Raw genomic sequence first — 144,179 nt, 5'->3', positions numbered from 1 at the left:
TGTGTTTTTGAACATTCAAGCATGAAAACCTGTTATAGTAGACCCCAAAAACAAAATCAAGAATTTGTAAAAGGGCACAATAGGTCCTCTTTAATTTGATTAAAACAATTCAGTGAAACAGTAATTTTATATTATTACAATTTAAAATAACTGTTTTCTATGTTAATATATTTTGTAATATATTATATATATAATTTATTCCTATGATGGCAAAATTTTCAGCAGTCATTATGGCAGTATTCAGTGTCACTTGATCCATCAGAAATCATTCTAATGTGCTGATGAAGAATAGCAGTAAGAAACATTTCTTATTATCAATATTGAAAACTTTTGATCAATTTAATGCATCCATGCTAAATTAAACATAATTTCTTATATATATTATAAAAATATATATTTAAAATAATAGATTTTTGTGTGTGTGACATGACCAAGTTACGCTATTTTGGTCATGTAATGAGAATACTAGGCGACACCATTGAATGCAGCATCATGGTTAGTGGAAGGTTTTAGAAGTCATGGAAGACCAAGAATATGCTGGTTGGATAATATCACGACATGGACTGGTCTGTCAGGAGCTAGCCTGCTTCATGCCACAGTACGAGACAGAAGACTCTGGTCATTACTTTCTCATCCATGCAGCCAACCGCCGCCAAGCGACAAAGGCGAAATGACATGACGTGTGTGTGTCTTAATTAGTTTTGAGAATGGTTCTCACTGCACCACTAATTCACATTGGACTGACAGACAGCGACCGACGGCAACAAACACGTCAGGTTTTGTTCATGGGATCAGTGTTTTACCCCTGTCAGCGTCTGTTGCCATTGGTCAGCACTTGTTTTCATGTTCAATCTGCATTTGTCCGGTCATGGGATGTCTGAGAAGTGACATCTCTGGTGATTGTCAGTGTTGGTCAGCATTTGTCGGTTCAGTGTGAATTATCCCTAAGATTATGCTGCTCATGTTCTATTTATCCATTTATATGCAATTTGAAGTTTATCAAGACATTTGATCTTAAATTTAAATATAAGATTAAACCCCACTTTGTGGTTCATCATTCATCACATTTAATGACATCCATTTTCTCTGATAACTTCAGATAGAGCATTAGTGAGCAATACTCAGTAGAGCATAGACTTGTCTGACTTTACTAAACCTTTCCTTCTGGCTGTCTGTCAACTGGAGTCAGGGGACTTGTTAACGGCATGTGGACCACGTTCTACAGGAAGCATACAGGGGGGTTGATTTCCCCTGAGCATCTGACAGATGAATGGACCCACAGCAGCCTGTCAAACACCTTCACTTCTTCTGCTTTCATGGTTTGGGATTTTTAGTATTGCTATTTTAAAAGGGAACATGTAGTCCTACTTCTTTAAATAAGTGAACACCACACAAGATGCCCAGAGAAGCTCTAAAATTGTTGCTGCATATCAAAATAAAAAATGTAGGTATCACTAAACTGAACATTTCTTCTTGTTGACATTGCATGAGAGGACTACATCAAATACAGCAAAAAGACTTTTCAGACTCTTCAGTACCGATTTCCTCTATGACCAAGACTAAAATATTGAAGAGACAAACCAGTAGACCACAATGACATGTTGCTGTAGAGAGTATCGCACAACATACAAACTCTCATCCATCAGGCTTTAATTTATGACAGCAGTCATATTTTAACTTGGATATGGAACATATACTTGATCAAATAAGACTGGATAATAATATCTCTTTTTTTAAGCTTAAATAACTTAACACTTTTAGCTTGAAATATTTAACAGATTAGGACTCCACAAATGCTATTTGTATTTAAACCAAGAGTAGAATAAATTAAAATGAACTTTTTTTTGACATAATAATCAAATGAAAAACTTTATAGTCTATGTAGCCTATTGAGCAAATGCACTGTTTTATTTTATTTATTTGTATTTTTTTAAATATTTATTTAAATAATAATGATATTTATTGGCCTGGTTTCATAGACAGGGCATTGATTAAGCCAGGATATGCCTTAATTAGGACATTTAAGTAGCTTTTTATATACGTAACGTGCCTTAGAACAAACTGATCATTACTGGTGTGCATCTTGAGACAAAACAATGGCAGTGACATATTTTAATATATGTCAGTGCAAGTCATATAACATATATATGTTGTGCTGTATATTCATCCCAGAATTCAATTGTGTAATACTGTGCACATTTTCCTTTGTGAGGCAGAATCATTTTCTGTGGCAATAAACAACATTCCAGTATTTCTTTCTTTCTTTCTTTCTTTCTTTCTTTCTTTCTTTCTTTCTTTCTTTCTTTCTTTCTTTCTTTCTTTCTTTCTTTCTTTCTTTCTTTCTTTCTTTCTTTCTTTCTTTCTTTCTTTCTTTCTTTCTTTCTTTCTTTCTTTCTTTCTTTCTTTCTTTCTTTCTTTCTTTCTTTCTTTCTTTCTTTCACCTTGCTATTTGATGCTGTTTCTTGTGTTGATCCTCTGTATAGTGGTCTTAAACCGAATCTTGAAACTGTGAGACAGCCTTTAACCTCATCTGACTTTACCTCAGTTTTAAATATGAATCAAAGTTGAGAGTGTCCAAAAGTTTTCAAGCCCTCTAGTTTGCAGACTATGTGTGTGCATTTATGTTAATTACACAGTAATCGACTAACATAATTACAGTGAATTCACTCGACTCCTGTTGATCTAAATCTGTGTTTTACTGGCCACTAGCCAGTCACTGGCTGTAATGCAGAGAAAGCAGTGAATCTCTGGGTGTCAGCTGACGTTCAGTTATAAACAGCCGCTCTTGGAACTCCCCTCATTCCTGGGGAGCAGAAACAGCCATTCCAGAGTTGTGTAATTAGCTGGAGTTTAATTAAAGAGCGATTTGAAGCAGGGAGGCTGAGAGGCACAATAAAGCTGCTTATAAAACAGAAATTAAATGCTTTACAAGCTCTGTGTTGTCCTTCAAGGCTGTATTGAAATTGCAGAAACTTTACACAAAGGTTTCATGTTTAATGCTTTGCGGCCTTCACGTCTCTCCGATGTTTGCTATTAAAAAGAAAATAGGCTTTATAAAAAACACACAACAGATGAAATATTTTACCGCATGTTGCCGCTAAATTTGATTCTGAGTTAAGTAAACAATTAACCAAAACTCACTACTGCTAATTAAACAAAGTGATTTAATCGTTTAAAATGTTTGTCATTATATTAAGACAATTTGAGCGAGGCAATTAATATTTTATTAAGCACAGTAGCTTTTGAATTCACTTGCACAAGAGCTTTGCAATTATTTATTGAAAAAAGGTTGCTGTGGTTTCTCTCTCTCTCTCTCTCTCTCTCTCTCTCTCTCTCTCTCTCTCTCTCTCTCTCTCTGTCTGTGGAGTTTGACTCCATGGCTTCAGGAATCATAACAGACTCAGGAACAGAGGGTGAGATGATTGCATTAATCCATCATAATTTAAAGCCTATATTACTCAGAATTTCACTGTACAAAGAACAGTCTTACACAAACCTGTATTCCCCATGATGCTTACAATGAAAAAGTGACTAAAGGCAAGCAGGAGTTTTAGCATAGTGAGTCAAATATTTCTCTGCAATATTTTCTACAGCCTTGAGTTGAAACAGTTTAGCTGCAGTCTGTGTGTTTCCTGTGAGATGTCATTGCTGCGTCCATAGCACATCACACGACTCACAGAAACATAGGGTTAGGCTGTATTTTAAGGACCATCTCACTCCAGTGCCAACAAGTTTACTTATTTTGGAATGGATCGCTGCCTGTGGAGTGCGGTTAACACGGGTGCCAGCTGAAATATAATTTCATGATGGATAGGCTCATATTGTATGATTTATTTCAGACTTACAGACGTGGGTAGTGGTTAAACCTACAAAAGCTACTGCCAAAAGATCAGTTTCTGCTACGTAACCCTATTATACTGCATGATCAAATGTGTTCCCTGCTCAGTGACTTGCCAAAACTAGAGAATGGAAGGCTTGATGCGAAACAGATCTTTTAATGTGTTTTATGGCACTATGAAGAGCTACTGTTGGACACAAGCGATCAAGGGTACACCAAGACATATTCAGTTACCGGTTAAACAGGGTATATGTTGCCGTTAGTTTATTCTGTTAAGTCAGTTTGTTAAATAAAGGGTAAATTTGTGAAGCAGACCCCTAGTGAAAGATAATCACTTTTTTGTCCATGAATGAGCCAAGATCACGTTCTGCCTTATGTTTACCAGAACAAGTTATATTCACTAGACGGCGAGTCTGCTGGGCACGAGTGTTAATAGAGAATTGCGTCAAGACTAATTAAATGACTAGAAATTATCAAAGCCCAACAAAAAGCGATTAAAACATGATTAATGTCATCTGTCTCAAGGGATTTGCCTTTAAGCCTTTTGTTGGAGAAGGGCTGAGAGCTTTGATGGCTTCAGCAGATGTTTTGTGCTGAGAGTTGTAAAAGGAGCTCGAAAGGCTATTTTTTGTTGCTATGAAATATTTCACTGCTTTTATTGTCAATGCAGATTTAGACGATGATTTAAGAAGTGATAAGTTCAGTAAATGGACTGTTTCGTTGAGTACTTCAACATTACTCAACCTTCCTGTGAGAGACAAGGCCATGCACTCATGTGTTGAAATAAAAACCAGACTCTTTCATTTATTTGATTTTTGTTAGATTTTTTCACAATAGGCAAGAAAATTATACTTTCGTTTCATGCCGACTTTAAAAAATTGTGACAGAAACTTTTACTTTCTTTCACTCTCCCCATTTCCCAGTTGTTCTGTGTAACGAGGTATGTTGTTATGGGAAGAAGGAGGCGGGAAGCGGCGAACATTATTTAATGATAAAAAGTAAAACAAATACAAAACGAAAGTAAAAGACAGCAGCCCCTCACGGACGACTGCTGTCACAATAAAACAAAACATAACACAAACTCAGGCCTGTTCCTCTCTCGATCACCACTGCCGTCGCTCCTCCTTTTATGCTTCCGCTCCTCCGTGAGAGATACGAGACCGGTGCGTCGCGCACGTCTCGCTCATTATCAATTACGCCACCGGCCTCGCGCCGTCCTCCCACGGCCCTCGACCTCGTCGTGATCGCCACATTCTGGCTTAAAAATGTTGTCACGTGTCAACAGGTAAATAATATGGCCAGAGACAACAGAACACACTGAACCCCTACATCCAGCATCTGAAAACAATGCATGCTAATAAACCTGGCTGAAAGTAATAATAACCATTATCAATATCTCTCTCTCTCTCTCTCTCTCGAAAGCTATGGAAATGCAATATAGTCCCATTAACCTGCTGTAGTTTACTGCATGTTCTGTGAACAGGGTCCATAGTTAAACCCAACGGCAATATTGGTGGCATAATTAATGTATTTTACCACATTTTATTTTGAAATGCAAAAATCATGGTTAGATTAATGGGTAACACTTTAGAATACTGTATCTTACTTACTGCATAACTTATAAGGAATTATTGAAGAACTAATAGGCAATTCTTCATTAACTAGTTATTCACTACTGTTAACTACTAAGGAATATGTGTTAACTAATCAGTATGTAAAATAATTTTATGATTGTGTTAAGTAACAGTTAGTTAATCAATAACTAATTAACTCTGTCATACCGCCTGAAGAACTACTATTAATTATCTACTAATTAAGGTTCAAGAATAATAATTAAGAAGTAACTAATGAACAGTCATACAAACTACATTGAGTTGTGACCTTCCTTATTTACTAATGTTATTAATAGAAGCAGTATTATGAAAATACAATTTTAACAAATGCATACAATGTTAAAGAGGGTTTTACCTGTGTGGTTTTTTGAGTGTGTTCTGTAAGAAATCAACTTCAGAAAGGAACCCCACTCAACTTACCTCAGATTAGTTTTTTTATATTTAATATACCTGTAAAGTACTGTGTGTGTCTGTTTTCCTCAGCATATGCCATTGAGTAAATTCATGTATTTGAGGCAACGACTGAGGGAAACTGAAAGGGAGCTTATTAGTAATTCATAAATAATTGTCAAATAATTCTGCAGGAATTACTTATAACCTGATTAGTAATTAATAAAGAACTATCAAATAATTATCCAGGAATTAGGCTACTTTTAACCTGAAACAGTATTCTAAAGTGAAAATATAGGGAACTTATTAGTAATTAATAAAGAATTATTAGATAATTCTTCATGAATTACTTAGAACCTGATACAGTATTCTAAAGTGAAAATATAGGGAACCCATTAGTAATTAATAAAGAACTATCAAATAATTATCCAGGAATTAGGCTACTTTTAACCTGAAACCGTATTCTAAAGTGAAAATATAGGGAACTCATTAGTAATTAATATAGAATTATTAGATCATTCTTCAGGAATTACTTAGAACCTGATACAGTATTCTAAAGTGAAAATATAGGGAACTCATTAGTAATTAATAAAGAATTACCAGACCGCCGCCCTACGTTTCACTCATAGACTCCATAACCTGCCCATAAACAAACAGTGCACAGCTCTAAGAACATATTTTAACATCTGATGTTTTAGGATCTTTAGAAATAAAAACATTTGTTTTATGCAAGGAATCAGGCGTTTCCATCACGCAAAAAAGACAGACTCGTTAGCTAGCTAACTGACATTGTGTCCTTGTATGTTGCCTTGCATAAAATAACATGATTTACAGCACAGTAATGATTTTATAGATTCAATAAAACGTACACAAACCTGTATTTCGCTGAAGAAATGCACCATATCGGCATTGTATGTTAGTTACTTCTTAGTTATTTTTCTTGAACCTTAATTAGTAGATAATTAATAATAGCTCATAGGGAGGTATGACAGAATTAATTAGTTATTGATTAACTAACTGTTACTTATCACAACAATAAAATGATATTACATACTGATTAGTTAACACAACTTCCTTAGTAGTTAACAGTAGTGAAGAAGTAGTTAATGAAGAATTACCTATTAGTACTTCAATAATTCCTGATAAGTTATGCAGTAAGTAAGATACAGTATTCTAAAGTGTTACCGATTAATGTACTAAACCTACAATGGTCACAATGTCTTTGTTTAAAGGTCAAAATATGAAGTTCATATTTTTGTTAGCACTTTCTACTTATTACAGTATCTGTGGGTGACATACATTAGCAGATAATAATACGCCTGGATTCGAGTAAAGACGAAGCAGGCGGCTTTTGTTTAGAGCGGTTTTCATCATCAGGCATTTTAGAGATAATTGGAAGAAGACAAGCTGTCCTCATGGCAGTGAAGTTGAGAGATTAGATATAACTTCACACAGAGAAGGTCAGTGAGTGAATCTGTTTTACTAATCTCATGTTAACAGGCATAACATTTAAGTTTATTACTCTTTATTATTCACTTCCATTAGGTGCCTTATTGTAACTCACAAAGTTTTTTTTCTGAGGGACTACAAATTCTGCCAATAACTTAAATTTTACCTGGAACATTCCTTTATCAAAAGGTCGCAGTCAAGGCCAAGAGACCTACAGGCAACTGAACCGATCTACTGGAGCTAGTGGCTGAATATTCCATAGAAGTGAATTCTGTAGAGAATTAATGAGTCTGGTTCTACTAAACCATTTATTCTTTGTCTAAACAGTCGTATTTCAAAGCCATACACTTCCAGAGGTTTTCTTTCCACTTTCTTTGAGGAAACCGTGCACACTACACGGTGCAAGGGATCACTGCACAGAGGAGCTGATAGTGAGGCATGTTCTCTCTAATTGGTGCTGAATGAATAGGAGAGTCTATCTTTCCTAACAGATCCAACAGGGCGGGACACAACGCCTCGATTTCGGCTCACTCAAACACAAATCCCCTCTTCAAAATAAGCTAGCATGACCCTGTTTCCTTAGTTTAAAAAAAAAAACACAGACAGAGGGAAAGGGAGGGGAAGATGAGAGAAATTGAGAAAGAGCGAGCGAGTGAGAGGTTTGATGGGGGGTGCTGAAAAAGGATGGAGGGATAACTTCAAAACCCCACATCAAAAGGAATAAATAATTGTTTCTGCTGCTTGTGTTGTTGTGATAGGGATCTGGAAGAGGGGTGCAGCAGTCTTTGATTGCAGGCTGCTCTCCTGGAGAGGGCTCCTTCTGTCTACTGCTCCTGTGCTGCGGCAGGACCCGCTGATTAAACCCTGTTTGTTTTAATCTCCTCACAACCTCACAGGACCCCAGCTGAGGCAGGGGAGAGGTATCTCTTTATGGAAAGAAAGTGAAGCAAGTATAATGATATTGAGATGATGAAGATGGAACATGTGTGAGACAGACGAAGGCGTAACAGAGGATGTCACTCATGCATCGGTGGCAGTAAAACTCATATTTGACCTGCACATTGATCATCAATGTGCTTTGATCATCATATTAAAGAGTTGTCTGTGTATATTCTTAATGTTTATTAAGTCCTTGGTGAATGTTTATTTTATTCTTATCGTTTAGTGTAGTTGCATACCTCACCTGATCTCACCATTACTAAGCCTTGAGCAGATGTCACAAGCAAAGTGATGGAAGTACATACACTGTAAAAAAAATCTGTAGAAATTACAGTATTACTGGCAGCTGCTTGCCAGTAACTTACTGTAGATTTAAATTGATGTTATTTACTGGCAACAGTTTGCTCAAAGTTAAATGAACATTAAACATTAACAAGTCTTTGTCTTTACAGAATAAAACTAAAATAACAGCCTCATGCAAAGCATTCTGGGAACCAAAATCTGAAGGAAAAAAAACAGAAAAAGGTTGATGAAGATTTCTGGTTCCCAGAATGCTTTGCATTAGATTGTTATTTTATAGTTTTATTCTGTAAAGACAAATACTTGTTAATGTTTAATGTTCATTTAACTTTGAACAAACTGTTGCCAGTAAATAACATCAATTTAAATCTACAGTAAGTTACTGGCAAATAGCTGCATAACTACAGCAATTTTTTTACAGTATACTTAAAAATAAATGGGTTTTCTCAGTGTCGCCATAGAAAAACCATTTCACGTTCTCCAAAGATCCTTTCAGTGATCAGTTCTGAAAAGTACAGTTTTTTCTTAGTGTGCAGAACATTATAATAATCCAAAGAACCTTGGTGCAATGTAAAAAGGTTCTGTGAATTTTAAAGGTTCTTCATGGAACTATCGATAAAGAACCATTATTTTTAAGAGTATAGGAAGTATTTATCTGAAGCTTTGGTAGGACGTTAAGTTGTGCTAGTGAGATGCTATATGGTCTTGGACAGGTAAACATTTTAACATCAGTCAATGAGGACCACTCCAAAAATCTTCTTGTTAATCGACTCACAGAATGAAATAGCCTTTCACATGAAAGTAAAACAAAAACATAAGTAACAAAACTTAAATGTGAATGAAAATCCAGTTAGTGCTAAAAACTGTTTATGTTTGGTTAGAATTGCTTCATGAGAACATAAAACAGACAAATAGTATGTAATAATTTATAGTATTAATAAAACAGAAGGTGAAAAGTACCCGGATAACTTCTGTGCATCTGATGGACGCTTTGCTATCCCATGAGGCTCTGCAAGAGGGGTTGTGAATGGAGGGGAAGAGACGTAACTGATGATGTAGGTCACAACACACTCTAAAAAAAGATGGTTCTTTAAAGGTTCTTTACACATAGTAAAACAGTTCTATTTAGTACCGTATCATCCTGAAGAACCCTTTATATGCTGAAATGGTTCTTTGTGTTAGAGTTTAGGGTTCTTTATTCCCACCTTTTAGTTTTTCTAATCTGTAACTGTCAAAGCCTCCTCATGATTTTCTGGAGCTCAGCTAACTACAGTTACTACACAAACTGTCAACATACTCTCAACAGGTAAATGATTTCTTTCATAAAAATGTCTATAAATTATACCTATACAAATTGTAACAATCATTTCCTAACAATCATGTCTTTTTTCTCTTTTTACTTTAACAGAACATTTAAATCTTAGCAGTTCTGTTCAGTTAAGGATACTCATCTTCTCTTCTCCACAAAGTATAACAGAGATATGGAATTTATGATCCATATTGTTTTTTTGTTTGTTTTTTTTTGTTTTTTTACTTTATGCCTAAAAATACCCAGTCACAAAAAAACATTAAAACTATACCATGACTTTAAAGGGCTCATATGTCCATTTTTGCTAATTTTGGCCTTCATGAACATAATTGTTTTTACATAATCAAATGGAGTGTTGTACCATAACCTCATCATCTGCAGAGAGAAACTGCCACTCAGAATACACATATAATGAAGGACGTAAAGACATCATTGACGATTGTGAAGATATTTCACTAGAACTTGGTCTTCATTAGGCCTACATATCGTGTTCAATGTCAATTGTTATTTATTAATGTATTCATCTAACCTCTGTTGTTAGAGCACTGTCATTTTTGCTACAGTCTGCCATGTCAATAAAAAATAAAAGTGCCTAGTTGACACAACATGCTGTTTTTTTTTTTTTTTTCATGTAAAACCCAAATAGAGGCAACAAGATATAAGACCAGGCAGATAGAGGGCTAAAAAAAACAATATTAATAAATAATTTATATATAAAAAAAAAATAATAGTAATATTAATAATATGAAGATACTAATATACTAATATTAATGAAAATGAATATTGAAAAGGTTATTTATAACACCATTAAGGTCCTATAGCACTTTCAAAGCATGGTTCTTTAAGGAACCTTATAAAAAGGGTTCTGCTATTGTTAAAAGCTGAAGAACCCTAATTTGGTACTGTTTAGAACATTTTTTTCTTAAGAGTGCATGACAGTGACAACATGGCTGATTTCATTCATACTCTCATTCATATATAGAGTATTAACAGTCGCAAAGTAAGTTATTATTCAAAACGTAGTTCCTACTCAGAGTTCGCAATTTCAGACGCAGCAGATTTATCTAATTATATATAAAATTTAGACACACAGGTGAGTCTTGTGCTCAAGCCATCCAACATGGACAGCAAGCCAAATAAATGTATCTTTATGAACATGTGAATAGTTTATGATGACTGTTTCTGAACATAATTGACAGGTTATTTGACCATAGTTCATCTACTCCACACAGCCTCTCTTTCTCTTTCCCCCTCATTCTCACTTTTCAGAGCTTAAATAGGCTGCTGAAACAGATGAAAAGATGAAGCACTTCAAAAGCTTCAGCATTGTTTAGAGAATGCCTCCCGCTCAAACATGCCCCCACGCCACATTCAAGAACACAGAGTGGTAAAGTAATCCTTCTCCAGCTGACCTTGTCACGAAATATAATCCTTCTGCTGCTAAGGTCAGCTGGACCTTTAAAGTTATTTATTTATTTATTGTAAAAAATAATAATAATAACAAGCACATTCCTTCCTCGCATTCTATTCTTGTTTTCTTATTGTTGTTTTTTGTGGGTTGTTTTCTGTTTCCTCCTGTTATCTGTCTTTACTCTTTGTCCTCTGATCATTTCTATAGCTAAAATGTATATAGAGCACATTACTATAATGACTCCACACCTCACAGATCACTCTGGTCTCAGTGCTTCTCTCTCCTTCTATGTGTAATCGAATTGTGTCTTTGCATAATTGTAGGCTACACCAAGGGTTTTCAAAGTCAAAGACAATGGGCCTCCCTTAACACAATATACAGTAGATCTGCGCTGTATGACTTACATATAAACAGATTCTTAATAAAGCTATGAAAGATATTCAGTCAAGAACAATTTAATGATTTTCTTTTTCCTTTGTTGTTTAATTAACATTAAAGGGGTGGTTGATTATGATTTCACTTTTCTAACTTTAGTTAGTGTGTAATGTTGCTGTTTGAGCATAAACAACATCTGCAAAGTTACAATACTCAAAGTTCAAAGCAAAGGAAGATATTTGCTTTTAAAGAAAAGGACTACAACAAACGGCTGGTTGGGACTACGGGGTCACTAACCCTAGAATTTAGAACCCCGCCCTCTGCAGCAGCTCATTTGCATTTAAAGGGCCAGACACAAAACGGTGCGTTTTTGCAAACCCTCAAAAAGTGACAACTTTAACATGCGATATAAAAATATATGTGGGGCATTTTGCGCTAAAACTTCACACACACACTCTGGGGACATCATAGATATATTTTACATCTTGTGAAAAGGGCATTATACCACCCCTTTAACGACAGGCCTATATGAGGCTAATGTTACAAATATTATGATAATTTCATCCAACTGTTTACATTCACTTTAGATGCTCTTTTTTTTCTCATTCATCCATGTTTCTTTGCTGCTCTATCGTGTTTATGCAGTCCTGCATTGCACGAATATATTTACATGTATTACGTATCATGTATTAGACGGGTCCGCCGGTGTGGCAAAGTGAAGAACCCCAAAAGGTTCCTCCAGGCACCTTTTATTTTTTACAGTGTAGAATACTTAATTATACTTTTTAAGTACATCTCGATCAAAAAAAAAAAAAAAGTAAAAAAAAAAAAGTAGACCGAAAGTATACTTATTTTTAGTTTAAAAGAAGTAGGCTAGGCTAACCTATACTAAAAGTAGGCTACACTTGAATAAACTCTTTTTCGTAAGGGTACTCATGAATAACATAAGTGTTTTGTATATTACATTTCTGGAAAATTGGACTCGTATCTATACCAGCAAGCTCCAGCGGCAGCAATCCCAGGCACGTTTGCCCAATATCTGGACCACGTGCTATTGTTGAGCGGCTCAGCCTTCACTGTGAGCGAGGCTGATGATGACATCGCCGCTCAACCACCATCACCTGCCCTCCTCATCACTACCCCGCCTGCAGATCGTGATGTCCAGCCTGATCTTCTCATCATCCTTGACCAGCCCGATCTTTATCATCAGCTACAACCCGTGAGCCCTCGGTTGAGTTGTCCGCTGCCACGCCAGCGTCTCGTTCCAAGATGGCCGCCGCCTCACCGCCTGAGCCCTCAGCCAAGATGGCCGCCGCCTCACCGCCTGAGCCCTCAGCCAAGATGGCCGCCGGCTCACTGTCTGAGCCCTCAGCCAAGATGGCCGCCGCCTCACCGCCTGAGCCCTCAGCCAAGATGGCCACCGCCTCATCGCCTGAGCCCTCAACTTCTAAACCCGTTCCTGTCCCTCGACCGGTTCCTGCCCCAAGGACTGTCCATTCTCCTAAACCCGTTCCTACACCAAGAACTATTCCTGTCCCCGGCCAGAGTGGCCAAACCGGGATTGGATGGAAAGGCCACAATGGCTGACGCGCCTATCGGGAGGGGGGGGGAGTACTGTCACGGTCACCTGTTAGTCACCGTTAGTCACCGTCTCTGTTTATATATTACGTTTCTGTTTATATTAAATTCCTGTTGTCACTTCGTCCTGTTGTCACTTTATCCTGTCATCTGAGTCTGCTTCGACGTGCCTCACGCAGCCAAACGTGTGACAACTACTGATACAAAAATTGCACAACACTGAGCGATGCACACAGCAGTGTGCTGTTTGGGATGGTTTTGTATTGTGATGAATCATGGGGGTGATTAATATACACGCCCCCTCAATCTGAATGAAGGGATGCGTCTAAATAAATGAACGTGTTGCTGATGTGGGAGGAGATGATGATTATTTAAGGATACTCTGAGTACTGTTCGAGAGAGATTTGGGGGAGCTCTCATTTGTGGGGAAACGCTAGACGGCCGCTCGAGATAACTAGTATCTCCGGCGGTGAAGATAGACAGTTAGTGGGGGGTAAATGTGTCAGACAGTTAGGGACATGACGCTGAGCTAGGAGAGCTCTTGCCCAGTGCGACTGAACTGTGCATTAAAGCACCCGGAGAGGCTGATCCTGTCTGAGAAAGGACAGCCCGTCTGTGTATCCTCTTGTTGGACGTGAGCCGTCCATCTGTGAACTTTGCCTGCACCCACTTTGCCTGACCTGAGTTTGTCTGCTCGGGACGTGGACCGACTTCGCCTATGAGATGAGTGATGTTTTATAGTAAATAAAGAATTGTGTGTTAATTGCCATCCGAGTGTGTTGATCTCTGCCATCTTCATTTGTTACGGTTGTTACACTGGTGGCAGCGGTGGGGTTTAATCCCTAACGTAAATAAAACAGCCGGACGATGGAGGGCAGAGATGGGCTCCGGGATGCGTCAGCGGCTATTCCATCTACTTCAGCAGCTGTTACTGCGCCTTTACCTTTAGCCACAGCTGCATCATCAAACGTGTCTATAGCACGTCCGGTATTTATGCCGGAGACCTTCACTGGCACGGGTCGAGAATGGTCTGATTGGAAGGAACAGTTTGAGATGGCAGCTGTGGTGAATAATTGGAATGACGGAATGAAATTTATGGCACTTTTATTATCGGGGCGAGCTCGAGATATTTATAGTGGCCTTTCGGTAGAGGCCAAGCGTAACTATGTTCTATTGAAAGACGCATTAGGCAAATGTTTTGAACCATGTGAAACCGCAGAATGGAATCGTGTTAGTTTCTCGTCACGCAAACGCATGCTGAACGAAACTTTACGTGAGTTTGGTAATGCGCTGCGGAGGTTGGCGGCTAAGGCGTATTCTTCAGTAGGCGCAGATACACAGGATTTATTGGCTAGAGATCATTTTATTGCACATGTGGGAAATCGGGAGACTCGTATTCGATTACGCAGTATTAAACCTATTACTTTAGAAGAAGCAATAAATATTGCAAGCGAATTCGAACTTATTCAGGGGTTAGAACAATGTACGATTACCCCTGATGCTCGAGTGCGTGGTTTACACATTTCTGCGGCAGAAAGTAAAGTAGATGCGCTGACGGAGATGGTGGATGCGCTTCGTAATGAAGTTCAGACGTTGCAAAAATCGGTACAACAACTTTGTGAGACAGTTCCCACATTATTGAGGAATAGTATGATCGAACCGCCAACTATTAGTGGGGTAGGAAAAAGGCAGGCACAACCTTTAGGAGGCGGGTGTTGGGAATGTGGCTGTAATCGGCATATTAGGAGAGACTGCCCTTATCTGCAGGGAAACGGGAGGGGGCAGGCATCATAGGTCGAATGCCTGCCCCAATGCAAGATAATTTTTTTCGGTTGGCCTCACCGGTCCAGGGCAATCCTGGGATTTACCTTGCTGCTAAAGTAGGTGGGTGTGACGTCAAGCTTTTAGTCGATACAGGTGCACAAGTCTCAATAATACCGAAACAGAGGTGGCTTACTATTACGAATGGTGGGGCTCACCTTGAACATCATGAGGGCGTGGTTAGAGTGGCCAACGGGGGTAGAATGCCAATTTTGGGTCGCTGGCAAACGGTATGCCAATTTGATTCTCTAACTGTCATCGCAGAGTTTCTTGTGGCAGATTTGGAGCCTCAGGAAATTCTGCTTGGTTCTGACTTTTTATTAAAATATGGCGTTATTATTAATCTCGATCAAAAGAGCTGTCGGTTGATGGGAAAACAGATTTCCCTCTTGTTTGGCAATAATGATATGCAGTCCTGTGATGTGAGTGTGCATGCTGATACATCTGTGCCACCTCGTAGTGAAGTTTTGATTACGGGAGCCGTGGAGGGGGTGTCTGATAGTTTGCAGGGCATGTTAGAACCGTCTTCCTCCCTTCACCACCATTGCGACCTTTTGGTGGCAAGGGTAGTGTGTCGGGTGGAACAGGGTGTTCTGCCAGTTCGTGTGATAAATGTCACTGATGATACCCACATTTTAAAGCGTGGGATGAAAGTGGGCAAGATATTTTTTGATGTTGTGGTAGAGGGAGGAGACGTGGCTACGGGTAATAAGCCTACATTCTCTGTGGACGCGCTTATAGATCGGCTAAATTTACACGAAAAGGGCTTTGGGGAGGCTGAAACGCGCGCGGTGCGTGAGTTATTGTGCAAGAATTCGTCCGTTTTCAGTATGAATGATGGAGATTTGGGGCGGACAAAATTAATGACGCATCAGATCGAGACGGGGGAGGCTAAACCCATTAAATTATCCCCGCGCCGTGTCCCCCTGCATCTGCAAGATGAAGTGTCTGCGCATATTAAGGATATGCAGGTAACCGGAATTGTACAGCCGTCGTGTAGCCCGTGGGGCGTGCCTGTGGTCCCGGTACGAAAGAAAGACGGGACCCTTCGATTTTGTGTTGATTATAGGCGGTTAAATGACGTAACGCGGAAAGATGCGTATCCCTTACCGCGTATTGATGATGCGTTGGACAGTCTTGCTCATGCCCAGTGGTTTTCCACTCTTGACCTGGCCAGTGGATACTGGCAGGTCGAGGTGGACCCCAGAGATAAACATAAGACCGCTTTTATAACACGATAGGGGCTATTTGAATTTAATGTTTTAAGTTTCGGTTTGTGCAACGCACCGAGCACGTTCCAGCGGCTTATGGATTTGGTGTTAGCTGATTTACAGTGGACTACTTGCCTTGTTTATTTAGATGACATCATTGTTTTTGGGAGGACATTTGGGGAACATCTACAACGGCTGGATGAGGTCCTTGATAAATTACGTCATGCGAAATTAAAAGTTAAACCTTCTAAATGCGCATTGTTTGCCACTCAGGTCCGTTATTTGGGACACGTTATATCGGCTGAGGGGATACGAGCAGACCCAGTTAAAATCGATGCGGTGAGACAATGGCCGGTACAAAAAAATCAAACTGAAGTTCGAAGTTTTGTGGGGTTGGCATCTTATTATCGGCGATTTATTGAGGGGTTCGCTGAAATTGCGCGACCATTACATCGCCTCACGGAGAAAGGTCGGAAATTTAAATGGGATGGTGAGTGCCAACGGGCATTTTTACAGCTTAAAACCGCCCTAGTGACAACTCCAGTTCTGGCGTATCCTGACCCGCACAAGTCATTCATTTTAGACACAGACGCGAGTGATGTGGGCATTGGTGCGATTTTGTCCCAAGAGGTGGATGGCTTGGAGCGGGTTGTGGCGTATGCTAGTCGAGCTTTAACGAAACAGGAACGTAGGTACGCCACCACGAAAAAAGAGTTGCTTAGTTTGGTAGTATTTACTAAATACTTCAAACATTATTTGCTTGGGAAAGAATTTATACTGCGTACTGACCATAGCTCCTTAAGGTGGCTCCATAATTTTCAGGGGTTGGAAGGACAGCTGGCTAGATGGGTTGAACAGTTGGCCAGTTTCCAATATAAAATTGTGCACCGCCCTGGAAAAAAACATGTTAATGCAGATGCGCTTTCACGCTTGCCATCATTTGGTGACAAGCGTGAAGATTTTTCAGATTCATGTCTGGAGGTTAGTGCTTCTGTTTGTGCTGTATGTGAAACGCCTCCTTCTGGGGAGATGGAGGATGAGTTGGTGGAGGCACAGAAGAAGGATGTTGTTTTACAGAGTGTGGGACAACTGTGGTTGCGGGGGGAGGAAGGGCGGGCTGAAGCACAGACTAAAGTGGAAGTAAAAGGGTTTTTGCCTGTGTGGGATCAGTTGGCGTTTGAGCAAGGGCGGTTAGTGCGTAAAGCACCTCTGCATTAAAAATTCAGGTGATCCTTCCAAAGGTAATGGTTCCAGAGGTGTTGAAAACGTTGCATAATTCTGCTACGGGTGGTCATCTAGGGGTGCAAAAATTACAGGCGAAAGTGAGAGACCGGTTTTATTGGCCCGGGTGGTTCGAAGATGTAAAGAGGTGGTGTAGAGAATGTACAGAATGCGCATCTCGTAAATCTTCAGCGCTGAACGTTCGTGGCCCTTTGCAGCCCTCTTTGGTTTCTCGACCTTTTGAACGTGTAGCAGTAGACATCTTGGGCCCTTTGCCTTTAACAACAGAGAAGAATAAGTATATTCTAGTAATTGGGGATTATTTCTCGAAGTGGACAGAAGCGGTCGCGCTTCCAAACCAAGAAGCCGCATCCATAGCTAAAGTTTTGGTGCAGGAGTGGGTGTGTAGATTTGGGGTCCCACGTAGTATTCACTCGGATCAAGGTCGAAACTTTGAATCAAAGTTATTTACAGAGTTGTGTGGCTTGTTGCAAATGCATAAAACAAGAACTACAGCCTATCATCCGCAGTCAAACGGGATGGTGGAGAGGTTTAATCGCACTTTACTTTCCATGCTGTCCTTGTTTGTGGATAGTAACCAGCAGAATTGGGACGTGCTCCTGCCATACGTTATGATGGCTTATAGAAGCAGTACACATGCTACTACAGGTTTTTCGCCATATAAGGTTCTGTTTGGACGAGAGATTGTTTTGCCTGTGGATGTTGTGCTGGGAGTGGGGGAGACGGAACATTTTGATTCAGCGAATGAGTATGTGGAGAAAGTAGCTGAAAGCATGTCTACGGTAGTGGAGGCTGTGAAAGCACATCAATTGAAAGCATCAGGAAGGCAGAAACGATTTTTTGATTTAAAGGTTTCCCATCAGTTTTATACAGAAGGGGAATTGGTTTGGGTGAAAAATAAGGCGCGTAAGCGGGGGCTATGTCCGAAGCTACAAAGGCATTTTGTGGGGCCTTTTGTTGTCATTGAGCGGGTTACAGATGTTTTGTATCGAATAGCCCAAAAAGGAAAAGGACTTGAGCGAGTTGTGCATTTTAATCGTCTTAAGCCATATGTTGTTAATCTATTTGCAGGAGGACCGGAGTTGCAGAGTATTGAGAGGGATCGAATGTCGGCTGTGGAAAGGAGAACGTTGCATCCTGACCCTGCGCTACTGGCTGATTCTGCACTGCATCCTCCTGACCCTGCGTTATCGGCTGATTCTGCACTGCATCCTCCTGACCCTGCGCTACCGGATGATTCTGCACTGCATCCTTCTGACTCTGTGCTACTGGCTGATTCTGCACGGCATCCTGATCTGCTACTTCCTGACTCTGTGCTGCCCCCTGATTCTGCGTTGGATGCGGTGATGCCTTCTGTATCCATCCGGTTGCCTGCCCCTACATTGGATATGGCTGCAGCCCTTTCTGGTGATGGCTCTTGTGGGGTTGTACCTATTGAACCGGGAGTTTGTGAGTTGCGATCTGACTCTGGGATAAGTAATGGATTTTCTGAGGGACGTTCGTCGCGGGCTAGGCGGGTACCAGCTCGATTTTTGGACTATGATTTATCTGCTTGACTCGAGGACGAGTCCTTTTCATCTGGGGGGGGGGGGGGGGGGGGGGGGGGGTGATGAATCATGGGGGTGATTAATGTACACGCCCCCTCAATCTGAATGAAGGGATGCGTCTAATTAAATTAACGTGTACAGCTGATGTGGGAGGAGATGATGATTATTTAAGGATACTCTGAGTACTGTTCGAGAGAGATTTGGGGGAGCTCTCATTTGTGGGGAAACGCTAGACGGCCGCTCGGGATAACTAGTATCTCCGGCGGTGAAGATTGACAGTTAGTGGGGGGTAAATGTGTCAGACAGTTAGGGACATGACGCTGAGCTAGGAGAGCTCTTGCCCAGTGCAACTGAACTGTGCATTAAAGCACCCGGAGAGGCTGATCCTGTCTGAGAAAGGACCGCCCGTCTGTGTATCCTCTTGTTGGACGTGAGCCGTCCATCTGTGAACTTTGCCTGCACCCACTTTGCCTGACCTGAGTTTGTCTGCTCGGGACGTGGACCGACTTCGCCTATGAGATGAGTGATGTTTTATAGTAAATAAAGAATTGTGTGTTAATTGCCATCCGAGTGTGTTGATCTCTGCCATCTTCATTTGTTACGGTTGTTACAGTATTAAAGAGCCGTTAACAAAGTGATCTTTTCCCATAACGTTCTCTCTCTTAAAATGTAAGCGAGTGTAAATGTCAGCATTATCATATGTCTAAAGAATTAAGGTCTGTTGGGTAAAACAAGAGCTTATTGATACAGTTTCGTCTGTCTGCTATTTTATTTCAACTGTTACTCCAGAGGGTTGTTCCATAAAAGACGCTTAGAAAAGCGGGGATTAAACTCCAAAACCGGACTTGAATGAGCCTAACAAATAAGTTGGGGCTAAAGTGGTTCCATAAAAGGTAATTGAATTTCAGGCAATCTCACTAATTTGATCCAGGTTTATGTAGTCTAGATAATTGCGTGTGCACGCGTTTCTTAAGCAGCCCTAGAGGTCGATTGTGGATCAAATCGATCCACCATCAAACAGCATATATTTTGTGCTGTTTTATGCGTTTGTGACGTTTTTTTTTTTTTTCTCAGTGCAAAACTTACATTTTACAGTTATATTCTGCATCTGTAAATGTTAGAAAGTCATGCAAATGTATCCATTTAGCTGCTAATCTTCATATTGAACGAGCGCTGCTGCGCGCATGCGCGCCAAATAGGAGCGCAATAATTCTGACTAAAATATACATTTTGCTTGGAAAATTAATATGCGATATTTTATAACACTAGAAATATCTTCTAATTATAATAATTTATCTTTAGGATGTTGGATAAGTTGCAGTGAACTTCTAGCGAACAGAAGTAGCCTAATTAGGGAAGATTTTTTTGAAGAAACTAAATATATAAAGATACAAAATATAGTTTTGGGTATAGGACCTATGCTACTTAATAAAGATGATGTATACTTATTTAGAATGCTGAGAATTACAGCTTTTAATGCAATATTTTTTTGGAGAAAGCAAGAATCCCCAGTTTTAAATGAGTAGATTTAATTTCTAAAGTACATTATGGAGAGGATAACATGAAATTAAGAGCAAATGTATACATTTTGAAAAGATATGTGCAACTCTAAAATCAAAGAATATTCCATAAAATAAAGGAATATATATTAGCCTACATTAACTACATTTTTATATAGCCTAACCCTCCCTCCCTTTTATTTCTAGTTATTTGTTATTTTATTTATTTACTTATTTAATATTGAATATTTGATATTCAAATAATATTACTTGAATAACTATTAGGAATTATGTGTCTTTATAAGAGTTTGATATAAATATGTGAATGTTAAATTTTTCTTAATATTTATTTATTGTTTTTTGTCTTTTCCCCCTTAAATCATATGTAAATGTGTCTATGTACTTTTTGGTTATTGTTCTAATCATGTGTTTTTTTGGCTATGTGTTGGTGGGTATTATCACAAAAGAAAAAAAGTAGAAGGAAAAATAAGGAATACTTATTGGGGGAAAATATGATGTCTTTAAAGGAACTGTCAATTTGTATAATTGTGTTAAATGTGTTTGAATTGAAAGACATAATAAAGTACATAATAAATATATATATATATATATATATATATATATATATATATATATATATATATATATATATATATATATATATATATATGTGTGTGTGTGTGTGTGTATATATGCTAAAATATTTGTTATTTGGACATTAGATGTGCCTTATTTAGAATTTTAAACCAAGTGTATTTTTATGATAGCAATAACTGTAAAGGGACTATTGTAATGGGGTAAATGAAATGTAGGCTAATATACTGTCAATTACTAAGCTCAGATTCATCTTACCAGTTAAAATTTATACTGTGCTTTTGTAATTATTTATTTTTAATTTTGTGATTTTAACTTCTGCTTTACAAAGCTTTTTTTTAGATTGTGTTCTAATGTTCTTCTAATCATAAACATGTACTACAGCTGCCAAACAAAACCAGAGAGAAATGTATTCATAAATCTTTAAAACAATCTAATTAAATCTTGGCCACAAAACATTCAGCCAGGAAAAAAAGAAAACCTGTAGTATATATATTGTATTTAGGCCTGTCTGTCTGTCTGTCTGTCTGTATATATATCTATATATCTATATATCTATATATAGTGGCGGGGTGAAGAAGGACACGACGCGAGGATGCAGGTGAATTCCCCGAAGGGTGGATTTTATTAAGGGCAAACTGGTGAAAAGGCGTTGGTGCTCGGTGCTCGGCTTCCTCTTCGGTTGGTGCGCTTGTGCGGTGTGGGTCCGTGCTCTCCCGTGTGCGGTGGGGCTGGCGGTCACACACTGCTCTCTGCAGAAACAACAGAATAAAGGAGTTAGCCAAGTCTTGTGGAGACATCTCTCACCTCTGCGTTCGTTTGCTGGGTTTAAATAACCAGAGCTTGATGGGACGCAGGTGTGGCCGCTCAGCCCATAACGAGCAGGTGCAGGTGTGACTGCTCGGTTTCCAGGGCGACGCTGACGAGAGCTCGGGACATGTGTCACAATATATATATATATATATATATATATATATATATATATATATATATATATATACAGTATATACTGTATATATATATAGGTCTATATTGTCTAATTTATCATTGTAGCCTTATTTACGTTGATTTTCTGTATACTGTGTATTTATTTTTGGACTAATAGTGGTTAATAAAGTCCAATAATGGTATGAGAGAGTTTCAGTGGTAATATCATTGTGTTCCTATTGGTCAGTGTTAGAGGATCTGTGTAACAACTGAGGCTTAGCCTGACAGTTAGCCTGCCCTGGACCAGGCTAGTTTCCCAGCATAAGTTGCCAGGGTAACTGAGTTTGAACTATTTTAAGTTTGCTTTATGAAACAGAATCCACCGGCAATAAGTCTGACTTACCAAAATAAGCCTGGCTTGTATTCTAATCTTGTTTTATGGAACAACCCTCAGATCAGAGGCTTCTGTAAATATTTAGTTTATCACTTCAGCTAAATTTAATGGTGCAACACCAAAAATATTTAGTAGTGTGTAAGTTGTAACTTACCATACCAAACCATTAAATCCATACCAAACCATTAAATCCTAACTGAGAACGACACAAGGAACGGAAACCCTAAATTATGAGCAGACGGCACATATAGTATTTGGACACTTTTGGATATGCAAGTCCCTTAAAATACATGAAATGTATTTTTGATTTTTTTTTTTTTTTTTTGCAATTACTTGTGATTTTAAGGTGATCTAAGGTGATTTTTAGTCTATAATAAAGTCAGTTCCCCTTAAGTTCAGAGCAATCACAGGAATAGTTGTCATATTAACCATGAACATACAACCAAATCATTTTCAAATATTTTTTGTCTCAGTTTTGAAACCTAACATGAACTTGCTAAAAGGTTTACTTGAAAGGTATGTTGTACATATTTAAATTACACTTTGTTTGATATTTTGTCATATAATGTAATGATATTCAAAAATGTATATGTAGCTTAAGTCTCCAAATACTTTTTGTAACATGTCAATTACCTTTTTGTGTTGATGTGACACAAGTTGATGTGAATAATGTAAAGTGTTAGGTGTTGTGACTGGTTACCATTTCCTTAAAGATTTTTAAACCACTTTTGAACACTTTTGTGCCTACGCTAGTTCATTTTAAAATAGTTCTGTGCTGTGAATAATTCTATATATATTTTTCCAAAAAAACAAAAAAATTAATTGAAATTTTTTAAATAGTTCGATGAAGTATTGGGTGTCACACCACAGGACGTGTCAACCTTTCAATTTTCTGTCAACTGTCCATGTGCTGCTTATGTGTGTTAAAAGCAGAGTATCAGTGCAGACCCGCTGAATCATCACTGGGAAGAATCCAGTCAACACTTTCACTAATTCGTCTTTTTGGTGCCACTGGTCAGGACAGTGAGAAGTTTGGATATGTTGTGAAAGAGTTAAAGGCTGAGTCTGTAGGGCTCAAGAACAGCTTACATTCTCTATAACACTAACCCTTCTCTCTTCTTTCATCTTTTAATCCTGCGCTCATAAGGTTGCTAGATAAGTGGCCATGACTAACACGTCTCTCTCTGTCTGTCTGTCTCTCTCTCTCTCTTTCTCTCAGCCCTTCTAATGGGAAAGAAGGGGAACAGCCCACATAATGAGAGACTTTACCTTCTTTTGAAGACAAATTGGACTGAAATTCCATCTTTGATGAATCTCCCTTTCAAATGAGCAATGTTTAAAGACGGAAGCACTAGACAGAGTAAGAAAAAGATGAAGGAAGGAAAAGAACGTGGTATACATATACAGAAGGGTAGAAGAGAGAATGAGCTCTGCTTCCTGAGGGTTAACTGTTCCATAAAAGACGCTTAGAAAAGCGGGGATTAAACTCCAAAACCGGACTTGAATGAGCCTAACAAATAAGTTGGGGCTAAAGTAGTTCCATAAAAGGTAATTGAAGTTCACGCAATCTCACAAATTTGATCCAGGTTTATCAAGTCTAGATAATTGCGTGTGCACGCGTTTTTTGAAGCAGCCCTAGAGGTCGATCGTAGATCAAATCGATCCACCATCAAACAGCGTATCTTTTATGCTGTTTTTTTCCCCCCTCAGTGCAAAACTTACATATTACAGTTATATTCTGCATCTGTAAATGTTAGAAAGTCATGCAAATGTATCCATTTTGCTGCTAATCTTCATATTGAACGAGCGCTGCTGCGCGCATGCGCGCCAAATAGGAGCGCAATAATTCTGACTAAAATATACATTTTGCTTGGAAAATTAATAGGCGATATTTTATAACACTAGAAATATCTTCTAATTATAATAATTTATCTTTAGGATGTTGGATAAGTTGCAGTGAACTTCTAGCGAACAGAAGTACTTCAGTGAACAGAAGTAGCCTAATTCAGGGAAGTTTATTTTAAGAAAATATATAAAGATACAAAATATAGTTCTGGGTATAGGACCTATGCTACTTAATAAAGATGAGGTATACTTATTTAGAATGCTGAGAATTACAGCTTTTAATGCAATACTTTTTGGAGAAAGCAAGAATCCCCAGTTTTAAATGAGTAGATTTAGTTTCTAAAGTAGATTATGGAGAGGATAACATGAAATTAAGAGCAAATGTATACATTTTGAAACGATATGTGCAACTCTAAAATCAAAGAATATTCCATAAAATAAAGGAATATATATTAGCCTACATTAACTACATTTTTATATAACCCTCCCTCCCTTTTATTTCTAGTTATTTGTAAATATGTGAATGTTACATTTGTATTAACCCTCTGGGGACCAGGGTGTTTTTGGGGCCCTTGGGATGTTTTGACATGCCCTGACATTTGTGCTTTTTTCAGTTATTTATAAACATGTTAATGGCAATGGTGTAAATTCACTCTATATAAGATTTATGCGTTTCTATGTCAACACTATCAACACCGAAATGAAACTGCAGCAGTCAGTTGGTACAAGAAAGAGCTCTGTAAGTTGTTTACGTTCCTTATTATTGTAATGGTATGTGCTTTGAGACAGCGTCTCTCATGACGCTTTGCAGACTCTGGCTGTGTGTGTTCATCCATCAGTCTATGGTGCTCATGTGTTTTGGAGGAGGCGTGGCTTTGGGGACGCTCTGAAGGGAGGGTGGGATATCATGCTTTCAAAGCTAGCTTGCTAGCTTAAAAGTTAGCACTTTCTAGAACAATGATGATCCCTGGTTAAGAACCATTTTCTGTATGACCAAAATGACTATTTAAATGTAATGTACGGTACAGGGTTATAGAGAACAATGGTGTTGGTTATGGTTACATTATGTACCAATTCCATACAAAATATAGTACTCACCACAAGCCACCATGTTTTAATTAATGTTTAAATTAAATGGATGGTTCGGAGTAAAATCAACCTAGGGTCCTTTGCACCATGACCTCGAGCCAAACACCCCCCCAGAAGCCTTTTTTCCCTTGGTCGAACATTATTAAAGTTAGAGCTTATTTAGAAATATCAACCGGATGGCTTAGTGCAGGCGCTAATGGGTCCTATGATGTATCTCGTAAATTACCCCACTAACATTGCCCGGAATGGTACCAAACTTATACAGTAGTACACATAGGTTCTGTACTCATAAAACGAGGCATTGGAAAGTTTGTAAGTACATCAGGAGTTTATTTAAATAACACTTGCCTGACGGCTAACCCGGACGTCGAGGTCACTTCTGTGATTTGGGAAAAGCACGTAAAAGTCCTGGCAGAAAGCGATGCATAAGGATGTAGTGTAACGACGCCCAGTTCCAGGAATGCACTAATATTTTGTTGGTAGTACCAGTTTGCAACAATTATTAGTTGACACTAAGTTGTTAACACTTAGGAAAAAATTATAATTCGTCGTTACACTACATCCTTATGCATTGCTTTCCGTTCTGGGCATTATTAGTGGGGTAATTTACGAGATACATCCTTGGATCCATTAGCGCCTGCACTAAGCCATCCGGTTGATATTTCTAAATAAGCTCTAACTTTAATGTTCGACCAAGGGAAGAAAAGGCTTCTGGGGGGGGGGGGGGGGGGGGGGGATGGTGTTTGTCTCGAAGTCGTGGCGCAAAGGACCCTAGGTTGATTTTACTCCGAACCATCCCTTTAAGTCTGTTTACATGCATTTGGTATGACCAAATTACTTTGAAAATTAATCAAATGAAACTTTAATTTTTTTCCTTTTCTAATTTGTTCTTTCAACTCTTAATTAGTTTATTATGGCATTTTCTGTGTTGATTTTAGGGGACATCTGTATAATAGATTTAAACATGCTGACCAGCATAGTCAAATTAGCTACAATAGTTAATAACTAATATGAAAGAGGTGGAGAACTTTGTGAAAGACAGGCAAATAATCTTTTTAAGGAGTTCAGTGCACACAGATTACATCTGCTGATATGTCTCATTTACATTTATTCCGTTTCTATAGCTCTCGTTCAATCTGTCCACACACACACATTCTTTCTGTGTCACAGTATCTCTCTCTTTCTGACAGAAGAGTTATTTACATCTCTAATTCTTTCATCTGGTATTCCCTATGTGTCATTGTTGTGTAGCCACAAACTCTCTAAAGTCACATCTTAAAAGTCTTTAGACGCAAAGACGCCATTTCTGAATTCATCATTTTGATTTTCTCTTTCGGCACTCATACCTCACGTCGCCTCAACGGTGGCCCAGTAGTGCACAACACAACGAAATTTAAAAAGCAAACATAAGTTCACAACAACACAACAAAATTAAGCCACAACACAACGGAAATGAGCCACAACGGAAAATGTACAACACAACAAAATAAAGCCACAAACACAACGGAAATGCTCCCGTCCACTAGAGGGCTCTCGGAGTGCGATAAAGTTAGTTTTCCATGCCACTGTTCTATAGAGTCGGCAGTCTCAATATATCAATACTATGGCTGTGTCCAAATTCAGGGTCTAACCATAGACATAATAAATACATAGACGCCCTATTGGCCGCTTTGGAACGTTGCTGCGATACGTCACCGCTTCCGCCATATTGCTGAGGGCAAGACTGCGCTGTAAACAAATGCAAGTAACGGTGAGCCGCATTTTTTCTGGATAAAAAAAAAAAAACGTTTACATTTATCAACCGATTTCAGTGGTTTGTACGTGGTGTACAAAAAGTTCCATCTCTAGTTATTTAAAATCTCGATAGTTATAAAATATTTTTTTTAATAAGGAATTGTCAAAGATCAGGCTTGTCATGTATTTGGCTTTTTATTCTTGGATAATAATTGTGAAGACCCCCATACTGAGATATAATTTAATTTTCACATTAAATGAAATAAAGTTTTCTTATTGTGGAAAAAGCATTTTCTGTCTTTAACCCGATTTTTTTTTTTAGCTTTTCTTGAGCTTAGAATTGACCGCCATTGAGAAAATGAAACAATCAGAAAATACAAATCAGACCGGCAGGCTGCTTTCTATATTTTTATAGCACTAAAATGATAGATATTTACAGATAGATACTCCAAATATACAATAACAAAGATAACTGTTGGATCCTTTATGGTAATACATATGATATGGTACAACTACAGTGCAATGCAAATAGTAAATATAAGAAAGTGAGAAGTAGTAGTAAATAGTTTAGTGTATAGTCAATAAAATAAACAAACAGTATACAGCAAATAAAATAGTAATGAATAGTATAATTATATAATATCATAAGTACAATAATATAATAATATTATTGATAATAGCATATAGTTTATGTATAATACTATAATAATAGCAATAGAATATGAAATATCAATTACAGAATAGACAATACAAAATAATAAGTTAAATAGTGAATAGTACAATAATTTAACAGCATATAATAGATTGATAATCGCAAGTGGTATAATATAATAATAATAATAATAGCAAATACAATGTAATATCAATTGCAGAATAATATAGACAATAATAAAAATAGTAAATGAAATAGTATAGTAACTTAACTAGCCTACCCGAAACGAGTAGGCTACTTGTCATAAAAGTTGGTTTTAAGAAAATATAGATGAATATTTAGACTTCAGGAAATGTACTTCATAATATAAAATATAATATAAGTTAAAACTATAATATAAATCATGTCAACTCATGTCTCAACTTTCACAGCTAAGTTAAGTAGCGACATCACTAGCTATTTTAGTCTGACTGACTCCGGTGGCCAACTAACAAATTATATAATGACCAAATACAACCAGAAACAAATGTTCAGTCTTGCTTGTGAAAGGGAATTCCCCAAGACCTGTTTTCAATTGTGCAGCGATTTGTACAGCCCCAAGCAGCACATAAAGCAGGCATTCCCGTTATGAGTTATGGGAAAGTTGCCCTCCGCAATATGGCGGCGCCGTTGACGTACGATCCAGCGGCCAATAGGGCGTCTATGTATTTATTATGTCTATGGTTTTAACAGTATGTAACCATTGTATATCAACATAAAATATTACTTCAAAATCACCTACATGAATTATAGCTGCATATTTATACTCGAGAATGCTTTGACGCGCTACCACAGCGCATGATCCCTATAAGGGAACGTCTGGCAATTCCACCAAGTGGTAAAAACGTATAATCAGGGTTTGAAATTAACTTTTTATTGGCACAATTTCACCCGTAATAAGTCAGTCTGGTCACTAGTAGGAACCTGCCACAAGCTTTGGGACATGGAAAAAAAAAACCTTTAGGTGAATTAGAGTTGGCCTAATGTTTTTATAAAAAACAAATTGTGTACTGTGCATACAGGGAACTATTGGGCACAATTCCACCTGTTGTAAGTCAGTCTGGTTAATAGGAACTACAACCTTTGAAACATATTAAAATTATTGTTAAGAAATAATTGTTTACTGTAAATACATGAAGGGAGGTATTGGAAAAAAGTTACCTGTAAGTCAGTCTACTACCAATACAATCAAGCTTTGGATTTTGAAAATGTCTATTTTTGAATGTTGAAAGTAATTTTAATGAATACAAATTATACATTTTAATAACTTGGAGGAATTGGCAGACGTTAAAGGAGAACTCCGGTCAATTTTAACATTGAGCTAATTTTTTTGTAAATTTTTTTTGTACATTCACGCGCATAGGTTTAGTAGGCTACCTATGATCACGCGCGTGAACTCGACAATCGATTACTATGGACTTCGACCGAAAACAGGATGTAAATACAGGTATGAGCGCTGGCTGAATAAACAATTTTTATTAATATCTTTCACATCTACTTGTCACGTATCACACACAAAAGAGAGAGATCCAAGTGCAGTTAATTTATTGGGGTAATCCGTACTCACAATCAGTTCAGGCAAATGGTCAAAATCCAATAAGTCAATCCAAGGACATAAAACACGAACAAGAACAGGCAGCAAACAGGAACAGAAGTGTGAAGACATTAAACAAGGACTCCGTGACAAACACTGAAACTGACAGGGTATATATACACAAGTGCTAAACGAGGTGACGAGAAACAGCTGAACACAATGAACACTCAGTGACAGACAGGATCATGGGAAATGTAGTAACAGAGTGTAGGACACCGTGCGGGAAGAGGACCTCTAGTGGACACCCAGGGAACACAAACCAGACACTGTGACACTACTGCAGTCAGATTGACCCGCGTTCACTCTGAAGGAATCACTCACATTGGCTGTGCACTTGTAATGACACATCAAGGATGGATGTTGTAAGACTTGCCCTATTGAAGTCAACAGGGTGCAAATTTTAAAAAGAGGATAACATGGTGTAGGCAACACCGATTTATGTCGTTGTTCTCTGTATTGACAGCACTCTGTCATGTACAAAAATGTACAAAAAAATGAGCTCAATGTTAAAATTGACCGGAGTTCTCCTTTAAGGATCATGCGCTGTAGTAGCGCGTCAAAGCATTCTAGAGTAGGTCTATAAATATGGAGCTATGATGCACGTAGGTGATTTTGAATTAATAAATGTCCATATACAATGGTTAGCTTGTGGTGTTGATATATTTTTTAGACTGCTGACTCTATAGAACAGTGGCATGGAAAACTAACTTTATCGCGCTCCGAGAGCTCTCTAGTGGTCGGGAGCATTTCCGTTGTGTTGCGGCTTTATTTCGTTGTATTGTGGTTTATTTCCGTTGTGTTGTTCATTTTCCGTTGTGTTGTGGCTTAATATCATTGTATTGTGAACTTATTAGGGCTGCACGATATTGAAGAAAATTGCGATATGCGGTAACTCATTAAATAATGCTATATTCAATATGCAATACGATAATGCTTAAAGTGTGTAAAATAAACTTCAGTTATCTTTAAAATATATTTATTAACCTAGATACGTGTTTCACATTCTTTTTGTGACAAGAAAACATCCCTACAACTTCTGAAAGTGAACAGCAGTGTTTTACTGTAGCACTGCTTTGCCTGCTTTGTGTGCTGCTTTGGGCTGTACAAATCGCTGCACAATTGAAAACAGGTCTTGGGGAATTACCTTTCACAACATCAGTGTAAACCACGGGGTTCAGGGTTTCAGGTTATCCTACATTAGGTTTATTTAACAACAGAAACTGAATAATCAAATGTAAAAATAAAACATTGCTTAGTTTTAAATATATACTGACTCTTATTAAAGCTACAAAAGTTATTCTGAGTGATTTTCTCTTTGTCCTTTGTTCATGACCCCAGTTATTGCATGCTGTTGCGATATGCATATCGCAATATATACATTTGCGATATTTCGATATTTTCGAGCTTATGTTTGCTTTTTAAATTTCGTTGTGTTGTGCACTACTGGGCCACCGTAATGATGGCATCAGAATGATTATAAAGTGCTTTATGAGGAATGGCTGAGACCCCTGTATGGTTCTGGTTCTGTTCCAGACTGCAGGCCTGGCCGGCACTCTGGGGACATCTAGATATGATATATTATAGCGAGGCACTTCAGAGGAAGTCACAGACGCCTGCTTGCTGTAGCTAAGCCTTTGAAGCTACTTGAAGTAGAAGAGCGCCATTGTCCTCAAAACCCTGTAGGCATGTTGCAGGAGAGGGAGAAATACAGAGAGCTTGAAAGAGAGAATTCAAGAAAGAGAGAGAGAGGAAGACTTTTGGAAGACACTGTAAATGTCATCTCATGTTGACGCAACACAAAATTCAATGGCCACTCGTGTCTCACTCTGTCCCTTTTGTCCTCTCTAAAGTGCATACAGATATAGTGTTTAGAGCTGTATGTGTGTGTGAGGGGGAGTTTGTGTGTCCAGCGGTGCACCTGTTCCGTAGACTGCTCTACCATGGCAGACGGATTAAAGCCCTTTACCAGAGCCGTGTAACAGAGGCTGGGAAGCAGTAAAAGTGCTCTGTAATGACACTGGATTATTCATAACTGTTTTTAGCAGCTTTACAGCAGGACAAAACACAACTGTAGGGAAGGAGAGATTTGAAAGAAAAAGAGTGCTTCTCCTAGTTTGTGAACTCCAAGACAGTTTGTGTCTTGTTTGTGACAGTTTGTGAACGAGAGAGACCTGATTCTTGAACAATAGTACAAAGTTCTCCTAGTTTGTGAACTCCAAGACAGAGCGAGAGAGACCTGATTCCTGAACAGTAGTACAAGTAGTACAATAGTACAATATAAACATAAAACATTATATTATATATTGTTGTCACAGGTGGCACAGGTGTGCACCGAGCGCACGACGCAGGAGAAAACGTTACAGTCTTTAATCCAAGGGAAAACTCAGGGAAACAGATATTACAACCATTAAACATTGATGACACCAAACAATGAACTCAGGAAACACAGGGAGTGCGTCTCAATAATCAATTTGATGCTTCCTCATTTCCTCGCTTCTCCCTCCTCCAGCCTGCGACGCTGAAACTGATCAAAGTTAGCCATGTTGAAGGACATCTCAATTCTCTAATTGCACCGCGAGGAATCGAGGAGCGAGGAGTGAGGAAGCTTCCAGAGGAGCTATGAGCGAGGATGCACAGGTGTATCCTATGTGGAAGTCGAGAAACCTGACGCATGTGTAAATTCTCCTCCTCCTTCACGTCTGTCACAATTTTTTTGCTTTTCCTTTGCAGTTTAAATAAACCATACATCTCACATATTTCAACAGGGCATCTTGCTTTATTATTATTTATGAATTTCTTAAATAACCAAACTTCAACAACATAAGGGCAGATCCTCTGAGCGCAGCTGATGATGCTGTGAAGTGATGCTAGAGTGATCAAAAATATTCCAATGTACAAATAATGGTGTGTATTATGGTTCTATAGGAGAAAACGCCTTTTGTGTCTCACGGTAAATAAACTAAATATTACAAAATGGTTAAACGATTAAAGAAGGTATTTTTAAGGTTTTAAAGTGTAGTCTTTATCCTCTAGGCTAATCCTCCGAAACGAGTTTGCAGCAGAACAGCACGAACAGAGTGAAATTTTATTATTTCTTAAATTAGTAAACTGCATTTAATAAATGCGACTGAAAACGTAATTGATAAGAATTGAATTGAATGCAATAGAGTCAAAACATTAATGCCACGATTTTAATATGCATAAATAGGAATACGTTCAAATTTGTACGTCGGTAGAGTTGTTCATACGTAAATAACTTAAATTTTTGTGCTGTCAATACGTAAATATTTTACGTTTTAGTGCTTTAAATACATTAGTACGTTTCTGTGTGTATAAAACATAAGTAAATGTACGTGTGGTAGAGATCACGTTGCAACATTTTTTTTCACTAACACCGTTTTTAGTTGTTTTCGCAGATCCATGTGAATGGAAAACATTTATTTCATAATGTGAGTTTCTCCCCACTTTCAATTATTTTACTTCAATGAAAGGTTAGAATTTTGTGAATTATTTGAATGAAAGATAAAAAGGATAAACAATGCAGATTTATTTTCACAGTCGCATTTGCTAATATTTACCAAGGGTGCCAATATTAGTGAGTGAACTACTAAAGTATTATGATTAGTAATGTGAGGGACTAGGCCCTTAGACTAATCTGATTGGATCTCTCTTCAGGATTTTGTATAGTGTTGTCCTTCACTATGACTTTGGCAATTAAACATGATTTTTGGGTGATTTGTTTGTTACTTTTTTTCTAAATCCTGTAAAACCAATCTGTTTTTTTTTACTAGCTGGAAACTGAATCCAGTTTCCAAAAAATACTAAACATTTAATTGTTTTTAAACATCCAGTGTTTTTGTGTTTATTTTTGCCATATGCTGCTGGGGATGGGTTAGGCTACTGATTTTTTTTTTTTTGAATGGCATAAAAAAAAAGGAAATGGCCGTCTTGTCCCTCCATAGCTAAAATACCAACTACACCCGATTCTGCCTAATATTACAGGTTTGGAACAACATGAGGGTGAGTAAACGATGACAAACTTTTCATTTTTGAGTGAAGTAATCCTTTAATTCATCCTAATATGTCCCATATGTGTATGTGTTTGTATAGGTATCATATGTCTGACCACGCACATGTTGGCACTGCGAGAGACCTGTTCAAACCTCTTTAAAATGAAGCTATTGAGCAGAACATTCCATCTGGCTCAACAATTTTTATAAGAATGCAACTGTGAAAACACTCATCAGTGTTTATAGTTTCATGGCATTTGTTACTTAGGCTAATTGTGATAAATGATTGTTATTATCGCCGTGTTTTAATTATTTTCCTTTTTATATTACTGAATCGTTAATTAATTATTGGAGGTATTTATTCTGCACTTTACATAATCAAATCTGCTCTTAGTGAGAAGAAACTATTGTTAAACTCTGCTCCAAGAATTTAGTTTATAAATATATTATAATTACTAAAAGATATAAAATTAAGATTGATGTCATATTTGATTCAACTTTTTAAATTTGCCGAACAAATTCTGTGGTCACTGGTGGCGTTTTCCAGCTTAGCGTCATTGCTAAACTTAAATCATTTAAGGATTTAGAAACTATCGGATTTAGGTCGGATGGTCATCTGAAGAGACACTATCACATTATATGATGAACTTGTTATTTTAGGCTTATGAACATTAATAGACACATATAGCAGCTGTTTGATGCTCGAGAACAAACATTGCTGTTTCTCATGCATCAAGCATTTTTACCATATTTGATGTGCACTATGTGCATCTGCTTTTATTTGTTTTTATGTGAATAATTACCTAAAATAAATCTGTTCATCATATAAAGTGCTCAGAATGACCACACAATTCATATACATTACATTTACAATGTTTTTATAAACTTTTTGAATCGTCGAAATTTTGGTTAGATTGATTTCATTAAAAATATCTTAAGTTGTGTTTTGAAGATTAGCCATGTAGTCTTATGGGTTTGGAAGGACATGAGGGTGAGTAAATGATGACAGAATTTAAATTTGTTTGGCTGAACCAAGATAAATCAACATAATTTCCTTAGCTATTTAATTTGACATTCTTCAAATGTGATATTTGACAAACTGGAATTTGATACGAACCAAATACAATCTTAGCAAATCCATCCAAATCAATATGAAATATTCACCATACTGTGCTAAATGTTTTGGCTTAGCGTAAAAGCTCGGCATGGGCTAATTAACTTAGCTGTCATTTGCACAGCTGGGCCTGTAAACGGTATCAATATGACTCCAGAGTCCAGACTGCTTTAGCCATTAGCCACCTGCAAGCACCGGCTGAGTCCCTGTGCTGCTGCTTTCCTTTCTACATACCCCATGATTTCAGCTTGCTGCTTGATGTTTGTTTTTCTCTTATTTGATTTGATTTTGTTTGATGCTTGTTCTGTTGGTGATAAAAGATCAGCAAGAGCTGACCAATTAGCTGTCTCATACTCACCGGGTGCTTGAGAACATCTTAAAGCACTCCAGCTGTTTTTAAAGGGTACTTTGAAGGGGGAATAAATATATGTGAAAAGGGGTGTCCTGAACAAAGAGAAGAGAAAAAGTTAATTGAATTCTTTTTCATTAAGTTTTTAAAAGAAAGCAGATTCACCATCCTCTTTGTCCTCCCTTTGACACCAGTCAAACAACAAGGCTTCAGTGCACACAGTGAACTCATCATAAGCCAAAATAATTAACATTATACAAATCCCCCCACTCTGACAGTTGTAATGGGCCACTCTCACAGCACATCTATGAACAAACTCTGCCAGGCTTTCTCTCAGCTGGCTATATGGTCAGACAGAGCAGGATGTAATGTTGCGCTCGCTACCGGACAATCTGCTCTTTCATCTCTCAGAGGCTATGAGTCTTACATCAGTCTAGAAACTCACGCAGCTTAAAAACTGCGAAGGCAGTCTTTTTCATTTGAGTTGCCCTTTAATTTTTTTCCTCACAAACCTTTTGATCTAAATCTTCTTAACTTTATATCAACTGCTATGGCCTGTTTGAGGTGTCCGAGCCTTTTCAATCACTGCTCATCTGATTCCAGCAAGTCTGGAAATGAAAGTCTCTGACTCAGTCGCTCGTAGAACCTCGTATAGAACACACATTTACAAAACTCCAAAACTTAAATATCATCAGTAGCCTGTATTTGTATATCAGTGAGTATGTGTGAGAATGAGGGAGGGTGTTTGATAGCGTTGTATGTTTGGACAGCTGTTAACTTTCTTTGCAATGTTGCTAATGACCCACCAAATTAATGTTTTCTTTCTTCCTCTTATGTAGGTATCTGTTTGTTGTTGTCCTGATGAAATTAGCATTGAAGTGCTATGGTGAGGTAACTGCTAACACAGGAGCTTAAAATGCGTGCTATTCCTTTCAGGCCTCTGATAGAGGTCACAGGCTAAGGATGTCATTACTCACATCTGAAGTATTTCAGGCTGGTAAAGATTCTGTGTCTTTGTTTTGTATATGGTGTCAAAATGAGATAATCCGTCTATGAAGCACAATGCCTCTGTGTGTGTTTCTCTTTCTGTGTGATTAGAGAGGTCTAAAACTCTTACTTTTTAACATCCTGTGCAACATGATGCAAAGGTTGCAGTGAAATGCTTTAATAATGCTTAATAGTTAAAGGCTAAGAAGATGGTAGCATCTGTGTATGATAGCAATGTACTATTGATAAAACTCTACGTTTTCTTTGGCGCTTTAAGCATAAGTAAGACTGCGTATGAATTTTACTTTGTAACGTGTTAAATATTAATATTTTTCTTACACAAACTGATCGCTTCGCTTCAGAAGGCCTTTATTAACCCCCCGGAGCCGTGTGGAGCACTTTTATGATAAATAGATGCACTTTTATGGACTTCAAAACAGAAACGGCCATTCACTGCCATTATAAAGCTTGGAAGAGCCAGGGCATTTTTTTAATATAACTCCGATTGTATTCGTCTGAAAGAAGAATGTCATATACACCTAGGATGACTTGAGGGTGAGTAAATCATGGGCTAATTTGAATTTTTGGGTGAACTATCCCTTTAAAGCCTTTAGCATTGATTGCAGTGTGCATTCATCGTAGCATTGTGTCGACAACCTTATGCAAAGTCACAGTGTTTATTTCCTTCAAGAGATGTATAAATGTTTGGTCGAGATCTTGTATTGACAGTGGGAGAGTCAATGGGAGAGTGGAACAGATGATTCGCGTGTGTGTGTGTATAAAAATAAGCTTTACATTTGGTAAGGCTTTGGTACATAGATCTAGGGGACAGCGATACTCACATGCATATGCCTTACATCCTAGAGCTGTGTTCATTGGTCAGATTCAGATCAGGTAACTCCTGTTTGAAGAGACTGTGTGTGCATGTTCTGCAATGCTTGCTGTGACTGCTCTTGACTGAGTGGTGTTAAATGGGTTTTTGTGTCTGATAGCGTGTGTGTGTGTGTTTGTGATACTCTGTCATTGAGCTGTGGGCTCAGATGTATCTGCCTCTCTGGGATCGCTCACCACTCTGCTGCCTTTTCATCTCTTAAGCCACTTGGCCTGCGGACAGACAAGGAGAGAGAAAGAGCGATGGACAACGGGAGGAAGAATGAATGAGCTGAGAGGGATTCCAGGCAATGGAGGGATCGCTGGCTGCACTTCCCCTGTGATCGGGCCCTTTCTTATTTGTCCTCCCACCCTTGGTATTATTCGGCATGAATTCTTTGGAACGCTTTGGTACTGCTTAATTTACATGTATGCCAACAGGCTTTTAATGTATTTAAATCTTGGAAGATGTTCAAAGGAAACCCATAATTCCTCTGAAATAGGCCTTTTGAAGGTTTTATCTCGCTCTTTCTCTCTAGCTAATCTCACAGCCCCTCAGCATGCCACAGCAATTTTGCTAATGCCAATTAAGCTTTGCATTAGCATAAAAACAGCCTTTAAAGTTTCATCCTTTTCATATAAAATAAAGAATAATATTGAATGCTTGACCATTTACAACTTAAAACAAATGTCTTTGGAGCTTTCCACTTACAGGCTACTTCAGGGAAATAAAGCGCTCTTTTTCTGCTATTTCCGTTGGCTTTCTGGTGAACGGGAAAGAGGGAAAAGGTGGGAAGAAATCCCTTAATGACGACTCAACAGATTTCCTTCTAATGAGCAGAAGATGTTTTGAGACATCTCAAATTCTTCTTTCTCTTCAAATGAAGGTTATGCTATAAATGTTGAACATGCCGGCGCACTGGAGCTCGGCTCTGCAGAAATGTTGTAATTGCCATGCAGTTTTGTTAGGAATCAATTAATTAGCATTAGGGCTGCACTCCAAAGCACCGAGTTGCACACGGCAGAGTTTCATTAGCCAGTAATGTGCAAATGCCACCCAGAGGAGGCACGCAAATTCTTTTCAGATTTCTTGCATGTTTGTGTGGAAGTTTAATGCGTTTCTTTTCTCTTTGCCCCATTCTCTGCATGGGAGACTGGGAACATTCCTGTCTCTCCCTGTCTCATTTGCTCTCCATTTCTTTCTTTCTCTCTCTGTAGTACAGAAAACTGTGGGAACCACGGGACCACTCCCAAGAACACTCAACCCGAGTAAATCCTGCCCACAACTGCTTAAGTGTCATTAGTATGCTTGCCCAGATAAGGGCAGAAAACTTTAGTTGTCATTTTATGAAAGCACATACATTGATTATTCTGCAAAAACAATTGAGCTCTGTTTGAGATGTAAAGTTGTTGTTGTTCTCTTTGTTTTTATGATTATTTTAGGATTTTAGATGCTGGATGTCCAGTACCGTTCAAAAGTTTTGTGTCCTTAACACATTTGAAAATGTTTTTGCATTTATTTGATCAAAATTACAGTAAAAACAGTAATATTGTGAAATATTATTGCAATTTAAAATGTTTTCTATTGTAATATATTTTTATTACTCATCATTACGCATCATTACTCATGTCTTCAATATCACATGATCCTTCAGAAATCAGTCTAATATGCTGATATGCTGCTCAAGAAACATTTCTTATTATTAATGTTGAAAACAGTTGTGTTGCCTGGTATATACAGTGAGGAAAATAAGTATTTGAACACCCTGCTATTTTGCAAGTTCTCCCACTTAGAAATCATGGAGGGGTCTGAAATTGTCATCGTAGGTGCATGTCCACTGTGAGAGACATAATCTAAAAAAAAAAATCCAGAAATCATAATGTATGATTTTTTAACTATTTATTTGTATGATACAGCTGCAAATAAGTATTTGAACACCTGTCTATCAGCTAGAATTATGTGCCCGGTTGCATAAAGCACCTTAAGTTTTTCCCTTAAGTATGATACTTAAGGGGCGATTTCCCCTTACCTAAGAGAATAATTTAAGGGTGTTGCATATAATCTCTTAAACGGTTCTCTTAGGTAAGAGAAACATTTAAGTGTTTCACGACAGCGATCCTGGATTCACGTTATAAAAGTCTGTTGTTGCCATAGATACGCAAAACACTAACATGCCGCGTCGCGTCTAGGACAACTTGAGGTATCACACACCGGACGCGCACTTTCTCAGTTTATGGACACAGCAATATTGTTGTTTAAGGTCATTATGGAATTAAGATAATGTCTGTACGTTATGTTATGACTGTACTGTACAATTAAATATAATCGTTGCTAAGTCTGCAGTCACTTTACCTCAGAGTGTCCGTTAACTGAATGAATTGAGAATATCACCTGAAGATCCGATACACACTAATTGTACATTTATTGAATGGTAGCCGATTTATGCACGTGGAAAACATCTCCCACTACCGTCTGAAAACTCCCAGTTGCAAAAAAACGGAGTGCTATAAGCAGTTGTAACACCGCAGGTAAAGAGTGGTTGCGATGTGTGACATGGTCAAGGTCGCTGTCTAGTTTGTTAGCGATGTCAAATATTGCGCGTCGATCAAATCGGTAGCTATTCTTGCAACAATTTTTCATTGCTAAGATGGTCCAAAGGGTTCTCTCTATCCCTAAAAATTCTTCTTGGCAAATAATGATCTTCAGCTGGTTCCATAAATTCAGCCATGTCGTCTTATTTTTGTCCGCGTTACTCTTAAGGTTACGATTTCCAAACCTTACATTATACTTAGGGAAATGACCGTTAAGGGGTTTTATGCAACACTTAATGCTTTTTAAGGGATTACTTAAGTGAAAAAACAGCATTTAAGGGAAATTCTAAGTGTTTATGACGTTTCACTTAAAGAAACCCTTAAGTAACACTTAAGGTTTTTTTTCTGCAACACCCTTAGGTTTAAGGGAAACATAAGGGCGAACTTAAGGGAAAATTACACTTAAGGTGCTTTATGCAACCGGGCACTGACCCTCAAAGACCTGTTAGTCTGCCTTTAAAATGTCCACCTCCACTCCATTTATTATCCTAAATTAGATGCACCTGTTTGAGGTCGTTAGCTGCATAAAGACACCTGTCCACCCCATACAATCAGTAAGAATCCAACTACTAACATGGCCAAGACCAAAGAGCTGTCCAAAGACACTAGAGACAAAATTGTACACCTCCACAAGGCTGGAAAGGGCTACGGGGAAATTGCCAAGCAGCTTGGTGAAAAAAGGTCCACTGTTGGAGCAATCATTAGAAAATGGAAGAAGCTAAACATGACTGTCAGTCTCCCTCGGACTGGGGCTCCATGCAAGATCTCACCTTGTGGGGTCTCAATGATCCTAAGAAAGGTGAGAAATCAGCCCAGAACTACACAGGAGGAGCTGGTCAATGACCTGAAAAGAGCTGGGACCACCGTTTCCAAGGTTACTGTTGGTAATACACTAAAACGTCATGGTTTGAAATCATGCATGGCACGGAAGGTTCCCCTGCTTAAACCAGCACATGTCAAGGCCCGTCTTAAGTTTGCCAATGACCATTTGTATGATCCAGAGGAGTCATGGGAGAAAGTCATGTGGTCAGATGAGACCAAAATAGAACTTTTTGGTCATAATTCCACTAAACGTGTTTGGAGGAAGAAGAATGATGAGTACCATCCCAAGAACACCATCCCTACTGTGAAGCATGGGGGTGGTAGCATCATGCTTTGGGGGTGTTTTTCTGCACATGGGACAGGGCGACTGCACTGTATTAAGGAGAGGATGACCGGGGCCATGTATTGCGAGATTTTGGGGAACAACCTCCTTCCCTCAGTTAGAGCATTGAAGATGGGTCGAGGCTGGGTCTTCCAACATGACAATGACCCGAAGCACACAGCCAGGATAACCAAGGAGTGGCTCGGTAAGAAGCATATCAAGGTTCTGGCGTGGCCTAGCCAGTCTCCAGACCTAAACCCAATAGAGAATCTTTGGAGGGAGCTCAAACTCCGTGTTTCTCAGCGACAGCCCAGAAACCTGACTGATCTAGAGAAGATCTGTGTGGAGGAGTGGGCCAAAATCCCTCCTGCCGTGTGTGCAAACCTGGTGAAAAACTACAGGAAACGTTTGACCTCTGTAATTGCAAACAAAGGCTACTGTACCAAATATTAACATTGATTTTCTCAGGTGTTCAAATACGTATTTGCAGCTGTATCATACAAATAAATAGTTAAAAAATCATACATTGTGATTTCTGGATTTTTTTTTTTAGATTATGTCTCTCACAGTGGACATGCACCTACGATGACAATTTCAGACCCCTCCATGATTTCTAAGTGGGAGAACTTGCAAAATAGCAGGGTGTTCAAATACTTATTTTCCTCACTGTATGCAGTAACGGCCATGCATCATTTACAAGATTCTTTAATAAATAGAAAGTTTTATAGAATTGCATTAATTTGCACAAAAAAAACAGCATTTATTTTGACAAAATCTTGTAAAAAAATAATAAAACAAATTCTGACACTTTTGATTAATGCACCATGCTTACTAATCCCAAACTTTTGAACAGTAGCATTTGCTATTGAGTGAACTCAACATGAATTGAACACAAAATATTTCTGTAATCTCCAGGACTGATTCAGAGTGGAGGTTGCAGTTTACTCCCCACAACATGGAGAACAACCTGTCTGGTCTTCTGTAGTCCAAAATAGGAAGGAATAAAAGTGATGCATTTGAGCATAAACACAGAAATATATACTTTAGTCTGTAGTTTGAAAACCGATATGCGCTTCGCAAATAAATAATTCCGACAAGAACAATGGGTTTTTGATATGTTTAAAAAACTGGGTTTCCAGAAAGCTGCCAACCAAGTAATTGCCTTATAAATAATCTTATCAACTGAGCATGTTCCACTTTTTTCGCTTAGCTGTTGTTGTGTAAGCACTTGTCATTATTTACTTGCGTTTACTGCACCTCAGCGATGTGAAAAGAACCTCAAAAGTGCCAAAGTAGAGAAAACAGAGAGCACAGAGGAGAGAATGAAATGTTCAACCTATTAGCAGCTAGTCACCGCGACTGACTGTCAGCATAAGGAAGTGCTTTCAACAGTGCTGGCTGTCAGCTGGCATGGCAGCTCATTGCAGATGAGCACGCTCTCTGATTTCTAGCTCCGCGCTTCAGTCGGTATTGATGAAATCAGTCAGACCTTAGATTCTTCTTAGATTCTTAGGATCTGTGATGGAGGCATGGCGGATCACAGCAGGCCAAGTGGCTCAAAATTACATTGACCATCCAGAGCAGAGCGACTCTAAAGAAGGCAATTCTAAGCTGCTGTCTAGTGGTCGCTGAGCAGACCTCAGTTAAAGAATTCACATCAAAGAGGATTGGAAATCTTGTCCCTCTCCCTCCCTCCTCTGTGGGCTCAATTGAACATTTAGCCTTTGGGTTTTGCCTTTTCTCCTCTCATCCTGTTCTAATTCTCATTCTAATGTTTTAAATTACCCGTCCTTTTAAGTAAAGAGCTGTGCTGAAGGAGGCCATTTAGATGAGAAACCTGCTCTTCTCTCCCTGCAATGCCACTTCCTGCTTCATAACATGCTGTTTCTTATTTTAGCGTTTTGATGTGCTATAAAATACCTTCTTTCTTGTGGAATATAATGCACCACTCATGGTACTATGCTACTTTGTCATTTCCGCAATATACTCCTGAAAGTACATTCTTTCATATAGGCTACAATCTAGTTGACATGTTACCGTGCTGTTGTCAGACATAGAGTTGACATGGGAGCTGATCTCTTGGAAATTCATAACTATTTCACATTTTGGCAATTTGTATGATCTCATTTGTACGTTTTCGTACGATCTGCTTAAGCCCCATTGAAGTTATGTTATGCTTACTTTTTTCCTAATAATCGTGAGTTTTTGTATGATTCACATTGTTGAAATTGATATGAAATCACCACCTCGTAACACCTTTTGTAGTGGTTCAGAAGAAAGATTACTAATGAATTTGTAGACTAAACCATTGTTAAACCTTCTCAATGTGGGTCTGCTGACCATCGGAAGTCTGAATTTTATAACATGAGGTTTATGCATAATTATACTCTTTTTCAAAAATGCAGCAAAACATGCAATAGTTGCTGATTTCTTGGTATGTATAGGGAGACATTGGAGTTTTGTCTAGTCTCACGTAGCAGGAACTTTGACTTTAAACAAGCAAACAAAAAGTCTAGCAGCTTATTCTGTGCAAGGACTGATTGACATGTAAAGCGATCAATCACACTTCGTTTTGTTTTGCTGGTGAGGTTTCTTTCTGGATATATCTGAGATAACACAATATTAGGCCATTGAAAAAACAAACAAACATGTATTTGAATAGTGCTGTGGCAGGCTTTGTGAACGATTTTACAGAAAGCATGCTGAAAAATAGGGGAAAATATCTAGATACTGTGAAGTTGCCCGTAGTTGTTTTCAGTACTGTACAAAATAAGTACAGGCCACTTCATAACTAAAAACCCAGCTGCTTATATAGTGATGCTCGTGGATATCTAGCAGTTTATTTCCTATAAAACAAAAAGAGTATTTTTCAAAGGATTGATGCCACTAACCTGGGAAACTTGATCTGTGATTAGTCAAACATCATCTGGATGGATACCACAACTTTCAGTTTCCAGACAGACTAATACAAAAACCTGTCTTCTCTAAGTTCAGACAGATAAGAGATTAGATCTTACTAAATCAAGAAAGTTTTTTGTTCAAAACAAACCTTTATCTACACCTCATTTTTAAAAAGTGAGATCAGTCTTTCATGTACACACATAGACAAACACCATTGTTTTTTTTTTATCACTAACAAAGTGTCACTCCACATTTTAATAATCATGTATTAGTTCATGTAATCTTCCACAGAGGTCATCATACTGGTTATGTTTGTGGTAGAAAGGATATATGTGGTCTATAAACAGCCTGGCCTTTAGTCTGTATAGAGCTGTGCTTTAAAGGGACCCGTGTTTGAAGCCTCTGCAGTGCCGTTCAAAGCCGCAGCTGTTTTGGCTGCTAGATGATGACAGCTATAACTGATGTTGATTTTGGCATTCATCTCCTGCATCCTCACATGCAAATGATCCAAAGCATGCTGAAATGGGTCAGGGCAGAAACAGAAGATGATATGCGCTGCACGCTGGGAGCGTGTGCATGTCTGGATGCATGTGTTCATCTGTATGTTGTGTGTGTTTAAATCCCTGTTACAGTTTGAGCTCTGCAGTCTACAGAGAGCCTAATGAGATATTTAAATTTAAAAATCACAGAGTGGAAACAAGAGAGAGAGTAATTAAGGCAGTGTTTATTGGTTCCCCTTAAGGTCTCCGCTCTGCTTAGTCGAGAGGGTTTGTCACATTAAGGGAATACCAAAAGCTTGGCTGTATGTATTAATTTTCTTCACTAATCCCACTTGTGCATGGTGGAATAATATCTCATATTACAGTGAAGTATGTGGAACACAAATATCCTAACAGGAGCAGATTTACAGCCTCAGCAGTCAGACATAATTGCCCTTAATTTGACAAGATGCTCTTTCCAAACAACTGTCAATTGTTGCGTAATAGTCTACTCTTCTTTTTCTTTCTTTCTTTTTTTTTAAAGTAAGGTAGCGATAAAACAAGAGAATGCGTCAGAGATGAACTTGTTGCATGGTTCGACAGAGACAATAGCAGATATAGGAAACAATACAGAAAGAGAGAGAGTGCGTCCTCCCAGACATTCCGCTCTGCCGCACATTTCCCCATCGCCCACAGACCGCCAGAGCTGACATCACTGTGGAAACACGCAGAGGCCACAGGCCCCTCAGCGTCTGCTCTCAATTACACACACGCACACATCCAGTGAAAAATCCTCAGAACACTCACGGCTGGGAAAGGGCTTCAGAGGGTTATTAAACCTGCTAGAAAGACCTCCACTAAATAAACCTGCTGTGGGGCAGCAACAGCAGCCAGAGAACTGGGAGAACCCGGGAAACAGACTCAACACACTTTGTAGAACAGAGCATTGCTTGGTGTGGAGTGAGAATTAGTATGTAGTATGGGCATTGCATATTGTATAGTACATTGCAGTATGAGCCTGTTATACTGAACGGATTGCGCTATTGAAATTATATTTTAAAATGTACCAGAGTGGCCAAATACTGAGAATTATGACAAGATTCATGTTTGGTATCTACACTACCATTTTAAATACCTCAAATTATGTTTATTCCGCAGGGATGCACTAAACTGATCAAAAGTGACATTTAAGACATTTATCATTTCCATATTTAAAATAAATGCTGTTCTTTTGAATTTTTTATTCATCAAAGAATCCAGAAATAAAATGTATCAAGGTTTCCAAAAAAATATTAAGCAGCACGACTGTTTTTAACATTGATAACGAAATGTTTCTTGAGCAGAAACATATCATATCATCATATTAAATGATTTCTGAAGGAAATCACAGGAATAGTTAAGCTTTAAAATATATTAAAATATAAAACAGTAATTTAAAATTGTAATAATATTTCACAATATCACAGATTTTATTGTATTTCTGTTCTAATAAATGCTGCATTGGTGAGCATAAGAGCAAACATTCTTTAAAAAAAAAAAAAAAAAAAATTAACGGCCTAAAACTTTTGAACGATAGTTTGCGTTTTTGCATTTCTTCATTTCACTTCTGCTCTAGCTACTCTAACTTACACTTGAAACTTGAAACTTCAGTGCAGCATATATTGTTGTGTCGTATGATAAATTGATTGCACTGTTCCTCATTTGTAAGTCACTTTGGATAAAAGCATCTGCTAAATTAATAAACATAATAAGAAAAAGTGACAAAGTGACATAGAATGTAAAACTATACAATAAATTACAGTAGTTGCCAGTAAGTTCTTTCCCAGTGTAATGATCAAACTCGCAGGATCCTTGGAATTCTGAATGTAAAAAAAAGAAAAAGGACAAAAAAAAAACATCTTCATAATTCTTCTTGTGTTTTTCTTCCATTCTGCATCTCTTGGTCACATTCTCGCTCACTTTCCTGCATTCTTTATTTTTCATGGCTGACTGGCTTCCATTTTCAGTTTGGCAGGGAGTGATGTTTTGAAAAGCATTCCTCTGATTTAACATAAAGTGAGAGGGTTTGAACTCATATCGGTATATTAGAATATTCATCTGGGATTATGGCAGAGTTAATGGGGAAGGATCAAAGTTCAGGAGCCTTTGAAAAGAGAGAACATAAGACATTGCGGATAACTTGATGGATTGTTATAAACACTGGAAAGGTCAACTTCGACTGCAGAGCCAGTCATTACTGTTTTTATTAGTTCATATTATATACTGTTTCAGTAAAAGACCAAAAAGGCAACCGGCTGGCTGAGATGGAGTTTAAATAACTGTAATTTCTGTTTATTTGGCATACATAAAAGTATTTAATTTTGTTTTGTGATTCTTTTTTTTTTTTTTTAGTACCATGAAGCACATAATTTGGCTTAATCATAACCGCTGAATAATTTAGGCCTATATAGATTGATGTAGCCTATACATGGAATAAATCTCTTTAGTGACTGATTACTTTTTATTTTTAGCACATTTTATTTTGATCCTGCATGCAAGTCCTGCAAGTTTTCATTAATGTTACGTCATAGATGATGTGTATAATTTTTTTTAGTGATCCTAATAACACAGGAATTACTAACTTCACCTTTAAAAACAGATGATAAAAGGTTGATAAAAATGTTCTAAGCTCTAAGACGATCCCAATCTAAACCTAATTGGTTTGAAATGAGGTTCCAGGACCAACAGGGTTGTTGTTCCGGGTACATTTTAAATCATCATATAAAAGTCTGTCACAACAGACCTTAGTCAGGGTAGCGCCATATTTTGACAGGAATGAAAACAAGGCTATGAGGGATAGAGCACGTTCAGTGGATTGTTGTTTATCAAGATATTGATTTTTCAACTGATGAAACATCTTTCTGAAAAAAAATAAAACCTTTCAGTATGCAAAAACTCCATAAAACTTTCAAAAAAAGTTGATAGTTGTGAAAATGATGTGATCTAGGACCTTTTATACAGTGCATGCCATTGCACAGATACGTCGTCTAGCATCGTTTTCATCTCAAATTCAATATTTATCTAACCTGACTCATTGCAGAGTACAAAATTAGACAGCTTTGATGCCATTTTTCATTTCTTAGAATATTGTGTGTGTGTGTGTGTGTGTGTGTGTGTGTGTGTGTGTGTGTGTGTGTGTGTGTGTGTGCGTGTTTGTGTATTTTTAAATTAGATAGATTATGGATAGATTATTTTTGGTGAATAAGAAAAAGATGGTGAAAAACATCTAGCAGTATGAGAAGGATTGAAGTGGAGTGATCATGGGAAAGAGAAAAAGAGTGGACGTAAAGGGGGAAAATCAGGCCTAATAGAACAGGCCCATACGTTCTCCAGATGTTCTCCTCCACGCAGCTGAGACATGAGAAGAAAACCTTGAGAAGGCAGAGAAGGCCCTGACACACACACACACACACACACACACACACACACACACACACACACACACACTCACACTCAGTCTCTCTTTATGGTAGATCGGGGCTGGTTAGCATCACGACCACGTCCGGAGAGCTCAGACCTCACCCCCTCCTCTTTTACATGTGAAACCCTGAGAAGGACAGACTTGTTCATTATTTTACATTTCATTAATTCATCCCAAGCATTCGAGATTTTTTTATTTATTATTTATTCATTTTTTGGTCTGGTATCAATTTTTTGGAGCATTTAATAGTAAACCAACATCTGTATGAAAGAACAACCAGCCCTCAACATCTCAACAAACACACATTCCATGTCTCATTTTCCCTTTCCATCTTTCCCACATTCCTTTCTCTTACCCTCTCTCTCCCTCCCTCATCTTCAGGGAATACTTTGAATGGCATTGTTTCTTTGTTCAGGCTTTGTTTTCCCTTAGTACAGGCACACACTCTCACAAACACATGACCTAACACACACACACACACACACACACAGAGACACTGTCGCACTCCGAGGAACATTTTCCCAGGCCTTGAAGGGGCAACACAACACTAACCTAATGCTCGGGTTCAGATGACATCACCAGGCCCTTAAGAAGAATCCTCCCACACCTCCTCCCCTCCATTCACACGCACTCTCTCACGCATCCCTCCTGCCCTCTCGCTCGCTATAAACACCATGCCAAATTACTGTTACTGGATCATCACATAGGAAAACCAAATCAATCAATCACTGCATCATCCTCCTGGATGAGGAAAGCTCTTCTCTTCTCTTCTCTTCTCTTCTCTTCTCTTCTCTTCTCTTCTCTTCTCTTCTCTTCTCTTCTCTTCTCTTCTCTTCTCTTCTCTTCTCTTCTCTTCTCTTCTCTTCTCTTCTCTTCTCTTCTCTTCTCTTCTCTTCTCTTCTCCACTCCAGGGAGTGTGTGTGTGTGGGTGTATGTCCTCAAGGATCACTCAGTTGGGTGGGCTCATGCTGGACATCAGGGCATCGCATAGTGACCTTTCCTTCAAGGGTCAGTGAACCCTGTGTGTATTAGTGAGCTCATGGAGACTTTCCTCAGAGCGCTTAAATGCACCATCTCACCAGCAGAGAGAACGAGAGAGTATGGAGTATCTTCCCTGTTCTGTCTGAAACTGAACAAATGCAAATTATACTACATTCTTAAATAAAGGTTCCAAAGAGGAGTTTTCACAGATATGCCAGAAGAGCCATTTTGAGTTTGAAGAACATTTTACTAATCTAGAAACTTTTGGTAACACTTTTGTTCAGGGTCCAATTCTCACTATTAACTATAGTTGCTTATTAACATGCATATTATTAGGATATTTGCTGTTTATTAGTACTTATAAAGCTCATATGAAAGCCTTATTCTGCATGGTCATATTCTACATCCCTTAATCCTAAGCTTACCAACTACCTTACTAACTATTAATAAACAGCAATTAGGAGTTTACTGAGGCAAAAGTCAACAGTTAATAGTTATTTAACAGTGAGAATTGGACCCTAATCTAAAGTGTGAACAAACTTTTTACACTATAAAAAAACCTTTATTAGGAGAGGAAGGCCATGCAACCAGTACATTTTTGGAATGCCACACCATTAGAAACAAGGACCCTTTGAATTTTATTGCTATTTTTCTTTTATTTTAATTGTCATTGATGCTTTGGCAATATTGCAACCGAAGATGAAACTGAAAATTGAGAGAAAGAAATTGCTTTTGATCAAAGATCTGGGTGCTTCTTTTTATATATTTATTTAATAATCAGTTATTAGTTTTTAGCAGTACAGGTTTATGGATGATAATAAGAATTATACTATCAGCCTTCTCTATTTCCACATTTTTTACATTTATTTTAAACTAGTTTGTTCAAATAGTGATTTTTGTAAAATTGTAAAATGATTTTGTTCACACAGATACTCTTACAAATTTGCCAAACTGAGATATTTAACGATAGATAGATAGATAGATAGATAGATAGATAGATAGATAGATAGATAGATAGATAGATAGATAGATAGATAGATAGATAGATAGACAGATAGACAGATTTTACGGTGAGCAGTAAATCTCTCAATCACACTCTGAAGCATGCATTGAGACACTCAGTATCGTTTGGTTGGTTATTCATTATGAAGTAGGCCTATCTGTTGTCCATTGAAGAACAAAACATGTCCTGAATAAATGATTCTCTTAGGCCATGAAACAGCTGGCTTACTAGACCTTTGCTTTCCTCTTATGCTCATACATCTGTCGTTCCCACCATTCCCTCTTTTCATTGCTGTCTCTTCTGTTTCTTAGACATGCTCTCCTGTTCTCTTCTCCCATTGTCATCAATGTCAAGACACAATTTACAATAATCAGTCTAACTTGATCTAAATCCTGTTTTCTATAATATATAATAAATTATAAATAATTATTTACATTTTTTAATGAATATTTTACAATTATGTTGAAGTCTAATACATTAATTATACATTAAAATTTATACATTTATACATTTTAATCATTAGTCCAACTGATTCTGTGCAATGGGCTCCAGCCCTGTGTGCAGTTTCAGTCCAAATCTCTTAAAAAAATCACACCTATTCATGTAATTTTGAACACAATGCTATAAATAGTTTTCAAACAATAGAACTACTCTGACACTGCTTGAGAATGTAGTCAAAAATATATTTAGCATATATATATATATATATATTATATATGAATAACTGCATGATCGTTTGACTCCAATCACACTCATACTGTTGCTAATATGTGTGCTGAGAATTAGGCCCTATGTGTTAATTTTGTCTTTGGTTTTTAAATGCTTTATAGAAGAATAAAATATATTTTTTAAATGAATTCATGAAGAAGAAATGTTCTGAAAATCTCTGGACAAGGTTGTATCTAATGGCGCTTTAATAATAGGAATAGAAACATTTAAAAGGGGTCTTAATACAGGAGATTTAGTAGGAATCTGTACTTGCAACTACATTAAGTTTGTAGTAGTACAAATTTTGTGACTTAAGTAGTGTCATTTAAATTTGAGAAATTCTTTCTTAATCGTTTGAGATTTATCTTTGATGGATAAAGAGCTTTAAATAATTCAGAATAACGGTAAAGTACAAACAATGTTTCCTGTTTCATTGTGTTATGGGTTAAGGTTTGGCGGATTAGCTTTGAGCAAAATGATTTCTATATACATAGTGGTGAACAGGTTAGGCAATTTGAAACATGCACACAGATTGTTCTACAAACATTCTTTGCACTGTAATGCTATTTAAAATAGAAGAGCTGAATGTGCCATGTATTCAGTACAGTAGAGCTAACCCAGGCTGTGCGTGAGACTAAAGCATGTTTTTCTTCCTCAAGGTCCTCTGAACACTCACAGAAGGCCAATGGCAGGTCATGACAGTAGAGCATGTGCACGTACATGCTCACAGTCAGTCACACAAAAGTCAAGTGGTTTATTAAAAGGGAAGGTGAGTCCACACGCAAGCAAAGGAACACACACATCTGCTGAATGTGTCAGGGGGAGCGCGGATTCTAGGTAGAGGTGAGAGATCCTGCCAGGCATTTTGATTAAATCCTAGAGGAAATTGTAACTTCCTCTCGCAAAGGACAAGGTCCCAGATCAACACACACACAAAACTAAACATACACTATTGCTTCGTCCTCTTCAGCTTAAACCTTCAAATTGGTTCTGACTAGAGAGAAGAGAGTATTGACAGAAAAGGAGAACGATTCAAACCTTATAGAAAGAGATGACAATTTGATATGGGAATATATAAAAAAAAAACAGCTGTTGTATTTGAATACAACATTCAACATTCTGTGGTCAAAATTTTTGGTTTCCCCAAGTTTTCCCAGATCGTTTCCACATGCAACTAATTTCCTGCATAGCTGCTATAGTTTGACGTTTCTCCTGTCACTCCATAATCTCGTTTGTCTAACCTAATACTTTCTCAAAAAAAGTGAGAAAGTGGGGTGTTTTGGGGGGTGATAATAGGGGGTGCTGGATGGCAGAGGCAGGCTAAATACACATTAATTGCCTATTAATGTGTGCCATGAATAATTGCCATGAATAAGTCTATGTGACATAAGACTTGTTCATGTTTCTTTTTTATTTATTTTTATCGATTGCAAAAATTAACTAGATTAATCATTAATTCTGTAATTAATCACCATTTAAAAACTTTACGTTTTTAATATATTTTATAATGTAATAATTTAATGTAGAAACAAAGACAGTATATTTTAAATATTTGTCTAACAGGTAGGAAATCTACAGAAATTGAATACAGTTGGCAAACAGTTTAAATTATATATAGATTAATCCTTATTAAAGTTACAAAAGTTCTTTAGTCAAGAGCAGTGAGTAATTTTCTCTGTTCCCTTTGTTCTTTGATTAAAGCTCCAATATGTAACAATTTTGTAATAAAATTTCCGAAAATAACTTGCACAGTGTGATATATTTCCTCCAGTTGTGTACTTACAATATCTCAAAAGTCTCCAAAGATTTTTTATTTCAGAGAAATTCCGATTTTAAATAACTGTCCGTCCCGGAAAAGAAATGTCGCCTCTCAGTGATGCAATGTCCGCACTATCCTTTTTTTCCGGTGTGGACCATGTGATATTCCACCACACCGGAATATCACATGGTCAAATGCGGAAGTGGTGGTTATAGCGTTATAGCCATAGACTGTATGGTTATAGCTGTTATGGATCACGATTACTCTTTGGCGAGTATTGAAGTGCCAACAAAACGAAAGCGTCCATATTCGGATACACGCAGACGTGACAAACGGAGGAATAAAACCCAGATAAATATCGGCCAGGCGTTTTCGAGATGGAGAGAGCTGCGCGACAATCTTGGACTTGACAGAGACTCTGCTCTCGCGAGTGTATTGATAGACAGGTAAGCAAATCAAATTTTTTTTTTATTGTAGCCTACAAGTAACGTAATAGTTACAGTAAAGATGATTTTAATAGATATGAATTAATGACAAATAGCTGTAAGTTGTAACGGGATAATATAGCATAACATTTCACGTTCCTTGCAGTTCATTAATTATGATGACATAAAATAATACGATCAGACATACAGGTAATACAAAAACGAATAAATTACCTCATCCGTGATCATGATTCATTAATTCCATTTAGATACATCGCTAGATGGTGAAAACGCATTAAAAACGACATCTCCCATCGTCACCTCCTTCATAGCGTCATCAAGCTTCGCCTTTGTTATTGTTGGAAACTGCGCCCTCTTGTGGTGAATTTTTTTTACATATTGGAGCTTTAACTTTACTGACTTCATTGGCTGCCGTCCCTTTAAGTTCTGCCGCTGCTGACAGAGATCTCACAACTATTTAAGTTCATTTAAAAGACTGCTCAGTCTGCTCTTATGAGGATACTCGACAAAACGGACATTTTGGCATAATTGCGTCCACTATTTACATCCATAATTGCGGAAATTCGTCCACTTTCAATCACTTCCAGAGCTAGTCAAAAAAACGCATTAACCGGATTGCTTAAAATGGTGGTATAATGCCCTTTTCACAAGATGTAAAATAAGTCTTTGATGTCCCCAGAGTGTGTATGTGAAGTTTTAACTCAAAATACTCTTTATTATTACTTGATATTTTTATATAGCATGTTAAAATTGTTACTTTATGAGGGTGAGCAAAAACGCACCGTTTTTGTGTGTGTCCCTTTAAATGCAAATGAGCTGCTGCTCCTGGCACAGAAGGAGCTACAACATCTCATGTGACATGCACTAAAAACACACACAGACATGCACTGAAAATTTCAAAAACTTTGAGCTTTTTATATTCAAACTGGAGATGGTGAGACTCAAGAAGAAAATGTAGACAACATTTCTGAATGGTTAGTTGATGTATTTATGTAGCTTATGTGTAGTTATATTCTAGCCATTGATTAGCGCATTCTGTTATGGTAATCTTTAAATCGCGTCCCCGAGGTTTATGTAAATTTTAGGGTTCCTGATGTCACTAACCTGGGAGGAAGCTCGTGTTGTCCCTACCAGTTGTTTGTTGTAGTCCTTAAAAAGCAATTTCTTTAAAAGAAAATTTCTCCCTTTGCTTAGAACTCTGAGCGTCGTAACTTTGCAGATGTTGTTTATGCTCAAACAGCAACATTACACACTAACTGAAGTTAGAAAAGTGAAATCATAATCAACCACCCCTTTAATTCATAGTGTATGTTAATGTCGTCGAACGAGTTTGAACAAACACATAAGACTGCCTATTCTCAGCCTGCTGAACTAACGCGTAAACATTATGGGAAGCACTTTAGGCAGACGGGATTTAAACTTCGTTGGCTGATCAGCTAAATTTGGTTTGATCGTGCGTAGGCCTACTAAGCACAATGTTAGGCTATCTCACCATTCCTGATTTCTAATACGCACTAACCACGTTCGCCGTGGTCTTGCGGCAATCAGAGCAGAAACGAAAGTTGTTGCTTGCTCTCCGAATGTTTTTGCATCACAGATCTACAGATCCATACGCACCACCAACAGAAATAAAACATTTCATTAAATTTTTTTTTAAAGCGTATGTTTAACAGTGTTGCTTGCAGTAGTCTTCCCCTTGCAGAAATAGCGTCTTGCACGTGAGTTTTTTTTGTGGTTCATTCATATAACAGTTAAAGTCAAGATTGCAAATAGCTCCAGAAGGAAGTTCCAGAGTCTCTTTGTGCTTAGTTGTAAACATTGTTTAATTCATGCATTGATTATAAGATCATGGACACATAATTCAAGACATTTACTTAGAATTAAGGTTTTATACCATCCTTTCATTTAAAAAAAATCACATTTAGGAGTTCAGTGAAATTATAGTGTCATGGGAGCTTGAAAAAATATTTCCCTAAAATCTGTTTCTCTTTTGTACTGTTTGCTTTTCATGCTATAGCTGAACTCATTACGAGGACATTCCACACACACAGTCATCCTACTGAGTTTTCCATGCAGTGTACACGTGGACATATTATCACCCTTCCTCTCTTTCTTCACATATTCAGGGATGACTGCCATCTGCACCTCCGTTTGACTCCTTTGAGAAAAACAGCATCTTCCACACCAACATTGCGCCAACAATGTAGTAAAAGGTGAAAGGTCAAATATTGTACTTAAAAAAAAAAAAAACATGTATCCTGCCATTTAAACTGCTCTTAAAGACCAGGTATACTTAATTTTCCGCATTCCGCTGCATCTCGCGCACGGTTGAGTGCTTAAGCCTTTCAAAGTAAACTCTTTTGACCGTGAGCTCGTATAGATGCTTTCGTGGACCATTCTTTTCAAACGCTCAAATCACTCTCACATGCACTGCACAAGTCTTCACACAGCGCAGACATCAGCGGACAAGTCAAGTCAAGTATACGTTCAACTTTACTATGGACTTTTAGTTTAATATTAATGCAGCTGAAGACATCAAAGTAATCTGGTTAATTTCTGCTGTTTTCAGATCAGTATAATACGCAGAACATTTTCTTTGTTTTAGCAATTTTTGTGCAACTTTTTGCAATTTATTTCAGCAACTGTGCTGTGGATTTTTTAAATACTCATTAGCCAATGTTTTATAAACTTGTTGAAATTGCTATGTTGAAGGACATATGTCACTTCAGAGAGCAATAAGCTAAGAGAGAGCGAGTAACAGAGAGAGAGAGAGGATAGGATGTTTTTGGATGGCCAGTGTTTGGATCAGGAGCAGGATTTTTTTCTCTGAAGCTGTGGTTAAAGGTTTACCGTGCTGCGGCCCCCGGGGAGTATCTCACTTTCAAGCATGGATTTGTCTTGGTGGCACCTCTTATCTCAGGAAACTGTTTATCTCCAGCTTCCCTTTGCTTTGTTTCTTCCCTCCACTTTTGCTTCCTGTTTAGTTCTTCCTGTTGACATTATTTCTGGTTTACCATTTTTGTCTTTGTCTCTGACCATCTGCTTCATTCAAAATAACCAACCAACTCTGTTTAAACTCTTACTAAGCAACATTTATTTCCTCATCATGTCTGTCTTTCTCCTGTTCACCACATGCAGTTTCCCTCCAGCCGTCTCAGTGTTCCCCGCATGCAGTCTACCACTCACCTACGTCCACCCACAATGCCATTACAGTAGCTTTCTTTCATACTCTGTCCTTCTCTTCCTTCCTTTCTCCTTTCTCTCCTCCTCTCTATGGCCTGTGACAGAAAGGATAATTAACGAGCATCATAAAGCGCTCTCTCTATTAGCCGTGCTGTGGTGAGTTTGCCAGCTCTGTCATTCTGAACAAAACCATGCGGCTCTTCTATTTGATCCGCACTTCAAAGAGGGATCCCCACTGTTCTCCGCTCAGCGCTCTAATTGTGTCCTCATTTTGGATGGGGCAAAAACCCCCAACTGCTTCAAAACCAGCCAGTGCAGGGCACATATAGCTCAGAGAGGGGACACACACTCAGATAACCGCTTTGGGAGAAGTTTTACTTTTACGCCTCCGTGTGATCGGTTTCGTGATTTTCCTAGTAATGCTTAAGAATTTAGGCTGGAAAATTGTTCTTAGATCAGTAAGAGAGAGCTATATTTACTTTGTGCACATAAAGGTCAGAAAAAAGTGTTGATTAAAGCTAATGAAGCTAAGCTTGCTGCGACCTATGAACAAAAAGGGCGTCAATAACCATGAAGGACACATTAACCATTCTCAAATGCCACTTTTTGTCCGATTAACGTGCTATACACGATGGATGAAGCCAAATTAAAATCACATGATCTGTTAGTCTGAATTGACAAAAACCAGACTGGTATGATTTCAGTCAGACTAAAGTATTTATTATTGCTTTAGTTCAACTGAAATTGTGCTTTTAAAGTGCGTGTAAATGCATCTGCATTAGCCAGAGTTAACGTCTGGTGTTATTCACTCTTGGTTGTGATGCCTGATTATGAGGAGCCCTACATGTGTTGGAGTATGTGTATGTGTCTGGATGTTTGTGTGTGCCTCATCAGATAAAACGGCATTCTTAAGTGGGACACCACAGTTTCCCCTTTTTACACCAGGAGCCCACAAGATAAAACACCACATCAGCATCCTTTTAATTACAAGACGAACCTTTAAAAAAATAAGCTTATCCAGTAGGATGCTTTACTCCTAGAGCACAGCATACATTATATTGGGCTTCAATGAGCCTTTAATGATTTGTCCTTTAAGCGATTTTAAGCAAGTTTGATATTTAAATTAGGTTGTTTTCAGGCTTTCTTAAAGATTTAAGCCACCCCAAAATAAACATTCTGTCATAAATTACTCACCCCATGTCGTTCCAAACTGGCATGACTATTTCTGCAGAAGACAAAAGAAGATATTTTGCAAAATGTTTTTTGTTCATGAAAGTTATTGGGGTCCAATGTTGTGGAAAGTTAGTGGATCCCAGAGACTTTCATTATATGGACAAAAACATTCTTCAAAATATCTTGAACAGAAGAAAGTCACACAGGTTTGGAATGACATGAAGGTGAGTAAATGATGACCAAATTTGATTCTTTTTGTTTCAACTATTCCTTTAAGATTTAGGAATTATGCAGTAAATAATATAGTGCTGTAGCCATGGTGGTTTGTGTTACCCATCACGTGAGAAGCCCATCTTCTGACTGTATCTGCACTCATTGCACAACAGGGTCATGGTGCTAATCTAGTGGGCATACACACTACACACATGCCAGCCTGCTGTCTCTCACCACCCTCCCCCAACACACACAACTGTCTCAGGCCCCCTTCTTCTGACACACAGCATGCTGGGTCTTTACAAAGCCCCATTCTGCAGCCGTCCCAGGACTCTGCACTGTACTGCAGGACTGTTGCCCTCTGCCCTCTCACACACCCAGCACTCTTTTGTCCCACAAGAAAAAAGCAACGGTCACGTGTCCACTGAACACTCCACAGCTGCTGGCCTTGTCCTCCTCTTGCGGTCTATCTGCTGAAATGTTTACAGGTGATTTAAAGCGATAGAATATGAATTATGTTTATTATGTTTCTAAGACCATTTTGGAATGTAACCGCATAATTACTGCAGGACCATCATGAGAAGAGCCACAGGAAGAAGGGTTATGAGATCGGATCATTTATTGATCAGATATTGAAAATGACAAGAACTTTCTGAAGAAAACCGCTACACTTAGCAAAAAAAACAACTGATGAGCCATTACAATGAATTAATGTCAGTACCTCCCTTCCCCCATATCATGTACACACACAACCTCCTCCTCACGCAGGCTTCAAAGGCGATGATGGGAAAAGCCATCTCTCCGCTGGCCGCTTCAAAGCACAGGAAGTGTGTCAAAGCGACTAGCCGGCTGGTTCCCAGCCCTTGCGTGTGTTAGTGTTTGAGCAAGAGAGAGAGAAAAAATATGTGTATGCAGGGTGTAATAACATAAAATGCTCATCTCTGTGCCTGTATATACGTGTGTGTCGGTTCAAAGCCAACCAGAATCCTGTGCTTTGAGAGACAGGATGTAAAATCTGCTGTGGTGTTGATGCCCCACTCTGGCATATGCACATGTTTGTATCAGGATGAGTTTTTCCAAGACCAAGGACATGCACGACTTGTCCTGGGAAAGGCTCTCCTTGTACAGTAGAGAGTGATCCACTGGAATGTCTTTCTTCAGACCCTCTCAAACCTCTTTCAGATTTCATTAGAACGTTTTGTTCAGTTGGCATGTCTGTTTATGTCTGGCACCTAATATTAGTACTTTATTTATGTCACACTTTGCTTGCTTATGGCCAGTTGTTTGCACTTGCACTTGTTCTTTATAGATATTGCAGGATGTTTTTTCAAGACTGCTTCCATTTTAAACAATGAAATGATGCCATTGCCAGTAGACAAGTTGGAATCAAAGAAATGGGTTTCTCAAAAGCATGGTGAGCTTCACCACAAACACATACTGTGCGTTTGTCATCGGTAGAACATTGTGCACAGTGAAAGAATCATCTTATGCTGCTGATTTGTATGAGAGATGACTTCTGTTCCTTTCTTCCCTCTCTTGGTATCAGTGGTGTAACCTGCATGTTCCGGTGTCAAGCTGTGGCTTCTTAATGCGCTGTGGAGAGAGAAAGGGTATTAGGGATTGGAGGCGCTAAAGTTGTTGTAGTTATTTTTCCTAAATAGTATTTGAATGTCATATATGACCTACATTTACATATTTACTTTTTTTATTTGAATTTTAATAGGCTACATTTGAATTTTTTATTTTAACCAAAGGACCTTTTTTTCTACCAGTGTTGATCATTTAGTGCTATAGGCCTAAGTGCCTTATATGCTTTAGCAATATTATAAAGATAGATAGATAGATAGATAGATAGATAGATAGATAGATAGATAGATAGATAGCAGTCATTTCAGTCATATCATTTCTATCTGTGAGTTTTCTGCATCTAGCCTAAACATTACATTGTAGTAAAGTTTCAAGCTAATTGTGCCCAGAGTGCAATTTACAGTTCATCCAGTCAATCGTTTTTCACTCTTTAATGTTATTCAGCTCTTGTCCAAACCAGCGATTGGTGTCCGCTCGGCTGGACGTGTTTAGCTGACGTCCTTCCTGCCCATGGCGCCCACGGGGGGCTTTGCGCTGCTCTTTTTATATTTGGAGACTCCAAAAGAATCCCGCTTCCCTTTCATGTGCCGCCTCGGTCCAATCAGAAGGAAGGAGAGGCGGCCTGCGCGAGGCGTCAATCACGCTCGCTGAGTGGCTGGAGCGCCTCTCGTCTCGTCCGCTGGAGCTGCAGATCACTCGATCCTCCGCCGTTGCTGGATGTGTACGGAGCCCGCGCGCTCTTCTTTACGGACGCTCACAAATATCGCATTCCTTCTGGATTGTTTTTCATTTCTGATGTTTCTCAATTGCTCTCCGATGCAGAGAAATGGGTAAACTTCATTCCAAACATGGTAAGACGGCATCTCTTTGGTGTTGTAGAGCAAGTCTTTGATTTTAAAGCACTTGTCATATAGTTCTTTCGAGTAATAGCTTACATTTATACGACATATATTTCCTTTTCAAAGCTGCTATTTGTAAAGCGAGGGAGAGTCCTGAAGGTGAGTACACTTATTCATTATACAAATAATAACGCTTTTTATTTTATTGATAAAACAAAGCAGCACCGTTAAACATTTGGCGAAAACAAAAAGAAAAGCGTTAGAAACTATATTTGAAAACTGTTTAACTGGTACATAGACTGTAATAGTTGTAAACATATGTATAAATTGTGTTTTCTTGTTGTTTAGGCGATAGTTTTGTAGTTAACGCATGTTTGGCGAGGAAAGGACTGGACGACTGGATGGTTAAGCAGAAGTACTACTGCTCGAGCTCTCGTGCACAACAGCAGGACTGCCAGCAGAAAAATACCTGCGGACTGTCTCCACGGGTACGTCAACGGCTTTAATAATTTCTTTATCACACGTGTGAAGATTTTGGAGTTTCAGAAAGCTGGACTAAGTGACCTTTGCGCTTCGCCTTCGCTCTTTATTGCATTCAAAGACACGAGAATCAACTGTTTGGGTATTAAGTTTTATGGAGAAATGTTGCGCACTTTGAAGCAAGCAAGCTGTTTGCAGTTGAAAGTTCGTATTTTAACTGTTCAAAAACTTTGTTTTGTTGTGATAAAGACAACATCGTTTACAACGGTCGCAATTCAACTCTTTTTCTTTCTGTTGATCTACATTAATTGCTTATGGGCAGTTGACATGATATCGAGCAGTTTTAGCGGTGTCCTGCGATGTGACGTGCTATAGTTGATCTAAAATGATGTTAAACAAAGAATTCCAATTCTATGCAATTTTATGACCTCGAATTAATTGAGAAACTAAATTGAATATTTGTCATTTTAAAATGTATTTATTATATCACAAGACCACTTAAAATTATTTTAGTAATTTTTTCTTTGCGCGAGTGTAGGCTAGATTTTGAATGTCGATGTTGAATAGAAGTTAAACGTTAATGGAAATATTACATGACAGCTAACCGTATTCGGTTGTAGGTAATATTCGCGTTGCAGTATGATCGTTGTTTCGAGGCCACACGCGCTACTAGACCACCCAATTCACGCGCTTTGAAAACGATCTTGGCATTGTTTTGTGACGTCAAGAACAATAGTTTACTCTCTGTGAACACTCTGCAGTTTGAGCCCAACTATGAAAGCCAGCGGCGTTATTACCAGCCGTGATTAAAGGAGAAACACTCTCTGAATACACGTTTCCCTTTAATGATGTCTGTTAAAACGCTCTCCACGGTTTCAGCTGCTGCCTTTGAAGCCAGAGGAGGAGATTTTGTGTTGTTATTCCTTTGAATGATAGGAAGAGGTGAAATCAGGTTTCCAAACAGGTTCAGGCTGTCATTTTGAGGGGAAATATCAATGGGTAAATAAATAGCCTAAATACGTTTGGTATCTTAAAGGCGGAACGTGTATTGAAAGTATATATTTGAATATTAATGTCTTTATATTGCAAGCAAAAAAGTTGTGTGTTTGAATCTTGAATTTGCCCAACAAGGAAACTGTTATAGCAGTCGTGCTTAGACAAAAGGCGCATCAACTTTTCACTGGCGGCTCACATGGGTAAATGGTTTATTTGAACGTGGTGGGAAGAACTGTGTGAGGGCTAGGAACAGATGCAAGTTCTCTCTGTAGGTAATAGATCACGGCGGGTTGAAAGCATTGCAGGCTGACAGGCTGGTGACAGCGCTGTATTGTGAAGTAGAGAGAGGGGTGGAGGGAGGGCCAGTCTGTCTCAGATTTGGCATCCTAGTAAACACATAAGAGCACTGTCGTTTTGGAGAGGAGAAATCCTCTGGAAATACCTCGGAGTAAGCCTCTTTTGGTCAAGGGCTGTTGTGGAGTCTCGAAATAATTTTTTTAAGGGTTGGAGAGATAGCAAGAAATGCTGAGAGTGACAGAAAGAGAGAGAGAGAGAGAGAGAGAGAGAGAGAGAGAGAGAGAGAGAGAGAGAGAGGGGAAATATTAAACAGCAGGAGAGTACAGCCACAGCCTCTTAAAACCCAATCCTCATATGTGGACTTCCAAACACAACACAAACTTTCAGAATCAGGAATGTTCCTGGAGAAATGCTGAAATGCATTTGATTTCTTCTCAAATATCTAAGAAAGTAATGGCAATAAACAGTGATTTGGCATGTAAGATGGCATGCATAATACTGCACTGCAAACAAAGACTTTGCAACAAAATTGTGAAGTGTGGATTTTAGCTCTTGTGTTTTAAAGGGGAGAAAATAAGATTAAGGTGCACGGAACGCACAAAGTTCACACAGTTTGATGTTTATTACTGTGAGAAGGAGGTTTTATTGTAGCTGGAGAGATCATAATGCACTGAACAACAGTTACAAAGTCTGAAATGACTTCATTGGTTTACCTGTTGTTTATTTAGGTATTCGGATTTCACCACACTTAACTTTAAAGCCAAACAGTGTTCTGTTTTAACATTTGCCTTGCATTTCATTCCATCAATATGATAGTCTGCAAATAAACCAGGAATTGTCCAACAATACCCGCTTGTTTTTCTTCTGATGTACTAATGAGAAGTTTAAGAAACAATAGCAGTACTGAGGAGTGTGTCTTTTCCCATTTGTTGTGAAGTGATTTGTCCAGGCTGGGAAAGGATCCCTACTGAAAGAATTCAAACATTTGAACAATCTTTTTAATCACATAAGCTTAATGGAGTGATGGAATGAAAGAATGAGAGAAGGCGAGAAGGTGTTTGAAATCATAAATATTTATTTCGAAATACTTATTTTGTTTTGACATTACAAAGAATCTCCAGAACAGTTTAATATTTTATGGAGTGATGAAATTTGAGGCTGGTTTAGCTGGAAGGAGGATTTGCATCCCTTTGTTGGTTCCCCCTTTTTAGATTGCAAGTGAACTATTTGAGAATATTTCAACCATTATTTTTATTATTCTAGTGAGAAATGTTGATTGGATCAGTGTGTGGAGTTTTTACTGAAAATGTGTTTTTCCTATTTTATCTATTCATTTGTTTGCTTAATGTTTCTTGAGCTTTAATGTAGCCACCACTTATTTCCTGATCTTCTGAATCAGAGATTTTTTTTTAGCATGACGTGTTGATACTATACTACATATATTATAAATTATATACTTGTCAAAAGTAATTACTTAAGTTAAACAATCTACTTATATAAGATTTCTCTTTCTTGCTGAGAAAAGCCATGGACTGGTTGAAGAAGAATTACCTCACTCCCTGAGCATGAAGAAAGCATGAACCTCACTCATAAAAGCAGGCTGATACTGGGACTAATAGAGGCTACCTGGAGAGTTAGTTATTTATAGCAGCTGTGTGGACAGTTGTGTGTGTCTGTGTTGTTAATGTGGTTCAGATGGTATGGATGGTGGGGAGTCGGAGTCAGGAACCTGTTTGATGAGTGTGTTGTGTTGTGCGGTGTTAACTAGCCTTCACACACACAACTTTCTTATGTAGAACTGCCCATTTTCCAGTCTACTTTGCATTGGTCCTGTGCCTTTTTGTAAATTGCACTATAGGGTCTTGTTCAAAAAGAGGTGAGGGTCAGATTTGTGGCCTAGCTGTTAGCAGGTTGAGCTCTGGTTCTCATGTGGGAAAGTAAATTTAAGTCTAGCTCCATCATTTCCTGTCCTCTTTATGCAGCTTTTCAGACCTACTGTTTCACTTTTTTGTATTCTGGTCTAAAGTCATTGCAGTGATGCTCTTGTTCCTTTAAAACTGATTGATTGGTGTTCTGTCATGTGGTGCAGCTTTTATCAATGTGGGGCTTACAGTCATGTTTATGTGTGTTAGTCCCATTGCCAAGCTGTAGTAAACCTCAGCATTAAACGGACACCAGACCTTCTTAAAAAAGTTATCACCACAGCGCTAAAACCTGTCCGAATAACACTATCAAAGAAGAAACTCAACATCATAGCTCTAAAATCAGTCAGAATCAAAGTGCCAAGACCAGACGATGTTACTGCTTTGAAATGTGGCTTTTGAAAACCACTCTGAAACCAGTTGGCACAGCAGTTCTAAACTAGGGCAAACCAGACATCACAGCTTTAAACATAATCTCTGCCACAGTCAAAAGCGGCCAATAGGTCAACTATAAACCAGGCTTGATCATGACTTTGAAAGCATTCTGTATCACTCTGTGTAGTATCACTCAGGGACCAAACACTTTGAAGCCCAGATCAAACAGAGAACTGTAATTCTAAAAATTATTTCTTCAGGAATTTCAGAACTTTTGGGGAATTTTTTGGGATTCCAAAGATCACTATTTAAACCCTTCCAGACAACATGCACACTTTTTCTTTTTCTTGCTGTCTTTACTTCAGAGTTTTCTTTATTGTAGCACAAAGACTGACAGTGTATGCACTATATTCCTTTGTCTCTTTTATTCCCTTCACAATATCCAAAGTATTTCTTTCACTTTAAGCTTCAAGTGTAGTTGTCACACACTTACCATTAGACTTTTTTCTCTTTCTGTTCTAGACGTCAGCTTTACCATGTCTCTCCAGGGCTGGTTAAGAAAGGATGACAGAAAGAGATTGAAAGACAGAGGGTGGGGGCGGAAGAGAAAAGCCATGTTTTTTTTCTGTCTAAAAGAGAAAGAAAAGGGAAGAGGGTGCCTCCGGGGAGTGAGACAGCACCTGGCTCCAGTGTAGGGCTGTTGAGGGGCTCCTATGAGAAAGGAAAATAGGATAAGAGACAAGAAGGGAGGAGGGGAACAGAGTTCTTCCAGGACCAGAATAGTAAAGGGACCTGCTGGTGGCTGCTCTGTCATCTACTCTATCAAGTATTTGACATTGTTTAATGTTAACATTACTGCTACAGACTGAACTCACTCCATTTTTCTTGCATCCTGAAACATATCTGTCTGTTCAGAACTGAGGAAATAAAACATTTAGCACATTTCCTTTCCATACTTTGTGTGTGTTTGTGTATGTGTACCTGGTAAACCCTACGGCATAAGGATACCAGTAATTTTTGACCTTGCGGGGACATCTTTTTTTGGTCCTCATGGGGAAAACATACTTTTTTTTTTTGCAATTTTTTGAAAATTTTAAAATGCAGAATGTTTTCTGTGATGTGTAGGTTTACCCATTTTTTCAGGATTTTTTTGATGAAGGTTCAAAAGTACATCATTTATTTAAAATAGGATTTTTTTAGCAACATTGTAAAAGTCTTTACTGTCACATTTGATCGATTTGCTGAATAAAACTATTAATTATTAAAAAATTCTTAGTGGCCCCAAACTTCACAACGTCAAGGCCAACTGTAGTCTCATTAAAATGTATAAATGCTGGGCGAAGCGGAACTACAATCACATTATCTAGGTCTGTTAGTAAGAAACGTAATAAGAAACGTAATAAGAAACGTACTGGCACTATTTTAGTTGAGCTTAAGTGCTGGCATTACGTTTTAAAAAGACAGATTATTGTTTATACTGTAATTAAACTATTTAAATGCATTGACTGTCATTGATTCATTCATTGAGGTTTATGAATGAGTCTGTATCAGGAATATCAGCCTATGTTGGGATAACCTGTAAAAAGATGTGGAACTTGAAAGGCAGCTTTAAGGTGACTAGACTTTCTTCTCGAGTTACTCTTGGTTAGTAGACATGCAATGCTGGCTTGTAAGTACACATGGAAAGCATTGTAGTCATCTCAGTTGTAGGTGATTTAAATGGTTTGCCCCATTTTTTGTATGTGTTTTTCCATTTAACTATGAGTAATGCATTGCATATATGTAAGTATGTGTGTAAAAATAGTGTTCAGGTATGTGTGTCATGGGGGTGGGCTGGAGGCTAGGATGGCGCCTGGCTAGGTGCATCAGAGAGAGAGAGAAAGTGTGTGTGTGTGTGTTGTGCATTAAAGCACGTCTGTCCGGATGTGCTCTAGAGATCAAAGTGCATGGTGGGAATGTGTGGACTGAGTTGCCAGGATTAACAGCTGAGAATTGGGCTGTGTTTTCCAAATTTCCTTAAACACACATACACACACACTCAACCACAGGCACAAGCAGCAGAGCTGAGGACAGTGTTATTCCAATCTCTTCAACACCCCTATTTATTCAGCTTCTCTGACACATTTATGTTTCTTCCGTACTTCAAAGGGAAGAATGAGATACTTGATTTGCTATCTGTAAATAAACATTTAGCCTACTAGTATGTATTTACAAACATATTTAAAATCATCAAATTGTATCACAGTTTTAAAAAAGTATTTATCACCACAACTGTTTTCAGCATTGATTATAATTATAATTGAGCCCCAAATCAGCATATTTCTGAAGGATCATGTGACTCTAAAGTAATGATGCTGAAAATTCAGCTTTGCCATCACAGGAATAAATTATATTTTAAAATATATTCAAATAGTAAACTGTTATTGTAATGACTGTAATAATATTTTACAATAAAACATTAATATATTATTATTTTTAATCAAGTTCATGCAGTCTTGGTGATCATAAGATACTTATTTATTTCAAAAACATTAAGATCATACTGATCCCAAATTTCTTTTGATCATTTTTTTTGTATTTGTTAGCTTATCACTTTTTAAGAGACAGTAATAACAAATAGCAGGGATTTATTTTTCTTGTTACCATGTTTAATTCATAAGTTTATTGCTGTCTATCTGTGTTTAGAGTACTTATGAAATAGTCATATTGAAGGATTTGATAAATCTCTGACTTCCACAAATCTCCAGCTTTCTGTTACTCTGGTGTTTAAAGTCCTTCAGAGAGGAAACAGGCTGGAGTTTCAAACACAGTGTTTGAAAAGTCTTTCTCTGTATTTTTGGGGCAGCTTAGTTATTCCTTTTCTCTGCCTTTAAAAAGAAAAGGAAGAGGGGAAATGGGGAGAGGGTAAAGGAGGGATCACCTAAGGGGAAGAGAGAGTAGAACAAACGGGGAGCGCTGCTTCATTTTCAGTGCTTCAAAGCGCGCTCTCTCTCTCTGCAGCTTTCATGCTTTTAAGGTGTCTCTAGTAAATGAGAGCATAGCCTCACCAGTACTATGTTTGCATCATTTTAACTCAATAAGTGTCCTGTTGTTGCCTACAAAGTGATAAGATTGATGCTTTTATCTCTCACTAACTATCCTGCCAACAACCTCTTTCTCTTGAGTCTATCAGTGATACTGACTGTTGTTTTAGTCATATAGTCTGTGTTGGGATGTAAAAGTGTCCTTCTAGCTCCTGTATTTGTAACGTCTGCCTACATTCTCCGTTAAGAAAGAGGAACTGCCCACATCCTGCCCCAACTTTTTTTTAAATATGAACTACTGCATTTGTTAAGTCATTTCATGGTCTTTGAATGCTCAAAATACACGATCAAACATACTTGATAAACACAATCATGCTTGCATCCAGTTTAATAAATCTGCATTTGTTAAGATCTCTGTAACTAGTCGATATGATATCCATATCTCTATAGTGACAGAATGAGTAAGAAAGGCTAGTGTGTGTGTGTGTGTGTGTGTGTGTGTGTGTTTCTGTGGACAGTAAGTGTGTGGTGACATAAGCATAGAGCACTTTGATGTGGATGAGGTAATGTGTGAGGAAATGTTTGCAATGTTAATCTCATCTGAGAAATTACTAAGGAGCCTCTACAGACACGGACACAAGCAGCTGCCCACACACACACCATAATGATTTATTTGTGTCCACCTTGCAAAGACAATATAAAAAAGAGCATGAACTGTACAGATGCATATGCAAGGTTACGGTCTAATCACCAGTTTCGAGGATACAAGACACAACACTTACTCCAAACACAGCGACTGCCAAATGTAGCTGGTATTGAGCAGTGTTTTGCTAATCACTTTCTTAGCCAAACTCAACATCTATAAACCCCACACAACTGACCTGTTTACATGGCCTTTTAGCCTACACTGTAATACATGCATACACGTACTTCACACAATTAACACATGGATGTGCATACACATATGCACTTTATTTGACTTTATGAATATTATGTTTTCTGATGCATAGTCTTGCAATGTATACTCCATTTAACAGCATTCACAAACACAGGCATTCAATGCATGCATAATAGAAAGTTTCATCATTGTCCATAGTGTGCTATTTGTCTCCAGAAGGTATAAGTAATACAAATTTATTTGTACTCTTTTAAACTAGAATCTCTAGTTTTGAGAATCTCTTAACCCCCTCACACAAACGCTTGTCAACATGGGCATCTATTGTTGCATCTCCAGATGTTTGTTGTTATTTCGTATTCCTTTTTTAAAATTATTATTATTGTTAAACAATGGCCCGAGCCAATGTCGGCAGCTTGTGGGTCAACTAATGATTAGTGCAAAAAAAGTCAAGGCATATGTGCGAGTTGTGCGTACTGTAAACACAAGTTTTTTAGGTTACCCGACAAAACATTTTTTACAGTCTACAAATAAATTATGTGTGATTGCTATGATATTTATTAATTTTATATCTAAATATGTTCTGTTCATTGCATCAAAAGCAGTTTGTTGATGACAGAAATATGCTTATTTTAATTACTAGGTATGTTATATATGTTTTGAAAGGTCATATGACTGTGATGACAAGTTTATTTGTGGGCTTATGTAGTAATGTTTACGACTAAAAATTTTCTTCACCACTGTTTTGGTTGAAGTAGTCACTGTCTTTCTCAGCTCATTCTCTCTTTCTTCCTCTTTGCTGAATGAGTATTCTCTAATCTGTCCCTTGTTTCGACTATAGGCTGATTTATACTTCTGCGTCGGACCTACGCCGGAGCCTCTACGCTGTAGGCAACGCGTTGGTTTTCATTTATACTTCTGCATCCTTGTCCGCGTTGACGCGGAATTATACTTGCAGTGGGAGCGTGTGAAACCCGAGGGAGCGGTCCTAGCAGACCAATCACAGCGCTTGCGTCCGCGTAGAGTTGAGTTTTTGGAGAGGTGCACGTCAGGGTACGCCGAAGGGTACGCGCGCTACACACAGCCTACGACGTACCTACGGCGTGAGTTCGACGCAGAAGTATAAATAGGCCTTATGGCTGTTTGATGAGAGGTGTGTATTGAGACGAAAGTGGTGTTTTCCATCCTGTGTTGGAGGTAAGCTAACCATCTGAACAGAAGCATGGATTTGCAAACACAACCATCCACTACATTTCTGTTGCTCAGCTTGCCTTGATTTAGAAACCTGTGATTCAGTAAATTAGCAGGATGTGTTTGGATTCTGGATGCATGGAATGGGCATTTTGTGCCAGGGCCAGGGCGGTTATACGATTAACAGGACTTGTAACCATAAAATGCTTGAAACATTGAATCAACTGCTGTTTTACACACAGACTGTATGCTAAAATCTTTAACAGTCCATCTGCTGCAAATCGCTCTGCTCTGTTCTCTACACCAGATCAGTTGTGATGTTTAGTCAAAATCGAAGGGTTTAGGTTTGATTTTGATATTGGTGTGGACATAAAAGCAGACTCCCCTCCCCCCTTTTTTTCCCAAAGTATTCATAATAATAAAAAATAAAAAAATTTTTGTCTATTTTTGGATTGTCTATATTGACTTCAGTTAATACATTCTGTAGTGTTATAAGTTAGAGGTTAGTAATGACAAGGAGGCGGTTTACTCTGTCCATAGTGCAATCGCCAACATCTCTCATCAGCAACAGAGTACATATATAGGCCTACATGATGTATAGAGAATTTACAGGCAGGGTGCAAATAATTTTTTCATATCTCAATATATATCACAGAAAAACAAAATATCGCAATGTCAGTTTTTTCAAATATCGTGCAGCCCTACTGCTGAGTTAATGGCCCAATTGACTTTCTTATAGGTGTGGTGGGATATCATGGCATTGGCAGTGAACAGTGCTCTTTCTCTCCTCCAGATCACACTGAAGAACTGATGAGCTATATTGTTTGCAATCTAACAATCACAAGTCTGTCATAAATGCTGTGTAACTGAGCGCTTTCCTGGCATTCGCTTAAGCTTGAATGAATAGTTAAATAAGGAAAATTGTGTCAACAATCTGTTTATAGGATGTAAATCTTTTTTTCTCTGAAGCTGACAAGCGCTCCCGGCGCACATAAACACACACTTTCTACGGCAAGCCCCGAAGGGACAAATAGGCTACATATCACACGCATGCACAGGGTGAAGTCACTCCATGATTTGAATCCTGATACAATTGTCTCCATTTGCACGGCGCTTCTTTCTTCACATTGATTAGCTGCCAAAATGGGGTGTTACAATATATGACACTGAATCCGAGAGTCAGAGGGAGTCGTTTAATTTGTTACCTCTTTAGCAGCCTTAATCGGAGTGTGACACCCACAAAATTCAAGACAGGCAGCAAGACATCGCCTTATTTATTGGTCGGTGTGGGATATCATCCAAAAACTAAACGTCTGTCATCATTTACTCGTACACATGACTTTCTTTCTTCTGTGGAACATAAATATATTTTGAAGGATGTTTTTGTGCATACAATGAAAGTGAATGGGGTTCAAAACATTTACTTTCATTGCATGTTCCAAAAAAATAAAATAAAAATAAATAAATAGAAAAGACATAAAAAAATAAATTCATACAGGTTTGGAATGACATGAGTAAATGATGACCGAATATATTTTGTTTGGGGTGACCTGTCCCTTTAAGAGTGCAGTTACTGACACTCCAGTCAGTAGTTCAGGTTGTCTGGGTTGTCTGTTCTGCTCATTATAAAGTATGAAGTGCTTATGTAGGTCACTGCACTCCAGACGCTTTCATCCTCACATTTAGGAAAGTATGTAGGGTACTGGGGGGAGTACAGGGAGTCATTTTTGGATTGGCCCGTAGCTAGCGAGGGCCGGTTTTGCCATGCCCTCGGTGCAGGGGGCTGTGCTAGCATATACATCCCCTCTCCAGAGATCCTGCACATGTAACCGTATACGCTTAAGCAAGATAACAGACACAGAAGATTAATCAGGAATTCAGTTGCAAGTCTTTTTCCGTCAGCGCTCGTGACTATATGTTCATGGTTGATTGTCTCGCTGGTGAAATATGGCACCTGTAGGTGCATGTGTCTTTGTGAGGGCTTAAATTGTCTTAAAAATGGAGTGGTTCTGGTTGGCTGCCGTTCACAGTGCTGAAGCCTTCCATCTGTTATTCCTGGTCTTAATATGATTAGGACTGGTCTGTGAGTGTGAAAACCGAAGGTGACAGAGAAGGAGTGAGAAGGCGACAGAGAGAGAGTCGACGGTCTTAATTAAGTTTTCCAGGGTTTGATGACGTTCCAAGGCTATGGCGTAGTGAAGGCTTGGCGACTGATCTTGTCTGTGTGTTTTATGTGTGGGTGTGTGCGTCTGGCCCATGATCATGCAGAACTGTCATCAGCTCTGTAAATTGTCCATCAGCCCTTGTGGCGTGGCAAGCAAACAGAAAATACAGACAGAGTTGTGTGGGACTTTCCACAACACACACACTCACACACAAACACTCCCTTACCCACATACATGCATTCACACACATACCGTAATGACAAAATGAACAAGGCCACATTCATATGAGTAATCTAATTAAGACACATATCCCCATACTTAACCTGGGTGAGAAGTCTCCTAGCTTTCTCTTTGCAGTTTTCCCTGTGTATTTTTTTCATAGTCCTTACCAGGGCCGTACGCACCATTGAGGTCCAAAGTAGGCTTTAGGGCTTCATGTTCACAGAAGGTGCGAGCCGAGCGCGAATTCCAGCGCGACGCTTCACGACACGCTTTCAGTTAAAGGTCATATAGTGCGAGTCTGGCCTTCGAGATGTAAGTAGCTAAACCAAACAACTGTTTACAATAAAAGTATTGAACGAGTAACAGAAACAATCAGTTTGCAAAGACTGTATCAATCAAAGCTCAGCTTGGGAAGATAAGATATACAGGCAAAGATTAGGAGACTGCGAGAAGAAGTAAGAGAGAATGTGATGGAGATGAGAGAGGAAGAGCAGGTATTGTATACTGTGCCCATGAGATTAACATTATTACAATGTATTCCTATTTAACACATATAAATGTTCTTTGCTAATTACAGTGGATAATATAAGCTCAATTTAACAACACAAACACCTATTAATTATAATGCCATAATAGTAGTGCTGTATAAATATTAATATTTGTATAGTCCTCGAATATGTTATATTTCACCAGTATCAGCATTGGGAGTGTTTGCGCAACTTGCATCATTAAGCCAGTAGGTGGTGACAAGTGACTGTCTTCATGAGTGAACAATTGAACCATTAAATGAACAGATTAGTCCAACAAGTTGCTGAAACCAATATTTGATGCTCATATAAATTGCTCATTTGCCTCTGGACACAGAAGTATTGCATTGACATTTGATTGAAATGCCCCCGAACCCCCATAGCAGGATCACTATAGCAAGGACCTCGGTATTTATACGGCCCTGGTCCTTACATATTAATGTGCCAGTCCAGACACTTGGGGGTGACCACACAAATAATTACCCTCAAGAAGATGCGTTTCGTTAAAAACAGCTAGCCCAGGAGTCTCCAACTCCTTGGGGGCACTAGCCAAGTGGTATTTTCTGTTGTGGACCAAACTTGCATTTATTAATGTATAATTTATTGAGGATTAAGTCATTCAGAACTGCTTTTTATTTATTTACATTTTTGTTTAGAGGAGCATTAAGTCTATAGTATTAAGCATATACACACTCATTGGTATCTCAACGCCCTCAAGTTAATGATCTGGCCCCATTGGTCCATTGTTTTTCACTGTCAGAAAATGATCGCAGGATATCTTTGGTCGCAAAACCGTGACAACAGCCTTCTTTGAACCTCTCTCACTGTATGACGTAGGACCATCGTTTAGGAGCCACGACCAGAGAAATTGGTCATCTTTCAGCTGGGAAAGATTGTACAAATCACACAATGTGTACCGGGCATTGCTCTGTATCTCTTAGTTTGATCTCTTTATTTCATTCTTGATTCATTTAGGCTTATTCCACTGATGTGTTTATGTGTTATGGCAAATCAGTAATGTTGCACTGGGTTCTGTGGCCATCCATTTGTAGTAAAGTACTCAAACTTCTCTTCTTTCCTGTTTTGGCTTGTGTTAAAACAGAAAGATCTAGTTGGTTTTCCACAGAGTGTGAAACATGGTGTCTGGGAAAGAGTTTCTGGTTGCTGGCACAGATTGAGTGAAGCCCTTGTTTATGTTTCACAGGCCTTTTCATGATGCTGCTGAGGCAAAATACCCACAGCACAAATGTCATTGTTCCATCTGTTATAAACATGTATAAACACAAGACGGTAACAAATATGGATATGAATGTATTCACACCAGGAGTTTGTCACAGGACACAAGTTCTCTCAGATTTTTTTTTTTCATTCTGTTTAAAATGTCACTCACAAGTAGGGGTGGGCAATATACTGGTAGACACTATTAATCTGTAGAAATGTATCAACCGGTAAAGATAGAGACTATTGTCTCTATCATGGTTACACACTCACCTGACATTGCTGTGCTGCATGATCATGAAAGCTTTGAATGAGGACTCATTTTGTTATAGCCAATGTGCACGCTGTCGGAAAGATTGTTTCTGAGCGCTGTCTGAGAGACGTGCTCACATGAAGCCGCTGCTCATAGAACGTGTGGGTACTGATACTGAACAGTTCTTTTTGCCACCTAATTAGGCTTGAACAGTTAAAGCCACATACTAATGTGTCAGAATGCCCGCCTTTACAAGTATCCTCATAAACACAGTCATTTATGTCTTCAGTGAACATAAACAGTTGAGAAGGAAAACGCACGAGTATATTGGATCCTTGCATTCGGTCTTAAAGTGACAGTAGCATAATAAACCTGCTGCTGTCTCTATATTACAGGTAGGGTAGGCAATATTGGAGAAGCTAGCATTAGCAAGCTAGCATTGAAAGCATTAGATCTCAAAACACTCAAAACGATCTGAAACGCAAGTATCAAACGCGTGACATTGGGGATGGGAGAAACCCACCCAAATTAGCTTCGGTTAAACAGGCGTATGATAATTTGGGTAAATGTGTAAGCTAGATTTATGCCTATTTTTTCACATCTTCATGGACACAACAATGATTTCCCTCGTGTGTTAATATTTTTCCTTGTAATAATGTAGCCTATGATTTGCAAAAATGAAAACTGCTGCTTCTGTGTAGATGAGAGAATCAAAGTGTATGCGCGTTGTGCACACGCTACATTATGGCCAAGCATGCGCCCTCAAAATAGCATTTGAATAAAATGCGCAACGCGCCACTGACTTTAGACTAGGTTTTTCCTGGTCAGTGGTGGAATTGTTTTCTAAACCTGCAAAATAGCATCAGGGAACGTTTGCGCCTCCTCTTTTCGCTGAACCGCCCCCGGGAGCGCAAGTTCATTCCTTAATTTGTGGAGGGAAAAGTCCGCTGTGCGTGTGTGCAAAATAGGAATGATACATGCGTCGGTGTACAAAGTCAATTGTGCTGGGTGCAAGATAGGGCCGTAATGAACGTAAATGACTTACGGTACGTTCACACGGGTCGTCAGCGTCAACGCTTGACGGAAGGCGTGGCTGAAGTTTGGCACTGACGCCATGGTCATAGCAGCGTCAGCCAATGAAATTAGACAGGAACTCAACAACAAGCTTCATTGTCATTCAATGGTCATAAAGGACCGGGTGATTGCCCACCGTAATAATTAGTTTCTCCTCCATTTTAAAATTTATCCTCAGTTTGCTGCTCTTGAACAGGATGAACGTGATTGGCTGCCGCCTGGCTACTGTATTTGCATAGAGCGATCTGATTGGCTGACGCTTCCGTCGGCGGCGCTTCACTGGCGTTGCTCGCGGCAGAAGTTGAAAAATTCTCAACTTCTGCCGCGAGCAACGCCGGTGAAGCGCCGCCGATGGATCCACAATTCTTTTCGGCAACGCTTGACGTCACCCATTCAAAGTCAATGGGAAGCGCTGACGCTGACGCCCCGTGTGAATGTACCGTTACAGAGCTTACTTGTACCACCTGACAGCTGCAGATTAATTTCGGCGTTGATAGTGTTGATATAGAAATGCATAAATTTAACTGAAGTCTTAATTCAACTTCAACCAGAATAACAAAAAGTGTTTATGAAAAAAATGGCCTACCCCACCTTTAATGTTAATCAAACAACTAAAGAGAGAAAATCTCTCACTGGTCTTGATTGAATCACTTTTGTACCTTTACCTTTAAAAAGAACCTTTAATAAGAATACATGTATGTTTAATTTACACACTGAAGACTATGCAGTGTTAAAGAAGTTAAATAAAATTACTCTTATCAGATCTTGTCAGATCGCCCACCTTTGCTCACAAGACTTAATCTGTGAAATTACAAGATAATTATTTTAATCAAATCCTCTTTACTTCTCTCTAACTCTTCGCACGCAAACTCTGTCCCTTTTTTTCTCAGTGAGTTTTCAATTGCGCTATAAATGGCACTTAGTCTCCATACATTAGTGAGTGACCTGAAGCACATGGTCACCCTCACGCAGTGTGTACAGATCCCACTTCAGCCTCTCATTACACCGGTGAAGAGAGATCAGCCTCTTTTGATTACACTCTCCACAGCCAATTAACCTCTGATGTTATCTGGCAAGTGTACAGAAAGATGTCATTTAATTAAAAAGGTCTGTTTCAGTGGTCAAGGTCACTGTAGTACAGTGTGTCCGTGTGCCATGTAGTGACAAACTCCACTATTTGCTTGAAAGGTGACTGGATCTAAAAAGTAACATGGACATGTACCAGGGTAATTCCATGGTGTTTATAGTATTATATATTTTTAACATTTTAATAAGTGTAAAAAAAAAAAAAAAGTAATATTTTATATACAATAATGATAATTATTCATAACTTATTTAATAATAATTAATTCAAAATGTATTATTATTATGTATTTTAATTTAATTTAAATTTATTATTTGCATTTATTTTTCATTCCTATATATCCCTAGTACTCACATTCTCAGGTCTTACCAATATGTTAAATTAATCTCTCTGTATTTCTAAAACTCAAATATTTTCATTAATTTGTTCATTGTTATGCATCTAATCGTATTTTATTGTTTTTGTAATGCATTGTGAAACATCCTTGGGCTTGTGAAATCCAAAATGTTGTTAAATATATTTAATTTTATTATTTGTATTATTGTAAGGGCTGTGCAAGATGGTTTCACCTATAGTGGGGTGGGGGGTGAGAAAACAGAAGCAGGGAAACGAGAAAAGAGGTTTTAATATATGGTGGAGACTGGTGGACTCTATAGAGCTTTTTAAGAGTGACTGAGAGGGGCGGACAGACGCCACAGTGATTGTGCTAAACGCCACTTAGAGGTGAAGTTCAGGGATTAGTGAGTTTCTCACAGCCCTCAATGTCCTGCTTAACAACACATATCCACACTCTCAAACACACTCATTTGAAAGGGCCAAGTAGTGCTTTAGCCAAACTTGACCTTGAATGATAGAGAGAAAGAAAAATGTTAAAGAGAAATAGTAGGAGAAATTCTGCTGACTGGTTTTCATTTCAACCGACTGAAAAGAAGTCATATTTATAATACATCTCATCCATCATCCAGACAACGCATAATTAGCGCATTCCCCTCGCATGCTGTTGGCTAACCTCTCGAGCATTATGGTGAACGTGTGTGTTTGTGTGCGCGGCTTTGTGTCTCTAGCGGCCAGTGTATGGCTGGAGGCACTACAGCAAGACATTTAGTGTGCTTGTCTAGTGTGGATGAAGACAAAGCATCCCCTCATTGGCAGAAAAACAACATGTACACACATGCAGCTGCAGAGCTTCAGCGGATGCTGTCGGGTCAGTCTTTTGGCCAGAGAAATGAATCGTTAGTATCCAGACAGCTGGAGTGTTAAAATGAGACAAAGGTAGCAGGTGTGTTGAGACAATAGTCTTCTTCTAGACTGATTTCTGGTTTGGAAGATGACAGAAATGTTGTAGACTGCTGCTTGTGTGTTGTGTTGTGTTGTGTTGTATGGGTAGAATGGTTTAATATGTTAGATGAGACACTTCCAGAATTACTCTAGGTTTTTCACTCTATCTGTGATGTCTTCCATCTAGTCTTTGGAGGTGTTGTCTAGCGGTTCGCACCCATGCTGAGGTGCTCGTGTGGGGGATGCAAATTAAAATCCAGTCTGCATTATGTCCTGTCATCAATTTCCTGTCTTCATAATACAAATTGCACAAAAGCACCAAAATATGTATACGTTCAGTTGTTGTTTCAAATACTATAATTGCATTAGTTTGGCATTCTTTCTAATCTGAGAAGTTTCATATTATAATTTTATTCTTTTGAAGAGGCCTAACGCTCTCTTCCTTTCTGTCTCTGCAGGACCCACTGGATGAAGGTTATGCTGAGGGCATCAGCGATGAACATTATCGTTTAGAAGGTAAACTATCTCACTATATCCTCTTAGCAACTGATGTTCTCTTGCATATAAAGAGCAGTTTCTTTATTTCTCCCCCTGGATTAAATCTATGTTATCACTATGGTGGTGAGAAGAAAGGGTTTGGTTGAAGTCACAGTGTTGGCACAGAATGATTCTTTTCTTGTGATGTTTATTGAATCATTTGATTGATCAAAAGGCTACAGCAAGGTCAGAATCCTGTGCAACATTTACAGCTTATGTGTGCTTGTAAGTGGTTCGCTCATATCTGTGCGGGACAAAGGTGAGTCGAGGAGAGATGTGATTGGCTAAGGTGTTGTTGGTGTTATGGTTGCCTCATAGTCAGGAGTTAAATTGTACTGGATCTGTTACCTCTGGAATTGGATCTGGCACCTTTTTTATTGGATCTGTGAAAATGTGCAATTTTTTGTTAATCATATGTTTATGTGTCTATAACATCTCCACATGACATATACACAGACATAAGTGAGATATTAGTATAATTTGTATACTAGTTTGTTTAAATTTGTGGAAAAGAAAGTTTTTAATCTTTCTTGATAAAAACAAAACAAAAAAACAATGGAGTGTAAACAGCTTCTTTGATTTTAATGGGAGTGATGTAGTTTTGTAGTTTCTCCCCAAACCTTCTGGATTTGTCATCAGTCCTTGGTCAGGATGTCATAATTTGCAAATTAAATTAAAAAGATTTATCAACAAGAAACGGTATTCCAACTGCATTTGTTGTAATGAAAACATCTGATTGGGATCAAGGTTCTTATCTAAGGTTTAGGCAAGTTTTTTTTTTTTTTTTTTTTTTTGACCTAGCAACATGAAATGATAACTTGTTGTTAAGGTTTCACTGCACTTTAGCCTGTATCAAACATGCATGCTGAGGAAACACACTCGGCTTCAGTCACCTCACAGTTTGTTGTGAACTCCAGGTGAACCTTTAGATTCAAAGCCACGTTTGGGACGCCGCCAAGCTGTCCTCTGTGTTGTATAGCGCTGTATTTAAGCTCCGTCACCAGTGCTCTGTTGCGGGTTTGGCTGTCTCATCACTCTGTGGGGCAGGACTTTGACCACTGCTGTGAGAGTTAGCACTTCCTTTGTGTGTATGGTGTGTGTGTAGTTTTTTTGTGACCATTTGTTAGTCCTCTAGATAAACAGCCCCTGTATATTGTGAGCTGGCTGGCAAGCAGGCTTTGGCCCTGGAGCTCAGCATTGCCTTTGAGTTTCTGGCCCTGATCAAAAGCCCTGATCTGACGCTGTTTCCCTCCAAAAAACCTGTAAAAGCTCCCCGGGTACGACTGCTCTCATCCTCTGGTGCTTTTCTTTTCTTTTCTGTTTTCATCCTCCCTTGCCTCTCGCTGCAGAGGGACAAGACAGGTCCTCTTTGATCTGAGCGGATCAGCGGAGGAGAAGTGAATGAGTGAGAGAGAAGACAGAGAGAGATACTGTTGTGTCTGCCTATCCTTTTGGCTCGTACAACAAACACTGTTTCAGATTTGACTTTGCTTAATTAATTAGAGATTCTGTTTTACAGACGGACTGATCCTGGGCCAAAAGGTTTGAGAATGGAACTTCAAAGCACAGGGATTTGGGGCAGGGGGGAGGATTTAGCCTGCAGGACCCAGCCTGGTGCTGAGCCGTGTCCTCACTGAGCTGCGTTAGATCTGCTCTCGTTTAAAACATCTCTGTCTTATTACCCACAGTACACAAAGAGACAAACTGCCTCTGAAATGTGGGTATTGAGTTCAGGATTAATCCTGACAGGCATTCTCTACTTCAGAACGGCCACTGTTAGACTCTGTCTTTCTCACTTTATATTTGCTTGTGTTTTCAGACATAGACACAATTAGGATTATCGGGGATGTTTCTGAAGTCTGGCCTTAGGTTGTGATGTCAGAAGTTAGTCTATTTAAGCATTTATACTTGCAGCTTTATCCAGGCATATAGCTGATTTCCCGAAGTCTGCTCTTAAAGGGATAGTTCACCCAAAAATTCTGACGTCTTTTGGTTAAACCTGTATGACGTTTTTCCCCCTGTAAAAATGCACCATAAACCTAACCTCATATGACTATATTCAAAATTGTATAATAGCTACAGACCAAAATTCAAAGTGGTTATTGACTGAAAATCTTGCCTTTAGCCAAAGAACCCAAATTTCAGTTGTACTTAAACTTGGCATGTCAAAGTTACATGCAAGAACCCAGTGCCGTTTAATGTAAATGATGTCGAAACTATGTGTTTTGATTTAAACTGCTTACATTTGCTTACATTTACATCTGCTGTCTTGGTTCCTCTCAATTCTTCATCATCTTACCTAAACATCTTAGAGAGTTTTTCCTCACCATCGTTGTTGTTGTTGGCTCGCTTGTAAGGATGCTTTCAGGCGATCCATTGTGAAAGCACTGCCTTTGCACAAAAAATGGTACTGAATTGAGATTTGGGCATGAGCAACGTGTGTGCCACATGTCAATTAATGCCTTCCCAGACTCTAACAAAGTGTGTAGAGGAACATGTACTTCTGAGTTTAACATTGAGGATAAGATAGCAAATTTTGTATAAAGTGTGATTTATTACTATACTATACGACTGTGTGACTGTCTCCAGTATTTGTGACTGGACTGCAGTAGATGACATGGTTGGATTAAAAAATAACTAGGTGCTTGCATTCTGACTTAACTCTTTCCCTTTTCTGTCTATTTTCTGTCATACATGCACAAGATTTTTTTTTCTTAAAAGGTGCATTTCAGTATTTTCCTCATTGAAAAAACACTAAGAAATGGATAGCACTTTTGAACAATGTTTGAACAAAATTATGTACAGTCAAATTAGATGAAGACACATCAGTGGTCTGTGAAAACCCATTGGATCACTTGACCAGCCAAATATTACTGGCTTTATCAACCCCATTATTGTAATCGTTCACTTTTTGAATAATTTATTAAGATAGCTGATTATGAATTGCACATTTCTACAATAGTATCTGTAACTGAACACATTTGTGCTTTTGTGTGATGCTACATACAGAAGATGTCATTATAGGGCCAAGAGGACTGCATTATGGACAAAAAAAAAAAAAAAAAGAAATATCTTGAGTTCAGATTTCCTCAACATTATGTGAATGTTTGTCCCTCTGCAGTGGCTCTGCCCCCTGAGAAGACTGACAGCTGCAGTGTGGAAGAGAGAATGCAGGACACTGAAGGCTCTGCCACCGTCGACCCACACAAACAATTACAGTTTGAGGTCAGTATACACCACACATATACATACTGGGTAGGGCATTTAAAACTACCTTTTAAAAATGTGGGGTCAGTCTTTTTTTTTGAAGACATATATTAATCACACACACTAGAGATGCGCGGATGGGCTATTATTTCATCCGCAACCGCATCACAAAACTCATCATCCGTCCGCCATCCATCCGCACCAACGTTTTTGACCAATTTTCAAAACCGCACCCGCCCGCCATCCGCTGATTGCTGTATACATAATATTTTTCATTTGATTGGTTCAACCGCCCGCCACCCGCCCGAATTGAATTAAAATATTATTTTTCGTCACGTCATCCGCCCGATCCGCGGTTTATCCGCGGAGTCCGCGGCTGTAACCGCCAACCGCGCATCTCTAACACACACACAAGACTACTGCATTAATCAAAAGTGGCAGTAAAGTGTTAAGACATTTTATTATGTTACAAAAGATTTCTGTTTCAAATAAATGATGTTCTTTTAAACTTTCTATTCAATAAAGAATAAAAAAGTGTATTACAGTTTCCATGAAAATATTAAGCATAAGTAATAATAAGTAATGTTTCTTGAGCAGCAAATCAGCACATTAGAATGATTTCTGAAGGGACATGTGACACTGAAAACAGGAAACTGAAAATATTATTTGAATGTGTGTGTTACTAAAACAATGATTATCATTGTTGTTTATTAAACAGGAGTTGGAGTGCGCTGTGTCAGTTGAAGAAGATAACAGGCAGGAGTGGACTTTTACCCTCTACGACTTCGATAACAACGGCAAGGTCACAAGAGAGGTAAGACGTCTGAGACCTCTGCGCAGTAAGGACAGTGACTGATGTCTTTTGTCATGGGAAAGCCAAGCAACACATCACTAACAGGACACAATAAATGGATGTTGCTCTCTGTCCACCGTGTCACTGTCTCTGTCCTGTCTCTGCATCTCTCACTTCATCTCTCACAACTTTCTCTTACTCTCACTTTCTCACTGATTCCCTCAGCCTCATAGTTGCTCTGCATTTACATTTCATTTTCACATGCTAAATAGCCTCAGATGTATAGCATGTTTCATGTTTGCGTGTACATGTGCTCTCCACTGCCATCAGGATCTGTTTACCCTCCCTGAGGCTATGGAGATTCTGATTAACACGTTATTATGGACATGCCTGTGTATGAATTATGAATAATGCATGTATCTTATATATCACGTAAAGGCTTGCACAGCATATAAAAGACTAATCAACTGTCTCGTGTCAGTGAAGATCTCTTAATTTAATGTCTTTTCTTTTTCCTCTCTATCTCTCTATGTCCAGGACATCACCAGTCTACTGCACACTATATATGAGGTGGTGGACTCATCAGTGAATCACTCCCCCAGCAGCAGTAAGACCCTCAGGGTGAAACTCTCCGTCGCCCCAGACTCCAGCCAGAGATGGAGGAACGTCACCCAGACCAACACAGGTACACAGAGAGAGTGTGTTTTCCATGATTAAGAGATATTTTTCTGAGCAATATCAGGGAGACCCAAAAATTAAATTGTCATCATTTATTCACCTTCATGTTTTTATAAACCTGTATGACATGGAGCACAAAAGAAGAGATTTAGCAGAATTCTGTCAATAGGACTGTATTTGGAGTCTTCTGAAGCCGTGCAAGAGGTTTATGTAAGGGACAGGCTGAAATGTATAGGTGCAGTGTGTGATTTGCCATGATACTTTTATGTTTTTCTTTTTCTTTTTTGAGCTTGCCACACAGTCTAATTTTCTTTGGACCAGTGCAGCCTAGACATGTTGTTAAATACCAAATTCTGTGCTCCATTTAAAAAGAAAAAACATGAAACGACATGAGGGTGAGTAGATAATGACAGAATTTTTGGCTGTCTACCACCTACACTATTGCCTTCCTCCTTTTCCCTGTCTTCCATGTCATTGTATATATTGTAAGATGAGTTCATAGTCAAAGGCAGAAGATGAGAGGGAGAAACAACACAAACCTCTGCAGCCCTGAGCTTTTGGATTTCTTTTGGAAAGTACTATCTTATCCCTCTCTGAAAGTCTTTTGCTGTTTGAAAAATAAATATATCCACATTTAGCCACTTTCTTACTGTGTAACTTGGTAAAAAACAATGTGATGGTGAATAGAAAGTACTCTGAAGAAACAGAAGTGTTTCTGTTTGTTTAGTGCTGTCATTTGGGCTATTTATACCCGTCATGTACTTGAAAGAGAAGAGTCTTTGAACAGCAGCTGTCTTCATGCAAATTCACAAGTGTGTGTTTTTTAGATTTATATGAGGCCTGAGGTTCAAAATAGAATAAATGAAGCATTGTTTTTTTTTTTCCTTCTTTTATGAACGTTCAAAGTAAATGGAAAACAGGGAACAAAGGTTTCTTTCTTATTTTGGTTGGTCTTTAAAGCTGCTGCAATATATGTGCGTGTGTGTGATGCTGTGCAACTCACTTTGATAAAGACCCCCCCCTCCTCTCTCTCTTTCTCTCTCTCAATCAGACACTCCCCATCCCAAGCACAAGGGAGAAAAGTGCATTGAGGACTCCAAGCCTTCAGAGAAAAAGTCAAGAGCTTTTCTTAGGTAATTATGAAATTAACTTATTACACTACACATTAGTGTCTGGAATTACATAAAACATTAAGAATATAAACTTAAGGGTTAGGTTAGGGGTTATTAAGAATATGAACACAATCAGAGCAATGTACTTGCAGTCATTTCAACACAGTGTTGTTGTATTAGGCGTTACCATGCTGACCACCACAACCAGCAGGGTTGCCAGCGGCACTGTGTGGATGAGAACTTGGAGAGAAGAAACCATTACCTTGACCTGGCCGGCATTGAAAACTACACATCCCGCTTTGGAACAAGTAAGATCTTAATCACATAAATGGAGCCAATATCATTTAGGCCCTACTTACACCTGGAGTTTGGATCTGTCTTGTGTGATCCAGCATTTGTAGTGTACTGTATATATTGTGTGTGTGGTGATGAATACCTAACATAGTTATAATAATAACAATTAAAATAATTATTTTGTGCTTTCTTTAGCAGCTCCTGCCACAGAACCAGCAAAACCCAACCACACCACACGTTCATCCAATCAGACACGCTCACGATCACAAGAACCCGAGAATGGCCACGTTTACCCCGCTCACCATCGGCGCTCACAGACCATCTCTACGGATCCTCCTGCCGTCCTCACCCGGCACACACATGCAGTCCGTTCCCCCAAAACGCACCGCACACCGCCCACTCAGGCCTCTGCTGGTCGGGTGATGAGGAGAGGAGCGCCACCTCCCCCAGCGGTCCCCAAGCAGACCCCTCCGCACCAAAGCTCAGGCCCGTACCGACGGCACAAGCAGAGGCCTAAAGAAGGACTGCACTATCGGGCTCTGGGGCCGACCGTGACGTCCGGCCCGGTAGTGGAGAAAGAGCATGTGAGGGATCTGCCCAGTCTGGTGCTGTATGAAGGAGGACTAGCTCAGGTGGTCCAGCGGCACGAGCATCATCATCATCATGAACATCATCATCACTATCATCACTTTTATCAGTCCTGAAGAGTGAAACCTCTTATAAATAAGAAGAAACACAAGGAACATGTAACAAATTATCTTAAATATTCTTGGTTGTGGTCACGTTGAGGCTGAGAAGGACACAAGGCATCATGTTCATGCCAAAGTGGCAGACAGTGTGTTCACATTTGTATATATAAGTGTGTGTGAGAGGTGATGTGTGTTGGATTGAATGTGTGTTGATGTAGGCCTAGTCAGCTTAGGACAGGTTTACATTCTACATAAGTGCTCTATATCTCCCTTCTCTCTCTCTCTCTCTCTCTCTCTCTCTCTCTCTCTCTCTCTCTCTCTCTCTCTCTCACTCTCTCTCTCACTCTCTCACTCTCTCTCTCTCTCTCTCTCTCTCTCTCACTCCGTCTGCTTCACATATTTTCTCTCTTTCCCTCCCTCGATATCTCACTTTTAATAATGCTTATCTGATTGGTCTGTTTGGTTGAAAAGGGGGTCAGCCCTGTTAAATGAAGAATTGTCAAATAGTTAAACCACTTTTGAAGGAATACAATTCCTTGGTTTTGTAATTTACATTGTGTGTGTGTGTGTGCGTGTGTGTGCGTGTGTGCACGTGTGTGTGTGTGTGTGTGTGTGGGTGGGGGATCTGCTCTTTGTGTGCCTAAGGTGTCTTTTTTTTTTACACTTATCTTGTTTTTTTGTTTGTTTTTTTCCACTGAAGACCACTTGAAAAGCACTTCTTGTGCCATTGCATTCAAGACACTTTATCTATGAAGAGCTTCTCTCCGAAACAACAGATCTGAATCAACACCTGTAAAAATGCAATACAGGACACATGTACAGACAGAGCCTGTAAAGACGCTCAAACCGTCAGAGAGGACTTTGTTGAAAGACAGAATGAGAACTACACTCTACCAATCTACATGAAGAAAACAGAGCATCATAATCAGCTGCTACCTCTAGTATTATTATGATTATCGGTATTATTGATATAATTTTTTATTATTCAGATTTTATTTTTATTTGTCTGTATGTTCTAATATGCCACCAATCTGCAGTTATGTTGAGATGTATTGGATTTAAATCCATTGTAAGCTTTATTACGGAAACTATTACTGAAACATTTATATTCTTTTTTTTTTTTTTTTTTTTTTGTTCTTTTTGTGTGTTTTTCTGTCCCCGTAACTTTAAGCTAATTGCATTGTAAGACCACTAGGTATCAGAGTTTATAGTGTTATGTGTATCATACAATACGAGATCTTAAAATAATCTTCTAATGATTGTATAATAATGTTCTGAAATTTGTTAAAAAATAATTTATTTGAAAAACATATTCCTGTCATGTTTATGGCAAGTCAAATCAAAAGATTGGGAAACTTTGAATAGAGTTTATATTGTTTGACCCAATATATACATAATATTATATCTTCTGCTTGTTTAGTTGTGGTTTCAACCTTTCCTTATTATCAGTTCAGTAATAAGAGAATTCAAGTTGTCATATTTTGACCTTCTAAAGTGTAAAGGAAACTGTTCTGCCAAGGAAAAAAATAGTATTTTCATTTCTCAGGTTAATTTGTTCATGTTTGAGTAATTGATTTGACAAGACGATATGAGCAGTAAACCACTGAACTGTAAGGATATTTTGGTAGAGAATTACCTTTGGGACTGTTTAATTTCTTTCAGAATCCAATAATATGTCCTCAGACTAAATTCGGATCTTGTAGACTGTATGGTAGTGCCTTTAGCTCAGGAGTGCTCACTTATTGGCTGAAGTGAGAAAACAAGTCTGGTTGATTTGGAGTTCATCTGCTCCCTGCAGCAGTTTAAAACAGCATTTAAATAGTACATTATGAATCTATTTTAGGTTCGATGTATCCCAAGTCACCTAGAGGGTGTGTGTGTGTCAGCTGTCTCATTCCTCAGGGGCAGGATGACAGTATCGCCGCCTAGGAGTCTCCAGTCCTCCCATAACTCACCAATACCCCACTGACAGAGAGTTAATGAGTGTGTGTGCATCTGAAACCAGCCCTACGGAAGATTACGAAACAGAAAAGCCTTCGCTCAAACTCAAGGAGGTGTGTGTGTGTTGAAACTCACAGCAGGTGTTTTAATAATCCAAGTGAGTCAGATATAATTGATTTAATCTCTCTTCTTTGATTTTTAAACACAGAAACACATATTAATGCTAAAAACAACAACTTTAGTTCCATGTGGTACCAGTTTGGCACTTTCGATTTTTGGCCTCAACATGGACAGCAGTCAAACAAAATTAAGAATTTTGTCAGTGACGAGACGTGTTCATTATGTTTGGTTAGAACCTGTTCATTTTCCTAATGTTTAGAGTCAGATCAGTTGACTCTTCTGCTCAGTAGGATGGTGGAAATGTGAGAGCATCACACTACACGAGGCTCTGGAAAACCCACCTGCAACTTCAGGGTGGTCTCATTACAGCTAGTAACCTTCACTCAGTCTCGCTGTTGCAGGGGAATGAATGTGTGCTGTGGAGCTTATTTCTCCCTCTCATTTTCTCATTTTCTCTTTACAGCGAGATAGTATGAGATGTTACCATTTTAAATGATTCTGACCATTACTTAAACATTTATTGCTGCTGAAACCAACCCATGGCTTCATGAGTAAATGAAAAGTTTAAAAACGGCACTCGTGCGAAACATCTAAATGCACAGGAGGCAGTAGGTTCATTTATAATAATATTTCATGAATGTCCTGCAGTGTTCTTGTTTATCTTTTAACACTGGTATTGTATAGATGTCTGATGGGATCAGCTGTGGCCTGATGGTTGTAAATACAACATGAGTTGGCCACTGTGGTGATACCAGTGTTTTAGACCGATTCTGCGCTTATCCAGATGATCGGCTATTGCCATTTGTACCTATAACATTTCTCAATTTATGTTGTGCTTTTGTTTGGTGTGAGTGAGTGTGTAGGACGACACACACTCCCTCAGACTCAAAGAAAGTGATTCTTGGAGAGGATTGTATATAAATAACACAATGTGGTAGCATTTCATGCCTCACCTGAACTCTAGTACAGATAATTTGTGACTTTCCTAACAATTTTTCATGTTTTTTTTGTTTTTTTTTAGTTTATAGAGATGGATGGAAATAATTGCTTTATTTATTTAATAGCAGACCTGTGCCAAGAGAAAATATTTCATTAAAAGCTGAATTGTTGCTTACTGAGTGGGTGGCCCTGATTTCTTTGCCTGTTGTTTTTGAAAATGTTTCTGATGATTTCTTTGCATGCATGTACACTCCATCTTTTTCGACTTTTAAGTGCAAATACTTTTGCATGCTCTCTGATATCTATGTTGTTTGCATGTCTCGCTTCAAATATTTCCCACAGCTGCGGTCTTACACATGGCCAGCGAAAGTACTGAGTTTTAAGTTACAACTGGCTACTAACACATCTCCATCTGTTTAAAAGTTTGATGTCTCTTATGCTCATTTGTGCTTATGATTATTTGTCGAATAGAAGTTCAAAAGAACTGCATTTAAAAAAAAACAAAAAAAAAACAACAACTTTTGTAATGTCGTTTTGATCATTTAATGCATCCTTGCTAAATAAAAGTATTAATTTCTTTCAAATATAAAATCTTACCGACCCCACACTTTGGAAAGGTAGATTATGAAATTTAATTTGTGATAAATAAATACAATATGTAGCAGAGCAATAGGAATACATGTACATGTAGTTAAATAATGAAGCATAAGGTTTGAGTGGATCGATTACAGCTTAAATATTTTGTGAAGGTATAATGTGAAAGAGAATATACCTATTTAGGCTAATGTTATAGCCTATATAACAGATTTTTCAGTGTTGTCTATACCAGAAATATTAATTTAGCCTAAGCGACAGTGCATTCAAGGTATCAATCAGCATGTGTGTTTCCTGTGAATCAAACCCATGACCCTTTAGCGTTGCTAGCGCCATGCTCTAACATTTGAGCTAGGCCTGCTAGAACGCTACTAGAACCTAATTTCCTCTCTCTCTTTTTCTCCTCAACTCAACAAATATTTTCACAAGTACATGAAAGTCACACCAGGTTCAAATTGGGTGCTGTTTATTTGTGTGGTGAGGGCTGTAGGTGTGAAAGAGCCATATCTCTATGTCACAAAAACAAACAGACAGTGAGCGAGCGAGCAAGCGAATGATGCTATTGACTCGAGCGTGAGTGAGGAGGCTGCTTCCATATGTGTGGAGTGTGCTTTGTCTCCTGTAGATAGACACAGTGCTTTGAAGTGCGGATTGGCCCAGTGGGGTGCTAGCTTCTGTTGAGAGGAGATGCTAAACACAGAGGATGTGAGGGACACGCGACTGCACGCTACACTATTACCCATACAGGAGCAAAGAGGCGAAAACGCAAATCCAATGATAATGTACATCTGTTCCAGAGTATTTAGAGGCTTTGAACGTTTTTTCTGCAGGATAAGTGGAGCCCTTTTTCTTACAGTATCTCACAACTTCAAAGCAGATTCTCTGGATAATGCAAATGATTGGAATATGGTGCTTTCTGCAGGCTCAAGAGCATGAAAAGAAAAAGGAGATGAGAAAAAAAACCCTGAATTTAAGCTAATTGGTGTGGTAAGCTTTTATGTATGAGAAGAAGGGCGAATATAAAGCACTTTATTAACTGTCAAGTTCATTGAATTAGGCGAGATGCTGACAGAGTGCTAAAGTTCAAATTCTTTGAGGTTTGTTTGTAGCACTCAAGGTCTCGGTGCCCTGTTGACATTTGCTCCATATCGACTCCTGTTAAGGGTATGATGAGATAACAGCCATTGAGATTAAAAGCGTCCCGTTGTAATCACAAGGGCATGCGTGACAGCTGAGAAGGAGATGGTAAATGGAGGTGTGAATGTCGCAGGCTGCACATTTCTATTAGAGTGCACAGTGTAAGTCTTGCTATGTCTGTGTCTTGTGTGTAATATTATAATGAATTATTAATATAAATAAAAATATAAATTCATTCTGAAAATGAAAAATATCTGAGGATCAGTGTTATTGATTTTATTATGTTATTGTTATACATATTATTGTTTATGGGGTCCCTTTTAAATAATGGCTTTTCTTTATTCCACCCTGTGATCATCGTTGTTAAAGGTCCCATGACATGAAATTTTCACTTTCTGAGGTTTTTTAACATTAATATGAGTTCCCCAAGCCTGTATATGGTCCCCAAGTTTCTAGAAATTTCAATCGGTGTAAATCGAGCTTTTGCTATCTTTCTCTGCCTTTGAGAAAATGGAGGCTCATAGGCGCTGATCTTGAATCTCCTCTTTAGGACGTCATAAGGAGGAAATGTTACCTCCCCTGTCTCTGCTTTGCCCGCCCAGAGAATATTTTCCGCCCATGCGAAAATGCGCTAGGAAGTAAATGGTAAATGGTAAATGGACTGCATTTATATAGCGCTTTCACAGACCTATGGCCACCAAAGCGCTTTACATTGCCTCACATTCACCCATTCACTCACTCATTCATACACCGACGGCGGTGTCAGCCATGCAAGGCGCCATCCAGCTCGTCGGGAGCAGCTGGGGTTAGGTGTCTTAAGTAGGAACGCGCGCGCGCGATTTTAGTTTGTCCACGAGAGATATCATGGCTTTTGAGCGAGCGAAGCATAACAATTGCTCAATAATTGGATGTACAAATGAACACCGAAGGGTCAATACAGAGCTGGGCTTGCTGAACGTCTGAAACTAAAGTCTGGATCACTCTCTTTAACTCAGCTACACACACCTCGGACAAGTAAGTCAACTAATATAAGTGTGTTGCTTTACTGTTTATGGTTATCTAGATTGTTACACGTAGAATGTGGCTGTAACATTAGCTATGCAGCTATGCAGTTTGTGTGTGTGAATACACACACTGTAACGCGAGTGTTGTACACTTCTTTGTTATTTGGATAACCGTTTTCCTGTTGGTTATATGGCGCGCGCGATATCCGCATTTCAAGATCGCAGAGCTTGATGTAATTGTAATAAGATAAATACAGACATTACAGATCTCTCATGAAAAGGCAACAGTAGATTCGCGTTAGCTACATGATAATAACTGTAAACCATCCGAATAAAGTACCGTATCCAGACATAATATTTTAAACTAACCATTCGGAAACGTCCTGCTGGAGCCGCTGAGTTGCAACTTCTTCATCCGTTGCTTCTCCATCCGGATCAGATTCTGGGTCAAACTGAAATGCTTGAAAGACTGCGTGTCTTCGTGCCATTGCTATAACAGTTATCCAACGTAAACATGCATGGTACCGTTGCGCAAGATGGTCAAGGCCACACCCACCCTCCACCTTGCGCCGCCTTTCTCCTCCTCATTATCATTTAAGGCTACAGACACAGAAACGGCCCGTCTGAAGGAAGCTCATTCTGGGACTGGCTTGTAGTGGCTATAATTCTGCACCGAGGCTGAATTTTTGGAAAGAGATTTCAGATACAGTACTAGGGACCACTAAGGCCTATATTAAAGCCTACAAAAAGTAGCATGTCATGGGACCTTTAACTGAAACTAAAACTATTAAAAAAACACTGCTGAAATAAAAAATAAAATCAGAGCTTAAATACAATGTAAATATTAGATTAAAAAAATTACTTAAACAAAAAATTAGAACCTAAATTCTTCACACTAGAAAAAAAAAAAGATTAATTTAAGAACTGATCACTGAAATGTTCTTTGGGGAGCCAAAAATGGTAAATATAAATAAATAAATAAAGTCAGGAACCCAAGTGCCAATGAACTGTGGTGAATTATTCTGAAGGAGAGAGAGAAAAGAAAGAGAAAATGCCTGAGGGCTACTATTTTTCAACCAAGACCCCTGTAATTATAGCATTTTAGATGGTAAATGTACACTGATAAAGAGAACCAAAATGTGATGTGTATTATCATGAAGCGATTAGTTACTTTGCTGAGACCACGGCTCATGTCTCTCCAATTAGCAGTAAATCCCACTTTCACAGCATAATCAAGCCTTTATGAACATTAAAGCTCTTCTTCATTTGGCTTGAAACAATGAGCTACAGATATTTATTTCAGCAGTGTTTTTTTAATAGTTTTAGTTTCAGTTAAAGGTCCCATGACATGCTACTTTTTGTAGGCTTTAATATAGGCCTTAGTGGTCCCTAGTACTGTATCTGAAATCTCTTTCCAAAAATTCAGCCTCGGTGCAGAATTATAGCCACTACAAGCCAGTCCCAGAATGAGCTTCCTTCAGACGGGATAGCAGATATGAGTAAGTGAAACCCTCTGTCTCTGATTATGTTTCACCTGCTTTTTTTCCCTGTTCCTCTCCAGCTACTTACTTTCTCAAAGTCTGCTTGGATCATTTATGAGTCACCTGCATATCCTATAGTCTTGAATGAGTGTTTCCTCCTGTGATTCCAGAGCTGCATGCTTCACTTGTGACTTCAGCGCTCCCTCTTGAGTCACCTGCGCTTCTGGAATCTCTTCATTGTGAATCAGTGTGAGATATGTTAAGATTTATGTGGGATATGTTAAGTTTTGGGGTCTCAGAAAGAAAGCATTGACTTACACCTCTTCAGTCTTATTACGACTGACCCATCAACCGATTTATGGGTCCACCTAAACTGGTGGTCCCAGATGTGTATGACATTATGTGCAACATTATGTGAGAGTTTTATTTGACATCCCAGACAACTGGACAATTCAATAAAAAGTGAATTGGATGGTCCACTTTAGAAATTCTACTAACTATTAGTAACTTTGGATTTCTGCAGAGACTGTAGACCATTAGGTTAGCGTTTTGGGTTAGAATTGCAAAGTAACTTAGTAGAATGTCTAAAAAGGGACCATTAAAATAGACCTAACAGAAATGAACTTTTTTACTTCCAAAAGTGTGTTTCTGTCTTACATGGGTTGTTTTAAATAGAGAAAATGTCAAATAAAAAAATAAATAAAAAATAGAGAAATAAAGATTAACTGATAAACTGAAAAAATCTCAAAAGAAATAGACAAAAGAAACAAGAATGAGGAGTATATAATATTTAAAACTGCAAGTGTGTAAAGATAGAAATCAAGAAAAGTAAAAGTCAGAAACACAAAATGTTGCCATTGGCATTCAGTCATTTTCTGCTGGGCATTTGGAATATTCGCCATGAACTTTTTTCAATAACCTTGATTCTCCACAGTAAACCAATGATTAATTTAGTGAAATCTACTGTGGTTCAGTAGATTTCCCCTTTGGGGTATTAACATGCTAACAGCATGCTCACGCAGCACTGGATAGAGGAGTCTTTTATTTAAAGGGTTAGTTGACCAAAAAATGAAAATTTGAGAGATTTCTGTCCCTCCATAGACAGCTATGGAACTGACACTTTGACGCTTCCAGATGTTCATGAAGAGATCCTAAAACTAATTGATATCAATTGAACAGTTTGAGACTTGATCGCTTTATATGATGAACAGATTGAATTTAGTCTTTTATTCACATTATAAACATTAATCAACTCACACAACAGTTGTGGTAAAAAGAAACTCAAGCATGTTCGCTTGACGTGCGAGAACCAATGAGGTTCATTCTCGTGTGTTACCAGCACTTTTAAGCTTCCGCAATAACCAATGAGATTTGTTCTCGTGCGCCTAGCAGGTTCGGTAGAGCTTCTGTTTATGTTCGCTGATGAATATTTATTTATTTATTTTCTTATTTGGTTGTCAAAAGCTTTTATAATGTTAGAGCAGGCACAGCCATTTTTAACTTTTTAACGATCCCTTGGCGGGATGCTGTAGATGTTTTCCACTAAGAACACTAAGGATGGGTGCATGGCATTTACACAGTGTGAGTCTAATTGAATTACATTCCAATTATTTTGCTTATCTGCATCTGACGTTACTTATAGCCCTTGATATGTTAATTCCATGCATACATGCTGTTCACATTTTTTCAAAGGTGCAAACGAGCCGTTGTTATCACAGTTAGCCCTGGTTATCTTCTTAAACTCTGATGAAGTCTATCAGAGGCCAACAAAATGAGAAAAAGAGAGGGAGAGCGTATGGGAGAGAGAGGCACCAAAAGTTCCATTGGTTTTGAGTAGATCATTGGGGCTCTTTATTTTTGCAACATCAAAGGGCTTGTGTCTGCTTTGATGTGGCAGCATGCTGTTTAAGGTACAGAGTGAATGGAAAGATGTCAAGCTGCAAGGTGCCTCTGTAGTTTGCGAGGAGGGCTCTGCAGAGCAGCAGATGAAAGGACCAAACAGGGTTTGATAATGAATGTCCAACAAGTAGCCCATCTCAGGCAGTGCTCACGCAGCAGGAGCCAGAGCTAACCTTCAACGACGCACACAACGCCTCACACTCCTCCTCAAACTACTATCGCTCACTCCCTCGGTCTCTCTCTTTTTAGCCGTCTGCTGAAAACTCCAGAGAAGTGAGCTTTAATCTTCTTGTCAATTAAAACTCAATACAAAAGCAACCGCACAAACACACAGATAAAGGCGCGTGCCTGTGCCTGCGACTGCGGTCGCAGATGCGCAGCAACACGCTCTGGCACTTCTTCTGTTCCATTCTCTCTCTCTCTGAAAGACATTTGATCTCTATCTTTTTGACAGAGCATGTCTCTCTAAACTCAGCACTAATTGGCTTCCAATTTCACCAAGACTCGACTCAATTAGGACATCGCTTACCAGCTTGCCTCTTCGGTCTTTTTGAAGCCATTGTCCACCGCTCTGCTGACAGAGTTTTACATCACTCTCAAACAGTGTCAGTTCACCTGTTTCTTTGATATGCTATTTCAGAAAAAGAGTGCAAACTGGAAATGTCCTGCAATGGATGTGTGATGAAGTGTTGTTAGGCTGAATGCAACTGAAGGCTGATCAAACAGAAGAACAAACTTGTTAGAGAGAGGCAATGTATTTTAATTGATTATTTTATAAAACCAGACATTATAAATTGTGTTGTCAGGAAGGTGTGCCAGACAGAAACATGAATTTACTGCTATTGTTAGCATTTTCATGTGATGAAATAGATCACTGCATTCAGCAAACCACTTCTTTAATAATGTAGCCTAAATATTTCAACCAAGAGAACACAGTCTAACACTCTGAGGGCAGAAGAGGATCCAGCTTTAAAGATCTAGTGTTCATCTATATAGATGGGCTATTTTAGAGTTGTGAAAAGTGGATATTCATTTCATGCTCTCTGGGGTAAGTGTGGTATGAACCCCCCTTACCCAAAATTCCCTGGTGTGCTGCCCTTCCAATCAGCCATAACCACTCTGTGATAGCCATAACATAACTGTGATAAGTGCGTATGCCTGCCTGTGGTCAAATAAGATCCTTACTGAAAATCAAGCTAGAATTCAGAACCGTCAAGAACTTATTAATTAAATACTTTGTGATTGGAGTACCAAGTGTACCAGTGTGTCCTGTAGTGTTTTTCAGTGATGCTCCCCCGCTGCTGCTTCTTCGGTGCCTCGACAAAAGAAATTTTATTTTACTGGAGTTGTGAATGTGAATTCATTGTCTGTACTGAATGTGATGCAATAAAAAATATTGTGTACCATGAAATAATGGAAACGTCTTATTATTGAATTGTCCTTGCAGGGTGCTGCGTGCATAAACAAACATACAACGCAGCAGTGTTGTCCGGTTTACATACAAATGACTCTTATCTGGTTCTTTTAATGAATCAAAAAATATAGAGCCCAGTGTAGTCTGATTCCTGAACGAATGTTTCATATGAACCAGTTCTTTTTAGTGAATCAAAAACATAGACCAGTGTAGTTTGATTCCTAAACGAATGCCTCTTATGAACTGGTCATTTTTAGAGAATCAAAAACACTGAGTGTAACTAGTGATTTCTGAATCCCAAACTAATGTCGGTAACACTTTATTTTACAGTGTCCTTGTTACATATGTTACATGTACTTACCATAGTAATAACAGTAACATGCATAATTACATGCAACTAACTCTCAACCAAATCCTAATCCTACCCTAACCCTGTAGTAAGTAGCCTACATGTAGTTAATTATTATTACTCAGTCAGTACTTAAATGAATAATTACATTGTAACAATGACACCCTAATGTCTCTTATGAGCTGGTCAAAAAGACGATTTAGACTTGTTGTTTAAATCAGTCTTATAAATCCTTCTCAATAATTCAATCACAATTCATCAGAACAGTAATGAGTCAACATTTGACTCACTCACTGAACTGCAAACTATGTAATAAATTTTTAATTTTTTATGTAATAAATGAAGATCCCTAGTAGCTACGAAACACTGATGTGTGCTTCTCCACTTGTATACGTCCACTCATACATGTATCACCCACAAACGTATATTATAAGGTCACCCCTTCATGAAGGGACTGTAAAAATCCTGCATCTCTTTTTCTCCTCCAATATTTACAATTTGTGAGCAAGCCAGTCTTACAAAATCTGAAATGACAAGAACATTTATGCAAAGGGAGCTCAATTCTTCTCTGATTAGGATATTAGCATTTCTGTCAGAACTCTCCTCTCTGTTCCCCAGTCTTTGTGGAAAACATGACAACCCACACCTCACTGTTTGTCATCATTACATCTGTCATTGTTAAACCCATCTGAGCTTTATATTTTACACTGATAAGAAAGATGACAAACTCATAACACATTAGGAAATATGAGATAAAGCAATCATGACAATACAACAGGCAATACAGGAACAAAACAACTCTCTTTCTCATGTTTTCATTAGATCAAAGGCAAAGGCAGATTGGAGAAGCCTCATATCCATCTCACACACAATGCAAAAAATATGTTTTTGCATTGCTTTCAATTGTTTGGATATTATGCCAATAAGCCTGATCTGACCAGGGTGTCTAACTCTGTTTTCATGACTAAAATCCTGAATATTTTTCCTAGCTCTGAAGATTTTTGAATTTCTTTTTTTTTTCTGACGAGTGTTTTAAGCATGTAACAGAGCAACTTCCGAGATAAATAAGCAGAGTATAAGAATTGAAGGCAATCTCTTTTCAGCTTCTGTCATGCTGCTCTGTTTCTCTGCTGAGACACTGGCTAATTGTGTTGTCACTGTCAGCACACGTCAGCTGGCCACTGCATGACTGTTCTTCTGTGTCCAGTGCAATGCCAGAAATGGACCATGCATGATAGACAAGTTCATTGAGAGATACTAAGGAGAGTAAGTCAGTCAGTTAATTTTGTGGAAGAAAATGCCCATTAGGCTACTTTTGTTCAAAATTGTTTATGGTCTCAAATTCTACCTACCAGGGTTGTGCATCATTCAGAAATGAATTGAGAATGCCTTTTAAAATCTAGTTCCAGTTCAAATTGAAGTTAGAAACAGAAAGCAAAACTGCAGTTCAAATTTGAATGTATGGAGGTAGAATTCAAATGAATTGAAATCAGTGGCGTAGGCAGAAATTGTATTTTGGGCGGGCCAGTGAAAAAGTGAGTGGGCCTATAGTTTTTCCTAGAAAAAAAATTACTTAAATAATAATTAAGCCTTAGAGAGTAGAAAAAAGAATAGACAAACTGCAAAAACAGTTACACCTTTATTTTGCAATATTCGGCATAGGCAATAACAAAACACTGTCTAATCATCATGTTCAACCATTGGTTGCTGATTAAAGGAAATTACCATATTTGGATCCGACAGCATTGTACAGGAGAGAGAGAGAGAGAGAGAGAGAGAGAGAGAGAGAGAGAGAGAGAGAGAGAGAGAGAGCTTTTCAACGGTGTTTGGCAGGTGCAGACAGCGATCGCGGAGCAGCATATTGATTTAGAACGCCAACTTTTGTTGAATTTAGGAGAAATCTACAGACGCAAATAGACAAAATGTAGTAAAATAAAGACCTAAATGTGTATTTTGGACTTTTTTTCACCACAAGTCTGAAAGAAGGCATTGAAGACAAATAGCCCAAAATCTCAAAATTGACCAGTGAAAAAAAACCCCCGATGTTTTTGCCTGCCGTGTCTTGCCTTAAATCACTTCACGGGCAAAAATTAAGGAAATTAGTTAAACAACAGGCCTACCTTTGTTGTTTTCATTCTACAAAACAAGACGCAAGTGCCTGGGTTTAGTGTTGAAAACAGAAATGATCTCATCATAGTCCAAACAGTCACAGAGTTCTTTTTCAAATAACTTTTTGGCTAAAAAGCAGCTAGCTGGCTAAAGGCCGCCAGAGCCCGCCGCCCAGAGTGTCTTCCTGTCGGAACCCCTAGCAACCATAGCAACCAATTACGTTCTGGAGAGAGGCTTTCTACAACTTGCTTCAACAGTTCCATTTTATTCGGAAAACAAATTGAACACACACACACCAGTCAACAATAAATCAAGTTTATATTAATATATTTTCTTAAATACATTTGAATAATAAAAATAAACTAAAAATGTATTTTGATCAAACTTGCCTGGGCGGGCCAGTGAGTAATGTGGGCGGGCCAGTGCCGCCCTGGCCCATTACTGGCTACGCGCCTGATTGAAATGCAAAGAAATTCATGTAACTGTATTTTTAACGAGAAAAACAAAGTTTTGAAATCGGCTCTGTCTTTTACACTGTGGATGACAGAGGGATGGAGACATCACGCTGATCAGCTCTGGTCTCATCAAAGCCAGACAGCCCACCCACACAAGGGATGAACACCAAACCTGCACAGCAGCTTCCACTGCCCAGTTGACTCCTGTGTCTCATCATCAGAAGATAACATATACGCTATTGCTAACACTCTAAATAGGATTGCAGACTACATAAATAGTGCATAAAGGTAATAACTGATCAGTAGGCCTATTATATAGCCTACTGAGTCTATGCAGAACATAATAATTCCCTCTGTACTGCCTTAAGGCCAGAAGCTGTTGAGCCGACTAGCAAATCAAATAATATTTAGGCTTAACCATTTGTTGTAACTGACTGAAAATGTTTCTTGAACATTATTGATAAATTATAGAAACATGTGCACAGATAGTAGCCTAGTATTTACAAAAACAAACAAGAAAAAAAAAAAGGCTGAACACAAGACTATGAACATAAAACTATTATTTATGAACTTTAAATATTTATCATTTACTGTAAAAAAAAAGAAAGAAAAAAAGACAAACAGTTTGCTTGCTGAGATAAAGTAATAGGCTAATTTTTTCGTGATGCTAGGGTTCCCTCTTGAGTTTGAAAGGTGGTTCTGCATGCCTTTTTATTACTAGAAAATGTGGCAAAACATGTTTCTTGTTTACAGTCGCGATACAATTTTGTCAGTCATCGCGCCATCGTTCCGATCATTTTTGTTGTTGTCACTCCCGAAACTCTGCAGTGTGCATGACCAGAGCAGATCCGGGGAGGGTTGGACCACATGATTTACCCCAGTTAAGTGTTTATAATTTGTAGCCTAATATTTATATTAAGTAAAAGGAGAAAAAAAGTCTCTGACACCTATAGCCCTTTTACTGGGAAGAAAATTTGTACAAACACAATGTGATTCCATCCCCAATAAAAAAAAGAACAACACTCTACCCAACACTCGATTTGTGCAGTAGGCTATTAGACATAAGCAGCAGATATACTTAAAGTTTTTAACACAAAACCACAATGACTTAGCCTACTGTCGTGTAAACAAAGTGTCACAACACCCCAATACACAGACGGCTTTATGTGTCATTAATATAACTTCCTGAAGATTCAGAGGACAGCAGCGCCTCCTCTTTCACTTTCAGTTCGGACGATCATTTCCATAAAGTGACCAAACAGAGTAGGCTATGCCGACAGATAAGCCTGTGTTCGTGGTGTTTTCATATTCCAGCTTAGTCTATATAGATTGTCAAGAATCACAGGCTATGGAATATTTAGCAGACAGACGTTTGTAGGCGTGTTTCGTTTGGGATATTAATTTCGAAAGTTTTCTTAAATCAGGCTATACGCATACGCGTATGAAATCTTATGAATTAAACATTTACTTCGCAGTGGGGGAGCAATGACGTTCAGGAGTTATTTTGAACCTTGTCTGGTAAGTTATTTATTTTTTAAAACCATCATTCACTTATCTATTCATAATTAAAAAAATAATAATATACTAGGCTACTGTGTGGCCTATCCGCTTTTGGTAAAAATGAGGAAACGAGTGCTCAAATTTACTCTAGCTGTTAATAGGAACTTGTGCCAATATTCTATATCTCTGTGTGATGTTGGTCTTCTATGTCTCATCCCTTTAGTTGGGTTCTGATTGTGACTGTTGACTTTGAGACAAGGCTGAGTTCCACTATGAGCTCTAAGTTGATCCTAAAACAGCGAGCAGAGCTTCTGGCAGTCCTATGTGGTGGAGGCAGTGCTGAACCTCTGGACTGTGTTCTGGACTTACTCCTGGCTTGGGAGGGTCTTGTCTGGGAGGATTACCTAAACATACGAGTGGCGGAGAAACCCTTATGTTCTAATGTCAGGCAACTTTTAGATGTGGTGTATGAAAAAGGAGAAGATGCATGCAGCCTTTTTTTGGCTGCAATTAACCAGATCTTACCAGAGGAGCAGAAGGCTGGGCTGTGTTTTGGGAAAGGATGCGCTGTGCTGGGCAAGAACAGACCAGACACTGCAACTTTAACGTTATTGGCTGACAGGCCAGTGTTAGTGACAAAGCTCAGAGATAATATAGACGGAGCTTTGAATGTTTTACTGACAACTGGCTGCTTCACCATCAAAGATTGTGATGGGGTGCAACTACCTGTATACACACCTTCACAACAGGTATAACTTGATTGAATACTGCTTTAACCCATAAATTAGTTTACTTCTTTGTATTATGAAATCCTTGCAATTGAACATGCCCCATGACTAAATGATGTTTTATTAACAAAGTTCGGGAGGAGCACGTTCAGATAATTAACCTAAATTAACACAAGAGGAGCGCACTCAGTTAATCAACCAATTGCCAAAATAAGAGGTATATACAGTAGACTTACCTCCGTTCGTTGACAGTTTAACAGCATCCCACCACCACCCATTCTCCTCACTTCTAGTCCTAACCACTCTTACAACAACCGGGGGAGTACTCTGGGTTCGGGCCAAATTCCAAGCTCGGAGCCCTCCCCCCGGACAGCACGCCAAATACGCATAACCTTTACTCCACTTAATTACATGTAAATGTGAACTCGTGAACTATCATATAACTTGCCCCATGACTAAATTAAATTGTCAGTGACTGTTGAATTGCCAAACAATTTTCAGACAATTGCCAAATGAAAATTGTCACATTGTTATATTATCTCTCATACATGCTTTAGAAATTGAGCTATTTTCTTATAGTAATTGATAAGTTCAAATTAGTTTGACATATGACATATTTCTTTCTTCCAAGCCTGTTCACACTAAATGTCCTTTACTTGCTTAATGAATGTATATCCAGTGATCTTATTGGATTGTTGCAGGTTCGGAGACTGTTAGACCAAGTGAAGTTTAAAGGGGAAACTGCTGCAAAGACCTTACTACAGTATCTAGAACAAACAGAGCCAACCAGACCAAACCCTGAAGATACAGAAAGTCACCTCTCTGCTGGTATAAGACATTTCTCAGTTGTATGGACAGGATGTCTTTTTTCATGTCTTTGTCTTTGATATTGCATAAGATGCAAGAAATGGGCATAATTATGATGTCAATTTTATATATTTGAATAAATGTTGACAATTAAATAAAATCTAAATGTAAAATAAATATAAATAAATTCAGAAATATAAATAAAATAATAATGAAATAAATAATAATTTTTTTTCTTTATTTCTGATAAGTTAGCTTATCAAAAACATAAATGTTATTGTCAATACACTTTGTCTTCTACTTTACATTGTTTCTCCAGATTGTCTGCTGTACCAGAAGAAGCTGCGAAGCTCTGTTGCTGCACAGTCCCTCTTTCTTAGCACATACGGCGGGACAGGACGTTTCTCCTTGGATGATATTTACACTGATGGACTTCTTGAAGTGATGGATGGTTCTGGTGAAACTACTACATTAGGGCTGGAGGATGTGATGGGTCCCATAGGGACTCTAAATGAAGATGCTGACACCATTCTTCTGTCTGGGGAGGCAGGAAGTGGCAAAAGCACACTGCTTCAGCGACTGCACTTGCTCTGGGCTAGAGAAGCTTTGCTCACAAACACTTTCCTGCTGTTCCCCTTCAGTTGCCGCAAACTGAATGCAGAGCACAGAGAGCTGTCTCTGAAAGAGCTCCTCTTCCTGCACTGCTGCTGGCCTGATCGAAGTCAGGATGAGGTTTTCCAGTACATCCTAGACCACCCTCATATGGTCCTCTTTACTTTTGATGGGCTTGATGAGTTTAAACAGGGTTTCACAGATGAAGAACGTCACTGCTGCCCCACAAAGCAAGTGCCTATACCTGTATTGCTTTTCAATCTCTTGCAGGGTACGCTAATGAAGGGCGTTTTGAAGGTGCTCACCAGCAGGTCACAGGCTGTGGGCCCATCGTTGAAGCGCTATCTCCGCAAAGAAGTGCACCTGAAGGGTTTTTCTCCTAGAGGTATCAACTGCTTTGTAAAGAAACATCATAGCGACCCTGCTATGGCTAGACGTGTCATAGAGTCCCTTCAGAGTAACACAGTGTTGCTAGGTCTTTGCCACATCCCAGTCTTCTGCTGGATTGTGACCAAGTGCCACCAGGAGCTTCTGGGTGGTCAAGATGGTATTCCCCAGACCATCACTGATGTCTACCTCCTGGTCTTACAGCATTTCTTCCAGCGAAAGTCATCTCAGCCCCAAGGAGTCCTGGGAAAGGCCTGGCTGGAGGAACATTTGGACACAGTGTTAAAACTTGGACAGTTGGCATTGGAAGGCCTGGAAGCCTCTTGTTATGTGTTTTCAGGATATGAGCTGCAAAGAAATGGGCTCACAGAACAGGATGTCAGCATGGGTTTCCTCATTTACTGCAATGACCTATCTCTGACAGACTGCAAACAGTATGAGTTTCTGCACATCACCTTACAATGCTTCTTCGCTGCTCTGTATGTTGTTCTGAATCGTAACAACAATCGCCCTGCTATCTCCAGACTCTTTCAGCCTCAGGAGAGGCAGTTGACGGGCCTGTGTCAAAGGTGTCTTGGACACTGTATTGATCCTTCAGTTGAGGAGGAGAAGACCCATGTGGCAGAGACACCAAACCTCCAGATTACAGCTCAGTTTGTGTCAGGACTTTTTTCTCAGCGACACCATAATCTCCTCCTGGACTGCTGTCCTACTGCTGTGCGTGAACGCAAATTCAAGCTGGTAGTGAAGTCATTGTCTAAAGGGATGCAGAGACATTTCAAGTCCATTCCTCGTCCTGTAGAAGGGGAAAAGAAGAGCATGCATGCCATGCCAAGTTTTGTTTGGCTAATCAAGTGCATATATGAAATGCAAGACAACAGTATTGCTCAAGATGCCGTGGCTAAGTTGGACGTTGAACATCTGAAGCTCACCTATTGTAACATTGGACCGGTGGAATGCACTGCGCTGGCGTACGTGCTGAAGTACCTGCGGAATCCTGTTGGGCTTCAGTTGGACAACAATTCAGTAGGAGATGTGGGCGTGGAGCAGCTTCTACCGTGTCTACGTATTTGTCACTCCCTTTAGTAAGATGAGAGATTATCTGATGGTTGTGTTTGAATTGTTGTTTAAGATTTATTTTTTTCTTTATTTAAAGGGATAGTTCACCCAAAAATGAAAATTCAAAAATCTACTTGTTCTATCATTTACTCAACCTTTTTTTCCATTCCAAACCTGTATGCATTGTGGAACACAAAATAAGATGTCTGCTTTTTTTGGTCCATACATAATAAAAAAAAATCAGTGAGGCCCAGTGTTGTTTGGACCCCAAAATATCTTCCTTTCTGTTCTGCAGAAGAAACAGGGTAATGCAATTTTGGAAGATGTGAGGATAAATACATGATTTTCTAAAACTTCTGAATTTTGCAGTTTAAGGAACAATAACATATCAGATGAAGGAATCCGGAAACTTCTGGAAAAGGGAATGAAGTGCGAAAGCTTCCAAAAAATAGCGTGAGAATATCAAACACCTAAATTCTGCATTTTATGAATAATGATAATGTATATTCTATTGTTATTCTTATACAACCAAGTTTTATTACTACCTCATCATTTCCTCAGGCTTTTCAACAACAAGCTCACAGATGCTTGCACCCAACATTTTGCTGGGCTGCTAAAAGCAAAGCAGAACTTCCTGTCTTTGAGGTCAGCGCTTATTTTATAAGGTTATTATGTTCTAGTTCTGGCCTATGGGATGCTGATCATTCTAATCATACCAAATTTATAACTGCTTTGTAGGCTTGGAAATAATAACATCACATGCGTTGGAGCAGAGCAGCTTGCAGAAGGCCTAAGCCACAACCAGTCTTTGCAGTATCTGGGGTGAGGTCAATGATGAGAAAGAATACTGTGCTCTAATGTTCCAATACTGTGCCTTTATTAAATTATATTTCCATTCTGACTTCTTATTTTCAGTTTATGGGGTAATAAAATTGGGGACAGGGGAGCTGAGGCATTGGCAACTGCGCTGAAGAATAGCACATCGCTAATATGGTTAAGGTAATCCTGTAAAATCCTGTATTAATTCTGCATTCTATGACTATAAAAAAAAAAAAAAAAAAACCTTGCAGCTATCTAATGCTAAACAGTGGAAATGGAAAGGTTGCCCAGTCAGAACAAACTAAATATGCAGAGCACTGAGCTACGCAGCATGTGTTTCTTTTTGTGTGTAATAATAATGTTTGCGTTGGTTTGTTTCAGTCTGGTGGATAATGGTGTGGGCAGTGCAGGTGCATGCGCTCTGGCCAAACTCGTCAGTCAGAGCAAAACTCTGGAGGAACTGTGGTGAGTGTGACTTATTTAAACCAATTTTTTTTTTTTTTTTTTGTCAGAATTACATGCTTTCTCTCTATCTCTCTCACTCAGGCTGAGCAAAAACTACATCAGCAGGGACGGAGTTGAGTGTCTGATAGAGGCACTGAAAATGAACTATAGTGTTAAGGAAGTCTGGTAAGGTAATTGTCCAGTATTTTAGCTGACTGTGTGCTAGTTTTACTCAATAAATGTTCATGCGTTTTCTTTAGTAGTGGTTTTGTATGTTGGTTGTAAATACCTTAATACCCTTTAGAATTTTTTTTTTTTTTTTTATGAATTCTGTCTGCCAAATTTAAATTTCTCATAAATGTGTCAACAAGTGAAACCAATAAAACCATAGCATATGCAGTCAAGAATCAACTGAAGGGTTCTCAGGACAAATGTGGGGCATGTTTTTTTTTTTTTTCATTTGCATACTATTTATTAATTACAATATTTTTTGCCAAAACAATAGTTAGATATTTTTTAATGTTTGTGTGCTTTTTTGTTGTTGTTGCTGTCTAATGAATTGTTCATAGTTGTTCAACTGTTTAAATTTTACTCAAAGGCCTGTAACAGAGTGTTTACTGGCAGGTTCTATGGTGAAAACTTACCTCATTTAATGTGACAACATGCCCCAGTATGTAATGATTAGCAGTTATCATGCAACTACTTTGGAACTTGATTAATCTTAGTGCAAACAGAATTTCAATTGTACTATACTTTATTACATTAATACCCATGCCTGGTGAATGGTTTGTGCTGTGAATAATATTAATGTCCTTAATACAAAGGTTCTTTGCTCTGTACTTTTAAAGGCTGAAACAAAATAATCTGAGCCCAGAGGAAGAAGAGGAGCTGAGCAAGCAAGAAAGCAGATTGATCTTCTGAGGGCAAGAAGGCTCTGTAATGCCTGCCACCAAACTCCCAAATCCAATGCTCATCATTTTCTTGAAGAAAAAAAAAAACAAAACAAAAAACTTGCACGCAAGCAGGAAGCCATAGTCAAAGTGCCTGTCTTGTAAATGGCTGATCTGGACTGAAGTAGAGGTAGCTTAAAAGCTAAATATCCAGGGTCCAATCAGAGCATCAGATGGGGCTGGAGAATGACTGGGATCCTCTGTTACCATTGTGACGTGAATGTGCCCCAGCTTGCTCCATCGAGACTGTCAAAAATGTACTCTTAGTAGAGGAAAACCTTAATAATAAGATGTAAACTGACAAACCAGTACACAAACTGACCTTCTACACAGAACATCAGGAGCATACACAACATTTGTCTGACTTTATCCATTGATTGAACACATCCTTAGTTCTCATTGATTGTACATAGTATTCTTTGTATATGGGAGTTTTTGCAATTTTTGTATTGTATATTCATGGTCTATATGTCTGTTACTTGAAACACAGATTCTCAGGGTTTGTTATTATGTTTTTAAATCCCTTTAATTACATCTTCTATGACTTCTATTTCATGAAAACCATAGATTTATTTGTTTTATTCATTCTCACAACATTCATGAAACAGTTGTTTACTGAGCTTCATCTAGGATCTATGTGAAACATGCTGTACAAGTAAGAATTCGATTTATATGCTTGGAAGAACAGAAAGGAAATAAACTGCAGTGTACAACCTGTCACCCAGCCAGTTCCTTAAAAACTCTTCAGCCAAACTACTGGAAAACCCCAAAAGGCGGGGCTAAGTAAAGGACAACCGAAATGGCCAATCAGATTTTAGCTGTCACTCACTGTCCAATAGGAGAGCAGGTTTCTCTCCAATAACGTAGCATGTTTGGTTTAACCGTCACATACACAACCACCACACTGTAAATAATACTCACACTGATTTCAAATGAAACAACGGCCTCGGCTATACCAATATTACCGGATTTTATTCGAGTTTCCCTTATCGTTTCACCCGGGATTATTACCAGCGGGTTTAAAGTCCACGGAGGAGGCGACTGTCCCTCCATTAACCGGTAGTATTGCGGAGTGGAGTCAGCGGTGGCTTCAGCTGAGCCCATCCGACAATGTCAAATAAACACCATCATCATTACTAACAGCGCCACGAGAGTTTCACTGGAATAATCTCAAATGCCATCGAAGGCGGACGGGTGAATACAGGGATATTTAAACGTCAGGTAAGAGGAGTCTGATCCGCTCATGCTGATGTCACCTGTTTACCTCTACAGACTCTGACACATGACTAGCTTTAGATCCGTAACTGTAACCAGACCCGCTGATTATACGTGACAACACAGGGTTATCCAGCGATGACATTATCTCCAAACCGAGCTCTATGAGTAGGAATAACCTTTAACAGAGAAGCTGACAGTTTGCCTTCTGTACCTGGTCATTGTCAGTTAGTGTAAGGCCTGTCCATCTCTACTGCATCGTTTTCATCCGGCAGTCACAGTTTAGAGAAAGTGCATAACGCTGATGTGATATTTACATTGGGTGTATTACATCATGGATACAGTGATTTGACTTACAAAAGCCTGTACATATTGCTAATACATTGGCATTACAGGTGGGTGTTCCTGGCTCTGCATGCTTCCTATGTTGACAAAGCATCAACTTCACAGGTCACTCTCTGGTCAATATCAATGTCTGTGGAGGGACAGACGGTCAGCATGAATATTGTCGCTCAAAGCTTGAGAGTCCCCCACAGTGATCATGAGTATTGTTTAGAGCTGTGGTTCTCAACTTTTTTCTTAGGGTTGCCCTGTTTTACATGTCATATGTTTCACAGCTACAAAACAACAACAACAACAGCCAAACATGTGCCATTGAGATAAATGGGAATGCTAACACTATGCTTTGGCATTATAGCAATCCTTGATCCATTCATATGGAATTAAGCTGGCTTGAAGAATTGGAACCCTTTGACGTGTTTGCCTAGAGAGCACTAATATTTACCAGAATGCTGATCTCTGTATGGGTAGGGTAGGCTAGGCTGTAGACGTTAATCAAAACCGTATTGTCATTTTTAGGATGGGCCAAATCACTGCTGAACCAAACTGCAGGAGGATCTTTCTTCGCTGCTACATCTTACATTTCAGACAGAGGTAGCCTACATGACACGTGCAATATCAGTAAAAGGTCATGCAGCAGAGCATTCCCTGTCTCGTCTTTTATTCGTGCTATTAGTCATTATGCAGTAGTGGTATGTGTGCACTATTATTGTGCATACAGGAAGCTCAGAGTGAGATTTAATTCGCTGTGTGAATTCCCCTGCTGCTGGGGGAAAAACCAGCCAGTCACACAGTCTCTGTTAGCGCAAGTGTGTTCGGCTGGTTATTCTAATATCGTGGTCATTGATGAGGTATGCCAGTTAGCCAAGTCAGTGGTTGTCGTGATGTTGCTTATAGGAAAATTTCACCCATAAATGATTCCGTCATCATTTACTCACCCTCATATAATTTGTAAACTGTATGCCTCTCTTTCTTCTGTAGAACACAAAAGAGGATATTCGAAAAAGTTGAAAAATATTTTCTTTCATTGTATGAACAAAAGACAGACTTTTTCAAAATATTTTCTGTTGTGTTCCACAGAAGAGTGATGGTGAGTAAATGATGACAGAATTGGGATGAACATGAACTATCCCTTTAAGGACCCACATTTTAAATTGAACACCAAGTGGTAACCCAACAAAGTAGCAGAATTTTTCATACACAAGTATAAACAAGCAAAATGGTTGTTAACCCTTTCATGCATAGAGGTCAGCTATTCAAAAAGCATTTTCTTGCATATGCATGGGTATTGATGGCATAGTTCCACATCAGCCTCTACAGTGGACACATATGCATCATCCTATACACTGCCACCAAATGGCTAGCCGTTGTACTGTATGTCACATTTTTTTTCTCCAAACCAAGATGGCCGAAGGCCAGTCAGAAATGCCAAGTTGCTCCGGAATGTCCATCCATTCCTTCTGTCCTAGGAGACTCTTGCAGGAAAAAACATGTTGTAGCATCAAGCAACAACATCTAAGGAGTCATATCATTGTTAAATTTTCCAAGTATTAATTTTATATTGGGAGGAAATTCTGATTATTCATCTGTCCACTAAATTGGACATCATGCCTCATTAACTATATTTGAGCTACAATTCATGCTATTACTGTGACTGATGTTCTTGAAAATACTTAATCTGCAGTAACATTGTTGGTGTAAATAAATGTATTTGTGTTATTATGATTTAATTTACATTTACAACAAAAAAGTAATGTGATTACGTAATGAACATTACTTGTAATGCACTCGTTACATCAGAAAAGTAATCTGATTACGTAATACATGTTACTTATATTGCTTGTTACATCAAACAAGTAATCTGATTACATAATGCATGTTACTTGTAATCCGTTACCGTTACCCCTGACACTGCTCATTTCAGATGAGATTATAAACACAAAGGAAAACATCAATAGATCAATGTAGATTTCAGTCTGAGGTTTTCTCAGAGAGGAGAGCTAGAAATTTGTCCATCTTGAACATCATCAGAATTATTAGCTAATAATGGTAAATCGACAAATCGGTAAATAGACTGGATCTGCTGGAAATAGACACGAGCTACTGGTCGAAAGGGAACAAACTCAATTGCATTTGCAATATTTTGCGTTTATATATATTTTTATATATTTATAGTTTTCACATGATTTGATATCATTTTATTCATTGGTTTGTTAAATACACACAATATTGCTGTGTTATTACTGTATTAGCCTATGTTTAATAAAGTATCTCTTCAGTTACAACCAAAATTGCATAGACATCTGAAAATCTCTTTGAAAATGTGTTAAAAAAATCTTGTTTTCATGCCCCATAAGAGCATTAAAAACACTGGGAAAATCCTGACTCAGTTTGTCATAATTCTTGCATGAAAGGGTTAAACAAAAAACAAAATCAATTGTACTGCACACACAGGACCAAAAAAGTTATTACTGTATAATTTAGTTGAAAATCAATATTTTTTTAATACACAAACAGAAGAAGTGTGATTTAGGCCTATATTTTTTATTTTCTGTACAACTTGATTTTGATAGTTTTGTGCTCTTGACAGCCGATAATTAATCACATGAAACTGTCAACTGTCAGATGTTTTGGTCACCACAAACCCATGTTTATTCTCGTTCTAAGTGAGCCCATATTATGTAGTCTGGGCCATATTTTCTTTACCCTGAGATGTTTTGGTCATGGTTTTTGAGGTTAAGGGCATGTCAACCAGTCCATTTTGGCAAGCTTCTATAAATGACAGATGAATTTGAATACCTTTCAGATGAATACCTTTTATTTGGATGCACTACATTTTTTTGTAAGGAACAAAAATATGGGAAGCATTTTTCTCCTTCCTTCGGAAAGGTAATAGACGTATTACTTTCTACTATGACTATAACTATGCACAAGTTGCATAGATGCATTTTATTATTTGCATTTCGCATAGTGCTATTTTTCCCTGCTCTCCGAAACCCTGTCAAAACAGACGTGTGACCTATTTTTGGGCTGCGACCCACCAGTTGAGATCCACTAATTTAAAATATGATTTAAAAGATGTTGTGCCATTTTTCAGCACAATGTCTTCCTAAAAAGTTAACTAGACTAAACCCGTGGAGGCCTAGATCAGTTATTCTCAGCGTTTTTTGGGCCAGAGCCCCCTACCCATTATCTAGGTCCCATACCGGACCCCATCAAATAAAATGTAGTGTAATTGTCTTCTCTAAATTTTAATGTTGATGATTATTCAGCATTTTTTTATAATTAGGCCTAGGCCTATTATTATATTTACACTACCATTCAAATGTTTGGGGTCAGCACGATTTTAGATTAAAAGAAACTGATACTTTCATTCAGTAAGGTTCCACTAAGTTAGACTTGTTACAAAATCCTGTTCAGGAAATATCCATAGGGGGATTTTTACAGAAGAATTTTCAGTTCTTCCTTTACTGAAACTCTTGAAAAGCTTTTTTTCTGCTGTGATTTTAACTCTAAAAGTGAGTGAATGTTTTTAATTGAATTTTAGTGAAAAATAATCATATTTATCCCTCCATTTGAAGATATCCTGTTTTTGAAAAATAGATTGAATCCCCAGTTTAGTGCTGCCCTGATTTACATATTTGTTAAAGTCATGAGTCCATTCCCTTTAAAATCTTACTTTTTTCTGGATGTTTGTAAGTGGGGTGTGTCTTTTGCTCTCTGTCCTGCTTTATAAATGTGCAAAATGTGCAGTATTTTTTTTAAGACATTAAATACATTTACAATGTTAATAAATATTTTAAATAATTTAAAGTAAATAACATTTCTATTTATCATTTTATATTTCTATTTCAATCTTTCAATTCATTAAAAAATTCTGATTAAAAAAACACCTCACATCCCATACACAAAAGAAATATATTTGAAATATATTTTCAGGATATATTTTGGAATATATGCAAATATTTGAAATTGGCCCAATAAATATATTTCACACTTAACATCATATATTTTTGTTATATTTCATAATATATTTCAATGTATTTGGAATATATGCCACATATATTTTGACACTTTTGGGGACCCATACAGAAAAAAATACATTGAAATATATTATGAAATATAACAAAAATATATGATGTTAAGTGTGAAATATATTTATTGGGCCAATTTCAAATATTTGCATATATTCCAAAATATATACTGAAAATATATTTCAAATATATTTCTTTTGTGTATGGGATTCCACATTTTTATAAGTAGCACAATCGTTTTCAGCTAATAATAATAATAATCAGAAATGTTTCTTGATCACCTGCATATTAGCATGAGCACTGAATGATCTTGTGACACCGAAGAAGACTGGAGTAACAGGAAAAAAATGACATTTTATACAATTATACAATTTTATACAATATTAGGCCTACTGTTTTACTGTATTTTTGATCAGTCGTGGTGAGCATAAGAGACTACTTTCAAAAACTTTTAAAAACCTTATCGATCCCAAACATTTGATCAGTGGTATATTATATATACCGGTGTGTGTGTGTGTGTATATATATATATATATACACACTGAACAATATTATAAACGCAACAATTTTGTTTTTGCCCCCATTTTTCATGAACTGAACTCAAAGATCTAAGACTTTTTCTATGTACACAAAAGGCCTTTTTCTCTCAAATATTGTTCACAAATCTGTCTAAATCTGTGTTAGTGAGCACTTCTCCTTTGCCGAGATAATCCATCCACCTCACAGGTGTGGCATATCAAGATGCTGATTAGACAGCATGATTATTGCACAGGTGTGCCCTAGGCTGGACACAATAAAAGGCCACTCTAAAATGTGCAGTTTTACTGTATTACTGTATTGGGGACCCAATATTACTGTATTGGGGACCCCCCCAAAAAGAAAAAAAAGATTGTTGATTGTGGCCTGTGGAATGTTGGTCCACTCCTCTTCAATGGCTGTGCGAAGTTGCTGGATATTGGCAGGACCTGGAACACGCTGTCGTATACGTCGATCCAGAGCATCACAAACATGCTCAATGGGTGACATGTCCGGTGAGTATGCTGGCCATGCAAGAACTGGGATGTTTTCAGCTTCCAGGAATTGTGTACAGATCCTTGCAACATGGGGCCGTGCATTATCATGCTGCAACATGAGGTGATGGTCGTGGATGAATGGCACAACAATGGGCCTCAGGATCTCGTCACGTTATCTCTGTGCATTCAAAATGCCATCAATAAAATGCACCTGTGTTCGTTGTCCATAACATATGCCTGCCCATACCATAACCCCACCACCACCATGGGCCACTCGATCCACAATGCTGACATCAGCAAACCGCTCACCCACACGACGCCATACACGCTGTCTGCCATCTGCCCTGTACAGTGAAAACCGGGATTCATCCGTGAAGAGAACACCTCTCCAAAGTGCCAGACGCCATCGAATGTGAGCATTTGCCCACTCAAGTCGGTTACGACGACGAACAGTCGTGGTCGAGAGCTTGATGAGGACGACGAGCATGCAGATGAGCTTCCCTGAGACGGTTTCTGACAGTTTGTGCAGAAATTCTTTGGTTATGCAAACCGATTGTTGCAGCAGCTGTCCGGGTGGCTGGTCTCAGACGATCTTGGAGGTGAAGATGCTGGATGTGGAGGTCCTGGGCTGGTGTCGTTACATGTGGTCTGCAGTTGTGAGGCCGGTTGGATGTACTTCCAAATTCTCTTAAACACCTTTGGTGACGGCTTATGGTAGAGAAATTAACATTCAATTCACGGGCAACAGCTCTGGTGGACATTCCTGCAGTCAGCATGAATTCATGTTTTTGTGATGCTCTGGATCGGCGTATACGACAGCGTGTTCCAGGTCCTGCCAATATCCAGCAACTTTGCACAGCCATTGAAGAGGAGTGGACCAACATTCCACAGGCCACAATCAACAACCTTTTTTTTCTTTCGGGGGGGGGGGTCTCTTCCGGCCTTTTATTGTGTCCAGCCTAGGGCACACCTGTGCAATAATCATGCTGTCTAATCAGCATCTTGATATGCCACACCTGTGAGGTGGATGGATTATCTCGGCAAAGGAGAAGTGCTCACTAACACAGATTTAGACAGATTTGTGAACAATATTTGAGAGAAAAAGGCCTTTTGTGTACATAGAAAAAGTCTTAGATCTTTGAGTTCAGCTCATGAAAAATGGGGGCAAAAACAAAAGTGTTGCGTTTATAATTTTGTTCATTGTGTATATATATATATAATATATATATTTAGGTGTATATAATAATAATAATAATAATAATAATAATCATTATTACTATTATTCATTTATATAATTTAAAAAGTATGTCATTGAAAACCACGTTTCAGATTTGATTTGACTGGATAGTTGAAATATCATTATTGTTAGTTTTCCAAGGAGCAACAAAAAGCCTTGTGAATAGAAATAATATTTATGAGTAGAGCTGGTTAAATTGAAAATCACATTTTTTTATTTTTTTTTTAAACGGATATCACGATTCTCCCACGATTCTGAACAGACAACTAAACAAAATAACATAAATTTACAAAATAATTTACTGACAAAATGTTAATTGCTGCAGTCTATTTAAAATCTTTAATTAATCGGAATGAATTATTTTAGAAAACGGTTTGAATGAATGATTCAATGACTCACTCATAAAGTCTTCACTTGTTTCATTATGTCTTGTACACATTGTATGATTTTGGGGTGTCCCAGACGAAAGATGACCAAACATGGCAATTTCTGTGGTTGTGGCTCCTAAACAGTTGTCCTACTACGTCATACAGTGAGAGAGGTTCAAAGACGGCTGTTGTCATCTTGCGACCGAAGATAGCCTGCGATCATTTTCTGATAGTATCGGAAATTTAGCATGATCATCTCACAGTGTGTTTGCTGCTACGACCTAGGCTATGACCTACTGTACGTCTACTGACTAGCCAATACAAATGCAACATGAAATGGTGTAATAATCAACAAGACATTGCAAAATTGGCATGCCAGCCAAGTTGGCATCTTTTCCCTAGCCATGACCGCGTCCATATTCTACTCTTTCGCTTTCTCCTCTATTTTTCAGCGCATATAGCCTATAAAAACCACAATTGCCACAAGTGCGATTCATCTTGCTCTACTTGTAACACATGCTGATGACATTTTATTCTTCTATACTAACTTTGTGTCATAGCCTACGATTCAATAGGTGTCATCATCATACAGTCTACATTCATGTCGTACCCAAGTTTATTGGATGCATGTCATATCGTGCGATTTGTAATGATCTTATAGGATTGTCAAAATCTTACAGTCTGTAGCAGGCATTACTGGATGAATCAGAGTTTTTGAATGAATCTCTTGAGTGAATGATTCAATTACAAATACATTTTTTACAGTCACTTGTCACCACCTGGTGGCATAACGATGTAATCTGTACAATCTAGGGATGCTCATATTGACCGTTTAACCGTTAACCGAAAGTAAAAATTTTGACCGATTAATACTATCAGTTAAACGGTTTAAAACGTTTTTTTTTTTTAATCTTCTTTTTTTTTTTTAGTTTGCTGCATGGTTTAAAAATAAAATACTTTATTAACTCACGGAGCGCGTCGACACGCGCAACCACACACGAGACGTTACCTGTGTATTCCCGGGACATCCGTCCCATCGGAGAGGGTGTTTCTTGCCGCGGGTCTAACTGTCAACAGGCTGCGCTCCAGACTGACCCCACATCACGTTGATGTTGCTTTTTTTTAAATAAAAATTAGACAAGGTGTTAAGGTAGGGCTTCTACTTTTATTTAACGAAAAATCTTAGTCAAACGAAAAAAAAACTTGCCGTTTTTTTCGAAAGCTTTGTTCAAACGGATTCAGTGTTTTCTTTTTGTCATCTCAATTTGTTAATTATTTAAGTTTAAAAAATATATTTAGTGTAGGCCTATTTTGTTTTTTATTTGTATTATTTTATTCTGTTTTTCTCTCACTGTCAGAAATGCTGCAGGTGCGTGAAAATTTAAACTGAATCCAGGTTCTGTTGTTGATCTGTTCTGTATGCTGCTGTTTGCACTTTGCACGTTAAAATAAACCCTTTGATAAAAACTTTTTTTTAAAAAGGTCACAGATACGCGTCCATTTTATTTGTATTTAATGCAATTGACCCTTCGCAAAGACCCTTAGTTACTGTCGCTATGTCCGACAAGCTATATGCTCCTCTCACGTAGGCTACACCATGTTCTCACGCAGTGAAAAATACATCGCGGAGCAGAGAGGAGACTGACAACATGCTGACAGACAGGACAGACCAGGTTACTTTTCGGTTACTTCTGATATTAAACATATTAAACAAAGTCTCACCTTTCAAATTTGTTCATTTTTTAAAATAAATTTAAACGATACAATAGGCTACATACCGTTTTGTGGATCTTAAATGTCTCTGACAGATCGCTGTAGAAGAGCATCCGTTAAAGATGCTCGTGAACCGATCATCTCTTCCTTCTATAGCATCAGATAAACATGAATGAACATAAGAAGGAATGTTGTTTTAAACCGCGGAAAGGGGTCAGTACATTCAGTTTTTCAAGTTCAAATCCTCCCATGTTAATCTGCTAGCTAACGTTATCTCTCCTGACTGCTTTGTCGGACAAAATGGCGGATTATGATTGGTTAGATCGGCTGTCAATTCAATATTATAATCTTATCAGTTAACGGTTAATAATCGATTAACGAGCGGCGGTTGTCGGTCGGGAAAATTAATCGAAATGAGCATCCCTAGTACAATCATTATTTGAAGGAGTAGGGTATTCCTGCAATTTGCTGTTTGGCTGCAGTTTGGTTTGGCTGCAATTTGGCTGCAGTTTCAGGACCGCCATTCTAGGACCCTATTTTTTTTTTTGTATGTAGTATGTATGTATTAGGAGTTTATACTATATATACAGCACTTAGGCTACTATTTAATTCTGTATTTATATTATTATTTATATTATTTTTCAGGAATGATTTAGTTGTTTAATTGTATAAATTTTATTGATATATTGTCCTAACCAACCCATTGGAATATTTAACCTAATTTGTTTCTATATATGAAGACCTATATTCTAGTTTTAAATTCAGTTTTCTTGGAAAGAAAGCGTGGCGCTTCACGTCTGATGTGTGACCCCATTTAACAAAGTACAGTAAATGGTAAAACAATTGTGCTAAGCGCTACTAATTAGTGTGTTTATTAGTATGTTAATAATTTAAAATAATTTGAAAACAAATACCTCCAGCAGTACAATGAATTGTTTTTGCCCAGCTAAATAATAACTGGAGAGTGCTGACACCGAAAACATCGTACTTTCAAGTTTAAAATGACTGCGCCCAGTCCTAAGTTAAAAATAAGGTGGAAAGATTAAAAAAAAAACTTTCATGTGGGTCTAGTCTATTCTGTTTGTTTAAAAGTTTTAATCAGGTCTCCTCTTTTTGAAGTAGCATTGGCTAGGTGGCGCTGTCACAAAAAAACTAGGGTCATAGAAATGCCCTGAAACTGCAGCCTCCGGTTTTGCTGGAATCTTAGTATTTATATGAAGTGCCAAGTTACTTTTAAAAAGTAATTTGCTCTACTTTGATCGCTACCGTAGACATCTGTTTATTTCCAAACCATAGGCTAAACTTTTATCATAGTATCACAGAAATAACGAAACTGTGTGGTTTCTGAAGCTGTTTCATATATAGGCTACTGTATATGATAACTGCTCTCTCTGGCTCAGTGGCAGCGCCAACGCAGATTTGACTGTTCCGGTGTGATTTTGTTAAAGGTTTAATAGACACAGGCGAATCGTTGTCATTTAGGAATGAGATCGCTTGTGTGTTTGAATCGAGATCGCAATCTTTTGCAACTCTATTTATCAGTGTTAAATAAACGCTTTAGAAATTTGGCATTGAAACTTTAATTATGTAGATTATCAAACTGTAGCCAATCAGCAAACAAGAAGCATTTATCAAAATTTTTCCAATAGAAAACAAGAACAAGAAAAAAAGCATAATGTTATATTGTATCTGAATGCTAAACGCAGAAGTTGTTTTCACTGGTAGTTCGGCAGCTGCACTACAGAAACACTGAAGTAAAAATCATTGTGTGCTTCTCAATACTCAAATTGATGCTTGCTTCATTTCCTCGCTTCTCCCTCCTCCAGCCTGTGACCCGGAACCTGATCAAAGTTAGTCATCTTGAAGGACATCTCAATTCTCTAATTGCACTGCGAGGAATCGAGGAGCGAGGAGTGAGGAAGCTTTCGGAGGAGCTATGAGCGAGGATGCACAGGTGTATCCTATTGTGGAAGTCAAGAAACCTGACGCACGTGTAAATTCTCCTCCTCCTTCACGTCTGTCACAATTAATTTGATTTATGCTTTATTATTATTATTTATGAATTTCTTAAATAACTAAACTTCAACAACATAAGGGCAGATCCTCTGAGCGCAGATGATGACGCTGTGAAGTGACATTTGAGTGATCAAGAATATTCCAATGTACAAATCAGAATTTCCTTCGATTCCTCTGTCCTCTTTTTCTTTTCTTGAATCCTTCCCTTGAATCCTTCCCTCGCATCCTATGGGGGGTGGAGCTGAGACACGAGGAAAGGAAACGAGGATGCACAAATTAGAAATGAGAAGCACCCATTGATATGAAAATGATACACTGTTGATTCTAGTCTGATTGCTGTAAACTGGCAGGTTACACTCAGGTCTACACTGGAAGCGAAAGGCGCGACACATCGCAACAAAAGCACATAGAACCCATTATAATCAGTGATTCTGATTAGCGATTTTATGGAGATGTTCAGCTGCATGCGAACTTTAATGCATTACATGACTTACTACATGATTGTAAGTTACTGAACAATCATCAGTATCTGTAGCTGGTGGTAGCCTGTAGCCTATGATGTAGTAGCCTGACATCTTCATACTCAGATTCTAGTCAGAATATAAGTTTGATACTGCTCCATTGAGCTTTGATTATGGGGCGTGTTTCAACCGAACCAGGAAAGAAAATGCCTCTGCACTCAATTGGATAGACCTACAACCAATCAGAGCAACGGAGTAAGTGACGTATGTTCTTCATTCATCTTTCCGATCGACAAATGCCTTGATCGCGGTTCTCTGTTCCTCTTTTAAAATGAATGCGCTGTCAATATCTTCTATAACAGACACGATGGTGGAATCTACACATCTCTATTCTCCAGCGGCAGTCATCTTTGTTGTAAACGAATTCAACCCAAGCGCTCTTTGGTGACGTGGATGATTATGTTACTGTTGATCATCTGTCCATCATCGTATAAAGCCCGCCCTGACAATTTGATTGGTCCGAACAGCTCTGGTTCGAGCTCGAACGGATCAACAACGGATCAAGTCCAGACCGAACTTCCCGACCTCAAATGTTGTGGGCGGGGCTAAGTTCGGCTGGCATCCAGGCTAATGATGTAGTGTATGAGAGACTGATTTAGCTTTGTGTTAGTTAAGAACAGAACCATGGTTAGAGTACTCTGAATGGGTATATGTGTATTACATTTTACACAATTCATTTCATTTGCATAAATTAAATTGAAAATAGCCTAGTTGTCATAAGTCATCTGTGTATAATCTGCTTTTATTTGCTTATTTAAAACATGGGAACATTAATAAAATGAAACTGATGACACATTGTTTGCATCATTGTCCTAAAAGATGTCGACAACATTTGATATTGAGCAATTCTCATGTTCTTTAACCTCATGTTAAACGACTGAATTTTAACCTCATTTAGGCATATCTGCAGTAGGCAAATCTGGCAGTAGACGAATGTCCCCAGCCATGGCCTTGCAGTTGCTAATTATGTTAATAATATGGCAAATGCTAGTGGGCCACTGCAAGTTCCTTAGAGGGGAGCAGGAAGGATTGGTCAGAGCTGGTAATTTTAGGTGGCAACACCAAGGGTACCAAAGTCCCTTTAAGGCAAGAGAGTTCACTCGGCGGCCATAATTGTAACATCCCCAGACAGCTATTTCCAGCATGCAATTACCGTTCCTATTTATCTTCTTGAGAAAGACAAAATCAACATAACTGTTTCTCAACATTGTATCTCAATAACATATTTGAAATCAGGAATACAATCTTACAACAATGGTATCACAAACTGACTTCAGAAACTACATTTTTTTTTTATTATTTCTGGCTGATCAAGCTAATTAAAAAAAGCTAATTGTTCTAGACGAAAGGCCCTATTTACACTTGGTCATTTCATGCATTTTCTCTGATCTGTTAGCCATCCGTCACCAGAACTGTACAAATGCATACAAAAAGAACTTGCTGTTGATCAGCACTTCTTGCTGACTGGGGTGTTCACACCACATCTTTATTACGGAATCAATAAAAAACTCCCACCATGGCGAGCTCACGTTTTTCAGGTGCAGGCAGAGTGTCTCACTTTTGTCTGCCGTCTCCTTTGACAAGATTTTGTTTCACAGTGAAACCTGCACACTGCGTTGTCGTCTTTTTTCCATTAAGTGACGGGTGGTGAAATACCACCACCTACTATGTTGCAGTGTCAACCAGATTACTATTACTGCTGATGTACATTTTTTGTATGTTTTGCATTTCTTTCTGTAGTCGCATCCACTATACTGCGGAGATGACGAGTCAGCATCGTCAACTTTCTCTTTGCTGCTGACACTGATTCAGGAAACACTAGTTCATTAATAAATTATTAAAATGTTTAGACAGTCTCCTTTCTGTTTTTTTCCCGACACACTCATAAGCATTACTTTTGTGGCAAGATTTATGTGTGCGCTTAAGCCCTTAATTTACTATATTTCAAAGGCTCATTATTATGGTTTAGTATTTCTCTGTAATGTACAACAGATTAGCAATATTATAAATAATATTCTTTCTTCTTTGCTGCTTAAATGAACAACTACTAGTCGATAGAGCTGCATAATTCAGGATAAATTGAGAATCACAATTTTTTGTTTAAAATAGAGTTCACAATACTCCCACAATTCTGAATAGACAACTGAACAAAATAACACAATTTTCTAGAGGTTCTGACAAAATGTTATTTGCTGCAGTCTACAGTATTTAAAAAATATATTGAGTTAATTTGAACTTTTTTTATTTTATTTGTTTAAATTAATGATTCATTGACTCACTCATAAAGACTTCACTTTTTTGAAGGAATCTCTTGAATTAATGATTCAGTGACAAATACATTATATTAACAGTCACTTGTCACCAACTACGGGTGTAACAATGTAAACGATACAATCTTTATTTGAAGCATCAAGTTACTTTCAAAAGGTGATTTACTCTATTTTGATCACTACTGTAGACATCATTGTTTATATCTGAACTATAAACTTTTATTCCAGTACTTTTGTGATAATTTGAACTATTTGTAACAGAGAAATAATTATACTGTGTGGTTGAAAAGACTGTTTCTGAAGCTGTTTCATACCTGTACATGACAACTGCTCTCTCTGAGTCTGAGTCAGCGGCAACGGCAACGCTGTGTTTCACTGTGATCGTACTTGCCAAACGTTTAATAGACAGCAATAAAATTGTCATTTAGGAATAAGATTGTGTGGGTGTTTGAATCGTGCAGCTCTACTAGTCGACTAGAAAATATTCAGTCGGGGGCATCCTAAAACTTACTCAAGATCTGAAACAGGCAAAAAAAACCAACAAAAAAAACAAGACCAACCTCATTCTTAAACCTCTATACTTTCTCTGTTTATTAAATCTCCACTTTCTCTCTTTTTACAGCTCTTTATGTCCGTTCAATCCATCTAGCCCTTTCCCATTGAAAAGGTCATGAAAGCTCCCTCTTCCTGGTCCCACTGACCCCTCACGACCCTCTGACCTTCGACGTGTGTTCCTGTCATCTTCAACCCACTCCTGCTATGCAGCCATGAGCTCTGCGCTATGGAGCCAGGAGAAGCCTGCTGGCAGTTTCCGGGACGACTGGCGGTTCTACATTGTGGTGAAGGAGTGCACCGTGGAAAAGCCGGGTCAAAAGACTCAGCGCATCCCACGCGGCAGCCTTGGTCAGGCCTGCCAGGAACGTAACAGCCTTGGTCGCACAATCCCTCCCAGCAAGGGTAAGCGCAGCCTACGCATCCTGGACCAGACCAATGTGGTGGTGAGCGTGGATGAACGGGACGTGATGGAGCTGGAGGAGAAGCTGGCGGAGCTGCTGTTCCCCATCACCAACTGCGAAGAGCGTTACAGTCTGCTGTGCAACAGAGCGCGCCTGGACAGGGCCCATGACATCAACTGTGGATCAAAAGTCCGAGTGCAGCTGAGGTCCGGGGACGAGCCCCTTCCAGGTGTGGTCCGCTTTAAAGGAGCTCTGCTTCCTGACCGGGCGCTGAGCGGGATCTGGTTTGGTGTTGAATTACTGGTGAGCAATGCTGTTTGTCTTGTTTGCGTTGTTTGTCTGGTTTTGGGTTCACCCAGCCCTTGAGCGTGTGATCATTACAGGACAAAGCTGCATTTGTCTCCAGGGCTCAGCTGGAAGATTTGAACGAACATAACTATAGCCTGTAGGCTGTTGTGTGGGTGAAGGCCAGACTCAAACATCACACATCAACAATAACCTCTGTTCATATGGCAAATTTGTCACGTTATTTATGTGAGTTCTTATGACTGGATTGGTGTATGCAGTGTTTTTTTATCCTCTGAAAACCTTTCTGTCTTTCAGGAGGAGGGCCGGGGTCAAGGTTTCACAGAGGGCTCTTATCAGGGTCAGCAGCTGTTTCGTTGTGAAGATGAATGCGGAGTCTTCGTTGCACTGGATAAACTTGAGCTCTGGGAAGATGAGGAGCTGGAGGTGGATCGTGTGACGCTAGAGGATAATGACCCGGAAGTGGAAGGCGAAGTACCACCACTGGAGATCAACTCTCGAGTGTTGGTGCAGACACGAGACGGCCCGGAACGGGGCACTGTTATCTTCTGTGACTTACTGCCTGGCAACGAGAGTCTTGGATACTACGTTGGTGTTGATATGGTAAATTAATTAGACTGTTCAGATGGTGAATAACTGTTCTTAGCTGCAAAGTTACAATTTAATATTAGCATTTGCATTAAGATATGTATTTTTTCAGGTAGGTCAGGTATTTTAGAAGGTGCTTTTTACGTGAAGTTTATTATTATTATTATTAAAATAGAATACAAGGAATACAAATTCTGGCTTATGCAGTGCATTTTGTCTGAAACCGATAAATTATATTTTATTTTGTCTAAATAAATAAATAACTAAATCCCTGAAAGCTAAACTCAGTAATTTTAAATGTCACATGCTATAGGCATCACATTATAATGTACAGAAAATGGATATTCATTCTGAGATTTGATAAAGATTACATTTAACAATTTAATTAATGTATTAGTGTGTTTAAAGATTAACTTTAAATGAGTGTTGATGGCAAAGGTAACCTAAAAAATAGGAGAAATGAGCATGAACAAACAAATATCCACTATAGACTGATGCAGACCCCCTCCCCAAACAAACAAACAAACAAACAAACAAACAAACAAACAAACAAACAAACAAACAAACAAACAAAACAAAAACAAACAAACTGTAATGTCAGCCTATAAAAATATAAAATACATGATAAAATACGCCACCATATGCCATACTGTACGCAAAAGTTTAGTGTTGGTAATAAAAAAAATTCTGTAAGAAATTATACTTTTATTCAGCAAGGACACATTCAATTGATGAAAAGTGACTGTAAACACATTTTTAATGTTACAAAAGATTTCTATTTCAAATTAATGCTGTTTTTTTGCTGCCGTCAGAGTGGAGGGATGGATTGAAGGAGAAATGTAGAGACAGCTCAGTTTGCTCTGTGTGACCACCATAATGGCGTACTGCCAAATGCTCACACAAGACACAACCAACACACGCCATTCCACTGTTCTCCTCTTTTCACCCTTTGTTTCTCTCTCTTCTGTTAAACTCTTACTGCTCTTTCAGTAGAGCTCAGCTGGACTTGCTATCACTGAGATCTAAATGATGTGAATAGCATTTAGGTTTTGAGGAGTTATTTTTATTTTATTACTTTTAGTTTGCTATTGGTCTTTAATAATAGATTGAATAGATTAGATTTGATATTTGTGGCTTTATTTGGTTGAATAGATACATAAAATAGTATCAAGGAAAGGGCTATACATTAGAAATATAAATTAAAACAAAAAACAGTGGAGATCTGGCATGTGAAGGGTGTGGGTTTAGAGTCCAGATACATCAGTCATTCTGATGATAGTGTAGGTTGTGTAGTGTAGCCATTAGAGAATTACAGCTCTCAGTTAGTGAAATGGGTCCTGTCTGGGTCAGAACAGGAACGCAGTTGAAGATAGAGACAGGCCAACTTTTGTTTGGAAAGTGTTTATTTTGAGGTGGAAATTAGAGTGTTATAGATGTGAATGCTTATGAGATGATCTAGGTCAGGTGCAGTAATAGGGTGCTGTACCTCTCGCCCTCAGGACAATCCCATTGGAGACTGGGATGGGATCATCGACGGTAAACAGCTGTGTAATTTTGCTAGTCATGAACACACCCGTCTCGTCCCGATCTGTGATGTGATGCCAGGTAAGGGTTCTCACTTCATAGTTATACTTCTGTATTGGATTTTATTCTGGTTTTTAGTGTGGTTACTTACTGCTAGAAACCTTTTAGTTGTACAATTTTTTTCTAGATTGAGTTTGAGCACCTCAGATGCAAAGTTTTACAACAAGTACTTGGATGTTACAAAAGAATATAAAAATCATAGGACAAGAAAGTTTTTATAAAATAGCAAATTAATTTAAAACCAAAAAACAGTCATTACATTTATTTAAAAATGTATAGTTTATTACATTGCTTTTCTATTGAGTTATTGTTTATAGATTTCGTTGTGTGTTTTAGACTTCAAGTCAGGGTGTAGGCTAAATATTTGTTGTCAGAAAGCGTGTGTGTGTGTATGTGAGTCATGTTAACTCGCAGGAAACAGAAGCTCTTTTGTCTAAAGGTCTTGTTTTTGTGAGTGGAGTGTGTGGAGCTCTCTTTGTTCTCTCTATTTAATGATTTGTTTGTTTGTGTGCATGTTCATGTGTGTGGGCAAGATGTCTTGGTTGTTAATGTCTTAAAGCTACCACTCTTCCTTATTCAGTCTGTGAAACTAAAGGGATATTTAACACAGTTACTCAGGGTATAGCCTGCTGCTCTATGTGTGATACTGTATGCGATTTATACAGTGCGTGCATAATTATTATGATCATATTTTTTTCAAGCACATTTTACCAATTCAATACCACATTAAGCTACTACTATACTATCTATCTAACTACTATAAATCTAGGTGTGCATAATTATTAAGCAGGTTTCCTTTTCAGTAAAAATGGGCCAAAAAAAGAGATTTAACTCGCACTAAAAAGTAAAAAATTACTAAATGCTCATGAGAAGAATGCAATACCAATGCAATAGTAGAAATTGCAAAATTAAGGCGTAACCAATGGACAGCAAAAAGCTCATTGGTTTAGCAGGGTCATACAAAAACAGACCAAAAAGAAAATACACGTTAACTGCAGAAAAAAATAAATAAATAAGGTGAAGAATTAGATGTGAAACCATCAGGAACCCTTTAGTCTCCAGTTGCCAACGGCAACCTACCTGGAGTCTCCAGAAGTACAATTTGTCAGGATCTCAGAGACTTTGCTATGGTAAAGAATCCTGAAATATGACCCACACTTAATAAGAATCACAAGCTGAAGTGATGTGAAATATCTTTTTCAATTATATATCACTTATAAATGATTAAATACAAAATTAAAGGGATACTCCACTTTTTTTGCGTAATAATCAAGAAACTTTGCTGCCGTAGCATGAGTCCAGCAGGCGTAATGATATGACGCAGCTCTAACCTATTAGACCTGTTTTCAGGCGCTGCGTCATATCATTACGCCTGTTGGACTCATGGTACAGCAGCAAAGTTTCTTGATTATTACGCAGGAATGAGAGTATAGTTTCTAGCCATATCAGCCTAGAAAATCGCAACTTTACATTTTCCTTCGGTCTTAGTACACGATGTAACTACAGAAGAGTCAAATTTTAAATAGGAAAAATATCAAAACTCTTTGGTCATTTTTTTTGAGAGAGATGCTAATGGTCCTGTCCGATTCAATGATCTATGCTAAGCTATGCTAAAAGTGGTACCGCCAGACCCGGAGATCGGCTGAATGGATTCGAAAACGGTAAAACTCAACTTTTTAACTCTGGGGGAGTTGTAAAATGAGCCTATTTCCAAAAAAGTGGAGTATCCCTTTAATAGTAGTTATTAAGATTTCTGTGGTTTGGAATTGGTAAAATGTGCTTGGGTAAAAAAATATGATCAGAATACTAACCTCGCAATATCAACAATATCAACTTGCGCTGTATTTGGACATTTTTTGAAATCAAACCGAAAGTTCAGATTATTACATTAGTAATGTTATTGGATAAATCCAATAACTTAAAAAAAAAAATTATTTAAGTGAGAAAAATATCTCCTTTGTCCCATGTAAAGAAGAGAATCTTATGGATTTTGAATGACATGATTAAATGTTGATAGAATATGTGAGCAGTTTGTGTGTCTTTATTTGCTTACAGAATACTCCATGCAGGATCAGAGGCTGACCAAAGTCTTTGCCTGCAGAGGCGGCAGCGACAAACCTGGCAGCCAGAGCAAACCAAAGAGCAAAGGTAATTATCCTGTTATATCTGTATGTAGTCTGTATGTTTTTACAACATACAATTTTTAGATGCTAATGAATTTTTTTCAATTCGAGACCACATCAAAGACTAATACTAGCCTAGCCAAAGTAAATAAAAATATCTTAAGTAATTATTGAATATAAGTTATTCAGTCAAGAGCTGTGAGTGATTTTCTCTTTTTCTTTTGTTGTTTGATTCAAATAAAGGCATAGACAGCAGCAAGCTAATATCACTTTAAGATCTAATGCACGGATCATATATATTATTGATATTCAATGCGATTTTCTCCCAACTGTTTACATTCACTCAGTTTTTTATGTGAATGCTCTTCAAGATTGAGATTTTGACGTATTTTTGTGAGTATTTGACCATTTAGTCATGAGCCCAAATGACTAGCAAGGACTGACTAGGCAAGATTTCACCAAGCAAGATTTCACTGGTTGCGTGCAATCAGAAAAACTGCCTACATCTTGCCCTTTCCACAGGTCTCCTTTGAAAAATAAACTAGACACTCACCACTGCCGTGTCCCATGTGAAATGGCCTTTAAGCCCAAAGAATACTTTACCTGTCCTCATCCCGCTCTGTCTCAGAGCATGCACACAGGAAGGCGCCTGTCAGACGCTATACTGTATATTGTGATGCTATAGAATGCATTTATTATGCCTAATCCATTTTGGTGAAATTTGACAATTTTTTATATACTGTTTTTAGAATTGTGTAGTGCAATTTCTGTTGGATTCTTCTTCATAGGTATCACTAGTATTGACACAGTGCTATTATATTAGGGGGATACCTGACATAAAGATCATACGCCTGTTGTTAAAATTGTTGGATTTTATTTACTTGATATGATGAAAGTCTGTGGTTTGGAAAACTACTTGTTTGAAAGAAAGAAATGTTAACAAAAAAACAAAGCAGAAAACAGTCATTCTTTGGTACTGATTGACATCCTTTAAAGTGGTCATGACATGAGAAATCAAATTTGCCTTGATCTCTTGACATATAAGAGGTGTTATACCATTAAAACATCCTGCAAGTTTCAGAGCTTAAAAAATCCTCCTCATTATAAACAAAGCATTTATTTTATCAAGCTCCAAAAACAACTCTGTTTGATATTGCGGGATCTGTGACATCACAAAAATACATTTGCATATGACTACTTCCAGAGCAAGGCATTGATGAATAGTTATACTTCATTGCACCATAGGCCCCGCCCGCTTTCATTCATTGCATTTGCCGACGCTAGATGCGATCACCACTCGCATCAAAAGCAAATAGAACCCATTATAATCACTGACGCTGTCTACACTGTAGTGTACAGTATACAGATGCGCATTCAGTTTCTGATAAACTCCACGCACTTGAGTCTGTCGCCAACAGGACAAATGTAAGAATAAAATAATTTTCACTTTGTTCGTGTCAAGTTTAAACAGCACGTTTGCATTTCTGTACAGACTTCAGAAGGATCCCTGAATCGGAAACAAGTGGATGGTTTATTTTAATTGTGTACCGGATCGCATCGGAGGATTATATGTTTGTTCGGAGCATTTTGATTTGTAAACGAGGCACACTGTAATGGAGAGTTTTTAAATAAACTTTTGTTGAAAGATGTATTGGATCTGACAGCAGCTGCATCACAAACCACAAGTAAATGATTTCATAATGCTATGTCTGCAAATGACATAATATTGATAATGTTTTCAAAACACTTACTTGCTTGCAATAACGAGTGGGCATTCATACTGTTTCCTATGCAATGACGTTAGACTATCATAACAATGGCCGTTTACTGACAAGCCTTAAAGGAGCCGCCTCTAAAAAACAGGATAATTTCAGACAGCGGGTCAGAATGAAAGTTGAAAATAATGATTTCTCTGCATATATATTTGTTTGTTTTTTTGTGCAAAAAACTAAACATTATAAGTAAACCTAAAGAAACATATTAAAATAATTAAAAAAAATCCATGTCATGACCTCTTTAAGGTAATGGTGTATTTGAGTTTTTTTATCCCTCTCTAGAACCATTCTCTATTATCTTAACATGAACTGGATATGACATAATAAGCTTTGCTGAACACTGCATGACTCGCTTTGGAGTCTCTCTCTCTCTCTCTCTCTCTCTCTCTCTCTCTCTCTCTCTCTCTCTCTCTCTCTCTCTCTCTCTCACACACTCACTAACTCACTCACTCACTCACTCACTAATTTCTGCAAGAATACACACAAATGTCTCAGAGTTGTTATGGTGACATGACATCCATATACAAATCTTAGATTTTGCTTTATCCCACATGTAGAAACACATATTCCCCCCTTTTCTTGCATTCTCTCACTTTCTCTCTCTCTCTCTCTCTCTCTCTCTCTCTCTCTCTCTCTCTCTCTCTCTCTCTCTCTCTCTCTCACACACACACACACACACACACACACACACACACACACACACACACACACACACACACACACACACACACACACACACACACACTATTTACTGTCTATCTTCCTATCGTGACTCTTATTCAGGGTTAGGCCTGCAGCCTGGCAGCAGGAGCAAGTCTGAGTTTTATTATACACTAAATGGCAGCTCGGTCGATCACCCTGCCCAGTCCAAAGCCAAAAGCACATGGTACATAGATGAAGGTAATCAATAATCAATACAAATGGAAGACTGCGGAACTCTAATGATAAACATCTTAACAGCAAGGTGCCGTCCTTCAGATTTCTAGCCTAAAATTAGAGCTTACTTCACTTTAAGTTCCTTTAATAATCTTGTCATGAATAAGTCATCACATGTTAATCAATGCCTTTGAATACATCAGCTGTGATTTTAAAAGCAACTTGCTGCTGAGATCTTTTATTGGGAGTCTGGTTCACTGTGACGTGAGTGGCATGCAACCTCATAGCATGACATCATTGATCAGAAAATGAACATCTCAGGTGTTTTTCTGAATGTTCTGTACTACAGACATTTGTGCTTGCATTTCATATTCAGTTTTCAAATAAATTTAGCTATAAGGCAATACAAAATTAATTAATTAAAAAAAGTTAAATATAAATTATTTATTTATTTTAATTTCTATTTTTTATTGTAAACTGCATTAATTTGTTAGTTGCAGCATATATGGCATATTTAGTATTTGTGACTAGTTTCATTTTTTTGTATGTTTTGTGAAAGCCTTTTATATTTGGTATTGCTGGTACAATCAAGCCATATCTCCACTCCACTGTGATTGTATGTGTGTGTATATGTATTTGGCGTTGAACATATTGGGACACTGTATTCCTTATAACATTGCTTTCATCTGTGTAACTATTTCATATTTCATGTCACACTATACTAACATGCACTATTGGAGGACGTTGCAGGGGCGGCTTGTTATTGGTTATGGGTCTTATGTTGTGTTTGTGGCCTGTGCTGCTTTTGTTCTCCTTCACCAGGCTGTCTGTTCACCACAATTCTTATGCTTGATTCCTATGGTGACTTTTTCCTGCAACGCATAACAATGTTTACCAATATCTTCATATTTTATGTGTTAGTATGTGCTTCAGTGAGGAGAAAATAACCAGCACTGATCAGCTCTGAGAGGACATCATATTTTGGCTAAGCTGTGGTTTAGTATACACTACATTACTGTTCAAAAGTTTGGGTCAGTAAGATTTAAAAAAAAATTAAATTCATCCTTTTCTTCTTCATCCTTTTATTCATAATTTTAAAGTATACATTAACTGATCAAAAGACAGTAATGGAATTTATAATGTGACAAAAGTTTTCTATTTCAAAGAAACATTTCTTATTATAAATGTTGAAAACATGATCATTTTTTTGTGTTTGATAGATTGAAAGTAAAAAAGAACAGCTTCTTTTTACATTCTATTTATCAAAGAATACTGATTTTTTTAATCATGTTTTCAACATTAATAATAATAAGAAATGTTTATTGAGCACCAAATCATCATATTAGAATGATTTCTGGAGGATCATGTGACTGAAGACTGATTTCAGTCACAGATTTTTAAAAGATATATTAAAATAGAAAACAATTGAATTCTATTATTAATATTAATATTTCTCAATATTACTAGTTACTATTACTGTTACTATTTACTGTATTTTTTCAAATAAATGCATTTTAGTAAGCATAAAAGACTTCTTACCAACCTTATTTATTAATCTTTCCAACCTTAAAGGGGTCCTATTATGCTTTTTCACTTAATTTTTTTCCAACTTTAGTTAGTGTGTAATGTTGCTGTTTGAGCATAAAAAAGATCTGCAAGTTTACAAAGCTCAAAGTCCACTCCAAAGGGAGATATTTTATTTTACAGAATCCCCTTTTCAAGAACTACAACGAATGACTCGTTTGGACTACAACGCGATTTTTCCGGATCTTATGAAGTCACAATGTTACTCATTTAAATAATCCGCGCCCACGGAATATGTAAAAAAAAGGGGTTGGTTGAGCTACATTAGAGAAGACGGTGTTGCCGCTATGCTAAAGAGACACTGGTTTTTCTGCAACGTTCCTAAAGGCGGGCGTACACTGTGCAAGTTCGGACCTTTGGGGAGGTCGTGAGATATTGCACACGTTACAAGTCAGTTAACCTGATAATCGCATCAAAGCAGCTGGTACACAACACGACTGTACTGTACGGCGAGCCGGTGGCAATCGCATGAACTTTCACGCTAAACACAGAGACTGGAGCTTTCAATGTTGCTGCTAGCTTCGGATAGAAAAAAGAAAAAAAAGGATTTGTGTGCAAATGATTTGTTGAAAAGCAGAGAACAGCAGCCATTCCTTTCAACAGAAACAACTAGAGAGAGAGAGAGAGTGTGTGTGTGTGTGTATATGCACACGCTGTATGGTTGCAGCCACTGAGCTATAGTCTAATAAAATTAATCAATTTAGCCTATATGACGTGGTTATGTATGATTTGGCAAAAGGGGACAGCCTGTAGAGAGCCTGAGTGAAAAAAATCGCCTGTGAGGTCGCACGACAGCAAAAATCGCACCGGCTTAAGGCTGACGAACTTAGAGTGCTTAGTTTATTTTAAACACTGTTCCTGAAAATTATAACCCCAGCGTTTATCTGTGCGCTGTACATTTTATGGAGAACAGCTTGTTTTCTGTTGCTTTTGTAAGACGGTTCACCGCTCCTTAGGAAAATGAACCATGGTTTTGTGATCGATTACTGTTTGTATTACCTTAGTTTTCCGACAAATATCACAATTAAATGGTGGATAACATTGTATCTATAATGTATAATATAATTACAAAAAAAAACATACCACTCTGAAATGTCCTGGTAAATCCGTGCTTGCAAAGTCTGTGTATGAAATCCGTTCTGCACGATCCTCTTGTTCGTTAACATTGTCAGGATCTGAATCGGGCTTGAATTGGTATGAAATAACCTTAATATTTACACTAGAGAAGGACTCGCTGTTATGGAGAGACGGGACATTTCCAGAACACACGCTAAGCACTGCTAATCATAATACACTGGGCCAGCTAACCAATCACAGCACATTTCATATTTCGGAAGGAGGGGCTTTATCGAAATCGGCGTGTTCGAGCCAGACCAGGGAGAGAGGCTGCAATAATGTAAAATATGTGAAAAATAATGCGTTTTTTTGAACAATCAAGCATGAAAACATATTCTAAATCAACTAAATCAAGACTTTGTAAAAGGGCATAATATGACCCCTTTAAACTTTTGAACGGCAGTGTATTAATGTAAATTTCCTTAATGACAGATAACTCTTTCATTTAAGCCATTTGAACCATTTATTATAATTTCATAACATTAGCTGTGAATGTCATCTGATGGTTTAAATTGATTGATCAGTTCCTGGTCCTTCACACTGATGCATTTTCTGGTTATTATGACCTCTTGGTACAGGCTCTCATTTCTTTGGCTTTGTTTCTTGATAGTCGGTGAGGACCCGGCCAAATCCCTGACGGACATGCCCCCAGACTTCAACCCAAGCTCGTCCCCCTCTCGAGCTCCACTCACAAACCCTTCGCTGCCCATTGATAACAAGTTCCACTCCCTGCCCTTCAGCTTGAGCCGCAAAGTTGGCCCCAATGGGAGCATGAGCCACGGCCCCCTCTCCCTGTCTGCTGGCTCAGTGATGGGAGAGCAGCAGGAGGTCCTGCCACCTGCTACCACGCCTGTCCAGAGGCCTCCATCACCACCACAAGGCCAGCCAGGGTTAGAGGTCGGGTCAATGGTGGAGGTCAAAGAGAACCCACCGCTGTGTGGGGTCATCCGTTGGGTTGGTCTACCTCCAGGACTACAGGAGCCACTAGCTGGTCTAGAGCTGGTCAGTAGATTCATGCGTGTTTGCTGTACTGTAACATTAGTATGAAGTGAACACAAAAACACTAGCATTCAAACGTTTTGGGTCAGTATGATTTTTTTTTTTTCTTTTAATATTTTGCAAGGATGCATTAAATTTGAAATCGAAATCTGTTTTCAACATTGATAATAAAAAGAAATCTTTCTTCTGCAGCAAATCAGCATATTAAAATGATTTCTGAGGGATCATGTGACACTGAAAACTGGAGATATGGCTGCTAAAAATTCAGCCATCACAGGAATAAATAACAATAAATTATAATTTTTAAATATATTAAAATATAATAAATATAATTATTTTAAATTGTAATAATGTTTCACAATATTATCGTTTTCATTGTATTTTTGATCAAATGAATGCAGTCTTGGTGAACTTAAGAGACTTATTTCCAAAAGATAAAAAATTCCTGCCAATCCCAAATTGTTGAAAGGGAGTGTATATTAGTGTATATACATTTGCTATATTATAAACTGTTTGTTTTTTATGTGTGTGTTTAGGAGGAGGAGTGTGTGGGCTGCACTGATGGCACATTTAAAGGGATTCGTTATTTCACGTGTCCACCAAAGAAAGCCCTGTTTGTTAAACTGAAGTGTTGCAGGCCAGACTCACGATTCCCATCCTTACATCATTCACCCAACCCCATAGAACGATGCAACTCCATAGGTAATAAACACACTTCAAGTTTCAGAGATGAGTCAGTGCATACGGTTATTAAGCCTACAGTATTGTTTACTTTTACATTCAATCATTTAGCAGACGCTTTTATCCAAAGCAATATCCAACAATAGGGCAACAATATGTAAGTGCTGTGACTAATCCTAGTTAGTCTATCACAGTACATGTAGCAAGTTTTTTTTAACAAATAAAAAATAAATAGATGTACAGAATAGTATAGTAAGTGTTAATAGTTATTGGTGAAGTATTGACGAAATAGATGATGGTCTTCTTTGATGATGGACACATCTTTAGCCGTTTTTTGAAAGTGGCTAAATACTCAGCAGCTCAGGTTGAGTTAGGCAGGTCATTCCACCAGCAGGGAACACTTCAGGTAAAGATCAGTGAAAGTGATTTTGTGCCTCTTTGGGATGGCACCACAAGACACCCTTTACTTGCAGAACGGAAGCTTCTGGAGGGCATACAAGTTTGAAGTGGTGAGATTAGGTATAGGGGTGCAGAGCCAGTGGTCGTTCTATAGGCAAATGACTGCACCTTGAATTTGATGTTAGCGGCTATAGGCAACCTGTACAAATTGATGAGGAGAGGTGTGACGTACAGTACACTCTCTTCAGCTTGTTAAAGATCACTCTTGCTGCAGCATTCTGGATCAGATGCAGAGGTTTGACAGTGCAAGCTGGAAGCCCTGCTAAGAGAGCATTACATTAGTCCCGTCTGGATCGAACAAGAGCTTGGACAAGGAGTTGTGTCGCATGCTCTGATAGGAAGGGCCTGATCTAGAGCAGATATTGCAGTTACATTAAAGGGATAGTTTGCCCAAAAATGAAAATTCTGTCATCATTTACTCCCCCTCAAGTTGTTTCAAACCTGTATGAATTTCTTTTTTCTGCTGAACACAAAAGAAGATATTTTGAAAAATGTCGGTAACCAAACAGTTGATGGACCCCATTGACTTCCATAGTAGGAAAAAAAAATACCATGGAAGTCAATGGGGTCCATCAACTGTTTGGTTACCGACATTTTTCAAAATATCTTCTTTTGTGTTCAGCAGAAAAAAGAAATTCATACAGGTTTGAAACAACTTGAGGGGGAGTAAATGATGACAGAATTTTCATTTTCAGGCGAACTATCCCTTTAACATATTAAAGGCCCAGGTATTCTTCTTTTTCCACATTCCGCTCTGTCTAGTACATTATTGAGAGCGCAAGCCCTTAAAAGTACACTCTATTGACCCTGAACATGGTTAGACGTATCTGGTGCGTGCACACTACCTTGTGGACCTTTGTGTTTGAGCGCTAAAATTATTTGCTGATGATGAAAATTACATTACGAAGACTTTGCGGGCTGGAGCCGAATGCAGGCAAGGGAAATATACTTTTGGCTTAACAGTGAATGAACCAGCATTCCAGAGGGTTTAAAAGCAGTATTTTTGTTAAAGGAATGTTTATTTTTTTATCTGTACAGTTCTTGTGTGCAAATATTTTTCAAAGTGGATGAACTTACCGGTTATGTGTTACAGACGTGTGGGTGAAGTTTGCATTGAAGTTTACAGTGGTTTACTGATAGGTGTATATCACATCCTTTTCTAATATCTTTTTGTGAATTATGCATAAGCTTACTTCTCCATGACAAAACAGTTTGAATAAAACTTTGCACAGATAAAGAGTAGGAAGTGATTCTGTCACACTTTTTTTTGTTAACATGTACAATAAAACTGTTTTGTGACTATACTCTGAAAATAGCATGTTTTTATATTGTATATTTTGTTAACTGAAAGTTGAAGTTGACTTTTTGTGGTATATGTAGTAATTAACTTTATGCCACAAATGCTGTCAGTAGAGCTTAACATGTTTTGATGTTCAGAACCCATTTTTTTAAATCTCAGAGCATTGAAGCTCATATTGTACTTGATTGATGTGACTCATCAGTATGTTTTGCTGCAGCTTTTGGGGGTTATCTGAGTGAAGTGGTTAATGAGAACACTCCTCCTCGGACGGAGAATGACGGTTTGGAGGTGATGGTGGGGAAGAAGAAAGGAATTCAAGGACATTATAACTCCTGCTATCTGGACTCTACGCTGTTCTGGTGAACACACACGCACGCACACAGACAGACAGACAGACAGACATGTTGGTAGTCCAATGAGGACATTCAAAACATTTATGGTGTAATGGTTTTTATACTGAGCTAATGACATTTCTTAGCCCCTAATCCTAAACCTACCCTAAAAAACGTTATGCATTTTTACGTTTTTAATAAATAATTATTTAGAATGTTTATTTAGCTTTTTGAATTTCAAGGACATCGGCATGTGCTTATAATGTAGGGGCTGTGGCCTGAAACCTGAATACACACTACAATATAAGGATGGTCCTCATAATGTAGGTCAAATCAGTACACTACACACACATAAGTGTTTAATATCTCTGTATCTCCATGATATCTACACAGAGACTTAAGTACATTACTTTACGCATTACATATTACATTTGTTTGACATGCAATGCATAGAAGATGCTTAACAGATTATAAACTAATATTTAATGTTACATTTGTAAGTATTTCTCTGTCTCTCTCTGTATGTCAGTTTATTTTCTTTTAGTTCTGTGTTGGATACAGTACTCTTAAGGCCAAGATCCAAGACTGATGTAGAATATTACAAAGAGACTCAAGAGTTACTGCGCACAGAAATAGTCAACCCACTACGAATGTGAGTGAAACACGGTTTATTACCACACATTATTTGGCTGCTTCATCTCTAGTAGCCAATATAATATTGTGCATCTAAATATTCATCCAAATTCTCTTTTACCTATTCTCTGTGACATAATCTTTTATTAATCTGTGTTCATGTGTATTTTTTAGACATGGCTACGTGTGCGCCACTAAAATCATGAAACTTAGGAGGATATTGGAGAAAGTGGAGGCGGCGTCAGGATTCACTTCAGAAGAGAAGGGTGAGAAAAGTCACTGTAGAAGAAATGTATTGATACTGCCCTCTGTAGGTGCAAATAAAAATTACAGTGTTTTATTCAGCAGTTGATTTATTTTCATTTTGAGCATCTGCAATATTGAGGAACAACACAAATAGAGAATTAATTATTAGAGGTTTATCCACATGATTTTTTTACAGGAAATGTTGATACTACATTGTATTGTTTGGAAAACAGTACTCTATACTTACCCTGGAAATCCAGAGTTCTCGCGAGAGCACAAGTTGAATTTGCTCAGCGAGTTTACTCTGGCGTCGAGTAATGATGCTCATTAAATATGCCCTTGTATCCGAGCTGCACCAATCACATCAGGTTATCTGATATAGGCGGGCCAGAGGCGAGCTAAATAGATGACGACAGCGCTGTGTCGAAGTCATTATAAGCATTGCAAGATGGCTATGGATGAACACCAGTTGTTTGAAACGGCTTTGGCCGCTACAATGAACAAATTAGACTTGGCTTTTATCTAAAAGAGGAACAGAAGACGGCACTCGAATCGTTCCTTTGCAAGAATGGCGTTTTTGCTGTTTTGCTGACCGGATATGGCAAGAGTCTAATCTACCAGTTAGCTCCGCTGGTAGCTAAGCATATGGGGCTTGTTGTGATTGGTCGTAGTGTTATCCAATTCCGTGCAGTGAGATTTTCAAATGCATGCTTGGTGCCGCCCCTCGAGCTGGCCGATTTTCATTAGTCGATGCCAGACCATTAATCTTTCAGATTTAGGTCTGGATTTCCAAGCTAACTCTATACTATGAAATATGAAGAAATAATGTTTTCAGTTACACAATACGACTGCAAAACTATATCAGAGATCTTGTTCTTAGTTGTTAAAACATAAAACATACTGTAGTATCCCCTCAAAAACTGTTATTATTATACCAAGTGGTCTGGGAATGGATTTTTCCCATTTACTTTTATTTTGAGTACATCCTGCTGTTTTTGGGAACAGTGTGCTTCCATACTGAAACACAGGTGGCACAGTTATGTCCACTTTGTGCTTTTATGAAGCTATCACACACAGCCCTGTTATGACCACTGTTGTGCCTGATTTTTTTCATATTTTGGGCGAATGTGAACTGAACGTACCGTAATACTGTCTGATGAACGTTACTGTGAACTCGTTCATTCTGGTGTCTGTGAACGGCACGCTCTCTCAGTTTAACTTCGTTCAATAGGGTGCCAGATTTCTATAGAGCCTTTCAGGAGAAAACCCGGCTAAAACACACCGTAAACAGGCCTTAATATGTAAAAAACACCCAATCTGGCAACACCAGCCACCAGTGTCGCGCCGCCGCATGCGTCATCAAAACAAAAAGCAGCATGGAGGCGTCGTATGATCATTTAAACGAGTTTTATGACAAGGTCGGTGAGGATTGGGAAAAATCGTACATTTCTGTGCAAACTTTGAAAGGAAAAGAAAATCCGCACTTGTTGAACCTGCCTGGTATATTTTTCCAGGATTCCAGTATTGCTTTTTAGTATGTACTGAAATGGAAAATTATTAAAATTGAAAAAACATTTGCACCTTAAGGACTACTGTCCTGTTTTTCTTTTAATAATTCCTCATTAAAAAAGACCATTCAAGCAGCACGTTTTTAATAATTGCTGTCTGTGGTTCTATATGGGCAGTGAAAATATTAAAAAAAAAAAAAAAAAAAAAGCTCGTAGCAACATATGAAAAAAAAAGAACTATGAACTAGTTCATTTTTGGAACTGTGAACTTAGTTCAAAATTTTGAACTATGAACTATGAACTGAACTAGTTCATTTTAAAATTTGTGAACTGAACTTTGAAATAGTTCATGTAGAAAGTGAACTTTCCCAACACTGGTTATGACACATAGAACATTACATCCTTTGCACAAGCAGAGTAAAAAAAACGTTACAGAAAAAGTCATTCATTTTAAGGATGCTAATTTTTTCAAAACCTAGTTGTTCATCAAAACACACATGATCTATAGCACCAAAAATGTATTAAATGCTAAATATTTGTTTTACTGCATGTTTAAATTATGTGGGACCTCAATGGGATATATATTAAACACCTAAAAAACCAAACATTTATTTTATTAAGGTCTGCGTATTAACTACAAATAATTAATAGATTCATTGTTTTAAGTTATTTCACATTTTGATTTGTATGGTGTGGATTGAAATAAGTTATTCTCTCTGTTCAGATCCTGAGGAGTTCCTCAACATCCTGTTTCATCACATCCTGAGAGTCGACCCTCTTCTCAAACTTCGGTGCGCCTCTCACACACCCTTCAACTCCATGCTAGAATCAGCATATTTGGGAACTCAACAAAGCTAGTATTAAAAAGTGGTGTTTTTATCTTTTATCTTATCTTTTGCAGGTCTGCAGGGCAGAAGGTTCAGGACTGTTACTTCTATCAAATCTTTATGGACAAGAAAGATAAAGTTATGGTGCCAACCAGCCAGCAACTTCTGGAGTGGTCCTTTATCAACAGTGATCTCAAATTTGCAGAGGTATGTACACAAGGCATGCTCTGTATCATTGATAACCATATACAGTCAAATCAAAAATTATTCAGACACCAGATAAAATTTCTGATATTTTTTTACTAGCAGGTGCAGCATACTATAATTCATTTTTGTAAGTGAGGATAGCAAAATAAAGTAAACTGTGACATATTATACCCAAAAATTCTTCATACAGTGGACTACCAGTAAAATTTATACAAATTTGGGACCAAATATTATTCAGACACTTTGACGTGACCATGTTTTGCTTAAGTATTTTTTCTTTAATTGCTAATGTGACCTTTTGACACCACAGACTGAACAAAATTAAGCATTGCTTTAGTAATTGGTATTATCTAATTGTGTACTCAAATTTAACAGATGACAGTTGACAGCTATTCAACCTGATTCATTTGTGAGACAGTCTAACAGAAGGATGGCCAAAACCAGTGAAATATCAACTGATTTGATAACTCTTGAGTTCTTGTCATATTTTATTACCATTTTCGAAACTATAGCGAATAAAATGTGATAATGTGAGAAATGTTGAAGGTGTCTGAATAAATTTTGGTTTGACTGTAGTTAGTGGAGAGGCCACTTTTACTTCCATATTTTATTGTTCTTTATAATATCTTAATAAAAATCTTTTACATTTTTTAATATATAAACTCACTTAAAAGGTTTGAGGTCAGTAAAATGTTTTTGAAAGAACTTTTTTATGCTCACAAAGGATGCATTTATTGGATCAAAAATACAGTAAAAACAATAATATTTTGAAAGTTTTCTATGTGAGTATATTTTAAAGTGTATTTTTTTAAAGCGGTGTCTTCCAGTCTTCAGTGTCACATGATCCTTTAGAAATCAATCTAATATGCTGATTTGATGCAAACTAATTCTTATTATTATCAGATTTGAACCATGATATATTTTTAGGATTCTTTGATAGATAGAAAGTAAAAAAAAAAACAGCATTTATTTATATAAATAAATATAAATCTTTTGTTACATTATTAATGTCTTTATTGTTACTTTTAATCAATTTTGGACCTTGTTAAATAAAATGATCATTTAAAAAAAAAATCTTACTGACCCCAAATTGTCGAATGGTAGAGTAATTGTTAAATCAATTTGAGGTACTATTTCTGAACTTTTACATTTATACTGCACTTTATATGACTACTACTACTATTATTATTTTATAAATTCAATGTTGAATTTCTCCAAATAAGCACACAGAACAATCACAAAATTAAAAGAGAAAGATGCATTCAGAGGAGAATTTACACATCCAAATATTGTTGCTTAGGACAAATGAAGGGGGCTGTCATGTTCTTGTTTGTTTGTTTCTGTCCAGGCCCCTTCTTGCCTTATAATTCAGATGCCTCGCTTTGGGAAGGACTTTAAGATGTTTAATAAGATCTTCCCTTCTTTGGAGCTTGACATCACAGATCTATTAGATGACAGTGAGTCAGTTCAATAACTGCAGTTATTTGAATAAAATTTCACATACCAAAGTAATGAATCTGTGTTTGAGATAAAGAACTCATTTTATAGTAATGTATCATTCTAGCTGTGCTCTGTGTTTTCAGTGTTTAAAGGAAAACGATATAACAAATGTTTTTGTCAGCCCCTAGAGAATGTCGAATCTGTGGTTGTTTGGCTCTTTACGAGTGCAGAGAGTGCTACGAAGATTGTGACATCACACCAGGAAAGATAAAGCAGTTCTGTGAAAAGTGCAATACACAGGTAGGACACACACACGGACATATGCACGTTTAAGCACAAAGGTGCTCTTCTCGCGCTCATCTTGTCTGCAATACCTTTGATATCCACTAGATGGAGGCTTTTCCAAATAAATCATTGTTCAAACGCATTTACCTAAGTTCAGACAACTATAACAGTTCCTTACAGTGGTTAAATATAGATTAATGTGCATATATGTGTGTACCTGTTTTTTCCGAATATTTGACACTGAATATGTGTTCACTTCCTGGACCTTTAGGTACATCTGCACCCACGGCGTAAGTCTCATCGGTATGTTAAGTTATCTGTCCCTAAAGAGCTGCAGGAGTCAGTGTGGAGGCAGGGATCTTATCCTCACCAGCAGATGGAGCTGTTTGCCGTGCTCTGCATTGAGACAAGCCACTATGTCGCCTTTGTCAAATACGGATCCGCAGACTCGGCCTGGCTGTTCTTCGATAGTATGGCTGACCGCGACGGTACAGAGGACTTTTTTAATTTTTTTTAATTGAACTTTCACTCATTTTTGAGTCACAATAATAAATTGATGCACCATTCGTACCTTTTTTTTTATTTACTGTCGCTAACTCTTTTTTGTTTGTTTTTTTTCTAACTCATTTTCTCTGTTTTTGGTGGCAGGTGGTCAGAACGGGTTTAACATCCCACAGGTGTCCCCGTGCCCAGAAGTAGGGGCCTACCTGAAGATGACCCCGGAGGAACTCCACGCGCTGGACCCCAAGAACATCCAGGGCTATGCACGCAGACTTCTCTGTGACGCCTATATGTGCATGTACCAGAGTCCTACCATGAGCCTCTATAAATAGAGAGGGAGAAATAAAGACGGACGGAAAGGTAGGAAAGAAAATGGCCGAGAAGGAGAGAGATTACGGAACGAGGGAACAAAGGGGCTGTGGTGAAGAGAGAATGAGGAAGAAAAAAAGAAGAAAAGTGCCCAGGAAGACGCACTCAAGATTGAATATCCCATGTCCAGTTGCCTCATCCTCTCTTCTGCATCTCTGTAAATACCGCAGGGTAAATACGGCCATATGAGCGAAGGCGAGATCAAGAGAATGAAGGAAAAAGCCTATTTGCACTGTGTGAGAGCGTATGAGTTTGTGTGTTTGTTGAAGTGTTGTTGTTTTTTCTGATTTGTGCCGTCTTTGACTGAGCTCAAGCTCTCGAGTGTTCGGAGTGGCGTTTTTGCTACATGGAGAGAATCCACGATCTTTCCAGCCCTTTCCAGCATATCGCAGACACTCACTCACCTGATGGCTTAACATTCTCCTCCTCCCACCAGAACTGACCCCTCCAAACGGCAACATACTCTACCCCTGTAAATAAAGCCTTGGATGAAGGACCAAAACGAGATGTCTCCCTTCCGTCTGAATGCTTCCACTCATCAACGACCCATTTTAATGCACTGCAGCATCCAGCATCCAGCATTAATCATAGTTCAGACGGTCTGTGTGTGGTCCCTGTTTTTTGCCTTTATATTTTGCTGTGAAGTCTTTGTCAGGTGTGTTCACATACATAAAGCCCTCGACTGCCATGCACTGGTCCGACGAATGAGGTGATTAAGCACACAAATTTTTTTTGACATGAAGAATAATATAATTGAGCTTTTTCTTGTTGAATTAGGAGTTATTTCATTTTTATTATAATTATTTTTTTTTAAAATATAGATATTATGTTTTTTTTTTAAATATCAAAAAATAATAGCAGCTCCCCAGGCCATGCTCTCGAAGTGGTAAAAATATCAGTATGTTACTTGTTACAGATACAAGTCAATTTTTGCAAGTATTATGATAACATTATGATATTCAAAAAGTTATAGTTTTGCAGTCAAGGACAAGAAGCTGATTCAAGTTCCTGTTTGTAAATGCCATGCTCTGGTTTGAGTGTTCACTGCTGAGGTTGAATGGGCAAGAGCTGTCTCATGCTATACTGCAGCACTGTTGGCAAATTCGCAGTAACACTGTTCATCGAAATACTGGTTTGATGTACCATGCACACTTTACCTATGGGTTACTGGATTGTTTACACAGCCTGGTTATAACTGAAGAGCTATGAAAAGAAACATGCACTGGGATTGTTTTTTAATCTCTGCTAATGTAACCGTACACTATGGGAGAGATTCTCCGTGAGCGGCTGTAATGGGAGAAAGGATGACGACTGGTGTACTTGTAAAATGAAGCCAGGTGGACTTTATTATCTCTGTGCTGTTCACCTAAATGTTAACTAAATTAAAACGCCATTTTGAAAACAGCTCTTTGTGGTAATGGCTGCACTGCTTTTGATTTGCTCATTTGGGATTATGTCTGGTAAAAAGTTTTTTTTTTTTTTTTTTTTATAAATAGAAGTGAAGACAAGCAAGAAGAAGGAGTGCAGTTTGTGTGTGTATGTGAAGTGGATATTTACCTTGAAAAGTTGACAGATGTGCCACCAAGCTGTGAGAATCTCTGTCTTTGCATGTCACCGAGATGTGTGCAGCATTTGTGCTTTGATGCCAACAGTGTTTTCATCTGCCACGTGTGTGAAAGTGTGTTTGTAGACTGTCTTCTGCAGGCAGGCGGGAGAGGTGTGTTTGGATGTCCATTGCCTTCAGTGTTGTCATAAGTCTGCGAGTGTTTGTGTGGGGATTTGTCTACTGCCAGCGGTGCTGCTGCTTTCACCTGTCACCTCTGTGGATCTCATTAACATGGTGTCACGGCCGGGGCATGATGTGGTCTCGAAAGCAAACACACCAACGCTGGACAGATGGGGCTGATGTGTAGTGAAGGCTCAGCAACTGGAGACACACACACACACACACCACATTTGAGTCTCCGCCCCTGATGACCTCGTATGGTCATGGCCATTACATGTTCAGTTGTACCAGTAGATGTAGCCATATACATTTCTGGGTTATTTTAATGTGCCCTTGTTATGGTGTAATTACACAAATAAGTACTGAGTAATTAATTAACAGCATGCACTTACTATAGGTTAAGGGGTTGGTTTAGTGTTAGTTGCTAGTAATTATCGATAATTTACTCTTGTTACAATAGTAATGTAACGTGTAACAAGGACACATTAAAATAAAGTGTTTTTCGTCAACTGTGCATTTGGAAACTCATAATTAAGTCTGTTGGAGTTTTATAAATTGTTTCTCACAAATAAAAATGTACACTCCACTTAAGCAACACCCAACACATCTCTGCCTTTTAGTCTTGTCGTTTCACGTCCATTTCAAGCCTGCGAACTGCACAATTGTCATTCTAGTATTTGTCGTCACAACAGCTGGCTCACAATGCTCTCTTGTAGCTTTATGCTGTGGCATATGCCTGCTGTGTGCCACGTGCTAATTTACCCTACACTGGCGCTACCTGACCAGATGGAGAACAGTATTGCCATTCTCACCATTATTGCCTTGGGGGGTGAATGTCAAATAAAATCAAAGCATATGGTTTCCTTCTCTGTCAACTTTGATTCTGACAAACAGAAGATCTGCTGTTGTTGTTCACACTCCCGATGATAGTTCAGGAATATAATGATTGGTTTAAATGTGTGCTTTTGCTTTGCGGACTCAAAAAATGATTTTGTTGCTTGTTCAATAAGCTAACAGAACACATTTCTTGGACATTATCATGCTGAGAAACTGCTGATAAAAGCTATAATGATAAATAATTGTCTTTCTTATTTGACATGCAATAACCCAGGAAGGAAATTAAGTAGGAGGATAATTTTTTTTTTTTGTAAAATATATGAGCTGCATCTGGATCAAATTTTGTGGTGATAGCATTAAAGGTGCACTGTGTAATTTTTAGCGGCATCTAGTGGTGAGGTTGCGAATTGCAACCAACAAGTTACAGTGGCCGACAGAAAAATATATCGTCGTCTGGCTCATTCTAAGGTAATAAAAACATAACGGTTCATTATGTAAGGTATGATATTGCATTTCTGTCTACAGATCCTCCTAAATATTACACAGTGCACCTTTAAGTAATCAAAAGTTACATCATTTGTAACCTTTTTGTTTAGCCCTTGACAGCAATAATCGGCATTTTTAAAATGGTTGTTCCTCGTTATCGATGGATTTTGTTGATTTTGGACTCATTTCAGTTGGGAGCATCCACTGTAAGTAATGTGCCATTTTCTACTATCTGTGCATGTTTAATGAAGTTACGAGCGAAAGCGCCCCGTGACCCCGCTACATTTTTACATAAAGCTATTTGTTTATAGTTAGCGCCTGTGGAGTTTTATGTGTCGTATTGTGAGAATCTGCTGTAAATAAAATTATGTTATTTTCCACGATCATGAAGTTACGAGCGAAAACGTGACAAATTAGGCCTATATTTACATATGGGGCTTGCCAGCTTCAGGTACAAAAACGTAATTGTTTGGGGATCTCGCCCCAAACAATTACGCTTTTTGTATTCTACTCCGTAAATAATTCCGCATTTGGAGTAACACTTCGGGTTAAAGGGGTTCCATTTATGTTGGGACTACATGAAAAAAAAAATTGTTGCCATTAACTGAAAATGGCCAGATGATTTCTATTTTCCAGCATGCTTTGCATGGGAATTAATAAATGTTGAAGTTACGTTTTATTTTGTGTTTTTGTCAGTAACCATAATGCTGAAAAGTGGCGCTAGGTAGGTTGAGATGGTGACTGTGGTGTATTTTGCGTTTTCTAATGAGCAGAACAATTTGCATAGCCTCAGTTGCCACCACAACTTCTGGTGCAGCGCAGTTTATGGAAATTATGCGAAAATTACACACAAAATTAAATCTTGAGGAAGTGTTCCAACAGAACAAAACAGCATTAAGACGATTGACCTTCACGCTAAAGGTAGCCTATTCAAAGTTTCTGGAGAACTGTCTTATGTAGCGGCCGAGTGCCGTACTGAAGGCACTCGTTATTAAAGATTTTAAGAACTCTATGAAAACTCCATACTAACCATCTTTGCAATGTATTAAAATGCTTACTCTAATAAATAATATTGAATATAGGCCTACATAAGGAACAAAGGAATAATTGACGTGGGTTAGCTTTGCATTATTTTTCAATAATTCAACAGACCAGAATCAATTCTACTTATACCACAGCTACTTTAAGACATTGTTCACATGTTTTATTTTGAAGACATTTGTCAGGTTTTTGTCCTTAAAGTGCTCGTGTGTGTGTAGAACTACCCCAAGCCTCTGATACTAATTTCAAAACATCGTTTTAGAGCTAGTAACTTTGTCACCGTGTCTGTAGCATTAGTGCTTGAAGCTTCTGAGCCACTGCCTTCTTGATACAAAGATAAAGTAGGCCTATGTTGAAAATGAATGAAAAGTGATGCAAGAAGCAAATATCACTTCATGTCTTTCTTAACACTGCGTGTGAAT

General features: G+C 38.3%; 3 protein-coding genes across 7 annotated transcripts; all 3 read left to right on the top strand.

The window, feature by feature from the left end:
* Window positions 1-59,042: 59,042 nt before the first annotated feature.
* nkd1 (NKD inhibitor of WNT signaling pathway 1) lies at window positions 59,043-86,673 on the top strand. 3 transcript variants are annotated; one of them, XM_084107680.1, is made up of 10 exons: window positions 59,043-59,200; window positions 59,315-59,347; window positions 59,537-59,676; window positions 76,647-76,704; window positions 79,847-79,950; window positions 80,651-80,746; window positions 81,263-81,410; window positions 82,455-82,536; window positions 82,696-82,823; window positions 83,008-86,673. In XM_084107680.1, the coding sequence occupies exons 1-10, from the start codon at window positions 59,176-59,178 to the stop codon at window positions 83,511-83,513; spliced, it is 1,320 nt and encodes a 439-aa protein (XP_083963806.1). In that variant the 5' UTR covers window positions 59,043-59,175; the 3' UTR covers window positions 83,514-86,673. The 3 variants fall into 3 exon arrangements, with proteins under 3 accessions (XP_083963806.1, XP_083963805.1, XP_083963807.1); XM_084107679.1 differs by having other exon boundaries at window positions 83,005-86,673; XM_084107681.1 differs by lacking the exon at window positions 59,315-59,347 and having other exon boundaries at window positions 83,005-86,673.
* An 11,487-nt stretch (window positions 86,674-98,160) lies between these two features.
* On the top strand, window positions 98,161-104,966 carry nod2 (nucleotide-binding oligomerization domain containing 2). 2 transcript variants are annotated; one of them, XM_084107469.1, is made up of 11 exons: window positions 98,161-98,458; window positions 98,664-99,189; window positions 99,870-99,996; window positions 100,295-102,059; window positions 102,403-102,486; window positions 102,595-102,678; window positions 102,772-102,855; window positions 102,949-103,032; window positions 103,234-103,317; window positions 103,399-103,482; window positions 104,145-104,966. In XM_084107469.1, exons 2-11 carry the CDS (start codon window positions 98,713-98,715, stop codon window positions 104,215-104,217), a joined length of 2,946 nt encoding a protein of 981 aa, XP_083963595.1. In that variant the 5' UTR covers window positions 98,161-98,458; window positions 98,664-98,712; the 3' UTR covers window positions 104,218-104,966. The 2 variants fall into 2 exon arrangements, with proteins under 2 accessions (XP_083963595.1, XP_083963596.1); XM_084107470.1 differs by having other exon boundaries at window positions 98,318-98,458; window positions 103,399-103,487.
* A 143-nt stretch (window positions 104,967-105,109) lies between these two features.
* Window positions 105,110-139,794, top strand: cyld (cylindromatosis (turban tumor syndrome)). Of its 2 annotated transcripts, XM_084108533.1 has the most exons (17): window positions 105,110-105,467; window positions 119,595-120,231; window positions 120,532-120,837; window positions 122,322-122,427; window positions 124,462-124,554; window positions 127,088-127,204; window positions 130,491-130,882; window positions 131,416-131,581; window positions 133,537-133,678; window positions 134,181-134,303; window positions 134,459-134,550; window positions 136,763-136,829; window positions 136,940-137,072; window positions 138,421-138,529; window positions 138,694-138,812; window positions 139,069-139,285; window positions 139,446-139,794. In XM_084108533.1, exons 2-17 carry the CDS (start codon window positions 119,740-119,742, stop codon window positions 139,628-139,630), a joined length of 2,859 nt encoding a protein of 952 aa, XP_083964659.1. In that variant the 5' UTR covers window positions 105,110-105,467; window positions 119,595-119,739; the 3' UTR covers window positions 139,631-139,794. The 2 variants fall into 2 exon arrangements, with proteins under 2 accessions (XP_083964659.1, XP_083964660.1); XM_084108534.1 differs by lacking the exon at window positions 127,088-127,204.
* Window positions 139,795-144,179: the final 4,385 nt, after the last annotated feature.

Source organism: Abramis brama, assembly GCF_963993115.1.
Source record: "Abramis brama genome assembly, chromosome: 3".
In the NCBI taxonomy this organism is placed as follows: Eukaryota; Metazoa; Chordata; class Actinopteri; order Cypriniformes; family Leuciscidae; genus Abramis; species Abramis brama.
This window is presented reverse-complemented; position numbering and strand designations above follow the sequence as displayed.

Bases quoted from the DNA above. Each gene is read 5' to 3' on its own strand.
- cyld (XM_084108533.1), top strand. From the start codon at position 119,740: ATGAGCTCTGCGCTATGGAGCCAGGAGAAGCCTGCTGGCAGTTTCCGG. The intron at 134,304-134,458 runs GTGAGTGAAACA...TGTATTTTTTAG, and splicing joins ATAGTCAACCCACTACGAAT to ACATGGCTACGTGTGCGCCA. The intron at 138,813-139,068 runs GTAGGACACACA...CTGGACCTTTAG, and splicing joins GTGAAAAGTGCAATACACAG to GTACATCTGCACCCACGGCG.
- nod2 (XM_084107469.1), top strand. From the start codon at position 98,713: ATGAGCTCTAAGTTGATCCTAAAACAGCGAGCAGAGCTTCTGGCAGTC. The intron at 99,190-99,869 runs GTATAACTTGAT...GGATTGTTGCAG, and splicing joins TATACACACCTTCACAACAG to GTTCGGAGACTGTTAGACCA. The intron at 102,487-102,594 runs GTGAGAATATCA...TCATTTCCTCAG, and splicing joins GAAAGCTTCCAAAAAATAGC to GCTTTTCAACAACAAGCTCA.
- nkd1 (XM_084107679.1), top strand. From the start codon at position 59,176: ATGGGTAAACTTCATTCCAAACATG. The intron at 59,677-76,646 runs GTACGTCAACGG...CTGTCTCTGCAG, and splicing joins CCTGCGGACTGTCTCCACGG to GACCCACTGGATGAAGGTTA. The intron at 76,705-79,846 runs GTAAACTATCTC...GTCCCTCTGCAG, and splicing joins TGAACATTATCGTTTAGAAG to TGGCTCTGCCCCCTGAGAAG.